General features: G+C 37.9%; 3 protein-coding genes, 1 long non-coding RNA gene and 1 pseudogene across 5 annotated transcripts in view; 1 reads left to right on the forward strand and 4 right to left on the reverse strand.

The window, feature by feature from the left end:
• Positions 1–4,862: 4,862 nt before the first annotated feature.
• POPDC1 (popeye domain cAMP effector 1) lies at positions 4,863–34,581 on the reverse strand. The gene is given in 9 exon segments (XM_039869521.1): positions 4,863–5,458; positions 17,860–18,001; positions 18,957–19,003; positions 19,006–19,123; positions 25,049–25,157; positions 25,905–26,092; positions 28,717–28,841; positions 31,086–31,322; positions 34,442–34,581. Coding segments are annotated over 8 exon segments (1,080 nt in total). The 5' UTR covers positions 31,312–31,322; positions 34,442–34,581; the 3' UTR covers positions 4,863–5,333.
• Positions 34,582–35,734: 1,153 nt separating this feature from the next.
• LOC120607820 (uncharacterized) lies at positions 35,735–52,102 on the forward strand. 2 transcript variants are annotated; one of them, XR_005654243.1, is made up of 4 exons: positions 35,735–35,866; positions 39,055–39,103; positions 41,996–42,084; positions 52,084–52,102. It is a non-coding gene; the product is annotated as an uncharacterized LOC120607820 (long non-coding RNA). The 2 variants fall into 2 exon arrangements; XR_005654241.1 differs by lacking the exon at positions 52,084–52,102 and having other exon boundaries at positions 41,996–46,278.
• Positions 51,159–67,448, reverse strand: POPDC3 (popeye domain cAMP effector 3). The gene is made up of 4 exons (XM_039869532.1): positions 67,310–67,448; positions 54,393–55,123; positions 53,026–53,134; positions 51,159–51,978 (listed from the first exon to the last, which is right to left on the reverse strand). Exons 2-4 carry the CDS (start codon positions 54,875–54,877, stop codon positions 51,697–51,699), a joined length of 876 nt encoding a protein of 291 aa, XP_039725466.1. The 5' UTR covers positions 54,878–55,123; positions 67,310–67,448; the 3' UTR covers positions 51,159–51,696.
• Positions 67,449–114,673: 47,225 nt separating this feature from the next.
• On the reverse strand, positions 114,674–114,793 carry LOC120610372 (uncharacterized; annotated as a pseudogene).
• A 12,496-nt stretch (positions 114,794–127,289) lies between these two features.
• PREP (prolyl endopeptidase) overlaps positions 127,290–144,179 on the reverse strand; it is a 104,018-nt gene continuing 87,128 nt past the window's right edge. The window contains exons 11-15 of the mRNA XM_039869552.1: positions 140,301–140,437; positions 137,355–137,449; positions 134,458–134,589; positions 130,818–130,974; positions 127,290–128,039 (exon numbers count right to left, since the gene is read on the reverse strand). Coding sequence (XP_039725486.1) covers positions 127,745–128,039; positions 130,818–130,974; positions 134,458–134,589; positions 137,355–137,449; positions 140,301–140,437 — 816 coding nt within the window. The 3' untranslated portion in view covers positions 127,290–127,744. The remainder of the gene's footprint in view (positions 128,040–130,817; positions 130,975–134,457; positions 134,590–137,354; positions 137,450–140,300; positions 140,438–144,179) is intronic.

Genomic DNA, 144,179 nt, shown 5'->3' on the forward strand with positions numbered 1-144,179 from the left:
AGATAATTGTGGATATTCCTGATACTACAACAAAACTCAACAAGTGATAGTTTCTTCATGGTTAGTTGCAATACGGAATCTGAAAACATACCAATGACTCTTTTCTGCTGTTACAGTGGTCTAGCTTGCACTAGACCATACGGTTTTGCAACTTTGCGCATTGGTTATTTAGAAAATACTGGCAGTGAGTTATACAGCTATCCAAATGTTAATACATTTCAAAATAAAAGAAAATAAAGTCACATTCATTCATTACATACACATACACAAAAACACCTTATCGGAAAAATCTTTATGTATTGGGAAGCTATCAAGTTCACAGTGTCATCTTCAACTTAGAAATCTATATCTTCAGCCTAGACTCCCTTCACTGAGTTCCAGAGTTATTTATCTGACTGCCTACTTGACATCTCTCCACTATCCCAAAGGCTCCTCAAACTCAGCATGGAGAAGGTATACTCAGTCTTTCCACTCAAACCTGGTCCTCTTCCATGTTCCTAGCTAGGGACTGACCAGTAGTAACTGGGGACAGAGATCTTTGACATGCCCCTCACCTTCAACACCACATCGCTCCCACAAATCCGTATAGCCAAGTATTGTCAATTTTACCATTTGGCGACTATAAACGCATCTGTCCATAGAAAACCCCCAAGTGGACATAGGTGAAAACTCTTAGGCCTCACGGCACAGGCTTAGGCAAGAAGAAGCTGCCCCAAAGCTGGCTCAGCAAGAAGTTCAAGGCTCAGAACTTGGACTTCAGACTTAGGTGACATGGTTTATTGAGCGACAGAATTCCTTTCGTGGTAGTATAAGATGCTCCTTCCATTTGGGTCTAGCCTTGGGGCTGATTGGAGTAAGTTTATGTGGTGCAAATGACCTGCTACTAAGAGCTAAGGGATGGGCTCTCAATCTCCCATTTCAAGGCCCAGGATAGATGAAGGAAGAAATGTGGGTTTTTCCAAGAATAGAAAGATCGGTCCCTCATGCCTACCACAGAATAGACCCAGGGGAGACTTTTGGCCCCTTTCATGTGACTCCGTGTGTTGTTGAACCTTATGAAACCAGAAAGGAATGTTAAAATAAGGTGGACTACAAAGTTAAGATCTATATCCCCACAGTGAAACTCTGAAGGCTTCTCAATCGCTGCTTCCAGTCAACATTGTGTACACTGCTTTGTAGCTTTCCCTCTTCATGGCCAAAGGCAGCCAAGATGGCAGACCTTTGGAAATAAGTGGAGCTGACCCAAGAGCACCCCTTCTGCAGGTCTGCTCAGACTACCTAAACCAGAGCGATTCCCATAACCTCTGAAGTTAATTGAACCAATCCTAGCCTTTAGGCACGGAGTTAGAGCAAACAACTACAGTAGATCCTCAAATAACATCGCCTTGTTATAACGTTGATCAGATGTGTAGGAATTTAACTCTCGTTTCTATCAGTCAGACTTCGGTAAAATTGGTTTCATCATGCCACTTCTCAAAGTCACAGAATGTATTGACAACGTTAAGTGAAAACTCACTGTATATGTAAGAGGAATGAAATAAAAAATACACATATTTTCTAAGTAAGAAATTTATTTGATTAAATGGCAATATATGAAGATATTTTAAACTATAAGGCTCTATTCAGGCAAAATGTAAATATATCAAAAAGTAAATTTTATCAATGTAGATGGTACCTAAAAACAGAAAGAATGAGTTTCCTATAAATAATATGCCTGTATAAAGCATTCATAAAACCCTTATGTACTTTAAAATTGGGCTGCAGCTATAACATAAAAAAATGTAAATAGTACTTAAAGGCTATAACATAAAAAAATGTAAATAGTACTTAAAGGCAGGTTTCTTAAATGGCACTTACAATATGTCATTCTACACAAGGTATTTTCAGGTTCTGTGACAATCAAAGCATGGCTACCCTGTGAGAAAATGTGTCGCCTGAACAGAACCGAAGCCATACTGATGCCCCAAACTCAAGCTCCCTACACTGTATCCTATCCTTTCAAGTCCTCAGGAATTTAGATTGAGTAGGTGAGAATTTCTAGTCGCTTTAGTTGGGGATGATTAGAAAAAGATTGGGAAACCAGGGATGGAAACAGGGAAGGAAGGGGAAACTGAGTCGTGGTAAGATTAGAGGTTTCTGTAGAGCAGCTTTAGAAAGAACCGAGGAAATGAAAATAGATGAAAAAAAAATTTCAGTGACTGCTTGGAGCCGTGCCCGACGGTCTGCAAGGAGGAGAGCACCGGGCCCCAAAGGTTAAGACTGACCTGCACATGCCAGTGCTCAGCCAGGTGCCACCATACAATAGCATGAAAATCTTCAATGGAGGGTGGAGTCATTACCTAGGGGCACCAGGGACAAGGCAGTGTGTAGGTTACCTCAATTTTCCCCAAAAGTTTTTCCAGAATCCAAGTGACTCTGTTTTGAAGCCATGATAAGGCCTCAAAGGCAGGAATCAGCAGCTTCAAGATGCAAAACTGGAAATGCTTCAAACGCGTGGAAGGAGAAGCAGACAGGAAGAAGGTGACGTCTCCCAGTGCTCACCATGGCAGCAAAGCACAAAGGTGTCCAGTGATTAAAGTGATTGAACCATAGGGAGATACAGAAAAGATCTCAGAAAGCAAAGGATGATAACTATAAAATAATTATATAGCACCCATTATTACCAATTTAAGATATATATATAAACATCATTGAGGATCTATCTAGTGTCTGTGCTATTATTCTATAAATATAAATATTTATGAGGGCTTTCAAAATATTTCAAATGATACATACATTGGTATAAATGTTCCACTCCAGATTCATACCATAGACTTGATGTGAATTTAAACATAGATTTTGGGTTATTTATAGAATAATTTTTGCAGACCATTTTCTGAACCTTGGTCACATAGTTAAGTGAATGCCAAAAAACATTTAATTGGTGACTTTGGCAGCAAACATGTTTTTTGTCTATGTATTTATGCCTTATACAAAGATATGCTTGTTCAGTTGTATAAATGAATTTAAAATCATCCAGGGGAGATTCTACACTTAAAACTCTTGTTTTCTTATGTGCTTCTTTTCTATCAAGTCTATGTGGGAGGGCTACTAAAAGGCTTGTGGCTCTTTTTCTCTGAGTCTCATTGTCTTCTTTAGAGGTCTTATTTAAAAATAGTTTCATGTTTCCCATTCAAGCTAAGTGACTCTTTTAAGAATCCTAATCTTGAGATTATAATCTTCTTATCAATGACACTGATGCTTGTGCATGCACACACATACTCATGTATTTTAATAAAAGCAGTAATGACTTTGTATCATTAATTTTAGTAGTGTGCTTTTTAAAGTGGTTATTCCCAGCACTACAGAAAATAACCTTCAAACACATCCGGGTTGATCATTAGAGATGACCTTCTCCACTGTCTGAAGTCGACAAAGTGAGACAAACCTGAAGATGGGTCAGAGTAAGGAAATCCCAAGGTTCTGTGTACCCACAGAACATTAAAAATGTGGCCTCAGCAGAATCTGAAATTACTTTCTGCTTAGGGAAGGATGTAATATATAATTACTTTACAGAGTGATTTTGTAAATTATTCTTATGCATATGTAAACTAAATGGGCTACGTGACCTTCCAATAGCTAAAGAAAAGCAGTATTAACACCATTGCCTTATAGTTATACATGGGCTCTCAGGCACAGAAAGAGATAGTTAAACCTACTACATCTTTACAATCTTAAATCCAAGGCTAAGTCATTCAACTTTGCATCATTTCCCAAAAATAAATTTCTAATGCAGCATACTGAAGAGACCACTACAGCAGCAAAATGAAATCAGCCTCTCTACTGTAATGTTAATAAGCCAACATACGATAAAGATGTTAGAAGCTGGATTCCCAGTTTGTGGAAATTTTCTCAGTGAGTTATCTAGCATGTAAACTTAACACAAGTGAAATTACTAAAATAATTAGCTTTAAAAAAGATTTAGTAAATTGAGGTGGCCCTAGAGTAGCTTATTTACCTTCCCTAACAGATATCACCAGAGATGCTGCTTTTGGCTCAGCACACCTGAAAATATTTTCATTTGGAACTTTTCTTAGCTATTTAATGTAACAGGGGACGTACTCAAAGTTGGTTCTGGTGGATGAAACAAAATAAACATCAGTGGGTATGATGCAGCACAGCTGATCAACAGGCTTCACCTAACTCAGTGCCACGGTCACACTGACTGACCGATGATTTAAGCAAATGTCTCATTTCCCATCAGTTGACTACCTGTTTCCTAAAACATGACTCTAGTACAAAGGAGAGATCTGGAATCAAGGCTCTCACAGCAATCTGGGTTGGGTGTCCATGGATGGCCTGTGGAACTGTCTACTCGCCACAGCTGTGTTCACATTCACAGCTCTGACACTGATCTTAAAGGGACATCTATGGCTCTGGAGGAACAATCTGAACCTTAAGAATACTGACAAAAGTATGAAGCTGCCCTGTCAGTCACCGCATTCTGTGACACTTGCTTGGCCACTTGACCCTGCTATCTTCCCTACCACAAGTAAAGTATTTCCCACACCAGAATGTGTGGGACAAGATGGCTCCAAACTACAGGTAAGTGAATTCAGCTGAAGGCTGACACGGAGCTCAGAACTGCTTCCATCTGTTATCGTTCCAGCTTTAGGTTTCAGACCAGTTTATAAATAGCATAATATAAGGGCAATATGAGAAAAGTCTGATGAGTTTTTTTCATTATCAAGCTATTTATACCATGTCTAAATAAGTAAGGCGATCAAGTAGAGTAATGTGTCTGGCCTGGGAGAGAAACAAACACCAGTCGAATCACGTCTTCCTTTAAAATTTTCCATCCAAGAACTCGATTGAACAAAGCCTGAGATTCCCTGCTTTTTAATGTTACTTCAACTTCAAATTCAAACTTAATGTTATCTGTTAAAACTATCGAATGGACAGCGCCATTACCATTTAGAGAAAAAACTGTCTGTAAGGAAGATGAACTACAACTTGGAAAAATAAGTAAAAAGGCATTTGCATTGACACAACGCTAAGACTTCTTAAAGTTAAAATGATAGTGTATCTAGATAATACTGTGAAAATAAATATCTCAAAATAGAACTAGGTTTAGTCAGAAGGCTCAGTAAAACAACTACTTAAAAAGCTGGCTAATAAGAAGGAAAGCTAAAATAACCTTCCTATTTTTTAATCTTCCTCACTTTCTGGTCCTCAGACTGTACCAGTCTGGATGTTCTAAAGCAGACTAATCTAAAAGCAGTGAAAAAGTGCTGGTATTTTTCAGGATCTCTTCAAGACAATTTTCATCTTGGTAACTGGACTCTTCTCTGTGATCAAGGCAACTGATGGACTTTAAATGTTTTTGAAGACATGGGTTCAAAGACCTCATCATCATCTTCCACTCCTTCTTCTATTGGTTTCATCTTGGCAGAGGCTCGCTGGTGTGGGGATGACACATCTGTCAAAGACACGGAAAGGAAAACCACTTAAGATACATCCTGTCCTGATGCTGGCATGATGTAACAATTATAAACTCCAACTGGAAAATAAAACTTCCTGGGAGCTATAGTATTTCTGGGGAAATGCCACTACCGACAGCCACATCATCCAACATAAAAAGATCCTAATTATGGACTCTGGTATAGCTTACGCGTTTGTTGAACATACATAGAAATTGTCCACTTTCAAACATTTATAGTTAATTAAAATACTGAGTTCCTTGAAAGACAACTACTAACATATACTGTAGAAAATAAACCTGTATTAAAATGGTTCAAGAACATAATTCTGTCACAGAGCACAGCAAGGTAGAATCCTCCTAGGCAAGTTCTTTTTATCCTTTTTCACTCAGGTGACATCGAACATACCAAACACGACCTCTAATTTGCGTGTCTACTCAAATGGCAGTGAACACTATCTTTGTGACGTTGGGCAAGTTACTTCACTTCTCTGTGCCTTGATTTCCCTTTCTGTAAAACAGGAATAATAATAATAATAATAATAATAATAATAATAATACCATCTGCTTCATATGGCTGTTAGGAGGAATAAATGTCTAATATTTGTAAAGTTTTCACTTAGATCAGTGTGTGGGGTATAATAAACATTTTGTAAATGTCTGTTAGTCAATAAAATGAGTGTATTAATATGAGCTTTGGAGGGCAATGGGGCAGAATAAGTTGAAAGCCATATGATTTTACTCACACGTGGGATATAAAACTGAAAGTGACAAAGAAACATGACAAATAGAGACTCATGGACACAGACTATGGATTCGTGGTTACCACAGGGAATGGGCGTAGATAGGAGTAAAAGGGGTCAAGTATTTGGTGACGAAAGGAAATCTAACTTTGGGTGGTGAATACACAGTGCAATATATATGCGACATGCTGTTGAATTGTACACTTGAAATTCATTTGACTTCATTAATCAATGTCACCCCCAATAACTTTTTATTAAAAATAAATAAATAATTAAGCACTTAAAAAGAAAACGTTAAAATTCATCATCGTCCACAGGGATGGTAAATAAAGGAAATGGAACTAGTGCTCAAATAGGGGTTTGTGTTTCTCATTCTAAACTGCCCTGAGAGTAGCATAATTGTCTTTTTTTAAAAAATAATAGCCACGATTTCCATCACTTCTAGCCTCAAGTTATGATCGAGTCTCATGAAATATTAACTTAAGATGAGTATTTGTAATCAGATGAAACCCTCAGAACAAACAAGACGGCATGTCTAAGAGCATTAAAACAAATCAATAATGTAGAACATTCAGACATAACTGTATAACACACATAACAGAAATACATCCAGTTTATTTTGACGGGGGAAGTGAGACTAATTGATCTCTAGTTTTTAAGCCCATTTATCAACCCAGCGTGACATTCTACAGTATCCTGAGGCTGCTATCCATCTGACCCTTTGACTACTTCACTAATCACTGCATTTTTCCATTGAAAGAGAATTAAAAGAGGACCCAAAACAATTGGAAATGACCTAGTGAAAACTTTCTAAGAACTTCCAGCTTCTCTGTGAAAGAACTTGGGAAAGGAAGAGCTGTGGTGGTTACTATATAACATTAAAATATAGTAAGGCAAGAGCCATCACAGTCCTGGGATGACATCAGGGGTCTCCAGGCTGGGCCTCCTTCCCATCCAGTGCAAGCTCTCGTAAACTCGGTTTCCCAAATCCAACCTACCCTTTCCCTCCTCCTCTTGCTTTTGTCTCCACTTGGAATAGTCTCTCCCCCCCTCTCCCTCCCCCACGAAATTCCTATTCATTCCTCAAAGTGGAGTTCAAACCCCACCTCCTTCATTTGTCATCGTTCCTAATTCCTCCTGTCGGGAGATTCGATTCTCCTCTAACCTATAGTCCTAACACTTCTGTATCATATCATGGTGACAAGTACTTGCATCTCTCTCTTATTGGAAAACAAGTATATCGAGGGCTGTCACCACACCCTCCTCTGTCCTGCAGCCTCTCGGAAGTACCCCATACATGGCCAGGTCCCTGATAATTACTTACTACATGAAAAAAAAGCTCTCCTCTGAAACTCTGCACGGAGCCTTCAGAAAGCTGATCCTGAGGACGTGGGAAAGACACATGGCCATCACATTTAATCTCTGATGGGTCAAGCCCCCACCCTATCAGTGGGGTAGCACCAGCATACAAGTGCAGGCTGGTCTTGGATTACAGTAAGCCCTCTCTATAAAAAGAAACTGTTAACACGATATTCTATGTCACATCCTGAGGGAAATCACTTCACATAACTGATTCGACAGTGTTCACAGCAAAGTGTTCCGTCCCCTCAAGTAATTGTCCATAAAGTTTGTCAATACCATCACGGACTACAAAGTTTTCATCCAATCAACAAAAAGAATCTCCAAGTGACTGCAAAGGGCTGGGTTAAATGTTGGGGAAGTAAAAATGAATTGAACATAGTCTCTGGCTGTATCTTATTTTATTTGTCAGGTACTCAACATGCTTTTTTCACAGTAACCTCATCCATACAATCATTTCTACTTTGTATTCAGAAGCTAAAGCAAAAACAACCTGGCCAACCTGTGAAAGCAAAGAGTGGAAGAACTGCTATGGATGAATGCCTTTCTCACCAGGGAGTGAACCACTTTGTAACATATTCTCACGTGATAAATCAGGTGGCCCTAACAGCCCAGCAAGATTGGATTTTTCTGCTAAACTTCTTTTCCCATGGAGAACACTAGATGCACTTTCATTTCAGTCTTTGTGGCTGGGTTAGAACCCGTGACTCTCCTAGGTCCCAGTTCCCACAACGGCAGTGCCTGTTGCTCTTCCCCTACTCCCGCAGATGCACTGGAAGACAGCAGGAACTCAACCTGATCTGTGACTGCCAGAAGCTACCCAGGACCAGTTGGCTGCCTGACCCCTCGTTAGGAATCACAGCTGTAGAGTGCCCACACTTTGTACCAACCTCAGTTAGCCTGGGGCTCCTGTACCACCGAGGGCCAAGTATGACATTGACCTGGGGCTACCTGGCAATCTGCCTCTGTCAAGGTAGGAAGAAAGGCAGGCTTCCGAAAGCAAGGAGCGTACCTGGCCCTAGACCCAGTGTTCTCCAGCCTCAGCAGGGGACTTGCTGGTTCAGTGAAGTCTCAGAGGCCATCACTACACTGCTAGAAGTCATTACTTTGCACACTAATAAATCCAAACCCAATTTGGAGTGTGCATAAAAAAAGAGACAGAGACAGAGACAGAGACAGAGAATATGAATATTCTGCTTCACGGGAACTATCTTACATTTCACAGGTTGAACATAAATAAATTCTTTCTACAAGTTTGCCTGGTTTTTCATTAATTTTATGCACTGATGCATCATCAGAAATTTGCCCAGAAGGCTCAATATCTTACATGTGAGAGTGTGAGGAGAGGGGAAGAAATTGAGCTTATCTTTAGTTAAGTGCTTTTCGAATTACTTTGACCTTCAAGGACGTTATTATGAAGTTCATGACTTCTGTATGTTTTACTTTTCATTTATTCTAAATTCTAGAAAAGCAAATAATTTCATTTCCATTAATTTTCCAGAAAACTGATTTTTATCCTTCTTCTATTAAAACCACTTTACAGTTGACAGAAGTGCTTAACTATATCTTATAATCAAAAAGAGATAATTAGCATTATATTTTGCTATTTAGCTATAATCACCTTCCAATTGGCTTGTGCTGCCAATGAACAGAGTTTACCACAAAAGTATGTAAAACAAACAGTCTCAGACCAAACTGCAATCCAGACTTATCTGGTATGAAATTGTTAAACTGTTATGTCAAGAGTTACTGCTGCTTGGAAGATGTTTCATATTATACCAGCTAGGGAAATAATCTTCTGTCCAAAAGACTTACTTGTCCCTTCCTTGGACACCAATGCACCGAGAAGGTACAGCCAGCGGGGCAGAATTGCTGTGAGCTGTACCCCACATTCCCAATGTGTTCAGGTAAGAAAGAGAACTGTAGCACTAGGCAGCAACTCGGAGGATAAGAAAGAAAAACTCAAACTCAAAAACATGGTCTTGAGCAAACGGAGAAGAATGAGACTTAGAAAAGAGCCCTGAAGCCAACAGTGGACACCTCCACGAGCGCCAGAGCATGGGGAATGACAACACTGTGGACACCCAACACCCACAGGAGGATTTGGGTCCAGGAAGCAGCTTTTCCTCAGCAGACCTGTTCAGGCAGCGGCCAGTGCTGGATCCTAGTTGAAGGGGACAGGACCTTGGTAGTAAGACCCACCGGGCATCCTAGAAGGTCCTTTGCAAAATGTGAGCTGGTCATGGACCTCCATGGAGGATGGGCTCAGGCTGTTCCCCCAGACCTTTTTCTGTCTTCCTAAAGTCCTGAAGAACCACAGGAAGTCTTTTTATATGCAGACCAGGGAGAGCTTATATAATAGCCAAAATTCTGGTATTACACAGTAAAAAATTAGGTAAGAGAAATTACCTTTGACAGAATTCTGTTCTTAGTAGCCTTATTTCTAGTTCAGTGTGCTTCTAATCATGAGGGCCCAAGAGCCTCTCCTAGCAAATCAATGTAAACAGACATATCTGTTGTTCTTAAATCCAGAGTGAAGGTCAGTATGTTCCAGAGAATAAATGACATCGAGCTTGATCTTTAGATAAATGCAGTACCATGATATGAAGTTTGTCAAGTGAATTTTCTCTTTGCTCAGAAACACTAAAAAGGAATTGCACTTTTGAAAATTATCCAATATAATGTGAGAGGTTTTCTTCCATCTTCTCTGTTAACTTTGATGACATTTTCGTCATTCCTTTCAAGGTGTTCTTATTTTTATTATGTTGAACCATATGGTCAACTGCTTTAGCAAGAAATTAAAACCTTACAGGGGGTTAGAATTTTAATTAGATTATACAATATTTGATGAATGGGGATGGAGAAGGATTTAATGGCTTCTTTGCCAGAAAGGATTATCATCCCTTTTCCTGCCTTCGACTATTTATATAATAATTTTTTTTAATCAAAGAATCTGAGTTTGGATTGAAGCTGTCTGAACAATTATGCTGAAGGGTAGGTATGGCCTTTGTACTTCATTTCTCTCACAGGGACTCAGCATCAGCAGCAAGGGACTCAAGCAAAGAAATGTACACATTAGGGGAAATGAGGAGGTTGGAAGAAGTTAGTGGCTCCCATGAAGGGATTTTCTCTGGCCTGAGAAGTCATCCTCAGTGCAATTCCTGACTACTCACGTGGGTGGTCAGGGCCCTGAGCTGCACGGCAACAGGTGTGAGCAGCCAAGCAACAATAAGAGTCCTGTAGCCTCTTCCAGTCCCAGAGATGAAGCTATAGGGTTGTGGAGACAGCAGACAAATTGAGGAGAACAGGATGGCAGCTGTGCAACAGACCAAGAGAATTACCAGTCCAGGGTGAGGTGGGAGGATGGGAGACTGTGAGAAAGGTCTGAGAGAAAGGGAACACAGAATCGATGAACCGATTGAGTGAAGATATAAGACAAAAAATGCAAAGGAGAAAGAAAGGCAACTAGAGATACCCATAAAAAACAAAAAACAGTATGAAAAGGCATGATTCAAATATGAAACAATCACTCAGAGATTTTAAAAAGAAATGAAAGGAATTTCATATAAAGGAATGAATAAGAAGCTGGAAGATACTGGGGATATAGTGAATACGATGGTTCCAACAAGCATGGCAATAAAAAAAGTTAGAGGGAAAAAGGAGGATCGAATAAACCGTGGCATGATTTTTATGTTGTGTACAAAAGCAGAATCCATTTGTACTTGATATTAGGAACAGTCTCCTTGAGTACAACAGGAACCATGACATTGAAACCAAAAAGAAACGTAGTCACAGCCCACTATTTGCTTTGAATAAAGCATAATAATGTCAGCATTGTTTATTTGCTTTAAACTTTGCAAAACGACTTATAGACAATGCAAGGAAGACCTAATTGCAGTTACTAAAGAGAACAAAGTATTTAATATCACTGAATTGTACACTTAAAAATGGTTAAGATGGTAAATTTTATTATGTGTATGTTATCACATTTAAAAAAATGGAAAAAAAGAAGAGAGAATAGAATGTATATGCTATCAACCTTGACTGTTTAAAAGTTAAAGACGAGGCCCACAACAGTTTGAAGGTAGACAGGGGGAAAGAATAAGAAAGGGTAGTGATGCTAAAGTCCTTTAAAAATGCTTCAGAGAAAAAAAAAGAAATGGAGGCACAGTGTGTTATTTAATATAACAAAGGTAAACAATGAAAGAATAAAAACTAGTGATGTCACCATACTGAGCAGAAGGGGCGTGAGAAGTTAAAAGTGAGCTAGGAGGATGGAAGGTTAGTAGATATAGGCTTATTGGCTAAAGCAATAAATAACAGCATATTACTTAGCATTTTGGACAAAAATTGTTCCAACATGATTGCTCCTAGAGAGCAATTAGGTTGAAGGAGAGTCAATTCTTTTCATTGAAAGATTTTTTTCATTTTTTGAACTTGATCATTTTTAAACTTTTTGATTAAAATATATAAAATGTGTAACTGTATAAAATCCCTTTAAAGTCATTTGACAGATGAGAAAATGGTGTGTGAGGATAGAGATCATCGAATGAATCAGTGAGGGCAGGGGTTCTGGGGACAGAGAGCACAGGCCCTACCGGCTGGGGGATAAAGACCCAGAGGAGATTAAATGTCATATTCTGAAACCCTAAAAGGGGAGAAGGCAGCACTTACCTCAGTGGATGGTTGTGAAGCTTGATTAAATGAGAACTTGCATGAAGTGGTCAGGGTGTGTCTGCTGCTACAGCAGTGGTGGAACATACCCAAACAAGTTTACACCCACATGTGGATGTGGATGTTTGAAAGGGAAAAAGTAAAGCAAGAACTTGGGAGTAATTCAACATTTCTTTGGTTCAGGCTAGCTGAGTGGCCTCGACCAGGTTAGCCAACCTCCCTAAGTTGGACTCTATTCACCTACAAAGCGGGGGTACTGCTTTTCATGAGTCATGCTGGTGGGTCTGAGAACTGCTCATGGGCTCTACATCCTTATTCTTGCTGCCTGATCACATCCCCTCTCCACCTCGCCGTGGAGTTCATGTCAAGTTTGTTTATGAGTCTACAGTTGTTCACGGGAAGAATGAAACAAATTGAGCTGAGCAGATTATTTTACAAAATCAGCCTTGAAACTAAGAATGCTGATTGGCTTTTTGTATGTTTCCAGGTAAATAAGTAGATGAGATTGTTGCAAGAAGCTCATTATGTCAGATATATTGTTAGTGTTTGCCAACAAGAATACTAACCGGATGCAAGCTAACTTGCCTTAAAGCATATTTGTGCAACTAGGTCATATAAAATTAATAGATTGTCCAGAGCACCATCCTGACACTAATAACAAAAAATACTTGAAAATATTTTTTGTCAGTAAGCATCATCTCTCTAAATATTTCATAGTGTCTTTAAAGATCATAACTTCATTATAATTTCTGAAAACACAGATGTTTAAACTAACAAAATCTTTTAAAGATGAGTTCCAACTGACTGTATTGCCTACATTGCCTCAGTTGATTTTAAAAAACCAACCAACCAACCAACCAACCAACCAACCAACCAACCAACCAGTTATTTAACTCCAATTAACAAAAATGAGGTTATGATGACACTGGCTGTGTTCAGCACCACTTATCAATGATGGAACTACAAAGTACAATCAATCTGTGTGTGTGCGTGTGTGTGTGTGTGTGTGTGTGTGTGTGTATGTGTGTGTATTTGCACGCATGTGTCTTTATACACTACATGTTGGGAGCTACACCTTATAAGGAAGAGAAGACAACAATGAGATGACAAGGCACCCTGATAAGCACCTTGGTCCAGAAGCAGAGAGAAGAAAGCTTATATCCATATGAGGGCATTACATTCTCACATGTTCTGAATATCTTGTCCCTTTTTGTTCTCCTGTCACACAATACCACTTCCAACCATGAAACTCAAGTAAATGAAGCAAGCAAAATTAATTAAATTAATTGGATTATGAGCTACTGAATAAACAGATAGGAACCACTTTTCTCTCAGACTATCTTGCTACTTCACCTTTTAATAATTTGATGTAGAATACAGAATCTTTGTAGTAAAGAGTAGGGATCTTCCTCTGGACTTCAATCATGTGACATGTAAAAACAGCACAACATTTAGAAATAGAACCAGCAAAAATTTCATTGAAATAGTTCACTTTGTTTCTCTTTACCTTTTTCTGAACTGCATTTCTGTTAAACTGAACATACTCTGTACAACATTATGAAATATGTTTGTGGTGTTATATCCCATACTGGTCAAGATCTTTAAGACAGTGCCTTCACCAGAACTACCTACCTACCTACCAGTAGACAGGAAATACAAGAAACATCTTAATTACCACCAGGAGGATGGCAATCAACAAAAATCTAGAATGTAGGGAATTTTACAGACTCACTACTCAAAAGTGTAGTGCAGGTCCTGGCCACATTAGCATCACCTGGGTATCTATTTAACAGGTGGACTCTCAGGCCCCACCCCAGTGTGCATCAGAATCTTTAATAAGATTGCCAACTGATTTATATGCACATTTATGTTTAAGAACCAGTGTTCTACAGTACAAACAAAACAAAACTGAGACACACACACAGAGGCAGAAACACACACAGAGAGGCAGAGAAAGGCCAAAGGGGAGCCCAAAGATTAAAAGACTTTGAAGATGTGTCAACCAAACCAATGGGTACATGCTGATCTTCATTTGAAAAATAATTATGAAAAGCGTTCACACACATTTTAATGTTCAAATCTATTTCTATATTTGAGTTAATGACTAGATGGAATAATGTAAGTTTTTTTTTTTAAGTTGTTTAGTTAGGAAAATATATCAATTTAATTTTTAGAGAGTAGCATTGCTCGTAATTCTGTAAGTACATATGAGAGAAAAGCTAACCAAAAACTAAATGACTGGAGAATTTTAAATGATCCTACATAGAACCCTCATACAAAGAGTAAGGCAAAATTTCACTGAAATGTAAATTAACCAGTCTATAGAAACCTATTTGCAGCACTGCTTGGTCATAATGAAGAATTGGGGAGTTGCAGGGTTATCCAATGAAGTCAGCTGGAGGGGAAGGAAGTGACTTTGGGCAAGCCACTACCTTCTCACTGAGTGTAGGTGGACTCATCTGCAAAGGGGTGAATAATAGCACCAGCTATGCCTCGCTGGCAGAGTTATCAGGTTCAAATATAAGAATGGATGTGAAAGTGACCTGTAAACTATAAAGCACTAGTCAAATGTTATACTCATTTTTTTTTTCTTTTTAAAACACAGAGACAATATGGCATTACAGCATGGGCTTTGGGATCAGACGTGATACCTAGATTTGTATTCCAGCACCTCTCCCTGTGGAAATGAAACAAGAGAATAAGCATCTCATATGTCCAATTTCCTCATCTGTAAAATGAAATAACACTCACTGTGAGAGATTGTGTCACTGTCAAAATACCTGTTTTCCCTCCCTCTTTAAGTCCCTTCCTGTGTAGCCCCTGCAGGAGGATTAAGGATCCATTCACTAAGGGCAGTTCTGGCCAAGTGACTTCCCCGGTCCAGGGAACATGAGTGGAAGTGGCACGTGCCACTTCTCAGTGGGAGCTCTAAGAGCCATTGCATGATTCTGCCACCACTCTCTTCCCTCTGCCACGAGACACAGTGACCCAATCAGTGGCTGCTCCTTTGGTGTCCCAGAGTGAGCTGAGCACAAGGGCTGTCTATTAGTGCTGCATCATCTAGCAAAAGCTAATATACCCCTCCCGTGTGAGATTATAGGGAATATTAAATGTGATTGTATATCAAGAGTACCTGAAAAAAATAATAGCTGCTGCTGTCAGTGAATGTCTGTTCCCTTCTCATCATTAGCATTCATGAAGCTTATACCACTGCTGAGAACAGCTGCCAGGCTGTTCCATTTGCACATCAGAACTCAGAATAATAGGAGCTTAGTCACTAGTTTTAGAGACCTAACATTTACTAAGATGTACCACATGCTCAAAATGTGGTAAATTTTGTTATTTCAGTCTCATAGTCCTAAGAGATTGGTTTTGTATTCTGTTTCACAAGGAATGTAATTTCTAATATGAAAAAGTAGGTGGCATATTGATGGGTCTGGCAAAAGAGAAACAAAAACAGTCTTCAGTAGTTCTGAGCTGAGACTAAGTAAAAGAAAGAAAAACTAACCAAGTTTTAATGAGTTACATGCTAGAGTAAATTAAATAATTCATGATTAGTGTTAACGTCGTGCTCATGTCCTAAGGTCTTTCATTGAACTGTAGGAGTGAAGCCAAGAGACACAGAATGAGGACTCATCAAAAGGAAGTATGAACATGGATTTGTTGTGTAATTCACGCACATACACACTCAAAAATGTGCACACATATGTGGCTAGACGCACCTGTATCAATATGTAAGATCTTATATAATAAACCTGAGGCTAAATAATTAAACAACTTAAGTAGGTGGTACACATTTTAGTACGGCAAAAGTACAACCAGACAAGAGAACAAAGAAACTAGAAGTAAAAATGTGACCCTGCACTCAAGAGGAATGCACTTCTTTACAAACACTGAGGTCTAAATTACTCATGCACGGAATAGTGTTTGGATTAAACTCATGATTCCCCATAAGGAAGAGGGGAGGAAACCAACTAGAAGTTGTGACCAGATCCAGGCCTACGCTGAAATACGAAGCTCATGTCAGATTAGAAAGGTCATGTGACTTACTCCAAGTCACATAGCTAGTAATTATTACAGCAAGAATCGAGGCCTGTATGCACACCATGTGTAAAATATCCACTGAACACCTGGAAATACAGGTTTCTGAAGGCAAGTACAGCACAAACATGAATCTCAAAAACATGCTTTAATTCTATTTAAACAACATACTCTACATAAGCTTTTGTTTCCCTAAAATGTTTTTTACCCCAGAATATTTAGATTGTACAATAAAACATTATAGAAAAACAATATTGATTTTAAGACAACAAATGCTCATATTATATACTGCTTGGTCTCGGTACTTCCTAAGCAATATTGTAAAATTAAAAAAAAAAAAAAAAAAAGAACTACAAAAATAACCCATGCTACAGAAAAAAAATTCACATAAAGTATTTTACTGTAATTCTTTTTCTGCTGACCTTTCTTAGTACAGTAATCACTCTATATGTAATTAAGATGGGTCCATCTGAAATGCTTACTGACCACCAAACTGCTTCAACAAGGTGGGTGATACATTTGATATGCGAGTAGACTTCATAGTTTGCTCAACCTCAGTGACTTTCAAAAAGTTACTCTGGAATAAAATACAGCCATTTCTAATTTCTTACTTGTCCTTGTTCTGAAATCTCCTTCAGGTACACAAAGTCTATGCCTAGACTTTGCTTTGGAGGCTTATACCTATTATGTGCCCTTGTCAATTCCAGCCTCTCCTGACTATGCAATAGTTAAAATCCTTAACCCGATTTATCTAAAACATCCAAAGTTGAAGATCATTTACATAAACATTTAAGATTGTTGAATGTAGAACTGTATTTAGTTAGAAGTTGCTCTGGATTAACATACAATTGGAAATATTAATAGTTTTTAGTCTATGTGATGGGAGAATTTATCTGTCTTTTTTATATTTTCTAGGAATTTGTTCGAAGTTCTTATACTATCATTCTTGGAATAATTCTTAAAATAATTTTAAGCAATGAATTCTTAAGATAATTTGGTTTTTCTCATTTTACTTATAATCTTCAATATCTGTGTCATCACTGTTACTTGAACTGTTTTAAAACGATCTGAACTATGGAAGGATCTTGGAAAACTTGCCTCTGGGTGGATGTGTGAATGAAGGAGTGTTAAGTGGCCATCTTTAGGAATATTCCATTATCAGATCATCTGCTAACTCTCAGTGCTCACACTGGAGAACCAGCCAGCAGGAAGACATCCAGCAGTTGTTTTCTACCCTTTTCAACACATTGCTGAGTTTACCCTTAAACCGGAACTAAAATCATGAAATCAACAAAGCTGAATATGTAGCAGGACTCTTTCACATTATTCCAGTGAACCAGTACCTAAGAAAAGCATGTGGCAAAACAAGGGAACAATTTCTGAAATAGAAATAAAAGTTCTAAAGTTGGATTTTAGCTGATGTGCAATATGGAAAACAAAGCTGGAAATCATTACTTTAATTGATACTTTTAGGTTGTCAAAAAGTTGCTTGCTAAGTTATTTTTCTGATTGAAGTTGTCATTTGTCTATTTCCAGTGACATCCATCAGAATCACAAAGTATTATCAGTTCTGGGATAACTTACGAAGAGAGGACATGCTAGAGGTGCTCCGAAGAAACTGGTGTAAGCCGTCTTCGCTGTCACTAGAGCTGGCTATACTGTTCCTCATTTCCAGCATGGAGATCTGCGTGCAAAGGCTGAGCTGGTGTTCCAACTTCTTGGCCTTCTACAAAACAAAGTTTTAAGATTTCTGACACCTATGGGACTTAAGATCATATACTCCCTGGCAGCAGCATCTACTTTTCTTTGAAATAAAAGACTACCTGGTACATAGTAAGTGCCCAATAAATGTTAGCTATAATTTCTATTCTATTATATTACTATAAATATATTATAATAAAGTTAACATATGCAATAGCCTATTTATTAATCTGTAAATTAATAAACACCAACCTAATTTGATAAACAGCCCAGACAAGATGGCCTTAAGCGTGCACACACACGCCCATATTCAACTAGTCCCTGGAAAACAGTACTTATCACAGAAACAATGTTTTACAAGTTCTCTTCTGTGATTATTTTAATTTCCTTCTAAGCAAATGTGGGGAGATGAAGATCAAATTGCAAATATTTGAAGACCTATGCAACTCTGAAATTCCTAACTGAATTGATACAGGATTCCATTCCATACCTCTCTCATCACGTATGGGCTTTCTAGGAGTGAGCTTGATTAGGAGGATGCACAAGAAAAACTGGAGGACACCAGGGTTAAAATGCCATCTTCTTGCCTGCTGGGATCTGTCGGCGTTTCTCAGGCTGCAGCCACAGTCCTGCCTTCCTTGGCCTATTCCACACCCCCCCGACTCCCTCCCAATCACTTACCATCTTCCTTAGAGTGCTTAGAAGATCCTTTATGAGAGGATAGCACCTCATTACCACAAATGGAAGTCCCTGACATTTAGAGACATCTCACTAGGTAATGGCAAATATAATAATAACAAAATATTTCCTTACTCTTGAGAAATGATCCCCTGAAGGGTCTCTGAATTACAAACATCCCCACTTCACTTAACATATGACTAATTAATGAAAATTCAGGAAAATATATATTGCATAAAGTGATTTATATCTCACTATACATATTTATTTAACGAAATAAACATACTCAGAAAAACACTTACTTTATCATTTAAGGTGGGATCATTCAACGAGTAGAGCTTATTTGTATATCTTTTCCTATAAGATATCTAAATATTTCATATAGGAAAGGTTCTGATTCCAGAAAGTAAGTTAATCTTTCTCTTGACCAGCATAAAAATTTGCAGTTATCATCTGCAATGATGGTGACCTGCCAAAGAAACAAACATAGAAAGAAAAAAGTAAATCTATGTATACAGATTATGACTACAGTAACTTGGGGGAAGGTTAGAATAACTTAGTGGATATTATTGTAACAACGATTTGTCATATTTGTTAAATTAAAATAAGATTCATACACACAAGCTTCAAAATTAGGTATAAAATTGTTTAAAACCAAGCAATCTGCAGACTAGATAAAAGCAAATTCTCCACCTAGTTCTTGTTCTGTTTTGTGAGGTCTGGTGACAGAAGAATGGCCACTGTGTCAGTAGCATTGCCATAGTGTACTAGGCTGATGTTCCAATTGGACATATAATTTAAGGCTAAATATTTCTTTATACCCCAATGATTATAACAGAGTTTAAATAATACAGCTTTAAGCAAAAGAAGTGAGGTAAGATTTGTGAGGCAAGTTATAGATGACAGACCTTCCGCCCAGCCGACTCTACAAACACACACTAGAAAATGAGAAAACGAACTCATGTGAGTCGGTTTTATGGCCCATGCTGTCACTAATAAATAAGGCTAGTGAGGTTCCTCTTATGGATCTTCTGTTATAGGTATCTCTTGAGTGTCACCTTTCAAAATTAGCTCCAATGTAGTCCACTGGGGACTGATGCACAGAGATCCTACAAATAGTTCAGAATTGGGAAACCATTGTAATTATACTACACAGAGCTCAAGTGTTCTTTAAATAAATCCCATTCCCAGAGTGAGGAGCCATGCCCTCACAGCTCAGTGTCAGGAAGCCCTTCTTTCCCTACCCCCACACCCCGGTCCCCAGTTCTATCAGTTACTACTTCTCCTCTGAACTTCACATGGCACTCGCATCACTGAATCCTGACACATCTGTTTCTCCTGAGCACTCTGACAGGAGGGGTTGTGCATCCTCATGTCTGAATGTCTGTCTTCCAACACAGAGTGGTACTTGATGTGTATTTATTGTATGAAGGAATTAACAAATGAACACAAATACTGTTGAAGGCAAAATCCATTTTTACATCTCAACATCAAACCCGATGCCTATCCAGGTAGATTAATAAAGATTTGTTAAACTGACATGAAGTCATATCGGGGCTCACAGCAAATATTTCCAAAGGAGCTCTTTTCCCTTTGTTAGTCAAAAAATTAAATATATTTCAGATGAAAAGGGGATATTTTATGTCGACTAAGAGAGACTATGCAAAACCTAGCTTCTCTCTTTATGTCAACAGCTGAAATTTAATCTTTAGTAAATTAGAGAGTTTTGGCTACTTTAAAAAGTGGGTCAATATTCCTAGAAAAAAGTTTGCAATTATTTATTATATTAAAAATAGAAATCTCCAAAACCAAACACATTTGGATTTAAGAAATGTATGGGCATTTCAATGACCCCATAAAACACTAAATTCCATTCATTCTTTTAACATACACTATTATGCACATACTTAATGCCAGGTACTATTCAAGGCACTGAGGTTACAACTGTAAAAAAGAAAGACAAGATCCTTGCCCTGTGATGTTTACATTCTAGTGGAGGAAGCTGATAATAAATAAATAAATACGACACTTCAGGTGGCAATAAGTATTCTTGACAAATATAGAGGAAAATGGCAGAGAATGACTAGGGAATGACAGCTGCACATAATAACACTCAAACATTTAAGATGCTTTTATATCTATCATATAAATGGATCCTCGAAGCTACCTTTAAGATAAGACAGATGACATTTTTCCCCATCTTTTAGATGCCAAATGAGAAGCACCAAAAAATTTAATCACAAGCACATGTTAACTAGTGGTGGCATGAGCACTTTCAACTTCCATCTCAGATGTATTTTCCCACCAGGACAAACCCTACCCAATGTGTCCAATATTCTTCAAGATGATCCTATAGAAAGTAATCTGGCCAAATGACCACAAAGTTGGCTCACAGTCCATCAAGAGTCTCTCATACAAAGAACAGCCAAACACTTCATGAAACCTACATTCTAGTGGAGGAAGCCAATAAAAAGTAAAGACATGATAAAAAAAAAAAGAAAAGAAAAAGATAGGATTTATAGGAGAAGCGTAAAGTCAAGTGACTCCTTAGAAGTTCCCATAAACAGTAAGAGATGGGTAAGTAAACACAAGGCAAATGAATACTATTTAGGAGTGATTAGAGAAGGTGAGCACCCAGTACTCACAGAGCCCAGTCGTGCACCCGAGCTCTGAAAACAGGGTTTGGAGAGTTGAAGTCCCTTCATTTTGCAAAGATGTTATCCAAGACTTTGGAAAATATAACATGTATAGTGGGACAAGGAGTTAAAAAAGGAGCTGGAAATCATCCAGAAGAAGAAGAAATTATATCTCGGTGACAGATGAGGGATTTAATGCCTTTCCAACCATTTTAATAACCTCATTTCCATGAAGGCAGTGATACTTATAATATGATACCACAGTCTGCTTAGCAAATCATTTCTTACTTATACTTGAAAAATACTTTAAACATGTTTAAATTATTACTAACTTTAAACTTAACAGTATTCAAATAATAAACTATACCTGCAGTATGTATGAGTATCTAACAAATCCCTCAGAGCAGACATTTAGTTGGAAGTGGGTAGTTAGCATAATGACTGAGGTCATTTTACTTGATGGCTAATGTTTCATTCCTGCTAACTAGTTTTATTTAATAATTTCCTGTCACAACAGTCAAGTAAAACATATTTTTAATGAGGAATTTTTATAAATCAATATAGGAATATTTAAAGCTTCTGTTAAATAAATTTGCTTCTTAAGTTATCAGCAGTGCCATACTTGAGTTCTTGTGAAGAACTTTACTGAAGAAATAAAAGCAAACAGGGCAATGGAGACATAAAACAATCTCTTTCAGGTAGAGTTAGACTAAGCATTTTTAACTGGGTTTGCTGTGATTACCTTAAGGTATTGGATCAGCCCCTCACTTTAGATTCCAAACCAATTCCACACCCTCAGTATCGGGAAGACAATACACAATAACAAGGGTGTCTGAGGGAATTGTTGAATGTGCTAGAATTGGAAAGAGTGGTCTGACCGTCCTGAGGGGAGACTTTATTTTCTTCATATATTGTACAACATTTCACATACCAGGAACATGAAAATTGTCCTAGAAGTGGTCTATTCAACTAATTCCTATTGAGCTCTCATAAGCATTGAAATACAGCAGTCCAAACTGGTGGATTAAATTGGTTTGCAGCCTTACCAAAAGATTCACTTAATACTAAGACAAGGTTTTATTCAAATACCAGTTAAAACTTAGTGTTCACTTATTTCACAATAGCTTGGACATCTGCCTCCAAGACATTTTTCTTCCTTTAAAGTCAATAAGCTTTGATTTTTTGGCTTCAGAGCACAGGACATGCTATTGATTATGGGAAGGCAACAGCAGGAGATAGAATACAAAAGAAAAACATGTAAATGCAAAAGCTCACTGGATTTAAAACAACTGCACAAAGAAGAAGAAATCAAACACAAAAGATGACTTCTACCTTTTGTAATAATGATATTCAAGATTCTATCAATAGTTTTAAGTAGCAACTCTGGTGAATAAGTACTAAATGACTATAAGCAGCTAGGGAGCAGCTATAAGCTTGGAATCTGTTTTCTCAGCTCCAGCACTGTGTCTATCATTATAATTACCTCATGTACCTGAACAATTTTAGCTGTGCAATCTCAAGGGACAGTCGTTGAGTCCACTTGCCTTTCTTTTCTTCTTTCATCCTATTGTATAATTCATGAGTACCCCTACCAAGGAATAAACTGAGAGAAAGAAAAACTCAAAGGAAGTAGCTCCTTGTTAGAATTCTTGCAACTGTTCAGAGTTAAAGAAAAATCAAATTAGCAGGTAAAAAGCAGGTAGCTGGAGCAGTCTGACCACTGACAATTTTAATTGTCCTCTGCCATAGTAAGCCCCCCTGGAAACATGAGACAGTAAGCCCCCCTGGAAACATGTGACAGTTTTTTATTTGGTAACTTGCTTTTGAAAGAGGCAAGATACTCCTACAGATTGGTGCAACAGCCATTTTTATTCTTGAGTAACTGTCAATGGGAACATTTTGTAAACAATCAAAACACAATCTCCCCCAAGGGCTCACTCTGATGGAGTCTGCAGCAATTGTACAGGATACAGGTTTGATGATGCTAGAGAAATTGCTACCCACTGACCAATTAGGAAGTGCCACACCAGGCTCTATGCAGAGGAAGGCTGACTGGTGTTTGGAAAAGCTGAATAAATATCCTTCACCCAGCTATGTATGGTACTTCAACTTTGGTCATGTTTTTGGAAACGTTATAGCAATTCTCAAGAACATTTCTCAATTACCAAACCCCAATCCCCAGTCCCCAAGAAGAAAGAGAACTGTAACTAGTGGTAGGAATTCCTTTTTTGTTAACCTAATTGTAAATGTAATATAATTTGAAGCTCAGTGGAAAAGATAGTACATGTTATATCTCTGGCTTCTCAGAAGCCACTTGCTTCTGGAAACAAAAGAGGTTCAGTTTCTACCCTCTCTCCAAATCCTAGCCTCTTTAGGATCATGTGAGACTGGCTAGTGCATAAAAAAAACACTTGCTACTATACACAGAGAAATGGATGTGACACGATAAAAGTCAGGCTTTGGGAAAAGAAATTGTAAGGAGGTCAGAGGAAATAAAGAGAGAGGAAAGAAGGGGCCCTGTACTAGTTTGTAGATGGTGGTGATCAAAGATACAATATGGACATAAATCTCAGTGCACAGCTGACTCCCGCAAACACAACGTGAGAGTGTAAATGAGAGAAGCCCGAATACAGCATTCACTTTCTCCTTCTGTACCTTAAGCTCAGCCAGCTTGGGAAAAGCACTGCACACAGTTAGTGAACTTATCTGAGACCTTATAGTAAGCATACATAACTATACCAAGTTGTGCGGTTATTCAGGCCAGTTACCCAGGTAGGGTGGGAGCAGGGCAGGGTTGAAAACTTGCAAATAAGCTAAACTGGATGCCTGTAACTTTCCCCTTTTATCTCCATGTGGCATCCCAAATTGTATAGCTTCTCAAAATGAGACTCAAAAATAAGATTTGTTATCAAGAAACACTATTTCCTTACTGCTATTTATCTAGAGGCTGAGATTTAAGTTTACTTTCCTACCAATAATGAGGGGAAGAAAATAGGAGAGCTATTGTGGAGCAATTATTTTTTAAGATACAAAAAGAATCATGCTCAGTAGTCCATGCTCAAATTGTTATAACTATGAAAAACTTCATTCTTTGCCCTTAAATATATCCATTAACTATAAAAGAGTATAGTGATTTGATTTTTCATATGAAGTAACAAAATAAGTTCTCTAGGGCAAAGCTAGTTTTCTGTTTTTCTCCAATAAAAGAAACCAATTACATGTTTTAGGAACACTGGTTATCTATTACTGACATTTTCCTTTTTTCTCATAATAAAAGCATTAGATGTTTTCTATGGAAAAATTGCAAAAATTCAAATAAGCAAAAAGGAAGAAAACAAAAAAGCAATCAAACTCACAAACCAGAAATAATCATGTTAACACTAAGGCCAAATTAGGATGTATCTTTCTAGACCTCTTTTTGTGTACATACATGCACTATTTTAAGTTTTACAAAACGGGATCATACTATATACACTACATGGTAACCTCTTTTTTTAAAATAAATCATGGCCACTTTTCTATTAATATCCTTTGGATTTTAATAAGACATGAATAAGTTTCGATCATGCCAGATTTTAAAAAGTTCTCATAAGAAAAATGAGTTATAACTATGTATGGTGATGGATGTTAACTAGATCTATTGGGGTAATCATTTTGCAATATGTAATATATACAATTCTTAATTCATTATGATGTTCCAAAATTAATAGACTATATATGTCAATTATACCTCAGTTAAAAAATATGCCAAAACATACCTGGAATTTTTCACCTTTGTGCATCTGAGTTGATCTAAATTCAGGAGAATCTATAAAGGCACAGGGGTAAATGTTATGCAGAAAATGTCCTCGATAGGAGACCTTCATTCTGATAACAGAAATTAATGTTAATAAATGCATAATATTTCACAAATATGACAATCCTCAGAAATCTCAATGATGTTCTGGGTTTATATTTTGTACTAAAGTTTTAAAGAGTCCATAGATGATGCACATAGTTAAAAGCACTTCTGGAAGACAAGTATTTATTTCAAAATAAATTTCACCAACCATAAGAAAAAAAGAAAGGGTCAGTATTGATCCAGACATGTGCCTTCCAAAAGGTCTCTGCCTCTATGCCTAGAGTGACCGTATGATTTATGACTCAGACTCAGACACTTTCAAGAGAGAAGGGGTAGTATTAATAACTATGCCAGAACAATATACACTAGCTCTCTCCCCAGAAATTGATGTCCCTAGAAGTTATATTTGTGATCTTTAAAAAATAAACAAATCACCTCTGAAACATGCACAAGCACCTTGAATTTTAATGCCTAATTTAAACCTTCTTCAATTTTGGCTAATTAGCTTTCAATAAAAGGTCAAAAAAAAGGTTTAAAATGTTCACAACAGAAAATCCTGACATTAATAAGATTCAGAGCAGTATATTCTATGTAACTTTAACATTTGCTCTGTAGCATTCCCAAATGCAGTCATAAAATGAAAGTTCACCACCAACAAATTCTGTCTGCTTCCTCCATTACTTGGCAATACGCCCTTCCATTCATTTTTTTACCCAGAGGCCATGAGAAGATTCAAGGCAAACTGGGAATTTCATTTTCCATAGAGCACTTACTTTCCCTTCAGGAGAATACTCAGACGGTCGTCAACTGAGGTTTTATCCTCTGCAGCATAAGTCTGGCCCTTTTTTAAGGTTTGGATCATGCAAAACTGTCCAGTTAACCTTCTGAACAAATCTGGAGGCACACGGAGTGGTTCAAACAATCGCCGGTAGACACCATTGAGTTCCTTTTCAATCTTTACCTGAAATTCAGCAATGACCAGATGCTGTACGAATGCAGCCACACCAAAACATTGACTTCTGTGGTCTCAGTATGGTTTTGAGAATAAATAAATTTGTAATATGTACCATCGCCTGTCTGTATTTTAGTCAATGGAATCTTACACAGAGAGTAAGTGATGATATAAGTTTAGATGTTAAAGGGGCGCTTTCGCAGTTAAACTGAACTGAGAACATATGGGGAAGATTTGTATTATTGATCATATCTCTCCCCACGTGCTATAAAGCAACAGTGGAGGTTTTGAATGTTGTCACATCACTCACCTTCCCAATGTTAGCATTTTCTATAAATAACACAAAACTTTTTCATATTCAGAACACTTTTGTTTCACAGAAAGAAATGACACTAACTTTGAAATATTATAGCAAGAAAATAAACACATAAAACAGGCATCAACGTGGAAACATATTTATGAAAACACATACATTAAGCATTTTATCTACATGTAATTATCATTGAATCCATCGATATAGGAAAACAAACATCCACAGCTGCCATCATTGCTTCTCATTTATTCTGAAGCAAAATGAAGAGTGTAAAAGGGTTCCAGTGTAGCAGTTTTATAATAAGCTAAAATAAATTCTGTAGGATAGAGAACCCACTGGCAAGTAAGGCTGGCTACTGGAGGAAGAGTAAAGCAAAATGAATCAATCATCTCGTTGTCAGACTATACAAGGCCCAGGTCACATCCGTCTTTGCACCCAGCTTTAGTCTGGGAAATTTGAACTGCATGTCAATGAACTTTGGGGTTCAAGTGATCATCTATCCCGACAAAACTTATGTCAGTCACACTATGAAGTTTATACACCCAGATGATGAGAACTGCTCAGATGTCACTGCAGCCTTTGCTCTTACTTGTCCTGTTATTTCATTTTAATGAAGAACCAGTATTTATATTTTTCAAAAAAATAGGTTTATAGTGCAAGAAAAAACAAAAACACAGATACTAAGTGATTTACTTACTTGGCGATACTATATCAGCAACTTCTGAACCTTATGTTCAAAACTTGGGGTTCTAGCAAGTTCTGATATTCGAAAACTGTAATCCTCATCATTATTATCATCTACCTCTTCCACTCCAGAGCACTAGTAATGAGTGTTTAGAATAATTTATTCACAAATATGTCCCATTTCCAGTATGTATGCTAGCCAATGTAGCACAGTAATGAACATATGAACTGAAATATCTACTGACTCATATTCATAAACTGTTCATCCTGCAAGTCTTAGCTCAATTCCCAATTCCTTTATGAGGCTTTCTTAATTCTTTTCTTTGAAAGCATCCACTCATCAAATGTTTTCTGTTGAGCACCTATTATGTGCCAATCATGGTTCACAGGAACAGGGAATACAACAGTAAGTGTGGTAGGTGATATTATTTCCAACTATTTGCTGCTCCTACCCCCTGTAAGAGGATTACACACCCCTTTACCCCATCCTACCCCCTACATTATCAGGCGTGGCCATGTCACTTGCTTTGGCCAATGAAATGTGAGAATTGACATATGCCCCTTCTGAGTAGAAGTTTTAAGAGACAATGGGACACAGTTTCTCTTTTGTTCTTTTCTCTCTGTTATGAGAATGCATGTCTAAACAGCTCCAGCAGAGATTCTGAAATGGAGAAGACACATGGAATAGAATCATAGCTGAGACTCTAATGCACAAATACCAGAGTTCACATATGAGGTAGGTGAGCCAAAAAACCTGTTGCTCTCTTATGTCACTAAGATTTTTAGTGACACTAATACAGCAGGTGAAACAGACTGGCTTACAATGTTTGAGGAGGTTACAATCTAGTGGAATGCCTATTACGTATATCATCTGTATCATGAAAATTCTAATTTCTTATGAATTGCCTGTTTTCTAATAGTTTCCTACATACATGTCTGGCTTTAAACATAAGTTAGGGCAGGCACTGTACCATTTACTTTACTAAATATTTGTGTACTCCTTGGACAATCAGTAAACATGTATGGAGTGATTTCTAGGGGCCAGGCTGTTTTCCTATTCTATTTATATCTTTTTGTTCTTGGTATGATCAAGGAAACACAGCAAGATAAATCAGAGTTGAAAAGAAAAAGTTAAATTCTAGTGTTTTGGTGATAACTCACCACAAAGAATCATTTCCTTAAATGAATATTTTGGACGTAAGAAAAAAAGACATTACCTTAAGAAATTTGCATTAAAAATGCATGAACTATTTGTAAATCACTAATATGTTTATGGAAGTTGCCCATAAGTAATTAATTTTATAGCTAGGCAAAGACAGTCCCAAGTGACATCTGAATATCAGTAGACAAAAGAAATAATGATGCTATAAAACTAAAATAGAGAACACTGTCATATTCTCTCATGTCTAAATTGCTCTAATGATTTAAAAAGTTTTAAAAACTCATTGGTAGAACATTTTTTACAGTACTCAAATGTTTTGCTTCCAGGCATATATAAACAGAAATTCTCATCTTCAGAGAAATTATATTAAAGGAACTAAAGATGTTAGATGTTCATTCCCAAGTCCGAACAGAGTACTTTAAAAGCTTTTTAGCTTTAAAATTTCTTCCTCATTAATTAATTTCTAGTAATTACCGGTCTTTTCTTGTACAAAAGATATGAAAGATGCAAAATGTTGACACCGAGGAACACAGAGTTCCAGATCATGATATCCAAGGCACATCGGTAGAGAGTGGCCCAGATGATATAAAGGGTACATCCTGTTGAATAACAAAGTTAACATGTTAGAAGTTCAGAACAGCTTCAGCATGAAGCTCATAAACTTATCCTCTGTATATAAAATAAATCGAACGCATTTTAGAAATACTTAAGCCAAACATCACATTGCTGCATTTTATTTCTTATCTGACTGGCAAAAGAGAAAAACATGTTTTGTTGCAGAGTATTTGTAAAGTTAGAAAATATTTTTCAAAAGAGGGAAAAATCCACAGTTCAACTACTTAAAGACAACCATTATTGATATTTAATACTTCCTTCCAGTCTTTATGTATCGTTACCTGATGGCACAACCACTGCATATATAATTTTAAAATCTACTCTTTTACTTATTGCAGTTATTTTCTCATTTCATTAAAACTCTTCAGGTATATAGTTTTTAATGATTGTAACTGATTAAACCAGAATTTATTTAACCATCTCCTTACTGGTGGACAGATGAGATTGGTTTGAGGTGTAATTTTTGATAAGTAGCTAAAACATTTTTATACATAAAAACTGATCTGTTTTGTGACTGTTTGCTTAGGGTACATTACCTGACAGTCAGTCAAGGGAGTGAACATCATAGCTTTTGATAACATTGAGAAATTGTTTTCCAAAAGGTTTCTAACAAATTTATGATCTTACTTGGGAAGGCCCATATCAAGTTGTAAATATTATAAAATTTGAAAATTTAATCGATAGTGAGGAATTTTGTATTATATTATATTTTGCATTTCTGTGATTATTGGTGAGCTTGAATATTTTACAAAAATTTTCTAGCTATCTGAATTTTCACTTGATTATCCATTCATCTATAGGAATGGTTTTTCTTATCGATTCTCTTTAGATAAAATATCAAATTTCTTTTGATCAATTCTATAGTGAGAGTTGATATATTTTTAATTTAAAATAAAATTATCAATATGATACAAATATATTGCACACACATATACACACATACACACACATAAAGCTAACCTACCATGTCAAAAAGTCATTCATTTGCAGTTTTTTATTTCATCAGAATAATTTGGGGCATCTAAATAACGGCATAAAATGTAAAACTTTAAATGTTCTTTAAATAATATTTCATAGCAAATTTTGAAGAAATTTAAAATGTTATTACTTAAAGGAGATGAGGTAACATAATGGAAAGGTTGACTGCGAAGCTGGAGAACCAGAATTATAGTACTGGTTAGGCCACTTTCTCCTCGCCTTAGTTTTGGATGAGTTATTTAACTTCTCCAGGCCCCAGTTTCTTCATTTATAAAGTATTGGACTAAATGATCTCCTTGGTTCATTCCATCTCCAAAAAACTGTCTTCAAATTCATAATCAGCTTTTGTTTTTTATAATTTTTTTTTAATTCAACACTGCTCCTCCTGCTGTAATCCCTATCTTACTCAGAGATAACACAGACACAGAAGTCCCACAAGCTACATTCCAGCTATCCTTCCAGCCTCTTCTTCGGCCATTCCATGTCATATTTCATATTTCAGGAACAATGAGCTACTCTTCATCTTCTCTCAATATGGTGAATTTCCCTCTCTTCTGTGACTTTTACCTGGATATCACACACACTCACACTCAAAGAAATTCTCCTTATCTTCCAAAAGGCAGCTCCAGTGCCTTTTCCTCAATGGGAGCTTGCTCCGCCTTCCTGCTAAGCCTATCACTCTCTCCATTTCTCCCTGGCACTGGGCACACACCTGTATCACATATGACCACCCATCTGTACTATTATGTAATACTAGTATATGCCAAGCACTATTATAAGTCAAATGTGTACATGCATACACACACACACATACACGCACTCAATTCTCACAACAATCCCAGGAGGTGGTATTATTTTTACCCTTATTTGACACATAGGGAAACTGAGGTATAGAAAGGTTAAATCACTTGTTCCAGTTACACAGTTAGCAAGTGTTGGAACCAGGACTCAAATCACACAATCCGGCTCCAAAGTTCACACTTTGACATCTGTGTGAACAGATGGATTTTCTGATATCTGGGAAATCTAAACAACATATGAAAACATACAAAGGTTTTTCTAAAGTAAGTAAGGGAATGGTGTAGCATGAGAAGGCCTATATTCTAAGTTACTTGATATACTGCTAATTTGATAAGAGAGACATATATTTGGTATGCTATAGACATGACGAGGAATTCTCTGAAACTCCCATTACAAAGCCCATCTGAATCCAGATATTAAAAAGTTACATAAAATCTCAGGTATCTTACCTATGGTTAACATCCCCCTAAGAAGTATCATATGGAGGTGAAGAGTAGTGGGAATAACTAACCCAATTGCAAAAAAAATATTTGCTACATGAAAAACTAGATGATGTATCTCTCTCCAGTTTTCACAAGTGGTCTCATTGGAAGGCACAGGTATAATACTTTCTAACTCAGGTTTAAAACCCATTGAAGTTGATTCTGCCAATGGGCTGGACTCGGTATAATTCATCTTGAAATGTTCTGTAAAAACAAATGAATAAAAGAACAATCATAAAAAATGGCAGCTATATCTTATCACCCCTATAGATGTTATACCAAAATTATTTCTGTGAACTAATTATTGGTAAGTAGATTTCTCTAGTGTTTATGAATTAGACAGACCCAGTTCCTAATCTCAGCTTTGTCACATACTAAATGTATCCATTTTCTTATCTGTTAAATGATAATAATAATACCTCATTTGACTTCGTATTAACATTTGACTTTATCATTAAGTGAAATAAAACATATAAAATACTTAACATAATGCACAACTATTCTCCGATATGTATATTTGCATATATATGTTTATCTCTATATGTCTGTAATATTTATATATCTATATATACATACATGATGGTGGGAGAGAGAGGAATGACAGAATTAACTAGTCTGAAAGATAATCGCCAATGTTCATAAACCACAACAATTACAAAGTTATTTAGTACAGTCTTCCATATATTTCCACTAGTGACACTGAATCTAAACATGAGAAAAAAAAACTGGAAAACAGATTTTTTGAATACTTTCAAAACAAGACTAACATCCTCATATTTACTGTTTGAAGGCTTCAGATATTTGGAAGGCTATATTTTTATATTGTTGCGAAATCATTATATCATACATACATACATTCCACATTATTATATGCCTGCATAATAAATACTTTACTATAATCATTTATATACACCGACATATAAAATTTATTCCTTCTTTTAGTGTCTAATTTAAATCTCTACTTTCTTTCCCATAGAAAGCCTCGTTGGCTGCAGCTCACAAATTGCAAAGTAGTAAATTTCCATTTTACTTATATGTAGGAGGGGTCATGAATATACACTTAACTATTTAATATCAAAATCTGTAGCAAGTATATTTCAAAGAATATATATTTTACACAAAGTGGCACTGCTTTCTGGTTATATTATCTGTCCTCCATCTGTGGTACTTAAAAATGCTTTCTATCATTAATTATACAAATTGGTCCCTGACAAAAACTATGTAGATTTAGAGTATGTGAATTATTCTGTTTCAGGAAAATAATTCCAAATGGGGACTGAAAGTACCTTTAAATCCTTTAAATTTAATTTAGAAGTATATATTTCTTTCCAAGTAATGCCATAATTAACATACTTTTCCGTTCATTTTTTCATCATACTTAAGTAAAGGTTTTAGATGGTAGAATAATTGGTATAGGTTAAGCATTTCGAAAGGCTGTTATTACACAAATGTGAAAGAATTCCACATCCTTTAAGATGATAAAAAACTTACACACGCAAACTTACAAACTGAATATAATGATTAAGTCAATTAAAGATCTCTTCACATAATTCTGAAATAGCTCATAAATATAAAATAAATAGTTGACTTAGATATTGATTTTCTGCAAAAAAAGAAATAAACCTTAAAAATTGAACCACTCTCCAAATGTATGACTCAATAAAAGTATAAGCCTAATGGGATGAGAGGCATTATTATTTTAATAACTCTACTTACTCAGTCTGCTTTAAAGAATCAAATCAGAATTAATCTCATAATTTCTACAGGAAGGAGAATGATATTCAATGTCCTCTATCACTCATAAGCTAATGTCAATGTCAGCTTGTGCATTAGTATTACATAAGCTAACAATAACTACCATTTCTACTGCACTTTAGAACATGCTTTCACTCCCATTGTCCTATTTGTTCTTCTAACTACCCTATGTTCTTCATGAGGTAGGGGTAATGTCATATTCATCTATGTACATCAAAGGCCTAGCCTCTGTAGAGAATACCAGAGGCAAAGTTCTACACCAAAGGGATACGAACAATGAGGAACACTGTTTGAAATCACTTTTCAGTTTCCCCAAACCTTGACAGTAGACAGCAGTGTGCCTACCCTTTCTAAGGTTGAGAGACTCGGTGTGTATAACACTACCCCCAAGAAAGCCACATAAGCCAGGGAAAATCACTTCTGCTCTTTGAGTCTGCTTCTTCTTGGGAACAGAGGTGGCTGGACTAAGGCAACTGGACTAGATGGTCTCTGAAACCTCTTCAAGCTTTAATAGCCTATGCCTCTAATACACATTTATATAATAAGTTAATTAATACATATCCCCCACCCCCCACATATACGCCATTATACTTGTACTGCCAATTAATCCACTGTTCAATTTCAGGCTTTTAAAAGTTCTTCAAGTGGCACTAAAACTACCAATTTCAGGTCCAAGAGAAATGATAGGAAAACTACGATCTACTGACCCAAGAGTCAGAAAAATAATATGAATTTTTAAAAGGTGAGATCACCCTATAACATATATTGATGTACTATACCTTATTAAAGACATATACATATAGTCTATGAATTTATTTAATTTTCTATATGTATTTAGTATATTATATAATTAACTATGTATATTTATTATATATAATTCATTAATTTGTACACATCTATTGTCTATTATTTGTCTATGTATACTTATCTATATGTCAATTTTGAAATTCCAGTTACCTATTGTCAATAAATATTGATAAGATCTTACCGGTTTCAGCTTCCCTTTATCTCTATTAGTGGATTTAAGTGGTTTACGCTGAACTATCCTTATATAGAGAATAAATGGGTCTAATGAGGAAGATCAGACTGGTTAACTGGTAAACGTTCAGATTAATTTTGACTAAATTAAGAAAAATTTTTTCTTTCTCCTTTTAGTTCCTTGGAGTCTAATTCTTTAAAGTAAACCTGTTCTAATAAAGTTCTGTTTATTGGTTTTCAAATAGGTGTTTGCAGGGCTAAATAGCTAAAGGGTGAAACTAACCTTAACCCTTCACCAAACTACAAAAATGAAAAAGATAATAGCAATGAGCAAAAGTCGTGCTAGTCGACTTACTCTATTCATTCTGTAATTCTAACAACCTTTGCACATTTCGAAATGGCAAAGGGCATTGAGTCGCTAAGAGTTTTTTCGCATGTCTTGTTTCATTCAGAGCAAGCAGTTTCTGGGACTTGTGTGGCCAACAGACTCGTTTCCCAAAGCTCCGGAAACAGGAGCATTGGAGATGGGGGTGGCGAGGATCTTGGGTTCCCTAGCGATCTGCAACCCCCCACGCAGGGGCCCCGCTTACCTGGCTCCTTAAAGAAGGAGGGTCAGTGTCAACCGTTCTCGACCCGGAGCTCTCCGGACACGAGGGATGTGCACTGAGCGCGGTGCCCCACCTCGCACTCTCAGCGCCCGACGCGGCGGCGACACGCGGGACCTGGCGACCCTACAGAAGGCGAGGAGAAGCCGTAGTGGGTTCGGGGGTAGCGAGCCCCGGGAGCCCAGAGCGGAGAGGAGACGCGGAGCTCATCAAGGATTTGCCCGAAGCAGAGCGCGGGAACCGGCACCCGATGGGGCCCGAGCACCCGGCGACGCTGGCACTGCCAGCTCCGAGTTGCAGCAGCTGACATTTGAGGGTCTGTGGCCTCGGCACCCAGACCCTGGGAGAAGGGTGGCTTCCAAAGACAGGAAACCCCGAGAGGGCGCGGCCAGCGAGGAGAGGGCGGCCGGGGCGCGGAGAACAGGCAGCGATCTCCGAGGCTGCCAAAGTTGCTCCCAACGGAGCGGGGATCCAACTTTCGCTTCCCGATTTAGCCCCGAGAGCGCGAGGCTGCAAATAGCGGGGCCCGTGGAGGCAGCTGGCGGCAGCTGCGCCTCCCGCTCCTTACCTGGCTGGTCCCTGGTATCGAGCCTGGGCGGCGCTAGCCAAAGTTTGGGGTAGCAAAGGCGGGGCGCGGGGGACACGGTGGCGGCGGCTCGATGGGCGCCCGAAGCGAAAGCCGTGGCCGATCCAGCGCAGAGGCTCCTCGACGCGTGCCGGGTCCCCGCGCCCGCAGCGGCTTTGACTAAAATAGGCATCGCGGCGGCTGCGGCCGGGGCTGGGGCCGCACCGCGCACGCGCCCGGCGCCCCGGCGCCCCCCGGCGGGCGGAGCTGCCAGCCTTCTGCAGGACTCCCAGCGCGTCTCGTCCAGCTCCACCGCGGTGTCGTCGGTACACCCGGGATCAGTTTGAAACACCCGCTGATTTCCTTCCTCGTTTCCTCTTTACTCGATTCTGCCGGTGTTTGGGCATGAGCGGGGGGCGGGCAGCATTGTGGGACCAGCGGCGTGGGTCGTTTATCCCCCTGGGGATAACTCGAGCCCTAGAGTCCCAGCAGGGAGAGCAATCAGAGTAAGAAATGAGAACCAGAATCTTCGTTTCCCCTCAAAGTCGAACGACCCACTCGCATAACTCCTTTCTGGGACAGTCACCCGCCGCTCGACATAAGGAGGGAAGGCCCGGGAGCGCTCAACTCGCGTCTGAGTCTGTCGGCGGAGGCTGGCTGTTTGGTCCACAGGGACGCAGGGCACCGCCCTCGGGACCGGCCAGGGGCTGGAGCAAGCCCGCCCTGATGCTGCGGGGGCCACGCGGGAGAGACTTTTGACACGAGACACTGTTTCGTTTTCAAAGAAGGAGAGTATTTATCCGGAATTTGCGTTCCTATGGCGGTGCAGGGCCCTCTACTGTAAGGTAACTCCGCCGTATTTGCCATGTAAATTTGGTAGGTTTGGGACCATAAATTGGTAAACAAGATATGAAAGTATGCTCCAATCAATCTTTACTGTTTATAGAAGACGACTATTTTGGGTAAGAAATACAGGGCAAAATAATGAAGAGTTGGAGTGAGGGGAGGGATTAGAGGACAAAAAAAGGAGATTAGCTGGGCATTCAGTTTCCACCCAAAGTGTCCCATTGTGAGGTAGAATTTGTGCTTATTATTAGAATCTGAGGTCGCTTATTCATGCCAAGCATGATCTAAATATAAAAAGGACCACAGGTACATTATAAAGTGAGTAACCGGAAGTGCTTACTTGCCATATCTCACCAGTTGGGTGGCAGTGCGGCATTGTGTTCAAGACCATGTAGTGTTGGGCGGACCAGTTTTGAATCCTGTCTCTGCTACTAGCAAGCTGTGTAACCTTGAGGGAGTTACTTAGCTTTTCTATGCCTCATTTTCCTCTTTTGTACTGTGGGACTGCTGCTGCTGCTGCTAATTGCACCTGTACCTCGAAAGATTGTTTTGAGGACTAAATTATTTTACACACACACACACACACATACACACTTGTGTGTGTATGGCTTAGAATGGTACATAGTACATAGCAAATTCTATTATATGTGAATATATGTTATACTTATAAAGCTCCTCTAACATGTTTGAAATTATAAAGCTCCTCTAACATGTTTGAAAAGCTCCTCTAACTATACAAGATTAGTTTTCAAAGCCACTTATTCAGAATCTGTTTCTTTCTAGATGTCTACCTGACATTTTGGTAGCTACCACTAAATATATTTTAAGATGTAGATATAATAATAAATGCATGCAAAGATTTTGCGTGGATATTCATTAGAGGGTGACTTATAATAATGAATCCTAGAAATAACCTAAATTCTAACCATAGGAGACTGATTATAGGACATCCAATCTTGTTCTAAGCAACAATTAAAAATAATTTATAGAAAGATAATAGAGACATGATAATGTCTATTAATTATAGAGAATAGAGGTTAGCAAACTATGGCCCAAAGGTCAAGTGCACTGCCCAGTTTTGTATAGCCCTTGAACTAAAATTGTTTTTGCATCTTTTAATGGTCGAAATAATCAAAAGAAAAGTAGTATTTCATGACATGAAAATTATATGAAATTCAAATTCAGTGTCCATAAAGTTTTATTGGAACCCAGCCACCTCATTCATTTATCACCGCTTCTGTGCTACAAAGACAGCATACAGGAGTTGCCAAAGAAACCATATGACCTTGCAAAGCCTTAAATGTTTACTGTCTGGTTCTTTACTGAAAAAAGTTTACTGCCCCTGATATGGAGTATACTTTGTGCCAGTCACTGTTTTAAGTGGTTTAGATTTATCAGGCCACTGAATCTTCACAGTGGACCTATGAAGAAGCAGTTACTATGTTTATCTCCATTTTATAGATGGGAATCTGAGATGAGAGGTTGAGTAACCTGCTCAGGGTCACACAACTAGTGAGAAGCTGAGCCAGGATATGAACCAGGAAGTCTAGTTCCAGAACTTGGACTCTTGTCTACTAGCTACACAGTTTCTGCCTCCTTCTAACTCTAGCTACACTGTCTCCCATGGAAAGATGTTAGATAGAAAAAGGTGAGTTACAAGAGTGTATAGAATATTACAAATCATCCAAGATGATAAGCACTAAAATGCTTTTTTATCTTCCTTACCTCTGAGTGATGAGATCGTAAATGATTTTTCTTTTTTTTTCTTCCTCCTTCTTTCCATCCCACCCTTCCTTTTTTCTTCCTTCCTTCCTCTCTCGCTCTTCTTCCAATGCTTCCTGGTTCCCCTCCTTCTTCTCTTGCTAAATGTTCTACAATAATTATGCATGCTACTTTACAATAGTGTAATATACTTTACTGACAGGAAAGCCAGACTCCAGAGGTATGGTTATAGAGTCAGCTGTTACAAGACATGTTCACTCCTTACCTAGCAGGATAGGATACCTGTAAGGCATTTAGGTCGTATAAAGATTGCATACTTTTACAAAAGAGCACTGGATTCAGTATCATGAGACTTGAGTCTTGGCCTGTGATAGAGCCTGTGTTTTCTCTGAGTCTATGTTCCATGGAAAGAGGAGACTGAACTAAACCTAAATCTAAATCCTTCACTATAACCAATTCAAGAATTAAAAACATTATTTTATATTTAAATTCCTTATCACTGACATATGAATACTAGCTCTATAAAATTCAAAATAATAATTCTAAGCACAGAAAGTTGGTTTGGGGAATGACTTAGGCTGCTTGGTCTCCTCCTGCTGGTTATGGAAAGATCAGATTGAAGATTTGGAGCACTATTTGAAAACTAATATGATGCAAGGAGGTAACTTGCACAGATGTATATAATGAAAAGGATACACGGCATAAATAACAAATTATAGGGAAGCATGTCTCCTCTGCAAAAACTGACTAGTACAGCTTAGCTTGCCATAAACAATTATTTCTACCTCTATTTTTCTGTGGGCATCCAAGTCTGCTTTTGGACAAAACTTTGATGAGATTTCAAAGTTCAGATAGAATAAGTTTTGTGAAAATAAAACAAGACCCGAGGGAGTCATTGGTTTTAAAACTATGTAGCTTTATCTTTCTTATTTACACTGCCTATGGTTTACATCAAGGTAGACCTTCTTTCAACTGTTACTCCTACTCACAGAAAGACCATAGCTTCTTTTGATACGGTCTCATAGCAGACAGTTCTAGTCAAACATGGATTATTAAACAATGATTTAATTAGATTCTTTTCGTACCTAAGTTCCTCTCATTAAATGTTACATTATTTCATTGACCAGTTTGACAGCCAACCTCACTGATTATTTTAAATTTTTTCCTTTTAAAAAAATTAATAGACTTTTTTTGTTAGAGCAGTTTTAGGTTTATAGATGATCAAGCAAATAGTATAGAAAATTCTCTTTCTCAGCTGTTCAATTTCCCCTCTTATTAACATCTTGCATTAGTGTGATACATTGTCACAATTGGAGAATAAATATTGATAGAACTTTTTAAGAAGAGTTTACATTAGAGTTCATCTTTATGTTGTACAGTCCTGTGGGTTTTGCCAAATGTATGATGTCATGTATTCACCTACATATGACATAATAAGAAATATATATTTGGTTTCTTCTTCTAGTTCCTGACACAGAGTTCCTGAAATCCGTGTAATTTCCTGGATGATAGAGGTGGTTTGAGCATCCTTTGTTCTAATATTTAGTCTGTGTCTTCCAATTGCTGTCACAGTGCTCCTAAAACTTTTGTAATTCCCAAGTGATGGGATGATGAGAACATCTTACACAGAGCTCCTAAATCCCTTGGAATTTGCTGGGTGATGGGAGTGTATTTGTTCTAATGAGATGATTCTGGGTGGGATCCCAGGTAGCTTCAGGATGGGTCCTGAGAGGCAGAAAGGCTAAGCCATGCATGATAAGAAGCTTGGCACTCTCAGCCACACTCTTTGTTCTCTGGAGATTGAATTAATAACTGATCATACCCGTGTGACAAAGCCTCCATAAAAATCCCTAAACTGAGGGGTTCGGAGAGTTTCCAGGTTTGTAAACACATCTATGTGCTGGGAAGGCAGTCCACCCCAACTCCACAGGGACAGATACTCCTGTACTCAGGAACCTTCTGGACGGTGTCCTATGTACCTCTTCATCTGGCTGTTCATTTGTATCCTTTATTATACCTTTTATAATATAATCAGTAAATGTGTTTCCATGAGTTCTGTATGAGTTGTTATAGAAAATTATTAAACCTGAGGACAAGGTTGAGGGAACATCAATTTATAGCTAAGTCAGACATGGAAATGAGCCCTTTACCTGTGGAGTCTGCACTAACTCTGGGTAGTTAGTGTCAGAATGGAATTGTAGGAAACCCATTTTGTTGTGGAGAGCTAGAGACCTAGTTGGTGTGGGGAAAACCCCCACATATTTGATGTCTGAAGTGTTATGAGTAGAGGAAACAGTTTTCCTTTGGTAATGACACGTAGCCACCATTATAGTATCATACCTGATGGTGTCGCTGCCCTAAAAATCCTGTGCTCTATTTATTCATTGCTCTTCCTCCTCCTCTCCCTAACCCCTGGCAAGCACTGATTTTTTTTTTTTTTTTTTTTTTTTTGCTGTATCCATAGTTTTGCCTTTTCCAAAATGTCACATGGTTGGCATCATATAGACTATTGACTTTTCAGATTGGCTTCTTTCACTAAGCGATATGCACTTAAGGTTACTCTATGTCTTTTTGTGTCTTGATAGCTCATTTTTTAAATCACTGAATAATTTTTCAGAGTATGGAGGTACTATAGTTTACCCATTCACCATTTTTAAAGAACATCTTGGTTTCTTCCAGTTTTCGGCAGTTATGAATGAAGCTGCTATAAACAGTTCTGTGCAGGTTTTTGTGTGGACATATTTTCAACTCGAGTAAATACCAAGGAGCACAATTGCTGGATAGTATGGTAAAACTATGTTAACCTTTTAAGAAATTGTCAAACTATTTTCCATAATAGCTATACCATTTTCCAATCTCACCATCAGTGAATGAGAGTTCCTGTTGCTCCACATTCTTGCTAGCATTTGGTATTACCAGTTTTGGGAATTTTAGCCATTCTAATAGGCGTTTTTCACTTTTTAAACCGACTCGGTTAATTTATTCAAAATAAGCAAACAGGTTATGCACTGAACAGGTGTTTTGTATCTTGGCTAAATAAAAAACAAGAAACAACATCTCAAAGCAAAGGGGTGTAATCTTTTATGTTATTGTTATATCCCCAGGCCCACAGTCTGAAAAATGTTTGAAACAATGTCTAACTAGTTCTAATACTAAATTCGGGGAAAAGATTTCTTTAAAAAGTTGAATTAAATTTGATTCATTGAACAAAGATCTCTTACCAAAGGGTTCATTCAACAACTCTTAAAAGAAACAAAATACAACTAAAATGTAAAAAAGTGACCTGGAACATTAAGAGGGCAGTGAATTATGTAGGAAGTCAAAAGAATGGGGGCTTTGGAATTATCAGCTGAGTTTGTACCATGGTTTTATATTTAATAAGCTCAGAAAGTTAAATTTTTATCAAGCCTTTCTGAGCCTCAATTACTTGTATGTTAAACTGGGAAAATAATTCGTAGTTGATAGGATTATTTCGTCCTTTAGGGACTATGTTTTTAGAAACGCTTGGCATTCAGCTTTTGGTAACTTAATTGTACATCTCTTCTATCCCCCTTCTAGTGCTCTGCACATGGTACACAATCAATAAAAGTTATTAGAATTTCAGTCATCAAAATTCCCTAATCAGATAAAATAGTTAAAATATTATATAAACACATAAAATAACTACGATGTAGTTTCGTTTTCTATGTATTTGTTTGTTTTAAATAGATGGAATATAACATGCACAAGACCAATGTTTCAAATAAAATTTGTTAAAATTGCAAGACTTTGGCACATGTTAAAATTTCCAATGGTCTGGGATTTCCTTGGAGTAGCCAGAAATGAGATATAGACTTCAAAAGCAAACTCATGAAATATGCAGTAGTATAGATTCTAGAAACTGGGCACTTGGCAGAGCTAAGTTACAGTAATTCATCATCTTGGGGTTGGCAGAAATGCGTGTATAGTGACTATAATGTCCAAAACTAGAGGCCTGATATTTGCTTTGTGTATTCTTCCACGTATAGATTTTCTTCTAAAACGGAAGAGTTGAATTTGTGAATTGTTGTTTTTAAATATTGACAGTAACAAATGAAGGCCATAGATGAAGCATTTAATAAGATGTCCTAACTTTTTGGAAAGTTATTTCAAAGAGAAGAAATTTAATTTATTATAAGTAACTCAGAATATTATAAGTAACAGAATCATTTTTTTTTAATGTGTGGAAAGAGGATCAGAGTAGTAGCTCTGAATTCACAATCAACCCCAAAGCCTCAAAGATGGAGCTCAGGTTGGATCCACAAAACAAAACTGGATCCAGGGTCCAGGTAGATCCCTCACCTCCCCCATGCCAAGCAGGTTCAGAAGTCTGGCACCAACCACTGTGATGACCTCTCTTGAGTTTTGTTCTTTCTCAAAATTCCCAGACCCTTGAAGCCTATCTATGAATCCCAAGTTAAGCACTTCTGCTTTAAGAGAAGAGAAATGCAACAACCCGAGGATGACACTTTTAAAGGTACTGTTTTTTAAGTGTGTAAATAATTTCTTTATATGAGGTATCTGGTGGTTGGAAAGTTGTTAATAATAGAAAAATAACTTTTGGCAGTTCTTAATAACATGCAATCCGATGGTATAGATATGATTTTAATTGAAAGCAAAGCCATGGAATGACTTAATCTGTATCTGGTGAGAGAAGAACTTTTGATCATAGAGTTTCTAAGCAATATCATTCTGATATATAATTAATTCTCAAAAAGGGCTGGTTTTGGAGGCAAATGTGAGGTCTGATAATGGCCAACCTGGTAATTGACATCAACTAAAAGCAAAAACCCTAAGCAACACACTATAAAATTGAATAATAAAAAAAGTTGGGAATAATAACGCTGCCATTTAGCATTAATTGATGTGTAAAAGCACTCAGAGTTCCCAGGAGAAGAGAATTATTTAAACGGTAATTTTTATTATTACTACTACTTAAGTTATTGTAATAAATTTATGAAAATAAGATACCATGCTAGTTTAATGCATATATAAACCCTAATAGAATATTTATGAGCCATATACCAGCAGTTTTATCTTTAGGCATTAAAAAAATAGTAAACAAGATGGAACATTTCTTTAGTCTAAGATTAAGTATATTAAGGACAATTTAGAACCACACAAAACAATTATGATATTGGATTTGAAAACTACAGAGACCCTCATAGTCTTTCACAGGAGAAAAAAGGTTGAGTTTTGAAAAGATATGGGTTTTATAGTCATCAAGTCTCTTTGTAGAGTGTTGGAAGAATAGAATACCTTGGGTACAAATTTTCCAACGGGACACCATTTTGGTTTATATGCCATACGCAAAACTATTCTTATGCAGTTTTATTGCCCAGTGTAGGGATTTCTTCATATTTTTTACATCAACTATACCACTTTAAGTTATTTGAAAAGAAGTGTAATGAATTTATTATAAGCTCAGAAAATGGCATCTATAAGCAACAGAGAGTTCCAGTGCGAGTCAAGAAATCTTGCAGATGATTTCATATAACTGTTTAATGAATAAATAAAACTTCTAATACCTAGAAAATTGTAGTTGAATAGAAAAAAGTCTAGCGGAAAATATTACTCTTAATGACCATTATAAGATGCTATATGATGAAACCATTAAAATGCCTTGGCATTTCCTACTTACTTTATTAATGATTTAATTTGTTGGCAAGTGTTTTAAAGTGATGTTACAGAACTATCAGAGCAGTTAGTTTTTATCTCTATTATAGCTTTTATCACTTGCCACCTTTTATATATTTATGTACAAGTCTTAGTTCTTCCTCTTAGTCATAAGTTTCTGGATGGTAGGAACTGTGTCTGATTTATCTTCCATAGCTCTAGCACGTGATTTGCATATATTTGAAACTCAGTAAGTAATAATTGACGGAATAATTGAGTGCATTTGCTTTCAAGTATTATTCTTAAATAGATAAATAGTAAATATTTTTTTATCGTGTTTTACAATTTAAATTATTATGAATGGGGAAAGTACAGAAGAAGTATATACCACATGTTAATAGAAATTGGGTTAGAACAGTGGAATTATTTTTTTTTATTTTTCCAACTTGTTTATAGTATAGTCATACTATCTTTTTAAAGGAAGGAATAAATAAAAACAAAGTTACACTTAATATTCTACTAGATTAAACATCACTTTATTAGAATTATGGTGACCTCTCTACCATAATAGTGACACTCTACTCCCCTGCTCCTCTGATACTCCCCATCACCATCTGCCTCTCCTCTCTCTTCCCCTCTAACTGATATTAATAATGAAACAAGAAAACGTTGTAAAAGATAAGTTAGGAAGGAATAAGAAGAGTTGATGGTTTAACCCTGAGATGCATTGATTTATTCATTTAGAAACAGTGAGTGGGAACTGCCTGGTGTCAGGCTGCAGCAGTGCGGGAATAATGCAGAGACCTCACTGTCAGAGGCAAAGATAGAACCAGCCATACTCTAGGGCCATCAGCTTAGATGCCCAGAGACCAAGTGGCCAAGCAACATTGCAGTGGATAAAGGGAGAACTCAGAGGACAGAGGTCAAAGCACCTCTCCTGCTCTGCCGTAAAGCTTTGTAAACTTGCCCCCTGGAGCAAGGAGAGAAACACAAAAAGAAAGACTGAGGGATTCATTTTGAATGACCGTTTAAAATGGAAAGAAACTACTTTTAAGTTCTAGAATCAAGTGTTTTCTGACATTACTGGGAAGAGGGTGTGAAAGAGTGAGATCAATGGCAGGTTAAAGAAAGATGCATTTTGTATGTATCTGATGAGTATCTCCTCAATTGATACCAGTTGCACATTTTATTCATTTTTTTCAAAAAATAATTTAAGGAGATTTGCTATGTACCAGGCACTAGGCCAGGGGTGATTTTTGCACAGCAAAATAGAAGTATGGAGACTGGCTTTAGGCGAAGTGAGAGGAGCTCCTAAAGTATAAATTTTTGAGAAAAAGGAAATATGAAAACCAGTCTAAGCTAAATCATCTTGCAGATTTCCAAACTAAAGAGTGATTTTGGAACCTGAAAACTGATAACTGTGCATTCTAAACAAGTGTGCTCAAATTCACTTCAGCAACATCAGGAAGAAAAATGTGGCTTTGAACATCAGTTAAGGAATGATAGTTCTGCATCACACAGGAAAAAAATGACATTTTACAGGTCTGACATTTTATTTCATGATAATACTGCCAATGGTATTGCATCATTGAAGCCAAATTGGGAGGGGGATTCAGTGTTAAAATTCAGATACAGATTTAAGAACAAATGCAATTACTTTCCTTTTACTTGACAAATATTTACAAAGCAACTACCTTGTGTCAGGCACTGTTCTCAAACAGTGAACGAGATGTAGACTAGTAGGAGAAATCCTTTTCTCAGAAAAAATAGATATGATGCTGGTGCACTGGCTAAACTTTTATCTCAAATTAACCAATTTATATCCCGCAGTAATACCCTGTTCTTCAGAAGCCCTCACTTATATACAAGAAAAATATCATCTCTATCTTAGAGACCTTACTTGCTACTATTTGAAAAAGCTTCAGTTACAAAGTTTCACTGTACCTAAAATATTATTCTGTCTTTAAAGAAGGAGAGAAACAGCACTACAAGGGGCACTGAATTAATTTACCTATAAGTCGGGGAGGTGACACATAAAGTTCGGTGGCCTGAGAAAAGGAAAGATTCTCAGTAAAATTTCTGGAAAGATCTCAAATGATCCATATCTGAAATATCTGAAATGAAATTGGACAGATCCAAAATTTGAAGAGCCTACTTAAACTGCATTAAAGAAGCTTGGCAATGCTCTTTCATTATATAAACTTATAGCCATTTTATTAGCATTACATTTAATTACACATTTTACTTGTAAACCACATTTGAGCTCAAGCTAATCGCTGATGATTTGGAAGAAAGGTTCATTTTTGGATAATGTTCCTTGTACTAGACTAACAAAATCAGTAGAAGTGTAATAGCTTTTTGGCTTTGAGTTTTCTTTCATTTGAGATTGGGGACATTTTAGTTCTCTTCAAGTCACTTAGGAACACCTTGATCAGTGTAGCGTGAAAAATGCAAGGACACTAATTTGGAAGAAGTGGCTTAAGTTGGGTGTCACCATTTACTGTGATTCAACCTCTTTAGACTTTATCCATGAAATGGAATTCTTCCAAGGAACAAGCAGATTAAATCATGTATAGGCACATGCTTTGTAAACTATAAAGTATTAAATACGTGAAGTATATTGTTTTGGAATTATATAATTTGGGCAATAATGTTATATTTAATAAGAGTAGTAATCTGAAGTTAGATGACTCAAAACATCTGCTATTATATCAAGTAGAGCTAAAATCCTACTATAAAATTATGTAAAAACAAGTATTATTGGTATCCTATAAATAAAATAAAATTACATTTATTTAGATTACCAAAGCTTGAATTGAAATAAAGGGAAAAATGATAATTTGGTACACAAATTATCAGTTCTTAAGGGGAAAAAGAAAGTTTCCTGTCAACCTTTAATAGCTACCAGTTTTTAAAACTAGTCAAATTTAGCAAAATAATAAAACTTCGAATTATTTTCAAATCATGCTGATATATGCAAATGTACAATCCAGCATTAAAATAATGGTAATACTCATGATAAGATGACTAAGAGCTAAAGTAACTAATATTTCAATCTTGCCACACCTTTCTATTATTGTAAGAGTTTTGGCCTTAAAGTAATACACAGTTCTATCAAATTAAACTTGTATTTTATTATAATAAGTCTATGTAATACCAATATTTTATTTGTATGTTTTATTGATATGTCCGTATTAAATTTTAGTAGAATGAAGAAAATAATGGAATTAATTGGGCCCATTGATTTCTCTAATTTCTATAAAAACTCTTTTACTAAAAAACATTAATTTGGGAACACCATTTCTGAAGGTTAATTTCTTCTATAATCATGTGCAATATAGTGGAACATGCAACTCAGAAAGTAGAGTCGAGGGGTGACTCCATAGTGTAGTGGTTAGCACATTTGCTTTACAAGCAAGAAGGTCCTGGGTTCACACCCCAACTGGAGCCACGGACCAACCAGGCCCCAGGTGGAGCCACTGACCAGGCCCCGGATGCTCGCAGCAAGCCTGTGGGAAGAGATGCCCCACCTTCAGAGATCCAGTTCTTAAGGGGAAACAGCAACATCCATAGGTCAGGGGTGGAAGGAGGGAGGAGAATTAAAAGAGGTGGAGGGGAAAAATGTAGAGTCAAATGCCACATATATATTTATGCCCTTGGTCAAACCAGGAGTCTGAAGTACATAATGTTGTATAACGTGTTGCTCTTATAATAATATGTACTGTCTGCCTAGTATGTTTTTCTGTGGCTCTTGTCAGCTTAGTTGAGGGATTTCACTTTGTAACTGGCTCTGTCAACTCAATTCGGTTTTTCTGGTTCTGTGCAATATAACAGTATGACACTCAGAGCTTATCCAGATGAGCAGAGAGCAAATAAATTTCGTTCTGCTTCTCTGTTGAAGACGAGAGAAAATTCTTCACCCAGTAAGTGCTTACATAGCAAACATCAGACTATTCTTTATGGTAGATTAATCTCGGGACCATAGATGGTGCAGAATCCAGGACAAATCATGCTGCTCCCTTCTCATATTTGCACAGAGGTCAGATCAGGTTCAAAAGAGTAGCCCCTGGGGGAACAAGAAGCCTCCAAATGTCGAAGTAAAGGTTGTGCAAGAGGGGCCTGCAGCCTCCTTGGCACCTCCAACTTGCCTTGGTGCCTGGTGTGGAGATATTTATGCGTGATTTTAAGCCACTCTCTTTACCCCTCAGGCGACTTCTCAGAGTCCTTTCTGACTACGAAATTTAGGGCAGAAAAATCACACAGCAATCACCCCAGTTTCTTCAAGCCCTAGGGACAACTCTTAGCCAGGGCCAGCTTCATGGGCATGTGACCTATACAGTCACAAAGAGCCCCAGGCTTACAAAAGCCTCACATTTGGTTTAATGTTCTACTGTCTGGATCTTGAAATTCTTAATACTTTTTAAACAAGGTGCTCCATTTATTTATGTATATACAGATCTTGTATACAAAGCCATAAAGCATTTTTAACACAAGAAAACAACCAGTTCTTCATTTTATTGCATTCTTATCAATAATAAATGAATCAAAGGAATTTAGGGCTGGAAACAATTAGGTTGAGATGAAAACAAGCCCAATTTTTAATAGATGTTAAATTTTAAGTGCACAGCAATATTGTACTTTAGGAGTACTTTTCCAGGATATCAGTGGTTTTGTTAGGTAGCTAGTCAGAATGAGTGACAAGGGGGAACAAAGGAATAGGGGCCCAGCCTAGAGACCGCCCAAAGAACACCCCAGTGGTAGTAGAATTCTGGGGTAGCATGTGCACTCTAGGCAAAGTTATTGCCTAGTGTCATTCAGGTGTCAATCAAAATGACCTCACTTGCCAATCACCTAGGAATGCCTTTGGAACACTCATCACGGCCCAATTAGAAGGCACATTATCCCACTTCTGGGCCCTTTTTTTGCCCTTCTGGGCTCTCCTCCCTTTTTGGTGACGTTTTTTGACTTTTTTACCCTTTTGTAGCAATTTTGGCCCCATTGTGCCTCCTTGGGACATACTTCGTCTTTCTAAAATATACTTTTAATAAAACTATTAAATCTCAATGACCTGTGATTCTTCACTGCTGTTATTTGAGGAGGAACCGAGGAAAAATGCTAACTACATGTCTGTGCCATCGTTATCCCTCTCCCCACTGCCATTGGGGCGACACCGAACTCTGATTGACCCCAATGGTGACAGTTTCTTCTTTCCATGTAGGTTGATTAGAGTAGTTTGAGATGGTGAAATGTGGTTTGCTAGACATTTCAAACCAAACATGCAGAGTAGATACATAGAGGTCACTACAGGGTTTTAATTTTCTTTCTCTTTTGAAGAAAACCTGGGTGCAAACCAAGGTGTTGTATAATAGCATATCTGTTAATACCTAGGGATGGTGCTCGTCACACATCCTTTATCCTAGGATGTTTGCACTCCTTCCTCCTCATCCTGAAAATGTAGATTTCTGGAAAACTTGTATGTAAATTCTTCTCCCTCTGTCACAGAATTTGAGCCAAAAATCAAAATCCCATTTTTGTGTGGTTTTGATCTCTGTTGACTATTATGGTTAGAAAGCAATCTGATAATTAACCCCTGTTAAATTATTAGCTGGTACTAACTTAAGGTGTGACTTCTACTTAGGGTGTTTTATTTTGATATTTAATCCCACAAAGTCTTAAAGACTCAAAGGAATGAGTTTTCCCTGAGAGCCACTGCAAAGCCTACTCACAAGCCAGTGAATACTTACTGAAGGCCTTCGACTGCTCCAAGCAGAGAGCTGCCATTGTATGTGCTTGTAAGAGCTGCCCTTGATGGCCATGTGTGTCTGGGAGATGGAAGAACCCCTCCAACTATTCATTTAGTTCGTACCAAACTTAAATAGCTCAGTAGCTGATCCAGACTAATGATTCAGACCTTGTCACATTGTCCCACTTATGGCAGATGCTAAACATGCAGAAAAAGGACTGTATTTTGCATAACCCCAATACTTCTTTCCCCATCCTCCTTGCTGACTTTGCTTCCTAGGTCACTGAGAAAATAGAAGTAATTATGAGAGAACTTTTATAAGTTCCTACCACATTGCTCACTTGTCAGCAACTGTCCTCCCATATATTCTGCTCTCTCTCCTTACTGTTAATTGTCCATATTCTAGTTTAAGGTTACTGGATCCCATCACCACTCCCTTGCTCAAGATCATCACTCCAGCAATTCATCCCTTTTTTCTGGATCATTCTTATCAAGATACATATATGCCATATTTCTCTTTTCTTCAAAACAACAACAAAAACATCCTTTCTCTTGACCTCACTTCCTGCTCAGGCTACTGTTAATTTTTATTTCTCCTCATATCAAAACTCTTTGAAAAACTTACTTATTCTTGCTCTTCCAAATTCTTGCCTCTCATTTCCCCTCAATCTACTTCAAATTTTTGTCCCCAATTACTCCACTAAAACTGCTCCTGTCAAGTTCACCAGTGACTTCCATGCTGCTCTACCCAATGATTTATTCTCAGACCTCTTATCACTTGACTTGTCAGCCACATTTGTGACAGTTCATCGCTCCCTTCTTGAAACACTTTCTTCACTTGGCTTCCAAGACCGCATGCTCCTGATTTTCTTCCTACCTCACTAGCTGCTCCTTCTCATGTCTTGCTGACTTTTCTCCATCTCCCTGTTCTCTTAACAATGGAACGCCCCAAGGAAAGTTCCTTAGACCATTTTTCTTCTGAATCTACATTAACTTTGTAGGGCATCTCATTTAGTCTCATGGCTTTGAATATCATCTGTGAAATATTCTCAAATCTTTATCTCCCACCTAGACCTTTCTCTTAAACTCTAGACTCATCTCTTTACTTCGGTGTCTAGTTGGCATATCCCACTTAACCCTTCCAAGTCCCATTTGTCCCCCTTTCCCCCAGTCTATTCCCAGCAGGTTCACTTGTGTGATTCTATTAAAACAGAGGACAGATCACATTATTCTTCTATTTAAAATGCACCCGTGGCTTCTGGTCACTCCCAGAATAAAAGTCAAAGTCCTTACCATGACTTATTAGACCCCACCCAATCTGTTCCAAATGGTCTCTTTGCCTTCACTCCATAACACTCATCCTGCTCTAGCCATGCTGGCCTTCCACTGTTTCTGCTGAGGCCGAAAGGCTTTCTCATCTGCTCTCCTCTCTGCCCAGATTGCTCTTTCCCCATATATCTATGTGGATTGTTCCTTTGCCTCTTTCAGTCTTTGTTCAAACATTACCTTCTCTCTGAGGGCTTCCTTGACCACCCCCATTCAATTAACATGCCCCTTCAAATCCTCATTCCCTGATTTGTCTTTCACCGTGGTACTATCTCTTTCTAACATGAGTTTTTTTCTGATTTTTATTATTATTATTATTATTATTATTATTATCCATCTCTCTCACCTCCAGAATGTAAGCTCTATCAGGTGTGAGATCTCCATCCTGATGTATCCCCACTGCCCAGGTCTGCACCTGGAGCCATGGCAAGTGCTCAACACACATTTGTTATATGTATGATGACCTATCTTTCCACCAAAGAACATGGCCTGCATGTAATTAATCTTCAGAGGACTAGTTTTCCAAAGATAGGGACTGGACCTACCTGAGGATCTGTCTCTTTCTTAACCTCTTCCTTACAAAGCTGAAGGACTGTCTGTAAGGCGGACGTCTGTATTTGTGTGGTGGCTGGTGCATTCACTATGAGTCCCTCACTGTCCAGTCAAACCACTCACCTTGCCTTTTCAGCTGAACATGTGATGTTAAAATGCTGTGCAACATTTTTACTATTTGTTCATAGATATTCTTTTTACTCAGTAATTATGATGCAGCTTTGTTTTCCATGCAACGCCTCTTTTCAAATATGTTATTGTAAAGATTAAGCTGATGAATTATGTGTAGCAACAGAATAATCAAGAATGGCATGTTATCGTCTCTCGCATTTATTCTACTTTATAGTCAGATTAAATAACTTCACATTTAAAATAAATAATTGCTTCCCACCATAAGAGTACATCTTGCTTTCGTCAGAGGTTGTAGCAAAAAGTGAATGCTGGAAACACTGATGTGGATGGTAGCAATCCACTCTCCTGCTGAGAGCACTTACTGGCTGCTTCTAGAGAAGCAACGCCTAACTCAATAGGGCAAGACGAAAGATTTGAATAAATCTAAGGAAATACTTGAGAATGCAAGATTTCATTCTCCCAGTTCTGATGCAGAAAAAGAACAAACTGCTCATAGTTATTCCTCCCCGCCCCATTTATTCCAATAAGAAATACAGAAAAATTGGTAAAATTTATTCACAATGCAGAAGTTGAGATGAATAAAACAGCTGGCAATGGCAACTTGCCTCTGACTTGGATTTATAAAAATATCAGTGAGCTCAATTTTCTCTATTTTGCTATTTCATTTGGGGAATGATGAAGAGTGTCTTTTTTATAATTATAAAACTTCAGACTTTGATGTCATTTGTCACAATATTGTCTGGAATTCCGAAAATGTTCTATCAGGGGTGATCTGGGCATTTCTGGACTTGAAAGTTGGTAGAAGTTGGGTAACCGGATATCGTAGTGGTATCTTTTTCCTATATATACCCTGTCATTCAAGGCATAGAGTTTATCTGCAATGTCACTGCCAATTAAAACTGAAAACAGACGGGAGATGTAACGATGCTGAGCGAAGAGCAAATATAATTTCTTTCTTCTCCAAGACACATATCTACAATCAGTTTCTGCTGTGAGGGTTACCTAAAAAAATAAGACAATATACTAACAAAGATTAAGAAGCAAGAAAAGTTCTGCCACAATTTTTGTGCCCCAATTTTAAACGAATTTCCTTTCTGCTTTTTTTAGGTTAAAAAAGCCCGCTGACTCAAAATATATTGTAAAAATAGAAAACTACAAAATTTATTACTATATATAATTTATAACATGAATAATCACAACATTGTTTCCTTCTCCAATTTATGTTTCCTTAAGTTCATATATCTATATTTTGCATTTTATTGAAGTGAGAGCTATTTGATACTAAAAAATAATAAAGTTAACTAATGTTAGAGAAGTATTTCCAAGTCAGTCTTGAACACTGTGGTCATTTAACCTTAATCCAGTTTCATAGTACAAAATAGAATTTATTTACCTATTTTGCACATGTATATAAATTTGTATATGTATACATACACATACATTACATATAGGAAAACAGTATACCATAATAGATAGAGCCTGTTGAAATGATTATCTCTCAAAACTACCAGATGTGGCAGCAGAATAGTGACAGTAAGTTTAGCATTTTGTTACTAGAAAACAACTGTAATCCATCAGCATTTTAAATTTTAAAAATCACTTATTTTGAAATAAAGGCTGATTTTTTTTGTGTTCTTGTTGCTTTTCCAAATTGGCACAGTAGCAGTGTTTAGTTTACAGTCAAATCTCAATTAATTATATTTTAATTCCCATATATACAGTTAATTAAGCGAATGAAAATTTTAAAATATTTCTCATAGACTCCTTTCTATCATATGTAATGCCCATTCTTTTCCTTGTTGCTGGACCTATAAAGTGACATTAATCAGCCGCATTTTTTGTGCCCCAATTTTAAGTGAATTTCCCTTCTGCTTTTTTAGGGTAAAAGAGTTGAATGGCTTTGCGAAGTCATACACGCGAAGTACATTCCAAAGTTAAATATAAATTATTCCTATTAACTGCTGTTTTGTTTGTTTGCCTGTTTTTAAATAAACATTGTTTATCTGTTTGGAAGAGGCAATGTTCCTTGTGTGTCTAGTTACCCCTTACCTGGAAAATGCCTTCCTCTGTGGGTCTCAGCGAGTCCCATTCAGGAGAATCCAGGAACTGGAAGGGGAAAATGTAATGCAGAAATTCGCCATCAACTGTCACTCTGATCCTATCCAAACACAAAGAACAACATTTATGAGGGAAGGAGAAAGCCAGCACCTAATTAGGGGTGAGGGGAGGGAGCAGTAGTTCAGATCTCTGATGACCTTTTTGGCTATTAAACTTCGAAGAGGATAATATTAAATTCATACATTACGGTAAGTGACAAATCTCCTGTAAGACTCATTTACTGATATTCCTCACACAGTTAAGATTCTGGAATACTGGGCAAAATTCCAGAAAATTCATCAAGCTGTATACTTATGATATGTGCTCATGTATGTGTGTATATTACACTTCAATAAAAAATTTCAGTGCACTCAGCCAGATTTTAAATTAAGTAGAACACTGAAAAACATAAAGTACCACTGTAAATACCTCTGCAAATTAAATTTTTAGCCTTTTTAAAAACGTAATCACATTATTGTTTTCTTTCCCTAAACTTTGCTTTCAAAACAGTTGACCTTTGAACAACACAGGTTTGAACTGCGTGGGTCCACTTACATGGGGATTTTTTCAATAAATATCGTAAATACATTTTCTCTTTCTTGCGGTTTTCTTAATAGCATTTTCTTTTTTCTTTTTTTGTAAGAATAATTTTTCGTAAGAATGGTATATAATACATATAACATGCAAAATATGTGTTAATTGACTGTTTAAGTGATTGGTAAGGCTTCTGGTCAACAGTAGGCTATTAGTAAAGTTTCTGGGGAGCCAAAAGTTATAGGTGGATTTTTGACTGTGCGCAGGTCAGCATCCCCACCCCTGTGTAGTTCAAGGATCAACTGTATGTATATATATAAAATGAGGTGCACCCACTCCACTTCTAGCAAATGGGCAATTACTAGAAATTACTAAAAAGTTAATCATTATAAAATTTAGTGTTCTTTATTTAAAAAATGCCCTATGTGAGTCTATTTAAAATACTTCGCATGCCAGCGTAAGTATTGTATTAATTCAAGCTGGCATCATCTTCTTCTTGACTTTCAGTAATTAGTTTGAAAACACATAGCATATCCAGATAAACCAGTTCATACATTTGATTTCTAAGAAGAACTGTTATGGCTCTAGACTATTTCCTGCTTCCGGTAAATAATAGCATGTACTCTAAATATGTATGCCTATGAGTCACGTGTCCAGGGCTTTCTCATGCCTCAGGGTGTTAAATGCCACCCAGGACTGTGCTATGCTGATATAAAAAAATATAGCGGAAAGACAAGCTAAGGACTATTATAGAAGAAAGACATGCAAGCTCCAAGAGTACAAACCTTCCTGAAACAAGCAGAGAGAGTTTATCAATGGAAGTTTTCCCCTGCATGGCATAACAATGTTCCTTTTCCAAAGTAACCACTTCAGAGCTGAGAGCAATTGTTCTGAAGACAGGCAAAGAGGTCCCCAGAGGCTGGAAAAGGGAGCTGTACAACAGCTGAAATTCTCGGGCAAAGGTTATGCTGCGCACTTGATATGCAATATGAACAAACTGCATGAAGCAGATAACAAACAGTATAAAATTCCAGGAAAATATGTCGGCTGCACAGACATCGACCCAAGCCCAGACAGCAGAGCAGAGAAAACCCAACCCCAGCAAACTGAAGACATAAAGGAGTCCGAAGAATCCACTGCCACCCATGAAACCTACTACAAATAAAATACTGGCAAGATGATAAATGGCTCCTTCAGCCTCATGCTTCCAGCTTGTGCAGACTGGGTGTTCATCTATTAGGTTCTTCCATAAACTTGAATTTCTTTCCATGGCTATACTACTGTCTGGTTCACTTTTCTGTCGACATTAGATGATATCGAAGCAAGCGATTAAGTCCTTTGCTTTTCCATCATCAGAGTTTGGCTAAGTCTTCACAAAATCAGAGAAAGCCTGGAGGAGTTGTAGTGATTAAAGATTTGGTGTGTATGGATCTTGAAAAACTAAGAATCCCATACTATCTTCTAAGTTCATCTGGGCTCCTGATTTAGATCTAGGCCACAAATATTTTGTAGTTTCCTGTGCAAGAAAAAAAAAAAGGATCTAATTAAACAAGAAGAATTGAGAATATATTTAATGAATCACCGGCATTATTTATTCAAGTTTACCATCCATTTTCTATGAAGTTAGAAAATTTTAAGTGCCAATGCTGTCAAGTGGTAAATTTCTAGGATGTGAAAAGTATAGTTTTAGAATTATGCTTATTAGTAATAATAAATTACTTATAGAAATTTTAGAATTTGTTAGGATTATATAACTACATACTTTTCAAAGTAGCTAAGTGCTATAATCAGCTAGTCTCCGTAACAGTAGTTCAGGCACCTCAGATCACATGGGACAGTAACTAAATATGCAGATTCATAGATTGTTTCCAAGACATACTGACTCAGACTATGAGGGGGTGGGGCTATGTGTTGCTATTTTGAACAAGCTCCCCACATGATTTTGATGTGGCAATCCATGGCCTTCCATGGACCACCTTTTGAGAGATATGGTTTGACTTTTCAGATGAAGAATGTGAGGCTCAGAGAGGCCAAGTAATTTATCCCAGGCCACACAGTGATTAGTGGCAGAACAGAACTTCAGCATTTGAGCCTGTATGCTGGATCCCATCATGTGGCCTCTCCTGAAAGATGTTTTAATTTAGGCACTTAAAGGAGACTTAGTAAATAAATAAACATAAGGAACACATACTTAGGAGTTAAATTTTAAGAGCATGTAGTAGACTGTAAAAATGTTTAATGACTTAGATCAAAATTATTTGAGAAATATAAATTCAGTTCTACTTTACTATCTTAGAGGCTATTTCAGGTTAAAGGTTGCATGCACATAACTAAATAAATATTAAAATTCCTGCTACTTGCATATTTATTTACCAGATGGTCAAAATGTTATCGACTTGTTCCTCTGCACATATATTCCCTACCCTTTCAGCCAGATGGTAAAAATGCTAATATGTGATCTGAGTCAGGAGAGATTTAACCATGATGACAAAGCTGTAGGGTATGTATCATTTACCACCCGGTTTCTTAATAAATGGTTTCAATGTGAAGCATTCATTAGATTGGTTTTTAAAAGTCATAGCAACGTTCAAAACCTTTGAACTCGTATAGTGTTATTTTTGAGAGATTACTTCCAGAACACCTGTTAATAAACTATCAGGTATCGCAGATTTTGTTTCATAGAAAAAAATACACACTCAGAGGTGAAAATGACTTAGCCGAAGTTAAAAAAAGGAACAGTGTAACCACCAGCAGAACTACAAATGGAAATGAAGGAGCTGCTTTTGTTGAAGTTTCTGGTTTTTCACCTTGGATAGGGATTGTTTTCTTAGCAAATAATGACTTTTTAGAATGCCACCTAATGAATCATTCAAAAAAGGAAAAAAGAATAATGTCGACTCAGAACTTACAGCAATATTGTTAGTTTTACTCAACTTGCTTTCAAATACATTTCAAACATCCTGCATCCTTCTAATTATCACCCCCTGCACCCAACACTCTGAGATGATGAGATTCAAGGCAAACTGGCACACTAAACGTGTTTAATTTCTCCTCTTTTAAACAAAACACAAAATTATACGCTACTGGATATTCATAACAAAGAAAAAAATTTAAATATGAGTAATGAGAACTGTGAAATACCAGACTGTAAATGTCAATCTCTTCACTGTTTTACTTTTAAAACTAGGGCATTTTCAATGAATCCCTTCCTCAGGGTACCAAACACAGCTACTAAAGCCAATATTAAAAAGCACTGCTAGAGGAGCTCTGAACTTTGAACTTCCTTAAAAATTTATAATCCTCAAAAAAAATGTTAAAATAATGCTAATGGGGAAAGGCCACGTAAAATGTTTGTGGGAATTCAGAAGTGAGCTTATGGGACTCTTGTCCCCTTTAAATCTTGACTTGGGGGGATACACTGGGCCACCTACATTCCAGGAGTGAGATCCATTATGATTATAAGAGGAACTGTGCTTCTGGTCCTTTCTAGTCTGCTTCTGTTTCCATGAGCTGCTACCAAACCATCTTCTATCCTTGATACTGTATCACTGCCCTGATTACATGACTCCACACCCTGCCTTTCTCCACTTGGTGTGTTTTTATTCAGTCACCAAAACAGATGCATTTTGTTAGTGGAAAAGAAAGAACTGACAGGGGCAGGTGATGAGCATGAGTGTTCCTTTGGTATGTGCCAGCAGTACTATATGAATGTTGAACATGAATCATCAACCAGCTGCCTGCATTAAAGGCTTATAGGCCTTTAGTCATGTTTTTGGGTAAATAAACACTGGAATGTCAAAGTGGCACGAAGGATACCTTAAGCAACAAAATCAATCTTCCCTGAAAAAGAAGTTAGCACACAGAGATGCAAATGATGGAGATAAACTTAAGTGCAAATAAACAATAATTCCAATTCGCCACCCCCCCTACTCCCGCCGCTCCCGTCCCCTGCTTTTCTCTTTAAATTGTAAGACCCTGAGTAGTTATAAAGGAATAAGAAAATGTAAAGGAAGGTACAAGGACGATCAATGAAATGTGAAAGAAACTTGGTGGCAAACTGATGAAGACTAGTTCAGAAATTGCATTAATCTGTTCAGAACTTGTACATTTATTATCTCATCACATCATACTTATTGCCACAAGGGAGGCAGAATCTAAATCATGCCCAGCTTACAAATGAGAAAAGCGGCACAAGATTGGTGAAGTCTCTTGCTTCAGGTGAAAGAAGCGGTAAGTCAACATAGTGGGTGGAAGCTGAAGTCCCCTCAGCTCAGCTTCATGCCTCACCAGCAGTCAGTGCCACTTTTCAAGGCCATGAATCTGACATTAACATATTGGGAGACCGAAGTGGAATAGTTTGCCAGGAAAATAATAATCCTAACACTGGATATTTAAGGCCTGCTATATCTGCTTGTACTTCTCAATCCATAATGCTTAGACTACAGCTAAGGACATAGAAAGCCATTCATGCAATAATTTGCTTTATTATTATTCGACATTGACTAATTTCCTCTCCTAGATTCTGAAATTCTTAAGGGACAAAGAAATATTTTTGTATTTCTGACCCCTGGCACTCAATGAATGTTGACTGAATATATTGGTGTAGAGATATAAGCACTCTGCCTTCTCCATTCCCAGTCTCAATCCAATTTAATGGATGATCTAACATCTTCTGTCACCTTGGGGAACAGAAATGGGGAAGATCCCAATGCCCAGGATAGTTCAGTACAAAGACACTAAGGAGTTAGCGCATCACTTCTTTAAAATGTCTGGCACAACTCCAAATGCATAGGGGAATCTTTTTGTTTTCTTACAAACTTGAGCTCCTTAAGAGCTGCTGAATTCCTGATCTGATTAAAAACAACTCTGGTAACTTGTGCTATTGAATTAGTTTTGGTTGCTAGGCAACCTGGAAGATCAAAATTCCATCAATATTGTGCTCATTAATTGGAATCAGATCTGAACTTCGGTATGTGTTCTATATGCAAAAAATAATCATTTACTTAAAGCTGGCTTTCTCTACTTATCTTCAAGGAGGTACACTTACTCGGTGACTATGTGCCACATATTTAAAAAGTTACCTCATTTAATCTTCACAACAACTCTGTGAGGTAGGTACTATTATCTCCATCTTACAGATGAGAAAATTGAAACTCAGAGAAAGTAATAAATTGTTCAAGGTCACATTGCTAATTCCATCCAGGTCTGCCTGACTCTGAAGCTCACAGTCTAAACCACTTTATTCTGCTTTCGCAGTACCAGGTTTTAGAAAATGTGGGCTTTATTCTCCTCTCTGCTACTTAGAGCAACTCAGAAATATTTATTTATCAGTGAAGCAGAGGTAATATCACCTATTCTATCCACTTTAAAGGGTGCCGGAAGATTCAAATGAGATCATATACACTAAAAATCCTTGGCAAATTCTTAAATAACATAGAAGTAGCATTGCTGTGCTTGTTGCTTACTGTATGTTACAGAGCTGGGCCGTTTGGAGAATATAATTAAAAAAAACAACTTTCTTTCCCCCAGAGGATTACAACTCAAGACAGAAATACAAATGGTCATTTTGGGCTGCTATCTGTCTTTGTTATAAATTCTAAGTTTACTCATTCTTGCAAGGGCAATCTCTGTTATTCTTCCCTACCTTGCGTCCTGATCTCCTACTATTGGTAAGTACAGACCCATAACTGGCCCAGCATTGAGTCTTCGCTTTTCGATGGCCAAGAAGCCAGTCATTGGAAGCCACCAACAATCTTCTAATTATGTGTGTGTGTGTGTGTGTGTGTGTGTATACATATTAATACACATATGTATATATATACATGTATATATTATATACACACACATATATATTATATACACACACATATATATGTATATATAATATACGCATATATACATATATATATACACACATATACATATTAGACTATGAGGAGGATGTAAAAGGAAGAAGTGTCTCTATTGAAATAGAGGAACAGAGAAGGGTTAAAAACTTTTTAGAACTGTAGGCAATCCCAAAGTTCAGAAAGAAATCAAAAAGGGGAACTCCGCTTTAGCCATATCTAATCTGATGCTCTTGGTCTAGCAACAGAATTCACAGCAGAAGATAAGGGGCAGATGGAAGGATATTTAACAGTTACTATCACACAAGACAACGCTGAATAAAGACTGGGGTTGGTAAGATTATGAGAGAAATGAGAGTCAAAGTTAAATGCCCATGATCAGAGGCCTTTGAAACAACTCTAGAGTTGTGTTGTCCAGTACTGAAGCCTTTAGCTACATGTGGCTGTTGAGCCCCTGAAATGTGGCTGGTCTGAATTGAGATGTGTTATACACAATGGATTTTGAAGACTTAGTACAATGATAAAGAATATGTCATTAATAATTTTTATATTGATTATGTGGTGAAATGACAATTTTGGAAGTACTGGGTTAAAGAAAACATTATTAAAAGTAAATTTCACTCATTTCTTCTTATTCTTTAATGTTCCTACTAGAAAATTTAAAATTGCATATGTGGTTTGAATTATACTTTTTTGGGCAGTGCTGGTCTAGAATCTTTCAAGTAACAGAGAGGAAATGAAAAGACTTGGCATGATGCTGTGCAAACAGTGCATATGTATAATGTATAAGTGTATAAATATGGAAGAATTATCTAAGATTAAGAACAGAGAGTTGATGGAAATGTAAATGATATTGGCTACAATTTGTTATAGTCAGTCAGATGTTATCCAAGGCATAGATGTCACCATCTGGTTTCCACCTACATAGATGGCCAACCCACTGAAGCTCTTGGCCTTTATTCTACCAAGGAAGGCACCACTTTTTCCTTTTGTCTTAGGAGAATTCCACTTTCCCAAGCAATTATATTACATGGTTTTACTTTCTTATTTTACCTCTTGATGATACCTCATGGAATACACTGGAAAGGCTGGACAGATGGTGTCATAAATTTTGAACTGGAGATTGGATTGTGGCCTTCTGGATTCCAGAAGGTCCACACCGGCCTTTGTTTTTACCTAATGCAGGGGTCCCCAAACCCTAGGCCACAGATTGCTACTGATCCGTGGCCTATTAGGAAGCGGGCTGCACAGCAGGAACTGAGCAGCGGGCCAGCGAGTGAAGCTTCATCTGTATTTGCAGCCGCTACCTAGCACTAGCATCACTGCCTCGGCTCTACCTCAGATCATCAGGCATTAGATTCTCATAGGGGCCAAAAAGGTTGGGGAGCGCTGTTAATGCATGAGTCTCTTCATGCTCCACTAGGCTCCTAGGCTGGATTATGATTTGATCTTCCATAACAATAAGAGCTTGGCTTCTCTTAAGACAATGAAATTAGAGAACATGCCCACAAGCTGTGCTGGACTTCTCTGAGTCCCATGTCTCAACTAAGGTCATATTTGATTATCTCCAGCCATGTTTGATTTTTCACTTTATCATATACTGTGGTAGGCAGAATTCTAAGAGGACCCTAAGATTCCTGCCCAGCTAATGCACATGACCTATAATCCCCTTCCCTTGAGTGTGAGATGAGAGGGATGCTCCATTGATTACATAACATTATATGGCAAATGGTGCTGAAATAGTCACTCCTATGATTACATTGTTATACAAGAATCCACCGTAGGATTGGAGAGGGATTGGATGTTAGAGAGATATGTTCCCACTGACCTGGAAGAAAGCAAACACCACTGTGAACTGCCAGTGGGGCCACAAGGCAAGGACCTGTAAACAGTCTCTGTGAGCTAGCTAAATGAAACCCCCAACCAACAGTTACCAAGGTAATGGGGACCTCAGGCCTATAATCTCAAGGAACTGAATTCTGCCAACCACCTGAAGAGCTTGGGAGAGGTCCTCGGACTCTAAATCAGGAATGCAGCGTGGCTGACACCTGCACTGTAGGCTCGTGAGTCCCTGAGCAGAGGTTCCACTTCAAGTACACCTAGACTCCTCACCTACAAAAACTGTTGAAATAATTTGCCTTGTTTTAAGCAACTAAGTCCGCGATAATTTGTTATGAAGCAATAGAAAACTAATATACATGCACAATTATGAGTGCTCACTATACATGGGGATTTTCAATAATCTAATAATCTGCATTTACGATGGATTTGGAATACAAGTCAGTGGGGCAGAAGGCATCAATCCTTGATAGATTTAAATCAGGAAAATTAGGTTAGAATAGTTTTTCAATAGTATCTGGAAAACAAGACACTAGGGAGGCCCTGGGAATTACATTTAAATTCATTGTGGCTCTCGGCACCACTTTATAGGTTTTCCATTTGTGGAGTGAGGTGGCCCCAACACTGTTAATAATTTAGACACATGGGCAACTTCCAGAATAGTTATGTCATTCACATATCAATCTCCAAAATTCCTGGAATACCATTTCTTTGGTTGACTTTCAGCTCAGTCAGTTCTTCGTAAAACCGAGCCATATGTATAGAGCAAATACTTGTTATTTCTGACACATGCAGAGATTAACACTCAAAAGACAGGCCATAGAAACTCAACACCAGTAACAGCTCTGTAATTCTTCCAATTGTGTGACTCCACCAAATCCAGATGAATTGAGCAATGGGAAATTAATGCAATATCTAGTTGCCATCTTCTTAATCCTCATTTACTACTATTACTACTACCACCGCTACTACTACCAGCATCTAACATTTACTGAGTACCTACTTACTATGTGCCATGTCATCTAATACTTACAACTTTTTGAAGTAGGTAGTTTTCTTGTCTTCATTTTATAGATGAGAAAACTGAAGTATAGGGAATTTAAGTAGGTTACCTAAGGATACATAAATGATAGAGCCCAGATTCACTCCCAGGCAGGCGAATGCTTGAATACCTTTGGCCTTCCATACAAATAAGAGCTTGGCTATGTTTATTTTATTCTCTTAAGCACCATAACACACTGCTTCAGGTATATTTGAATCTAAATATTTGGATTATTGGAACAAATCAACAACATTCTTATTTTCTCCCTTCAGTTCTAGATTCGGTGAGTTTAAATGTCTTATGAAATGACAATTTTTTGAGTGATAGGAAGGTGTGCCCTATGTTGAATCACTCAGCGCCCTATAATTCTTGATTTAAAGAAACAGCAGTAAACCTCTCTTTCTCAAGCTTGTCGTTCGATTGCTTTAAACAAAATCCATGCTCTGCTTCAAGTTCTGACTTTTCCAATTCCTAGAAATGGCTAAGGGGACAAGCAGGAAGCCATTTACTTTGGAACGGCTGCTATTACATTATGCAGTAAGTTCACCAGAGATTCTTGATGAAAGATGCAAGAGAAGTGGATCCATGGATACATTAAACAGTCTTTTCTAGATATGAGCCAAAGGTAGACACCTTCATTTCCCTCTCCTCCAAGTGACCTATATTCAGCAAATGAACTTACTTTTTCCATGTTTATTTTAGTTAAGGTTCTCATGTTCCTTCCTGGAAAACACATCTAACAAGTTCATGTGTTCTAGCTAATTAGCTATAATCTTTTCTTTTCTCTCTCTCTCTCTCTTTTTTTTTTTTTTTTTTTCTGGCTAAATAACCAGGTGGACCATACACCAGGGTCCGTAATGTCTGAAACCACCAAACCAGCCACTGCTAGTGCTAAAAGGTGCACTTCTGCAGGGTGTTGCAATTTCTTTTATAGTGTTTCTATAGAGAAAGGAGCTCAGATTGTTCACTGTTTGGTAGTAAATCCACATGCTCAACAATCTTTTCATTTCTTCAATTTTTTCAGCTTTGTTGTTATTGACTTTGCAATACATGCAGTTTTCCCAGCCATAGAGATTTTTTATTTTTGTGGTGTTGCCTGTCATGATCCCGTGTGGATTATTCATTCTTTTGTTCCTGTTGCTCAGGAAATATCACTATTTTCTTAATCCTCTCAAAACGTTTCATTATCTCAAGCTTCTCTTCAGTATTTAAGCTTTCCTTTTGCGTACACTATTTATTATTTTTGAATCAAGCTGCTTAGACATCGTTGGGATGTTGAATGAGTGTGTTTTTATATAGAAAAGTTCACAAGTGCAAAAGAATAGCATACCACAATCTTGCAGGATAACATGTGGTGAACCAAGGTAGCTGGTAAATATTTGAAGTGTGTGTGTGTGTGCTTTTTGTGCATTCCTACATGGTCAGGTCAGGTGGTTATAGTCTAATACATTCACTTGGTGTTCCTACTAAGTAAGTCATGCATAAGCAAGAGCAAAATTCATGTTATGCTCAAGTTATTCCAATATTTCAATTGCACTGGAATGATGCTTGTTTTCAAAACAAGCATTATAACAAAATTAACTGTCCATTAACTTTCAAATGGCCAGAAAAATATTAATTAATATATGCAATAATTCAATAAATGCCTGCCCTCATGGAGCTTGCATTTTAATGAAATTCAAATGTTGAAATAATATTAAGCCTAGTTTCAAATTATGAGATCTATTTTAAATAGCTAAAAGTACATCTTATTTGTAAATAAACTTAAACTACTTAAAACTCATTGAAAATCAGTTATTGCATACTAAAGTTTTAAATAAATGCTACATTTAAAAGACAGTCTAAAGTCTTAAAAATCAAAATGCAAACAAGCTTGTTTTTTAGAACTTCTATCAAAGACCAAAAACAAACGAACATACCAAAAACATATGTGTCTCTAGAGTAGCACATTATATATTAATGGTCTGCACTCTTCTATTTTTATAAATGGAAAGAAAGACGTACAGAACAATCATCACTTAATGTTAAGGATGGTTATTTCTGGATGGTGGGGTACTACTTTTACTTTTTTGGTATATATCTATATTTGCATTCTTTGTAATAATTTTTTTAAAACAATAAGATGATTTTATATTAATTTGAAATTTTTCAAATCAAATATTTCAAAGAATATAATAAAAATCCATGAGTCCAACAACTAGAATTAACAAACATCAACACTGTCATATTTTTGGATCTTTGTTATAATAAAAAAATTCCACAAAAGTTGAAGATCATGTGGATTGTTCTCCAGTTCTATTCCCCACCCAAACATCCATATATATCTATATATCATATATATATCCATATATATATGATATATATGTCCATATATATCATATATATAGATATATCTATATCTATATATATCCATATATATCTATATCTATATAAGGATAATTGTGTTTATCCTTCCAGTACATATAGGAAAATCTTAAAAATTGCAACTTAAAATAAAATGCGAGATTAGAAATATAGGTTCTAATGTGTGTTTTTTTCAAATAATTCACACTTAAATTTTTTTCTGATGAATAATTTTAAACATATACAAAAACAGGAAAATAATATATAATAAACCCCCATATACCCATTACCCAGATTCAACAATTATCAAGGTTTTGCCACATCGCTTTTGAAATTAAAAATTAAAGCTGTAACCTATTGTTCATCCTATAGTTTGTTTAGTCAATAAACAAACACCTACTACAGAAGACAGAAATACGATTAGTTGTGCTCTTACTATGTGCCAGGCACATACACTAACCCATTTAGGGGTCACAACAACTCAACAACATAAATAGTATTATCAGCGTTGTTCAGAGTGGAAAATGAGGCTCAGAGAGATGATGATTCTTCCATAGGCTCAGCCAGTTGCTCATTTATCTAGAACTTAAATCCCCCCTCCTTCAATTTAGAGTGTATATGAGAATCACTAGAGGATATTAGTCTGTTGAAGAACACAAAATGTGAAGGTCTTACTTTGGTCAGTGTGAATTAATCTCTGAATTCTGGGTTGGAGGAGGATCCAGCATTACTACAGGGACTTTAAGTCAGCAACTTTGATTATTTATTTAATTTAGAAAATGCCTGTTGTAACATTTAGATGACAGAAACATTTTCCCTTTTCCTTTAAAAAAATCTACTTATTGATTGAATACACTTTGGTAAATTCTTATTTACTCTCTATATCTCATCATCCCAGCTGACCAATAACCATAATTAAAGAAAATGATTTTAATTGCGATTTGCAGGCCTGCATATCTATCATGGATATTTTCAAAAGCGGTTTTGAAACTTCTTGCCTCCTATGTTGCTTACGTGTTGTTATGCTCACATACTACAGGAAATGCTTCATAACCATTCTTGATCTTTCCTGGAGACAACTGCAAAATACACAGGCGTGAATCCTCCACTGTGTCAACCCTATTTAGTCAATCTTGTGGTATGAAGCATGGGATTTTGGTTCCCCGTGACACATTTTTATTTAATGGCGTAGAATGTCACCATTTAGAAGCATAGGAAGCACAATGACTCAGCTATTTTGAGAGACTGATGAGGTTAAAGAAACTCAACTATATCTCCTGTATATGTATATATAAAATTTAAGGATGGATGTCTTACTGTAGATTTCAATTAATATTAGTATCCCAGACTCTTAAAGAGATAGTCTCTCAGGGAAGGAAAGACTCTTAAAGAGCATCCGAGATCAGCCAGATCTCTTTATTTTGAAAGTATGTAAAGAGATCCAATTTTTGTTTTGTTTATATTTTGTTTCATGTAGTTCTTGTTTGTTTTTCTATTGCCACAAGTAATGCCAATTTACTGTACATCAGGGATATGTTCATGCAACAGTCCCTAGTGTTAAAAATAATAGAAAAGAAAATAGCCACTAAACTTTAGTATGAACAGAGAGCAATAATTTTTTAAGGTTGCCATAATATTCAATTGCAATGTGTAAACTTACAAATTCAAAAAACCTAACTACCAGAGTTAGGGTGAAAAGTCGGGAAGGAAGATTGTTGCATTCTAAAAGTTTACTAAATCAAATTATGTTCAAAAGTGGCCTTCTAATTCTACATTTCCATTTATTATTTACATATAGAAAATTTTCACTTCTTGCAAAACAAACAAATTTTTTTGCCATAACCTTATTACTGCATTTTTAATTCTTTAATCTTTTCCCAAAATACAGACCCTCAGTATGTATTATATCTCTGTACTCGACCCTGGTAATGAAGTAATTTAATGATTTTCAAATTTCTTTTCCTCTTTTCTTTCTCTTTCCTTTTTTTGGGGGGGTGGGGGTGGGAGAGTGGGAGGTGGCAGAGGAATCCCCAGATAGAGAAAACAGGTCAGCGTGACCTTTGACGAAGCAGCTTTCTAGTGCCCCAGATCGGCGCCCCCAACCCTGGTCAGGCCCATTGCAGACGACGAAAGACAGGAAACTCCCAGTCGCTGCACGATTTCCCAAAGGTGAAACTTAAGGCTCTCAGGACCCCTTGGACCAGCTTTCCTCTCTCGAAAATCCGGCGTTTTTCTTTGGGCTCCAAAGGCACCTGGGACAAGAGTGCGACCAAAAGAAGATCTGGGGGAAGATCGGCCTCTAGGGCGGACGATTCCAGTCCCCAGGGCCGTGCGCGCGCCAAACCCGCAGTAGCGGACCCTCAGTCCTCCGAGCTTCGAGTGGCGCCGCGGGGACCCCAGGCTCGCAGTGGCCTGAGCGCGGCCGGGAGCCGAGCGGCGGCGCAGACAGCGCGGAAAACAGGGCGGCGAAGAACAGGAGCTCTCGGGGGTCGGCGGTCTCGCAGCCCCTACCCTAGGGCGGGGCCAGGACAGAAGCCGCTCCAGCAAAGTTGACCGCGGCGCTGCGAGGTGCCACGGTGCGGACAGCTCCGGGAAGGTGGCGGCCACGGTGCTGCCAGGGTCCCCCTCTTACCTTTCCTTCCCCGGCCCTGCACAGCGCTCCGGCCTCGCACCCGCAGAAGTTTCCCAGCTCAGCGCGCTGGGCCCGGCTGGCCGGCGCGGAAGCCCCCAGCGCCCGGCTCGCGCGCTTCTCACAGCCCACTCGGCCGGCGTCCGCCCCGTGCTCGGGCGCACCGTGACGGTAGCCAGCTCCCGAGCGGCGCAGTGGCGCGGGCGGGGGCCAGGCACGGACGCGCGTCCCGGGGCGCAACGGGTAGGGTGGGGGCGGCGGCTGCAGCGCGGGGCCAGGCAGCCCCAGTCTCAGCCTCCAGGGAGCAGGCGGAGTGGCCACCGGGTCGCAGGACTGCTGATAAACCTAGCGGCCGCTGAGGACAAAGTTTGCAAAGACAGGTTTCCCCAAAAGAGCACCGCTCATGGTTGTAAAATAAACCTGGTATTCGGTATTATACTAGACAGCTATGGGATGACTACTGGAATGAAAAGCAACGGTGTATCTCACTCCCCCCACACCTCCCCCCTCCCACCCCACTCCCACACTATAAACAAAATGAGATAGATGACCAGGAGGATGGGACTATTGGGGTGTATAGGACAGAGAAAGGCTGATATCTTGATTCAAATCAATGAACAACTCAAAAATGAGCATAGACAATTATACAAGGAAAACATTAAAATACAAATGATCAAAAAGAAGTTCAAATCAGTAATAAGCCAATTGTATGCAATTTAAGGCAAACGTCAAACACGTTTTTCCTCCTATGAAATTAGTGAAGTTTTGTTTTGTTTTGTTTTGTTTTGGGTATCAAGCCATACAGTAGCAGGTGAGGGGCCAGTGAAACACACAGCTTACTCAAGGATTTCCATCCCCTCCCTTTTCTCAACACCCTCACTTTCATTTTGTATAATCATGTTGGTGACAATGATGCTAGGAACAAATATTTATTAAGTAATCAATGTCTCTTTCGGTCCCCAGAATAACTGCAAAAGTAATGAATATAAATGATAAAAGTAACCTTTAATTGATGCTGGAACTGAGGGTCAAAAAATACTTATATTCTTACACCCCATTTGTGGCTAGAAACCACTCTGCTCCCAGGCCCTTGCTCTTATTCTTCATCCTAGGGATTTACTCAGAAATGTTGCAAATACAGTCCACGATGTATACATATATCTTTGAAATACAGCTAGGGAAGTGAGGAGGTCACAAGCTTTGATGTTAAATGTACTCTGGGTTTAGATTTTACTGCTTATTTCATCATGTACATTATGAAAAAATAATTTTTTAAGGATTATATTCATGGTTAGTTTTAATTAAGAAACTCAGAAGCAAGAAAAAGATATGCCACTCTAAGGTGGCCCCATGATTCCCACCGCCTCCTGGTGTTCACCCCTTTGTGGGGTCCCCTCCCCTTGAGTGCAGTTAAGACCTGTGATGTGCTTGTAAATAATAAATATAGTACAGCTGATGGATGTCACTCCTGTGATAACATCACATTACAAAAGACTCTTGCTAGTAGATGCTCTTTAGAGCAGTAGTCCCCAAACCCCAGGGCCACGGGCCAGTACTGGTCCTTGACCTGTTAGGAACTGGGCCACACAGCAGGAAGTGAGCGGTGGGCCAGTGAGCAAAGCTTCATCTATATTTGCAGCCGCTCCCCAGTGCTAGCATCACCGCCTCAGCCCCATCTCAGATCATTAGGCATTAGATTCTCAAAAGAGCACTGGTCCATGGTGCCAAAAAGGTTGGGGACCACTGCCTAGAGACTTTCCTTTCTGCCTTGATGAAGTACTGGCATGTTGGAGAAGTCTACCTGGAAAGGAACTGTAGGTAGCCTCTAATAACTGAAAGCAACCTCCACCTAACAGCCAGCAAGAAGCCAAGGTCCTCAGTCCTACAAACGAAGAAATGACTTCCGTCAACCATCTAAATGACCTTGGAAATAGATTCTTCCCTAGTCAAGCCTCCAGATGAGAATGCAGACCAGAGGATATCTTAATTTTGGGTTTGTGAAATCCTAAGCAGACAACCTAGTTAGGTTGTGCTCAGACTCCTGACCCAACAAAATTGTGAGATAATAAACGTGTGTTATTTTAAGCTGTTAAGTTGATGGTAATTAATATAACTTGTATATGTTTTCAGACATTCAGCATTTTAGTACATGCAGTGTAGTCCCTTTGATAAATTTTTGTGCTAAATATTGCTGCCCTGTTGCATTCTGATTTTTTTCTTTCTTAATCCTTCAGATACATGTCCCTGCCTTGATCTTCATTGCAGAGTCTCCATGAGACAAAAACTCTAATGAAATGGTGTACCACAGATAAGCCCCAGGTCTAGGGCTCCCTCGGACTTGCAGCTGCATTTCTGCTTCAAAGACTGTGTGTCTGAGATCCATAGTCTTCATCCCTTCAGGTCCTTGGGGATATTCTCTTGACTACACTTCAGTGGCTAGACAGAAACACAGTCAATTCAGCTGGCACAACTCAGGTTGCAACTGTAATGTGAGAAATATTTATGGTGAAGAGCTAGGAGCAGGTTAAGTACTAAACCAGGTCTCATTCAATCCACTTACCTTGGGAAAGCTTTAATTTGAGGCTTCCAGGATCTTCCTTTTTCCTTCCCCTTGCTGTCAACTTGCTCTTCCCCTGGCTTCAACCCTTGAGGTTTATGTACTTGCTGGTTAATCACCCTTACTTCCAGACATGACTCCAACCTGGCTTGTTCACCACACCCCCTTGTTTCTTCTTTCTCCCCTCCCTCTTTCTTTTTCTTCCTTCTCTCTTTCTTTCTTCCATGCTTCTTTTATTTTTAAATCCCTGCGTACAGTTATTTTTCTCCATATCCTCATTTTCTGTTTATTATAAATTTTTTATTATACAAGTAATATATTAATATAATGTCATATACTAGTGTATATTGTGTGCCATCAAACTATATTTGTCAGCTCTCTTTTTCAGACAGTACAATAACTTGGAGGTCATTTCTCTTTTCATGTATATGTGCATATGTATGTATAATCATTTTTTTTAAACTACTGCGTAATATTATTGTGTTAGTAGTATATCACAGTGTATCCATCTCTTAACTATTTAGGTTGTTTATGATATTTTGATATTACAAGCAAATGCTGTGTGCACAATTTCTTGGGCACGTATGTGATGATATCCCTAAGTTCCACCAGAAGTGGAACTCTAAGTATATTCATTTTATTTATTTATATTGAGGTATAATTGACATATAACATATGAGTTTCTGGTGTACAACATAATCATTCACTATTTGTATATATTGTGAAATGATCACCACAATAAGTAGCTAACTTCTGTTGCCGTGGTTACAAATTTTTTTTCTTGTGATGAGAACTTTTAAGATCTACTCTTAGGAACTTTCAAAGATGCAATAAAGTATTATTAACTATAATTTCCATGCTGTACATTACTGAGTATGCCCGTTTTAATTTTATTAACTACTGATCAATTATTCTCCAAAGTGGCTGCGGCAGCTTACGCTCCTACCAGCCATGTAGGAGAGCACTCTTTTCTGCCCAGCCCCCACTGGCACTTGATATTACCCAACTTAAAAATTTTGCTCTTGTCTCATATTTCTTTTCTCCTAATCCTCTTTTTCCTCCTCCTCCTTTTCTCACTCTCCCACTCTCATTTTCCCTGCCTCTTCTTCTCTCTCTCTTGGTTTCCTTTGCTAATTTGTTTCCTCATCCTCTTTTGCTTTTGTTTCATTTATATTTTTTTAATTTTTAAAATTTCATTTATAACCTGCTTTATTACTTAATGAAGACTATGAAAATATCTAAGTCATCAAATGTACTTTAACATTAACCATTTTAAAGTGTACAATCAGTGGCATTTAGTACATTTACAATGTTGTACAACCACCACTTCTATCAAATGCCAAAATATTTTCATCAACACAAAAGAAGTGGAAATGGGTACTCCATACCCATAAAGCCAGTCACTATTCAATTTCCTCTTCTCCCAGCCTCTGGCAACCAGTAACCTGCCTTCTGTCTCTGTGGATTCACAAATTCTTAAAAATTTCATATAAATTGATTCATACAGTATATGGCCTGTGTGTCTGGTTTCTTTCACTTTGTTTAATGTTTTTGAGGTTAATCCATGTTGTGGCATGTATCGGTTCATTCCTTTTTATGGCTGAATAATGTTCCGTTGAATGACTATGCCACAATTCGTTTATACATTCACCAGCTGATGAACATTTAGCTTATTTCCAACTTTTGACTATTGCAAACAGGGATGTTATGAACATTCGTGGACAAGTTTTTCTTTGAATATCTGTTTTCAGTTCTTTTGGGTATATACCCAGGAGAGAGATTGCTAGGTCATATGGTAATGCTATATCTAACTTTTTGAGGAATAGCCAAACTGCTTTCTATAGCAGCTATACCATTTTACATTCTCACCAGCAACATACGAGCATTCCTATTTCTCCATCCTTGACAACGCTGGTTATTTTCTGTTTTGTAAAAAAAACAAAAAACAAAAAAATTATAGCTTTCCTCATGGGTAGGAAGTGGAATCTTGTTGTTTTGATTTGCATTTCCCAATGACTAATAATATTGAACATCTTTTCATGTGTTTGTTGATAGTTTATATACTTTCTTTGGAGAAAGGTCTATTTAAGTCCTTTGTTTATTTTTAAATTGGGTTGTCTTTTTGTTGTTAAGTTGTAAGAGTTCTTTATATATTCTGATCATGGACGACCCCTATCAGGTATAGGATTTTCAAATATTTTCTCACATTCTGTGGGTTGTCTTTTCACTTTCTTGATAGTGTCCTTTGATGCACAAAAGTTTTTAATTTTGATGAAGTCTAATTCATCTATTTTTAATTTTGTTGCTTGTGCTTTTAGTGTCATATCTAAGAATCAATTGCCAAATATAAGGTCATGAAAATTTACCCCTATATTTTCTTCTAAGAGTGTTATGGTTTTAACTCTTATATTTAGCTTGTTGATCCATTTTGAGTAAATTTTTGTATATATTACAAGGTAGGGGTCCAACTTCAGTCTTTCGCAGGCAGATATCTGGTTGTCCCAGCCTTATGTGTTGTAGAGGATATTTTCTTCCTATCGAGTGGCTTGGCACCTTTATCAAAATCAATTGACCATAGACATATGTGTTTATTTCTGGATTCTCAATTCTATTCCTTTGATCTTTAGGTCAATACCACACACTGTTTGATTACTAATAACTTTCTTTTTCTGGTAACTTTTGAAATCAGGAAGTGTGGGTCTTCCAACTTTGTTTCTCCTTTTTCATAATTCCCATACATTAAAGTATGTTTTGGCTATTTGGGCTCCCTTAGTATTTCATATGAATTTTATGATTATATTTTCCATTTCTTCAAAAAAGACCATTGGGATTTTTACTGGGGTTATAATGAACCTGTGCATCGCTTTGGCTAGTATTGCCATCTTAACAACATTAAGTCTTCCAATACATGAACGGGGGATGTCATTCCTTTATTTAGTTCTTCTTTAATTTCTTTCAGCAATGTTTTATAGTTTTCAGTGTACAAATCTTATACTTCCTTGGCTAAATTTAATACTAATTCTTTTTCTCCTACTTTTCATCTACCCTCTGGAGGACGTGTCAAATATTTCCTGTGCAGTGTTGCTTTCATTAAGCAAGATAATGCAGATTAAGTCCTTAGAACGGCACCTGGCGCATAAGCTATTCCATCGTTATTATTGTTACTATTCATATCAGACTATTGTATATCTGAGTTATAAGGAAAAAATAGTTTATCTTATTTTATACATCTTTCTGTTTTTTAATTTTTTAATTTTATATTAACTATGTTATATATATAATCATTTTAAAAAGCAATGAAAAGAAAAAGAATCCCTAAAAAAGAGAAAGGATCCTGCCTTTATTGTGGACCAGCAATTTGAGTAAATTGGTTTCTTTCACAGGCTAATTTGTACAGAGGCGATGGGCTGCTCTTGCAGCCACAGGTAGGTGGCACCAACCATCAGGAACATTCTCCTGATTATACCCTGAGTACTGCCACAGGTGCAAGGTCCCTAGGTACCCTCTGTGCACTTCTTCCAGGCCGGAGGGTAGGCATTGACACTCTCACTGATGTCCTTGGAGCCCTGCATGGGAAACTGATGTGTAAAGCTAGCACCCTTGGGGCCACTTGTCCAGCAAAAATGTCCATTGAATAGTCGCTTTTCCTGCACATTGAGTGTCTGGGCCTCATTCTCCATCATTAAACGAGAGGAAGACAGTAGTGTCTGGTCCTCCTTTAGAGAGGCATTTCAGGGATCAGCCGAGTGGTATCTCTAGCTGGCCTCAGCCAAAGTCTCTCTGGCTTTGCTATGCTTATTAGTGATGTCCTGGGTGGATTCTTAGAACCATGGGATGGAAAGGACTCTTCTGGGAGACTCCCATCCAGCCCATCTTCAAGGAGAGCTGCAACCAAGCCACATAACCACAGAGTTGATTCTTCCTGGTGTCCCTGCATAACTTATTTATGGCTTTAAAACCCAGTGGAGTCAGTAACGTCCTTTATGTCTCTCTCTAAATCTTTCCACTCTTAAACCGACTCCCTCCTGGGACTTCTTTCAAATGGGTTCCTTTATCTTCTCTGGACTTCCTCCAACTTCTCTGTATTCAATTTGAGCTGAGGAGCTCTAAACTCAACATTTCCTCTAATAGATTGCTCAGCAGTCTTGAGCAGAGTAGAGGACAATTTATATCCTTCAGTGCCATACCAAAGGGACTCTAGGCAGAGGGGACATGCTGTAGAGAGAAAATAGGGGCCTCGGTGTCCAAGAGAACTGAGATCAAAATTCTGCTCCACAGATTACCTGTTGGTGACCACAGGCAAGTCATTTGCTTTGTTTTGCCTCAGTATTTCATGGGTAACAAGGGAATATGAATACAATAAGGTCACTGTGAGGCGTAATGAGACAGTGTATATAAACTGCTTGATTTATGTTGTACATGTTTTTCTCACAAAATTGGCTCAAATACAAATCAACTAGTTCATCTGGTGTTCAATGGAAGGAATGTGATGTGTTCCAAAGCTAGAGAAAAAAGTGGCTATAGTGGATTTACTGAACAATAGAACTGTTCTGTAGGCTAACAGATGTTCGAGAGTAATTTAAACATCTTTAATTTTTGCCTCAAATGCTAACTTAAGATTCAACTTCCCTGGGTTAGAGTTTACCTTACAATTTTATAGTCCTCAGCAGTTTACAAAGCAGTTCCAATAACCCATTTTTTTAAAGCTTTGTGATTTTGTAACCATTGCCCAAAGATAAATAACTTAATACTTACAGTCCTTAAGGAGATATAATTTGATTTAGAAATATCTCCTTCAACCCCTAGAAATCCCTGTGAAATAGGAGGGAGGTAAAGCTATTTATGAATAGTGTTTGAAGTAGTCAGTTCATAAGAGATAAAAGGTACATCCCCTGATTTTTAGGAAAAGTAAAAAATGTGTTGCAAACGAGACAGTGTCCCTAGATCTAATAACAAATAGGTGTAGAAAAAGCCAAAACTTTAGGATGTTTCCCAAAGGAATATGTCCATCAAGGTAAATAACAGGTAATGACTGCTTGTGATAGGTCAGGTGCTGTTCTAAGTGGATTGCATGTATTAAGATATTTAATTCTCTCATGAATTTATAGGCAAGTATTGTTTCCATTCTCATTTTCTAGATAAGAAAGCTCAGGCACAGAGAGATTAAGTAATCTTCCTAGGGTTTTATAGCACATGTGGCAGAGCTGGATTCAAACTCAGAGTGGGTTCCAAGAAGCCACACATTTTGTCCCTGTACCATATTACTTCTCTGTCTTTATCCCTAACTTGGGAAGCAGTATAGTATAGGAATTAAATGCACATATTTTGGTTTCTAAAAGATTCATCTTTTAATCCTGGCTCCTCCATTTAGTGGAGAAGCAGGAAAGGGCAAGTAATTGCCTTCCCTGCTGCTTTTATCTCAAACCTTTGTTGGTAGAGAAAATGAGGTCAAAAGGATTAAGATATTGAAAATAGAAATCATGTTCTGTACCCAAACACTAAGTTGTTTTGACACCTTCTGAGTCAGCTTACGGTAGTCAAATAATCATGTAATCAGAAAGCTTCTTGTACCTCAGTTGTCTCAGATGCAATAAATGGTCTGTTTGTTTTTTAAATAACTACTAAGTTATTTATGGATAAGGCATTGTAAATTATGGAGACAATTTATGTATTAACACTTTGACAATACTAATTCGAATAAGATAAATTCTTATTATTTCTTCTGATTTGGTGCATGATCTTCATTATCAACTAAAGCATAATTATGCCCACGGAATATTTAAGCAGCTAGTAGGAATAACTACCACTTGTTGAGTACTTTGTGCTAGGAGCTTTGTTTAAATTATCTTGTTCCATTTCTCAGTGAGGTTGGTAGGTATCTTTATCTCTCTTTATTGATGGGAAATTGAGGCATAAAGGTGTCCAGCAAATAGCTTCAGTTCCCACTAAACCTAAAGTGATGGAGGCAGTGTTAAACCTTTCAATCATTCTGATGCCCACAACGTGTGTATTTTACCACAATCCTCTAATACTTCTCAAAGAATAAAGGCAAGGCTATGTTTATAACTTCTGACCTGCTACACCACAGCTTTAAAGTTCGGTAGCTATCTAATATCTAATAACTATTTTGTTACAAAATTTGCATAATTGTTGATCCCCTTGAGTACCTTGCATTCCAAAATTAACCTCTAATCTAGTAGGTTCCAGCTCTGATCTTCACTAAAAAAAAAAAAAAATCTTCAAACTGGAAAAACAAAAACTATTATGCAGAAAGGAAGGAAAATCAACTGACTCCTTTCTTCAAATGTGGACAAAAGATTAGCTCTGATTAACTCAACCTCTGGCTCTGAGTTATTTCATAGTAGCAAGGCAAAAATTCTTGTTAATCACATTTGGGTGAAACATCAAGTTTTATAGAAATCATCCCCAGATTGTTTTGTTTCTGGCATGTTAATACAACTAATTCATCAGCTGAGTGAGCAAGCCATTCTTGCAACAGAGCCAGGCTTCCTTTGATGAAATGCAACCTGTTCTCCAGAATCTGAGAAAGGATCCTATTAGTCTGTTTTATACATGTTTTGCTTTTGAATTCAGCTAGCCACCAACAAGTATGTGATTGTAATAGATGTTTAATACAACACGAAACCTAGTTACAAGACATCCATTCCAGGTTCTTACTGATTTATCTTGCAAATGTGTTTTTTCTAAATTACCTTAATAACATACACTCACATGCACGCTCATGCACACTCACTCACCATTTCAGGCCATATGAATTTCTTCATCGTGTGACCTGTTCACTAACCAAAATAAATTATTGAGGGAAGAAAACACAAATTAACCAAGCCATAGTAGAAATGGAAATGAAAGCAACCATTCTTAGCATGAGTGGCTCCTATTTCTCCTGTGTCTAAGAAGCACACTCACAAATGGGCGAGATCTGGTCACATTGCGTATAGAGAGCCAGTAATTCTTTAGCTGAGTAACCTGACAAAGGAGACCCAGAGAGCAAAGATGGTTGGAAATGGGCAGGAAGAGAGGTTGTCCTTCCCTCCAATTTTTAAAGAAACGCCAATTCCCTACTGAGTAAAAGAAAACAGAATTTGTCGACATGTATATAGCCCTATAACACATTCCTTATAAAATATCTCCTACTGCCAAGTAAATTGTATAAAGTACATGTGATACATTCCCCTGATGAAGTGGGATTATTGGTTTAAAGAGTAAATTGATCTTCGAGACTAGAATGGGGAGGTCCTATCTGGACGCTATCATGACATTTCTGAGCTATAAGGATGCATTGTTGGTTCCTATCAACTGGGGGTGACTAAATTGTATATTTGTGTTCTAGGAAGGATGGGAGGACTTGCCCAGAGTCACACAGGAGGGTATGAGGAATGGAGCTGTCACAAGTGCAGGAAGGAAAGAAGGGGACCTAGGGCCTTAAATGTATTAAAATATAAAATTGTCCTTCAGCTGGTCCTGAGTGTGAAACTCTTGAATTAATCGTACTTATACCATGTAGAAAAACAAAGGTCTTCCCGACAAAGGAAAAGTCCTAAAAATTCATCCAAACAGCTAAAAAACAAGCTATGTAGCCCATCACTCAATAGCAGCTTTTTTATTTGTTATTTATTTTTCAATTAGAATTGACATTCACTTATATTAGTTTCAGGTGTACAGTGGTTAGACATTTTTATACCTTATGAAGTGATTCTACCTGGTAGGTCTAGTACTATTGTGGGCTTTTTAAATCCACCCAATATGACTGGTTATTCAGCAACTTTGAGATTCATTCCAAAACCTCTTTTGTTTCTTGGTTTGTATAGAGAAATGAATTTAAAAGGACAAACTGACATATTAAAAACACCAATCTCAAATTTAACTGAAATTATTCCATGCTTCTGTGAAGCATAATAATCCATCGTTTTGTTTTCTCTTGCCTATGGAAGGGCAAAAGAAGCAGAAATTAAAAAAAAAAAAAAATTCTCAAACTCCTCTTACCTAATCAAGAGCAAAGGAATGAGGGAAGTTGAGATTTGTAGTATTTCCAGCTAGTATTTGAGCTACTTAAGAAGATACCCTAAATTGAGTGAGCCCACACAGAAAATCTCCATTATTTTGTGCTCTTACACGTGATCTAACTTCTTCCCAGGAGCTCATGCCATGCCCCTTCTGAATTAATTAAATTGACTGTCATACCTCGGAGACAGACATGGTGTGACTGGCAGCAAGCCAGGGCTTCGCCCTCATTGTCTAGCCTCTCCACCCCATGCTAGGGAGGCCTGACTAGTGAGTAAAGAAACAAAGAAACACTCCATTTTCTTGTGGTAGTGGATTCAGGGAAGGAGCCTCTTCCGCGCAAAGAAGCCTCTTTCGAAAGATGAGAACTTCCTCCCTGCTTTCTAGGGGCAGAGAATCTTGTACAATTAGACATTCTATTTCTAAGGCTATTACTTTCATCTCCTTCAAGTCTCACCATAAGCCAGTGATGGTGGCAGGAGCTGGAGGAACATTCTTTATTGAACATGAACCACAGGCTGGGTACTCTGCTAGGACCATGCACACAGATATAATGAAGTCCTTCTGAAGCGGGTGAGGTGACATGCATTCTAGTGGGTACATAGCAGGGAAAGTGAGATAGAAAATTGTATACAAAATTGTTGTTAGTGTATCCTAGGAAGAGGTGGAGTTTGGACTGAAGGATTCAGGCTTGGTGAGAAGATGGGGGTGGGGAGTGGGGATTTTTCATACCAGTAAAATGATTTGCTATACGATGCTTTAGTAACAGTATACATAATTTTTTCTTAATACCCACTTCATTTGAAAAAGTATTCAAAGTGTCTTCAAAGATGAAACTTCCCCTAAAAAGTAAATATGAGAAGTATCCAGATTATCAAAGAAGTTGAATCAAATTTATGTTGGTAATATTGAATTCACTTTTAAATTTTTTAAATTAACTATTGAATAGATCAAAAGAATGTTTATAAAACATATGTTAAGTAATGGTTCTCATTCCTGGGAACTTAAAAAAACCTGTTACAAAAAAAATTTCAAACACAAAAATGAAGAAAATGAGATAATGGATCGCTATGCCAACCATCCGTCTCCATCAATAATCAACCATGGCCAGTCTTGTTTCATGTGACCCCTACCTACTTCATTATTTTAAAGGAAATTCCAAATTTTATATCATTTCATCCATACATTCTTAAAAATGTATCTCTAAAAGACAAGGACTTGTTTTAAACATACCTGAATTATATCTAAAATTAATAATAATTCCTTAATATCAGTAAATATCTAGTCTGTGTTCAAAATTACCTAGAGACCCTTATAACAAATGTAAATATTGTTGTGGTTTTCTGTTACTGTGTGACAAATTACCACAAAACATAGAGGTTTTAAAGAGGAATCTATTATTATCTCTCATGTAGAAAGGTTTTTAATCATTAAGTCATTTTCTTTAGAAGTATTCAGCATTTCATTTCTTCTTGAGTTAGTTTCGGTAAGTTATAATTTTCTAGGAATTTGTCTATTGTATTTAAGTTTTAACATTTATTAGCATAAAGTCATTCATAATATCCTTTTCTATTGTCTGTAGTATCTGCAGCTATGTTTCCTTTTTCATTCTTAATATTGTTTATTTGTGTGTCTTTTACCTTTATCATTTTTATCAAAGGTTTATCAATTTAATTAATGACCTCAAAGAACCAACTTTTGAAATTGTTAATTTTCACTATTGTAAGTTTATTTTCTGATTTTTAGTTTCTGCTTTTATCTTTATTACTTCTTACTTTCATCTTTCTTTGGATTTATTTTGCTTTTCTTTTTCTAATTCCTTAAGTTAAATTTTTTGTTCACTAATATGTAGCCTTTTTTAATTCCTAAAAGATGCAACAAAGGTTATATATCTCTCTTATTATTGTGTTAGCTGCATACCAAAAGTTTTAATATGTAGAATCTTCATTATAGTTTAGTTCTAAATATTGTCTAATTTGTTATAATTTTTTCTTTAAACAATTGATCTTTCAGAAGTATAGTTCTTTATTTTTAAATATGGGATATTTCTGGTTATTATTTTGTTGTTGGTTTCTAAACTGTGTGGTCTGTCTGATACCATTCCTTTGTAACTCATGGAGCTTTGCTTTGTGGATTAGTATAAGGATATTTTTTAATGATAACTTTGTCGTGTTTTTCTTCTCCTACTTTTTGGGAATTATCTGTGCATTTCCCTGGAAGATAAGGGTTATTTCTAGTTCATCCTTCCATTGAAGGTGTACCCTCTGAGTCCGAGCTTTACACTCTCTTTAGGCCCTGGGTTTTATCTCCTTCCTCCCAGCCCCAGAAGGCTGTGCATGTCAAAGCTCCTGTTCACCGGATTCAGTATACTCCCTCAAGATGCAAGTAGCATCAATATTCTCTCGTCTCCACATGTTCCCCTTTAGTTTTTGAACTGAGAACTCCTTATAGTCTATTCTAGCCTATTTGTCAACACATTTAAGATTTTTAAAAGATAAATATTATCTAGTTCTTTTCATTGGTTGTGAACCTAGTCAGCCATACATACATCCATAGAAGTCGATATTGACAGCTTATTTGATTACTTGTTGAAGTTTTATAACATATGGTAAGTAACATGTTCAAGGAACTTTAGGCTTTGCCATTTCTTGAGGTAATCACTAGAAATACTGTTAGGGAAAAATGTAACATAGTATGTAAAGTGGATGTTCATGAGTATTAACCAAACATCTAATAAAGAAATACACACTAAAAAGAGAAATAATATACTTTAAGTTCCATTTAAATAAAAAATGTAGTCAATGAATCTGAATAATTCCAAAATGACCCCCACATATTTGCCAAAAAGATACATAGACATATTCATAGCTGCATTTTTCCTGTCAAAAACTGAAGAAAAAAAAGGAATCAATGAATGCCTATCAATGGTAGAATACATAAATAAATTGTGGAATACTACATGTCAATGAGAATGAACAAACTATAACCACATGCAACTATATAAATAAAATTCATAAATATAATGTTGAATGAGAGACGGTCTAAACAGTAATAAATAAATGCATGTAATTCCATTTATATGACGTTCAAAAACAGACAAAACTAATTATTATATTAATTTTGAGATGATTGTTAACCTTGGGAGAAGGTTAGTGATAGGATGGACACAAAAGGACTTCTGGGACCCTGGTCACATTCTATTTCTTTATCTAAAAACTTGTTATGTAGGTGTGTTCATTTTGTGAAAATTAATCGAACTGAATTTTTTATGTGCACACTTTCTGTATACCTACTTCAATAAAATTGATTATTACACAAAATCCAAAATAAAATATACCAAGCCACACATTTATTTGAGAAACGAAATGCCTATCTGATGCTCTTGGTTTAAAAAAAAAAAAAAGGTTTGTGCAAACAAAGCGTTGACATAATGAAATTGTAGCTGTTTAATGACTTCTTCCAGAAAGCTTGGGGCCTTACTCTTGAGAAGTAGGAATAGGAAAAATGAAGATACTTTTTCTTCTAAATGTAGAAAAACACTATTTCCCGCCGACTAAATTATACTGTGGAATTATGAGGCACACTGTGATCTTCTCATTTGGACATCAGAAGTCTGAGCTGTGCGTTAATCCTATTCTTTGACAGTTGTCCTCCTTCTACTTTAAACCTATTTTTTCATCTGTAGAAAGGAAATACATACCTACCACCCTGTCTGACACCTGGCAAGTGATATTTAATTTTGATTATTAATAATATTAGAATATTGTCAGATAGCAGGTTTGATTCTAGTTTATCTTTAATTTCCATAATGACTTATCATCTGAATGCAACTACTCCCCTGGAACCCCTGAATTATTCCTCTGTGTCTACCACAAAGAAAAATCTAAGTGCCTTCCATTCGCTGCCCTCGCCCTCTCTGTAAAATCTTTTTTGCTACTAGTACAGCATCATCATCTACTAAGAAATCCAGGGGCTATTTTATTCTATATCTACGGATTATCTTGGGCTAGAGGAAACTCCCAAATTCTCTAAGGAAGAGTTCTAGCTCAGCTTACTTGTCCACATTTGTCAATAGATCCCTGGATTATTTATGAGAAGAATTTTGGTTCTTATTATATATTTCAGTTTATGCCCTTATTTTAAACATATATTATCTCTTATTCTGTTGTTTTTCAGGATTCCTACATTTTTCATTTTAACCTCATTTTCTGCATTGTACGTTTCCATTCTGAGATAGAGATAAATTATGCTGTCCCGACCTGTTCGTAGTGTATTAATCATCCACTTCTCTTCAGTAGGCTTTCATAGGGTTGATGATTGCCTGTTTTACATCTGTTCATTCCTTTCTCATACAAGATGCATAGTCTACTCTTATTTTCTATTTCTTTTTAAAATCTGATGTAAAATATAGTGTACATTTCCATTGATTGAAGACTTATCAGAAATTATTTGAATTAGGGAGACTCCATGATTTCTATTTACATTATTTCTTTGCGTTGCATGGCATTTCATTTCCTCCTAAACCCCTCAAGGAAAGCAGTGCCTGCAATGACCTCTCGCACTGATTCTCTCAAGCCTTCCTTCTCAGAGAATAGGCAGGTCTCAAATTTCTTCAGGGCAGAGATTACCTGTTTTCATTTATCAGCTAATCCATAGGTAAACCTAGTGATTCTTTTGTTCTGGCAGGATATAGAGAAGAATTGATTTGCAAGGAAAATTTTAAAAAACTGAACAAACTTTTATACTTTTAAGACAGGATGTTGAGAGAAACTTATCCTTCAAAAATACACATCTTATCTGAAGATGCAGTTTCTGAGTGAATATAAATTGAGATTTTTACTTTAAAATTAGAGTTAAGATAGAAACTATAAAGTCTTGTACAGACATTCTGCTACTGCCAGTTACATTACTTTAGTCATATCATAATAACCCTGACATCACTGGTATAACCTAATATTCCTTCGCATTTGGGTTATGTTTTGACAGTGACCTTTATCTGTGTTTTTGAAAAGATAAGAGATTCCTGTGTTTTTTCCCCTAGGCAAGCATTTGAAGGCTATTATTGATATATTTCAAGTCTAAGTTTTCCATTGTCATTGAAGTAGACAAAAATTATAACATGCACTTGCAAGTCCTCCCAAGCAGCGTATCTGATATTCGTACTGCTGGCATTCCTTGGGGAGGCTTAATATTCCCTGCTACTTGTCTTTCCTTGGTTCTCCAGCTTTTCTCTTAAATGTCAGTGTTCCCAGGATTCCATCTTAGGTCCTTTTTCTTGTTGCACACTCTCCGTGTGCCTCCAATCATCACCACCCTCTATGCCCTCCGACTCCCACACCTCTATCTCCATCACAGGCCTCTCTTCTTAGCTTCCTTTTCTCTATTTCAACTACTGGTTAGTCCTAGAAGATGTTTCCCCTCGGATCTCAGTACCCAGAAATGGGTGCTTCGCTGAAGCCAATGACTTGCTTTTAACTGAGGGTCTCAATGAAACATGTGCTTCATCGTGCTTCTTTCTGCTTTGCCACTAGGAACTTCAATGCAGATTTGGCAGCCAGTCTGTAGTTGTTTAGGGTCTGCCTTTTGTCTTTTGTGTATTACTCTCACCTCTGTCTTAATTCTCTTCACCTCCATTTTTCATCTGTTTATTTTTATCCTGCTATAACATATATATTTATATAGCCTTCTTTTGGAATAGTCAGAGTATGAAAATAAGTAATGCGATATTCTATAATATATAATACATGTGTATATATGAGAGAGAGAGAGAGATGTCTCTTTTGAATATCTCCACCTTGATAGTCCATGCGGGTATACCTTAATTTCAACATGTTGGAAATTATCCTCCTCCTAAAGTTCTCTGCCATAACTAGTCTTCCAAACTAGAAATAATCTTAATTTTTGACTCTTCTTTCTGTGTTTTCCACTATCACATGTAATTAGTCATCAAATCCTCTCAATTTATTGTGGGCTTTCTGTTTATCCCCACTCTCACTGTCACAAATGGACTATCACAACAGTCTCTTGCCACTCCAGTTTATTCTGTGTTCTGCTTCCAGAGCAGTCTTCCTAAAATAAATATCAGATCTTGTTTAAAACCTTTGATGTCTCCCCATTGTCTACAAGATAAATTCAAAACAACTTTGTATGACGAACAAAGCTCTTTGTGATTTAAACAGTGAACTCTTTTTCTCTCCATAATCGGAGCTTATCCTCCCTCCTAGGGGTCCACCACTGTCTTGACTCACCATTTGTTCTGGGGTAGGTTCCTTGGAAGAGACTCTGAGACAGACAGTGACTGGAGAACAGATGTTTGATCAGGGCGTGGTCTTGGGATTACCACTTGTACATAAGAAAGGAAGAAAGCAGAACAGGGCTGAGAGAGAAGTTGAGCTGTGACGAGTGGTATGCTGGAGCTAGCCTGCATGGAAATTGGCAAATGCTATAAATCAGGGCTTTCCCTCCTCCTCCACAGAATCCACTTACCTGTTCATCTCTGCAATCTCAATCAAGGCCTTAGCTGAATCCACAACATGTTCAAAAGCTGGGATAGCCCTTCAGAGTTGTAGAGTTTGAAGTGAGAGAGCCAGGCACCTATATCCCTGTATCATCAGTCTTCAGATGTAGACTTCTCCTGGAGAGGGGCAAGATTTTAAGCAAACTCTCTTCAGCTGAGTCACTGCCAAAAGAGGTCTGACAGCTGAAGGCTGTCTGTAGGCACTATCCCAGTACCCAGGGTGGTAAGTCCTTCAGGAGAAGCTTACCACAAGTTTCATATGGGCTCCCCAATTACAGCTCTCTGAGCACCACTGGTTCTGCTGGGTTGGGAACCAAGTGGCAGAATGAAGCTCAAGTTTGTGATTGGGCTTTGGCTCTCATCACAGGGCAGCTGAAACAGGTAAAGGAATCATTGGTGAAGTCAGAATCCCTGGTTCTCTCCATCCTTTGAACTGAGAGTTTAAGAATTATGGATTGTCACTCTCCTTATTAAGCTATCTACCCCCAAAGTCCTTTAATTCATCAGCTTCTTCATGCTTCATTATGGCAGTGGTTCTCTACTGGAGACAATTTTGCCCCTGAGGGGACATTTGGCAATGTCTGGAGATATTTTTGGTTGTCACAACTATGAGAAGAAGTACTACTAGCATTTAGGGCAGAGGCCAGGAAGGCTGCTCAACATCTTACAGTGAACACACAGGACACCCTTTATAGCAAAGAATGATCCAGCACAAATGTCAGTAGTGCCGAAGCTGAGAAATCCTGAGCTATGGCAATAACCACTTAATTGGCACTTCATTCCTGATGGGGAAATAATGAAATGAATCATTTTACCTCTGCAGGTTCTGAGAAATTCGAACTGCTACTCTTCACCACCCACCTCCCCAAACCTTCAATCCTAGCTAGATTTTTATTGCCTTTTACCCTGACCAGGTCATGTAATCAATGTCGAATTCCGCCCTAATTCTCTGGGGCCTAATGCCTGCAGCCATGCCTGTACCGGTTAGGATACAATTGCAAGAAAAACAAACCAATTCAGTTTGATTTAGAAAAGAAATTTATTAAGAGAATGTGGGGTAACCCACAGAAATACCAAGAGGAATGGATTTTGGTATCCTCACTGAAATCAGGTAGTCCAATTCTTCTGGACCCTGGCCATCCAAAATTATACCATGAAGCTGGCCCGGTGAGGACACTGCCACAGCATGCCGAACATTGATTTGTACAGGTGTGCCATGGACAGAATGCTCCATACCTGGCACAGGGCTGCTGCAGCCCCTCAGCACTGGGTGCTCCTGACGCTGCTGCTGAAGAAATCTCCCTGCTGTTCCCGCTCGTCTGCATCCCGTTTCAAAGTCCAGTCCGGTATATGGAACCAACAAGACCAAAATAAATGTTAACTGCAAATCCTGTGAGAGTGAGTATGTGGCGATTTTAGCTTGAATGGTGGGAGGTGCCCTTTTCCTGTGATCGAAACTCAAAGAGAGGGAATTCCCCAGACACAGAAAGTGTTTAGATGCTGAAGAGCAAAATAGTGCCAATTTTTAGGTGATAAAGGTGTTAATTCCTTCTGACATTTGCATACATTTCAGCCATTTTATTGTAAACATCCTCAGTAGCAAAAGCTTGGTTGTGTATAGCTCTTTATATTTTTGCGGTGTATTATCTCAGGATAAGTCATAGGTTTCTGACTCTGTTATAACTACTGTTTACTTTATTATACACACACACATACACACACACACACACACACACACTCATACCTCGGTAGCCTGGTTGCTATATATATTTCCTCAATATAAGAGTAGGAGTGTGTCTCCTAAAGATCTTACCTTTATTATGCAAATTCATTTCAACATGTGTTAGCAGTGCCAAAATAAACACTGCTGGAAATAGTTTCCTAATGAAATAAAGCTAGACAGCATGACTTTTCATTAATGTCTTTGATTAATTGTGTGCCTGTCTCCTCATTTATGAAAGATAATCCACATGTAAAGCTATACTGAGGCAGAAAAACAAAGAGACTCTTTTAAAAAATTCTTAGTTCTAGTGTGACATTTTTCTATTTTTTTTTTTTCTTGTTACTTTCCATTCACCTTTTCTGACATTTATGATGAAAAGTTCTGGGCTTTGTAGATGAGCTGATGATACCCTGAAAGGGCTCTGCCAGTTTTCAGTCAGCCTGTCTCATAAAATACCAACATTGTCTGGCAGACTCAGAAACTATCAGTATAGTTGGGTGATTTTTTAAGTGAATTTAATTAGGCATCTTGAAGGAAGGACTTAGAGACAGGTCCATTTTGACTTTCACACAGAGACTAGGGTCAGCCAATTTGCCTATCGCTGTTGGAGATGTTTGGGTATGTTGGTAAGAACCCAATTTTACAAGTTAACTGACCCAAACATAGAATTGCTTTTTTCATTATTGCTCAAGGTGTCTTTCCATGCTGCTATCTATCATCACTCCAGTTTTATAGGAGAAACTGACTTGTAGGAAAAGCAGATCACAGACTCAGAATTAAAAGTCAAATATTAAAAAAAAATAAGTTCAAATAAAAACCCAATGCTTTTCATTTATAAAGACTGGTGCAGGAAGGAAGGAAGAGAATTCTTACCTCTGGTCAGAGGCTGGAGATCACAATCCCCAGTTTCCTAACTCCTCCGAAAGGCAGATTTTCTTCCTCTTCTTTTCAATAAACTTTTGATTTTAGAATAGTTTTAGATTTACAGAAAAGTTACACAGATTGTACAGAGAGTTCCTATATACCTCCTTGTTAACATATTAAGATGGTACATTTGTCACAATTAATGAACCAATATTGATATATGGTTATTAACTAAAGTCCATATAGTTTATTCAGATTGCCTTAGTTTTTTATTGAGATATAATTGACATATTGTATTAGTTTCAGATATGTAATATAATAATTCTATATCTGTATATCTTTCAAAACAATCACAATAAATTTAATTAACATCCATCACCACATTTAGGTATAAATTTCCTTTTCTTGTGATGAGAACTTTCAAGATCTACTCTCTTAACAATTTTAAAATATACAATATAATATTGTTAATTATAGTCTCTGTCCTGTATGTTATATCTCAATGACTTATTTTATACCCGGAAGTATGTACCTTTAGACAACCTTCACCCATCCCCTACTTTTTGTCTCTGGCAACCAGCAATCAGTTCTCTATCTATATCTATGAGTTGGGATTTTTTTTTTTTTGTAATGTTGAATTTGATTTGTTAATATTTTGTTGAGGAAATTTGCATTATGTTCATCAGGGATATTGGCCTGTAATTTTCTTTTCTTGCATTTTTGTTTGTTTGTTTGTTTGTTTTTGTTTTGGTATTAGGGTAATGCTTGCTTCATATAATGAGTTTGGAAGAATTCCTTCCTCTTCTATTTTTTGGAAGAATTTGAAAAGAATTATTGGTATTAATTCTTCTTTAAATGTTTGATAGAATTCACCCATAAAGCCATCTGTTCCTGGACTTCTGTTTTTTGGAAGATTTTTGATTACCGATTCAATTTTGTTACTAGTAATCAATCTGTTCCAATTTTTTAGTCTCTACCTAAGGTTCTTTTTCTGTTCCAGGACACCACATTACATTTAGTTATCATGTCTTCTCAGGCTGTGACTATTTCTTTTGTCTGTGACTATTTCTCAGATTTCCTTGTTTTTGATGACTGACAGTTTCGAAAAGTACTGGTTAGGTATTTTGCGGAATGGCCTTCAACTGGGATTTGTCTGATGTTTTTTATCATGAGTACAACCTAAGATCTCTTCCAAAAATTGACTTAGGTCAGCAGAGAGGAGGGGTCTTTTATGCTCAGAAATGGGAGAAGTGATCTCCAATCTTGATCCCCCAGCAGGGGAGGGGAAGTATTAGTTAGCAAACTACAAAAAGGCCATTTGAAAAGAAGACTGATAACCAACTTTGAGAGTTTAGAGTTTACAGACTTCCATAATCTGTAGGGTTCATGGTACTCACCTTGGTGAATAGAATATTAAACATCTCATTGTTGGTTAAGTTGTAAAACTTTTAGAGTACGTGACTTAAAGTTCTGTTGGTTATGAAGGGCTGATTCCCTTGTCAGCTAAGACTCAGAGCAAAGTAGAGACTGGCTAAGGTCGTACTCTAATATTAAAGCAAAGACTTTGTGACTCTCAAGTAAAGTTTAATTAGATACATGGATTTGCAGATCTATAAAATGGGGTCAATGTTCAAGCAGCACGAAACGCACAAAGTGAATCCACAGGGATTTTCCTTTTTGATGGGGAAAAATTATATCGGGGCCTTCTTCAACTACTAGCAAAGAATAAAAAGAACAAAAGTAAAGATAAAAAGAAAAGAGGATCAATATAAAAGCTATAATTCTTGTTTCCCTCTATACAGTAAGGAACATCCTCTTAACATTGTTGAGTTGCTCTGTGTTGCTATCTATTATCATGCAAGATATTTTCCCCGATGAACGTATATAACCATTTCTGGCCAGGTGTTCCCATCTTACATTTAGAATGAAAGAGAAATTACCAGCAAATAAAAATTCAAGATGCAGCCTTTCTTTGAAGAAAACAGAGCCTTTTACTGTAAAGAAAAATAATTAAAATGAAATTATGAAAGTAATAGCTATCTAAGTAGAAGATGTTGAAGTTTCTGATTAGACAGTATTTGTAGGTAAATATCCATTTTTTTCTCTTTGACAGTCTAGCCCTAACCCTTTAGGTTTTTATAATTAAGGTGAATAAGAAAAATTTTGAGTAAGAACTTAAAGCATCCTGCCATGATAAATATTATAGTACTTAGACAAAAACAAACCAGCTTTCAGAGGCATTGGAGGAAATGATTTGCAAAGGACTTGGTGCTGGGAGAGGTCTTATTAATAAACAACTACCTATTTACTTCAAAGGTTAAAAGAAAGCACCTTGCATTGATGTTATTATCCTGGTGAATGGTTTGACTAGATTTGTGCGTTCAGTATTATACTTCACAATAATTTAAGGAAAAATCTGCACTAGAAGTTTAAAATTGTCTCCTTAACAGAGATTCTATTCACAAAGCTGCAAAGGCCTGACAATTGACAGCAAAGGGCACAGTTCAAAGAGCACTCTAAGGAAGAAAAGGAACCCCTTTCTATGTTCCAGATACTGACTAGACATTTTATATAAGTGATTTTGATGAATCTTCTCAATGACTATGAGGTCTAGCCACTATTATTTACATGGTTCAGAAGCTGGGGCACAGAGAGGCAGCTTGCTCACTCGAAGTCACATGATTTATTGATGGCAGAGCTGGGATTTAAACCTAGTTTCTATCTGATTCTATGTTCTTTCAAGAAAGTTTTTCTCTTTGTTTGTTTGTTTGTTTTTTTGTAATGTTACTCCAATATCTTTAAGTATGGTCCTTTTTTTAATCCTGCTTGACTTTGTCAAGCAGGCTTTAAGTTTTTGACTCTGTGGGTAATGTTTTAAAAAGTCCTGAGAAATTTTCAGCCTTTGTTTCTTGCAATGTTGCTCTGCTCTTCTCGCCGTCTGTGACTTGAAATAAACGTATGTTAAACCTTTGCACTGTAGCCTCTCTGCTTCTTACCCACTCTCTGCTTATTTGCCAGTTTCTCTGTGCTTCTCTCTAGACTGTTTCTTTGGAACTGTTTTCCATTCCACTGATTCTTTCTTCAACTCTCTATTGTTTTCTCCATTTCAATAATAATAATAATTATTATTATTATTATCATTATTATTCTACACTTTCTACGTGGTTATTTCTCAAATCAGCAATATCATCTTTTAAATTTCCAGTTTCTTGCTAAAGTCTCCAAGGTTGCCCTTTATCATCATGATCACTCAAACAAAGTCGTATGATCATTTGTGTCTAATAATTCTACTATTTGGAGTTCCCATGGCTCTCTTTATACCTTCTGTGTGTTTCTGATGGCTCTTGTTCGTTTTGTTTTATCTCTTCATGTACCTCATTATTGTTCTGGTTTTACTGGGCATTGTATTTGGAAAAAAAAAATACTTATGGAATAAATTGGACCTATGATGATGTTTTCCTCCTTTGGAAAGCTTTTCTTCTGCCGGCCCCTAAGGGTACTAGTAATGCATGGACTGTGATCTATAGTCTCACATTAGTGGCATAGCCCTTTGCAGTCTCAGCCTGTGACTTGGGAGTGGGGGTCAGAAGTTTCTAACTCTAGTAGATACTAAACTCTAAGTTTTGATACCCCTTCCTACCACCTCCCTGCTCTCAAAAGGTCATCTTTTGGCTTCTTCTTCTAGACCGAGGATATAAAACTGAGGGTAGAAGAGGTTCTACTTTTCAGAATTTTGGACTAGTAATTCTTTACTATCATTTATCTCTCTGATACTTTGAAGATTAAAAAAAAAAAATCTCATCCAGATTTTATAGTTGTCACCAGTGGAAGAATTATCTGCTGGAAGTAATCTTTTGCTCTTTTTATGACAACCCTTTGCTCCTGGATCCATACCAGCAAACTATCCTTTACTGAAGAAATCTAGGCTAAGCTTAGAGAAAGATGAAGCCTGATCCCACAATGATAAGTGGGAGCTAACTAAGTGCCCAGAAGACTGCCAAGTGTCCTGCAATGTTCATTTTTCATTTTTACTAAGATCCATAGCTGATACTCATGCACACTACAATTTGAAAATAATTTAGCTAATGGCTTGTTGACAAAAGAGTGTGCCTCAGTTGTGTGTGTGCATGTGCGCATGCATGCATGGGTGAGTGTGAGTGTGTGTGTGTGTGTGTATGTGTGAGTGTGTGTGACTAATTATGTTATTTTCAATTATTTGGGGAATTCATAATCCAGACCTAACTGGACCATAGTTGCTAAGAATCATATACAATATATTCTGAAATAAAGTACCTCTACCCTTACTCTTCCCTCTGCCTGGCATGTTCTCTCCCAGATCTCACACAGCTCTCACTTCACTTTCTTATCTCTCCCAAGAGAGCCCTTTCCTGATCACTCTATCTAAAGTGGCCTCTGTCATCCTCTATCCCCTGTCCCTGCTTTATATTTCTTCATATTACTTATTCATTTCTAACATCACATATATGTTTTTAAATTTTTTACTGTCTCCACCACTCCTACACTAGAACAAGAGCCCAGTGGGAGCCAGGAATCTATCTGCTTTGCTCACCACGTTATCACTGAGTCTCTGCTTATTCAATTAAAACGTTTTACCCTATTTTCTGCAAAATATAACACCAGTGATTTGGAAGCACAACTTACTTTTCGTTTTTCTTTTCATGAGAAGAAATTCAAGAAGGCTTTACTCTAGCTCACAATTTTGTACTAATTTTTCAGTTGGGGATTCTTTTTTGTACCTAAGTATATTTTAAACATTGCTCTTATTGCACAAACTTGTTGGTGAGATAAAAAAAAAATGAATAAATCTTCCATAATCACTCTTTTAATTAGTTAACTGTTTTATTTTTGCCTACTATGATCCAATTTTTATCTATATGGATGAATTTAGATTTTTAAGTCAATTGCTGAAGTCTGCTGAACTAATTGTCAAATATTGAGGACATATCAGAGTTTCTCAGAGCTAGGGATTTGGGGTACTTTTTTCTTCTTCATATTGTTTATTTCTTCTTTTGTTTTGTGTTTTAAATATTTAAACCTTTAAACATTGTAAGTGATAAAAATATTCAAAGATTTAACTTTAAAATAATTTTATAAAAAATCCAGTGTTCCTACATAACGTGAAAGGGTCATACCAGGCTTTTAAGGGCAGGGATAAAAAGCCAAAAGGTGATATCAAGATAGTTTCTTACCCACCATATTCAACGAGGCATAAAAATTACTTAAATGTAAAAGAAAGCTGTTCTGATAAGAGAAAAAAAAGAATGACTTTTCCAGAAAGATGTCTTTAAGCCATGTGCCTACCGTGAGTAGAGATGTAATATCAATCCCAATGATCATACTTTTTGTTTGTTCTTTACTCAACTCTTTAAGCTTTCAAATCCCATTTTCTTGTTATCAGTTTAACCACAATCATGGATATTTTCCTACTATCTGGATATTTTCATAGCGATGACACTTAGATGTATCTAATTAAAATCCAGCAGGTAACTATTAATAAAGTAGAAAATACCAAGTTCACTACATAGTATTGCAAGTCAAAAACAACTGGTCAAACAAATAAATTATGCCCAAGAGATAGCAACTTGGCAATGAAATTTATTTTTTAAGGCAAAAACATGGATGAATCTCAAAAACATTAAGCCGGACAAAAGAAGGCAGACATGTACATTACTTTTATGATTGGTACCATTTATGTGAAATTCTAGAAAAGGCAAAAATGATCTGTAGTGGCAGAAATCAGATTACTGGTTACTAGGACCAAGGAGAAGAGGGACTAAGTGCAAAAGGGCACAAGGACTTTTTTGGGGTGATGGAAATGTTTCATATGTGATTGTGATGGTGGTCACATGGTTGCATACATTTATTTGTTAAACTCATCAAATTTTACACCTAAAATGGATGTATTTTGTTGTATGTAAATTATACCTTAGCAAAGTTGATTTGACAAAGATATTTAAGTCCATCTTCCCAGAACTTTTCCTCCATGTACTTTTCTCATCAAAACAATTCCAAGACTCATTCAATATAATGATTATTGCATTATCTATTAAGAATGTGTTTGTATTTACTGTGTGTGTTAACACTCTCAGTAATGATGATAATATTACTAGCCATATTTTATTAAACTGCTGTTCATGTTATTTAGTAAACATCTTTTCAAGAATCTGTCTGATATGAGCATCCACACCTAAACATCTGCTCCTGAAAGCCTTCTAATAAAACTTTCTTATTGGTTTATTCATATCTGCTATGAAATAATAACAAGAAGTAAAACAAACTTGGCATTTCTGAAGTCTTGGAAATCACAATCCATGCTAGCTGGTTCTGTTGCTGCCATTAACAAGTCAGTCACTTTTTACACTCAGATTAAGTCATTAGTATTCTTTGTTGGTTGTAATTCTGCTGATGCCAGGTCTCTTATTATAGCAATCCCGTAACTCAGTTGACTAGGATTGATTTGTAGACTCTGGGTCTTTACTGATAACCTTTACTGACCTTGTAAGATTCACAGAGCCTCATTATGGCAAAAGTTCAAAGTGCTTCATGAAACAAAATGTTTGGCGCAAGCATGTGACTCTGTGAACTCTGCACTGAAGAGAGGTTGCTCTGCAGTGAGAGACCATGCTACCTAAACCAACAGTTTTCTATGAAAAGCCCAGTGTAAAATACGCACAAGTAAGTGTTTTGTTTATTCTCCAGCAAGACACATCTAGCTCCCTAATCCTTTGTAGTCCAAGGACATTAACGCATGCCTTGAATTCTGATAATACCTGTGTCAACATGAAGACCACTAAGTCTCATACGTCTCTGTGTTGATATAGATTAAAATCCTTTCTAGCTCTCAAAGCAAAATTGAATTCCTGCATAAGAGAATTGTTCCACATGGTAAGATACAATCTCTTAAATCTTTTACCATTGGTTTTTATCATTAAATTTGGAGAATTATGTTTTGGGAATGTGTTAGTGAAGAAAATAATGTTATAAAACCCAGAGAAGCAGTTTTTTATTGGAATTCATAAAATACAAATCCTTATTTCCTGGAAGAGCAAAGCAAATGATGGCATTCCCTGTAGTAACTTCATCAGTTCATAAATTTCCTTGAGTGTCCACCCACAGTATATAAAAGCCTGTTTTACACACTCTAGAGCATTAGGAGAAGAAGCGCTGATGGAAGTGTTTTGCCCCCATGGAATGTAAATTTTAATTAGTATTAAATGAAAAACATTTAAGAACAGTGTGTTTGTGTGTGTGTGTGTGTGTGTGTGTGTGTGTGTGTGTGTTTACACATACACACATATCTACATTTATCTATCATCATCATCTAACATCTGCAACTAAATACAGAGATTAATTTAGGGGTGGTGGTTGTGTTTTGTTTTGTTTTGTTTTGTTTTGTTTTGTTTCCACAAAACAAAAAGGGAGAAAATTTTTATTGGCACAATCATTCCTTTTCTTGTTAAATTAACAGGGTGAAGCAATGATTTTTAAACAGTGATTTTTAAACAGTAAAAGCTAGTTTCTCCCAAACTAGTTTCACTGTGGTATCAGCGGTTAGTAGGCCAGTCTAATCATGGACCACCCAGTTTTGTTGTAAGGAGAGAGTCTATAAAACTAGTATGTCTCTTCCAAATATTAGACTCTTTCATTCACATGATCAGTCGAGGTGCACAAACAAATAAAACTTTTATTAAAAAAGAATCATGCCAAGGACAAGAACAGAGGAGGTAAGTGGGTTAGAAAGTACAATTAACATTAAAAAAAAAAAAAAATCTCTGCCTATAATGCCATATTTCTTTTCTTCTTCTTCTTCAAGTAAAGTCCCTGGTTGGCCCATGTATTAGAGTCTGCATAGATGTATGTGACTCCTACAACAAGAGCATAGAAAGAACTGAAAGACTCTCTTGGATCTTCAATATTCCCCACCGATCTTTTCATTTTAGGGAGAACCATAGCCTGGAGTTGACACTGGATATCTTTTAGTATACTCCTTTGTTTCTATCAAGGCCCCTTATCAGTCAGGGTCTGAGGACCAAGCTGTTTTTCCAAGGAGGACCCTCTCGCACATGGTGCAAAAGCCACCCTGTTCTGCTTTCTGTCTTTGCAGGGCCATCTCACAGGAGACTTGTAGCCCTCTCCTGCAGCTTAGCCTCCATCAGGAACATCCCAGATCATCTGTACATGGTTCCATAATCTTGAACCTTGAAAAAATTGGGCTGAGGTCACAATCTTTTCCTTCCAGAAGGCTTCTTACTTCTCAATGAAAATAACCATGTCTTTTCAAAAAACTTCAAGCTCTATGTAATAATAGCAATGGAGGTACGTGTTACATAAAGATTCCTGCTCATTAACTAGGTTCTTATTAAACTAGAGACATGTTAAACCTGCCCATCTACAACCCCTCCACCTCCTTCAAACAAGGGAAGTTCAGTATCAAAATTTAAAGCTGACTGCTGAATATTTACCTGAAAGAAATTATGCAAAATATCCATATAGAGCCACAATTAACATTAAAATACTCTTTAAAATTTGTTTATTCTTTCAAATATTTAAGTAAAATTGACAACTTAAAAAAGTCCCATGGATTTGCCTAAATTCTGGTTCATTGTCAGTGTGGGTATAAATATTTAAGCTGAGAAGAATGGAAGTAATAATTGACTTGCAAAAAAGTACAAAACAAGTGCTTTAGAAACTCATGGGGGAAAAAAACTACTTCTGTTTGAAAAATAGTCAACAAAAACTTGATTAAGGAGAGTTTATTTTCAATCGTGGCATCACTGGCATAGACTTGAGCCAACCATGGGCACATAGATCTACGCAATGCTTCTTCCTTCACAATCCTTCTGCATATGTTTCAAGATAGCAGTTTGTGTGGAATTTTCAAAGAAGGTTAAAGGATGGGTATGATGAAGGGTGTGGTGTTGAAAAAGTACAAATTGTATTTGTAGAATACATAGACTTTTGGCTGAATTATGTCAGGTTTCTAATGTCAGGTTAAAGGAGGGGTTACACTTAGATGTCAAGGGCACGGAAGATAGGAACTCTCCTAGCATATGAACTATCGTAAGAAAGACCTTTTCTCCCACTGCAAAAGTCAGAGTGCAGGCCTTCTCTCTGCCTGCTTTCATAAGAAGGAATACAACATCTACTTACCTCTCTTGTGACATTATCAGCCATCGATAGATATAAAATAACGGACCCATTATTTTTAAAGAGATCGCAACATGAAAATATTCTAATTCAATAATTTCGTTGTCATGTATTAATTTACATAATGCCAACTTTTTACATTTTTTTGCTTCTTCATCCATTTGATTACCCTATGAATTCACTAAGTTCCCTAGAAACTGAAGTTTGAGGCAAAGTTTGCATGCTAAAGTTTCATTGGGAGATGTGATTCAAAGACAGCATGAGTTAAGGAAATAGGGAAGTGAGACAGGGAAGGAGGAAAAGCAAATGAAAATGACATGTTACTGAGAGGGCAGATCCTCACAAAAATACACAACTGGTTGTTTGGCCACATAGGACATTGTCCAGAGGGCTGGTATGAAACGCCACATCTTGGAACAGATCATAAGGGAGGAAGGGAGGCAAATCTATCTGCTCTTTCTTTCTGAGTTCCTGACTTTGCTGGTGATTTCTGAGTGGCTGAAAGGATCACTAGGACAAGGATCACTAGTTAGTAGTGAGAGCTACCTTTGAGTAGATCTTTAACCTGGCAAGAGTACAGGCTTATGGCAAGGTCTTAAAATTTATCCATTTGGGAATAAGAATGTCCATGGGAAGTTTAAAATAAGGTCTGACAAATGAGACTCTGTGGACAGTGTCTCAGTATCTGTGTTAGGAGAAACCTAAACTTCAGTAATAAAGATGCTCCAAAAACTGTGACTTTAGTAATAGTAATAATAATAATAATAAAAATTTCTTTCTCCCTCTCCAAAGTAGTTTTAAAGTGAGTGTGACAGGTCAGTGGGAATGCTCCGTTCAAGTGAGGCCTCAAGTTCATTCCAAGTCATGGCTCTGCCATCTCCTGGTCAAACTTCAACGTGTGCTTCAAAGTACACATGAATTTCCTAGGGATCTTGTTAAAATGCAGATTCCATGTTAGTAGGTCTGGGTAGGACCTGAGATGCCGTCTTTCTCGTAGTTCCCAGATGATGGTGCTGTTCCCTGACTACATAGCAGTAGCAGGACCCAAGGGCATTATCACTGTCTACACTGTCGCAGCTGGGTCACTATTTCATTCAGGGTCTATCTAACCTGCAGGAAGAGAAGAGCAGGGTGGCGGAGGCTTCCTTAATGACTTGGAGGTGGGACATATCACTTCTGCTCAGGTTCCTTGGGTGAAATCTTTGTTCCACAGCCACACCTAACTACAAGGGTGTCTGAGAAATGTAATCTTGTTGGGCAGCCATGGACACAGCTACAATTCCGTTACTTTTAAAGAGCAGGGAGCAGATGTTGGCAGACAATTCACAGTCCCTGCTACGTTATTCTATCGAAAGTCCCCTCACACACCTCCCAGAGACCTCTGGTGGCCACCCAGTAAGGTGAGGTGTACTCAGAAAGTGTCCAGGATGCTTTCCAGACCTGCACTTCACAGCATTCTTTCCTTCAGCACATTCTTGAAATACTCTGTCTCTGGAATTTCCTGAGTATAGAGGTGGCCTATTTAGGAGAGAATGCAAGAGTAGACTCTCTTTCTACCTTCATGACTTCGGAGGTGAATAAGATGACCAAATTATACCTCTTCATGATCTACTCGTTTAATGCTTCCTGTTTAGGTGAGAATAAACTGATGCTTCAAACCCAGTAATGTATTATTCCAGCAAAGACAGTCTTGCTTGGCTAGATCAACTGGGCCACAGGTTTTCTCATCTGATGAGTGAGATAAGAAAATAAATAAGTCAAGGCCGTTGGCAAGATGTACAGGCAGTCTAAGAATGAATCATAACCACAGTACATTTACAATAAAGCCCCAGTTTATATGCAGACAGATGACATTAGATGGTCAAATAGCTCAAGGATATTGAATGAAAATCATACTGTTCATGGTGATGATATTTGCCCTTCTATTTTTATTTACCTGATGGAAAAGCGTCTGGCTTATTCGCTGAAGGAAATTTTCATTTTCTGATATTCTTCACAATACTCAAGCAAATGACACAGAATTAACTAAAATGGAACGATGTTATCTGTTTTAGCCAAAAGGCTAGAAGGGCAGAGAATAATCAAGTAAGCACTCGCGGTTGCTTTAATACATCCTTGATAAATGAATGTGTGGGGAGAGATACTAAGCTGCTCTCTAAAAAAATTTAAATATGTATATTCTCCCCTCAAAATCAAAGCCTAGGGAACAATGAGTCCTTAGTTGAATTTTCTCCCTAACGTGGCATTTCTATGCTGTCTTTTATCGAAGTGAAAAATTTCTAAGTAGGAAAAATACTCTGAAATATTACTTTTGAAATCAAATAAGGCTATCGTGTCCTTCCATTAGCCCAAACAGTTGCTTCCAATTACTGTGACCGGATTTTCTCATTTGTGCTTTTTAGAGAAACAATATTTATTTCAGGAGAAAAGCTGAGAATTGAATCATTTTGTGTAGAGGCTCAAGACTGTAGCAACAGTCTAGAAGAGCAAGGAAATTCTCCCTGGATTCTTAGTCAGAAACTGGAGATTTAAATCCCAGCCACCTAGTTTTCAGTAATCATGGTAATGGAGAAGATGATGCTGATGACAGTAATAATAGCCAGCATCTATGGAGTGCTTACTGAGAATATGGCACTGTTCAAAAGCTTCTTGTGTATTAACTCATTTAATCCTCATAAAAACTCTTTGAGGCAGGTAATTGTATAATCCCCACTTTATAGTTGAGAAAAAAACGAGGCACAGAGATTCTAAGTTACTCTGCTGAGGTCACATGGCTAGTATAATAGACACCGCTCACCCAAGACCTGTTTCTTCTTTCTGGGCACGTAGCCAGCTGACATTTCCCAGCATTTTTTTGCAGTAAGAGTAGCCACCGGACTAAATACTAGCAGATAGAATGTGAGAGATGTGTGCCGTTTCTAGAAAATAGCTTTTTAGAAACAAGAGTGCCCCCTCCATGCTCTTTCACCTTCTGCCAGCTGGATGAAGATGATAAGGCATTGGGGGATGGCTGAGCCATAGGTGGAAGGAGCCTAGGTCTCCGCCTCACTTCCAGCGACCAGAAATGCCCTCCTTGGTATATCACATAGATGAAAAACAACTTCTACCATGTCTGAATTATTACACCTTTAAGGGTCTACTTGCTACCACAGTTTAGCCAGCCCTAGCTAACATGCCAGAAAGTGGCTGCAGAGTCCACCTTGGTTAAATCACTTCACCTACTTTTTCATTTGAAAAATGGGAATGATTGTTACAACCTGCCTCTTCAGGTTTCTAAGCTGGTATCCTGAGATTTCCAGAAGACTGAATTCCATGTAGTTCCTGAGGCAATCTGGGACAGGATCAGAAGTACCCTGGGCAAGGTGTTCTGCTTGGTTTTGGTTAGTATTCTGCCCCGGATCAGAGCCTTGGCATAGCTATGGCCAGGAGCCTCTGGCCTCTCTCTCTCTCCCTCCCTCCCCTCTCTCTCTCTCCACCTTAGTCATCAACTAGGCTTCTATAAACTCCATGATGCTTCTTCTGCCATGAACCATCTCCAGATGAGATGTCTTCTGGCCCAGACCCAGCCTATCCCTTCTCTGTAATGTGCGCTATGGCTGGAATTCCCTCTAGGGGGCTAGACCTATAACAGTGCCAGTTCTTCTAACTGCTGTCCTTCCTATTATAGCTTTTTTCCCCCTCTTTTCCACCTGTTTGCTGAGATCCCAGTGTGACAGAGCCGACTTGCCTGACTTTTCACCCTGATAATATCTGCCCTGCTTACCTGAAAGGGTTATTTTAAGAATGAATTTGGGTGTATAAAAGTGTGTTGCAAATGTATGGTATAAAATTAGATATTATTAACAACATGTTTAAATCTTTAATTCTCACGTGAAAGAGGGATTTTTGTTTTGTTCAAATAGATATTAGATGATGAAATGATCCCAAATATTTTTTAAACAATAGTTTAAAATTTTTATTTTGCAGGTGAAATTAATCCAAATACTCAATGTATTGTAAGAGAGTTTTAGAAAGAATTGGAGTGAAAAATGAAGGTGGCATTGGAGTATAGAAGTAATTACCAAAGTTCATAATTAAGAAGTGTCAATAGCTACAAAAAACGCATTCACTAGCAATCCTTAATGGCAGAGACTGCTGGTTCCTTTGTGATTTCTTTTATGCTGAATTATGGCACTGAAGCAAACTGTTAATTTCAGAAGGCTGAGATGAAGCCTTCTCAATGCTGACCCATAGCTCTTATTTGCTCATCTTTGGCAGATGTTTTCCCAGGGCATCACGAGCTCTGCCGATGGGGTCGAAAGTGTTTCTAAAATACTCACTTTATTTCATGAGGAGAAAGCTCTCTTCCAGATCTACTTATCCTTCCTGGTCGATTTTAAGGAATCCGGTTTCAGCTTTCAGGCAAAGCGATTCAAATAAATGAAATAGAAACATCGGGAGGGTGAGGACGCTTTTATTTGCTTGAGTTAGTGGCCAAAGCATTATGTATTATATAATTTGTATATATTATATAACATATATAATATAATATATATTTAAAACTTTTTATTTTGGAAAAATTTTCAATTTATAGAAAATCACAGATATAGAACAGAATTCTTATATACTCTTCAGCAGCTTCCCCTGAGGTTAACATCTTATATAACCATAATATATTTGTCTAACTAAGAAATTAGCATGAATATTATTAGCTCAACTGCAGATTTTATTCATGTTTCACTTGCTTTCCCACTACTATGCTTTGTTTGGTCCACAATCCTATCCAAGATATCACACTGCATATAGTTGTAATGTTCCCTTAATCTCCTCTGGTCTGTGACAGATTCTTAGTCTTTATTTTTATGACTTTGATAATTTAGAAAAGTACTGGTCAAGAATTTTGTAGATGGTCCCTCAATTTTTGATTTGTTTGATGTTTTCTCGTGGCTAGACTAGGAATAAGGGATTTGGGGGATAAATACTACAGAGGTAAAGTGACATTCTCATCACATCATATCAAGGAATATATATGGTGAACTTGACTTATCACGGGTGATGTTAACCTTAATCACCTGGCCAAGGTAGTGTTTGCTAGGTTGCTCCACTGTACAGTTACTTCCGCCTCTTGCCACAGTCTATTCTTTGAAAGCAAGTCACTAAATCAAGAAGGAAAGAGGATTAAACTCCACCTATTCAACGGTGGAATAGCTACATAAATTGTTTGATTCTTTGTGAGGATTTGTCTCTTCTCTCTCAGTCATTTATTTATATCTGCGTGGACTCATGGATATTTATGTTATACTTTGGGCCCAGACTGAGAATTAAAGTACAGTAGCATCAAGTGGTGCCACAGGGCACTTTGGGGTGGAATCTAGAGAATTTGTATTGTGTGTGAGGTGACAAGCTTCCTCTCCCTGGCCTTTTAGAGTTGATGCAGAGAAATGTGAACCCTTTTGCCCAGTCTCTCAACAGGAATTGGGACCCCTAAATCGAATATATCTGAGTCACATATGCCTCTGTGGTTGTTATCTGTGAATGTTAGTCTCCAGAATTAATCTTAACACTTCTATTACCAACAGTTGTTTCAATTAGAAATCTCTTTTCTCAGCCATAAATTGTTGTTGCAAGTCGTTGTCTGCGGATGTTATAAATGAGGAATAGACATGAGATGTCCTGTGGAGATTATGTATTAGAGAAAGGTTAAATAATAGTGAATTGTCTCTTAGTAGCAGAGAGATGATAGTGAAGAAAAATTGCTGACTGGTATTAATAAGTAAATGTCTTTGGTCAGAATGTTTCTTTAAAAAGTTTACTGGCAAACACACAATAGAAAATACAGATGTCAAATGATAATGTACACCTGAAAATTATGTAATTGTATTAACCAATATTACTCCAATAGAGTTCAGAGAGCTTCCAGGTCAGTGGCTGCATCCCTTTGCTAAGAGGTTGACCCACCCCGACTTCTCAGGGACAGAAGCCTCTGTCCTCAGGACCCTCTGGACCTTGCCTTACGTACCTCTTCATTTGGCTGTTCATCTGTGTATCATTTATAATAAACCAGTAAATAGTAAACAAAGTGTTCCCGTGAGTTCTGTGAACCATTATAGCAAATTATCAAACCTGAGGGGGAGGTCGTGAGAAACTCCTAATTTGTAGCCAATTTGGTCAGAAATACCAGAGGCTTGGGACTTGTGATTGGCATCTGAAGTGGAGGTGCTTTTGTGGAACTGAGTCCTTAAGCTGTGGGGTCTGATGCTAACTCCAAGTAGTCGGTGCCAGATTTGAATTAAATTGTAGGACACCCAGTTGGTGTCCAGAGTGTTGTAGAACTGGTTGATATGGGTTTGGGGGACCCCCACACATTTGGGTATCAGAAGTGTGAGTAGAGAAATGGTTTTTATTCTCTTATCCCCCTTCTCTCTGCTTTCTTAACACACACACACACACACACACACACACACACACACACACACTCAACTCCATACATCAGGTATTAGATCTTCGCTCTTGCATTCTGGCATCCATAGCTCCTGGAAAGAATGAACAGTTATCAGTGACTGGGTATCAAACCCTAAAGAAGCAAGAATTTCAGCTAATTGTCTGAAAGAGAGAAGGTGTATACTTCAAGAAAAGAAAGGGCTGAAATGGAATCTCTGGAACCTACATTATCCTGGAGTTGTCTGGACTTTGGTACAGGAGTGGGAGAAGGTGGAGTGGCATGTCCATATGAGTACCTGTGGACAGCAGGAAGCACAGCAAGAGGGACATCACTGAAGAGAGCTTGGGCCGCAAGAAAAGAATCTATAGTAAAATAGCAGCAGCCACAGACAGAGAATTTCTCGCAAGGCTCTTCCACAATTCTAGGGAGAAGAAGGGCACTCGAAAATGACAACAGTATATATCACCCTTAGTGAATGATGGATGTGGACCAGAATTGCTTTAATTAGAAAGTATGAAAGTAAGAAAAAATGACAGCATCTGAACGGGAAGAATGGCTATCATGACTCATAGGACTCAGCTCACAGTTCTACTCATGGCTATGATTTACTACGACAAAAGAATATCAAGCACAATCAGCAAAGGGAAAAAGTGCATGGGGCAAATCCAGGGAGTCAAAGTATAAGCTTCCAGGGATCCTCTCCCAGTGGAGCCATGTAGGATGTACTTATTTCTTTTAACAATGAGTTGTGACAACATATGAGAAATGTTGCAAACTAGAGAAGTTCATTGGAGACCTGTCCAGGGTTCTTACTGGGGGTACCCTCTGTCTGGCAGATACCCAGATTCCAGACTGCCAGAAAGAAAGTATGTGTTCATCATAAATCACATTGTTTGTGCAAGTAATGTATACACGGTGAGCCATTCTTAGTAGATAATGGTGGGAACCCTCCCAAAATTTAAGTTCCCAGGCACCAGCCATGGGCCAGCTTTGTAAGCATGCCTTTCGAAAGATAGCATCAAGCCTGCTAATGGTAATTCTTTTCTGCACAGCATGGTTTTGGATTCTGTTTAGGTAGAACAAGTTAATAGAAGAACTTTTGCACTATTCTTGCTCCCCTTCACAATGGATGGATACCGTTGGTGGTTTTGACTGGTCCTTTTCTCAGTTGTACCCTCAAGATTTTTAATTTGTGGAGGTGACTGAGTGATAACACAAGAGGCAACTGCCATTGAAAGAGGAATTTATTACTGGTAGTTCCCAAGAGAAGGGCAAGCAGGGCCACATAGAGAAGCACCAGGATTGTTCAGGAGGCAGAAGGAGTGAAAAGAACGTACGGCCCAGAGCCTTTACTGCATTCCCTGCAGGAAAGGCAAGGCAGGACTGGGGAAACAGCTTAGGTTTGAATAATGTCAATTAGCTAGTTTGAAAAATGGCAGTGGGCTCTGGGCTATAGAGGTGGTCTCTGGTTTTCTGATACCTGGCTCTGGGTTGATTTGGGGCAAGGGAAATATGGCTTAGTGTGTGAGAGTTAGATAAAGGAAGTGCTTGGGGATATGGACTCTGAATTGATTGGTTTGTATCCGATGAGCTGTTTATGATATCTGGGAGTTAGCTAGCCCCAGGAGGGACTTTTCTCCCCACCAGCAAGGGCCCCAAGATGTCAAAACATTATAAAATAAAAATCATGATTACTACATCTTTTACCCAAGCTCTTTCTTGCACAACAACCATGAAACCATTTAGAGTTAGCTCCATCTATCAGATTTCCACAATAGGCAGATCTATTTACAAACATCAAGAACATTGTTGGTACAATTAGTGACTACTAGGACTTGTCATAGACTCTTAAGGAAAATGATTTATGAACATTTAAGGAAATGTTTTGGGTATATTTGAGAAGATAGCTGGAAAGAGACAAACAGAGGGATTCCAACTAGGTAGAAAGATCTATTTTATGAAAGTGGATAGGTAATATGTGAACATTGGTTAAATATTTGGTTTGCATGAACCAGAGTATAGATTGAAGTAAATCCAGTTGATTTAGGGTAAAGAGGAAAGAGAGTCTGTGACTGGTTGTACTTAGATATGTGAATTGAAAAGCAAAAGCAACCTGGAGTTACCTTTTGAGTTGGAAGACAAAGTATTCAAAATCGTATGTGAGAAAGAGAAGACTTGTATGTCAGAATGAGAGAAAGAGAATGATTAAAGAGCCTAGAGATAGTTTGCAGGTAGTAAGATCAGCAAAGGACTTGCAGGGAAACAAGCCAGGAACAAATAGAGGCTGGATGAATAAGAATAATAAAAGAGAAGACAAATCATCCAGTCTTGGCAATGTGAAGAATGGATGACAAGAAGGTGGAAACAACCCAAGTGTCCATCAACTGATGAATGGGTAAACAAAATATGGTATGTACATATAGTGGAATATTATCAACCATAAAAAAGAATGAAATTCTGATATATAGCACAACATGGATAATCCTCGAAAACATTATGTTAAGTGAAATAAGCCTGACACAAAAGGATGTATATTCTATGACACTGCTTGTATGAGGTATCTAGAATGGGCAAATTTGTAGGGATAGAAAGTGGAAAAGTAGTTACCATGGAGCTGGTGGGGAGAAAAGATTGATAAGTTATTCTGAATGGGTACAGAGTTTCTCTTAGGGATGATTAAAAAGTTCTGGAGACAGATAGTGGTAATGGTTACACAACAACACGAATATACTTAATGACAGTGAGTTGTACACCTAAAAATTGTTAAAATGGTAAATTTTAGGTTACATTTATTTTACCATGATTAAAAAAAAACAAACACGATTGAAACAAACAAACAAAAAAGATGACTATTGAACAGTGACTCCTAGATGACAAGCATGGAGAACAAGATGGATAGTGGTAAGTCTGAGAGATTTGGGAATTCCATGGTGGGTAAAGCTGATATCAGGGTTATAAGCTCGAAATTCATATGGAACTAGCAGCTTTTTCTAGTGCCTGAGCACTGACTGCTCCATTACTCCTATTTGAGCACTATGTGAATGCACGGTTTGGGTCCAAGGAAGATGGGAGGGAGTTCTGATAGCACAGTATTGATAGTACATTTATCAATGCTCCTGAAAAATAAAATAAATGACTTATGACAATGAATCAAGAGATTGGAGTGTGTGTGTGTATTTGTGTACGTGTGTAACATAGAAAGACTATTCATTTATGATAGTAGTAAGACCATGGGGTAAATAAAAGGATTGGCTGTTTTTGTGGAAAGAACCAGATTAGGCACCTGGACCTAGAGAGTTGGTTTTCTCTCTGCAGTAACTGCTTGACCTTGGACAAGTCACTTATCCTCTCTGAACTTTAGTTTCCTAAATTGTCCTTCATTCCTATCCAAAATAAGGAAACTATTTACTTTATTTCTGTTTTTTTTTTTAGTAGGTATCTTTAAAATTTAAGATTTATACTTGTTAATTTTGTCTAAACTTAATCAGTATGTCTACCTTTGAGGCTGACACTGTTGATAGCCAGCCTTGTCATACGGTTTGCCTCCCGCTAAGGTATTGAAAACACCAGATGCTCACTTTGCCAGCCTATCTTCCAACAAGAACATAAACAGAATTCTCACCTATGGGACTGAGGCAAAGTTTGCTGAATTTCCTACCAGGTTTCTTTACCAGAAAACAAGATGTGAGAAGCAATGTCGCTATTCTTCATCTATGCAACTCTTCTTCAGTCAGATTCTGTTATGTCTGCAGCACCCATCTTACAGTCATGAGGGGACAAATTGAAGAACCAAGTCCTCAATCTTCTTAGGGTTCTTTTCGACTTCCTGACCACTAAATATTAAAGTGCCTACATTCTCCAGGTAATTTACTTATTTATATTCCATCACTATAATGGTGAATCCCAAATAACTCGACTCAGACTGAAAGCTTAGTACATCCAACTGTTCAGGCTAAAGGGCATTTCAAATTTAACATCATTTAAAACTATACATTTTATTTTCCTCTTAAAACTGCTTTTCTCATTCCTTTTTTCATCACAGTAAATGGTCTGGCCAAAATGGTTTAGCCAAAATCTTAGAGTCATCCTTGATGCTCTTTTTTTAAAAAAAAAAAATTTATAATCTATATCCAGTCAATCAGCAAATGCCTCTTTGTTCCACTTCTACTGCTGCCGGCCTTGTCCAAGCCACTATCAACTCTCACTCACATTATTGCAACAGTTTCTAAATCAGTTAAAGATTAAAACTGGCTATGAGGAAATCGTTCACAAAAGTATTGTTTCCTTGGACTAGGATTGTTGAGGGTGTAGAGGGTAAGGTATACCATGATGGGATCCACGGGTGCAAGTTCTCTTTCCCAGCGTAATCACAAGGATCTTTGATTGCTTCTCTTTCCTAACACTATCATTCTTCCCCACCTTTGTGATTAAGAGCAATGAATGCTAGCTCTACCGCTCATTTTTCCTGAAAGATTGCACCTAATTCTTAACATTGCTTCCCCAGGACAGGCACGTGACCTCCCCCCTTTTTTTTTCATGTATACAGGCTACAGAGGGTGCTGCTGGAGACTGTCTTGGTTTGACTATGGTATCTCTCACCTTTAATAAACCTGAGGGAATCTGAAATTGCAGGGAGCAGCAGGCAGCCATACCCTGACCCTCGCTCGGCCCCACACAGAGCTGAATACTGTGGAACTCATTAAATATTCAGCAGTCTATCCCTAGTTTAAAACAAACAGAGGTGATCTTTTCAGGCTGTCTGGTGGGTCTGCATTACAACTGAAGAATGACTTTCCTGCCTCATTAAACATTTAGGCTACTTCTTGGCTTCGTGGAGCTGTCGATCATCGTTGACAGCAGATAGAGTACAGCAGTGTAGACTTCCTCTAATGCAGGAAAACTTTCATCATATTCTTATTGATGATTTTTGCAAAGATGACAGGAGTGAGGATGGAAGCAGTGGGAAAATAAGCACTCTAATTCCCAGAAAATTGGCACATATTCTCAAGAAACAGGTGTTAAAGCTATCTAATATCTAGGATGTTTGTAATAGCATTATTACCATTTATTTCAGTGTTAAAATGCATTCTCTCTTGTTCTGTAGTCTTGATGAAAGCATGAGATTTCTAAGAGCTTAGCTAAAACCTTCAAAAACTTGCTCTAATATTCATACTGATAGTGACCTAAAAGACACTAAAGATTTAAACTCTTCTGATTCCTTCAACTTGTTCCTTTGCATTTGGAGCTTTTTGTCCCTCCTAAATTTTACCATCATTATTTCAAGATTATTATTTTGTCATATTAATTGTTTCAGGAGCCCATCTGTGCTTTTGGTGGTCAACTACTGCTTTCGTAGCATATATTCAAATGTCCCTGAGTAAGTGCTGAGTGCCCTGGGGATTCAAAGCATCTGTGTTCCCGATAAACTAGTTTTAATGGTAACAAGAATTGTAACCACTGTATATTTGTAAAGTACTTTAAAAATGTGCTCACAGTTTTTAAAAAACATTTGTGAGACAACTTGGCATTTCTTTTTCTACCTCTAAAACCAATGAAAATCTTAGCGGTATAAAGCATAAATTCCTTTTAAGGTCTCAAATTATTTTATTTTCTTTTCACTTTGTCTCCCTTCCATCAACCTTTTCTTGCATTGTAGCTTCCTCCTCATGATCTCATAGAACCAAGTTTTAAAAATCTTTGTGCATAAATTACATGCTGTTGCTTCTTTTGTTTGTTTGTTTTGATCAAACTCTACCTTAGGACGGGATTTTTATTGTTTTTAATGCAGTGTGTCACAGAAGACATTTTATGGAATAACTCTGCCTTGGCCTAATTCTTCTGCTTTCTATTAATTCTTAAATACATTTAGTAATGAAATTCACATTGACTCTGATCTCAGAGATTGTCTAATCTAAATTCCTCATTTTACAGATGTGAATCTGAGGTCTACACAGGTGACATACACTGTCTGAAGATTGTTTCAAGTCTTCAATTTTCTCAACCTAAATTTTGTCCTCTGGGATAGATTTTGTTATTTGTCATCAGGCTTCTGGACTTTATGATGATCCACTTTGCTCCACATACCATGACCAATTCCAGCGCCTACTTTTCTGAGTCGTACGTTTGTTTCTCCCCTTTTCTGGTACCTCTCCAGTTCTATCATTTTGTGTGTGTATGGAGGGAAAGATTTGGCCCTTAAAACCCAGATCTTGTCATCCTCTGCCTTAGACAAATGTAGTAAACCAAGAAGAAATTGTGTATAAACAATGCCCTGTTTCCTCTGATGGTAGAATCAAGAAATGTTTTCTGAGTCTTTGTCCTCCTATCATAGGGCTGGCTACAAAGTCTTCTATACATCAGAACTCCGCACTTGTTTCTATAAGCCACATATTACTAACACACAGGAAGTTGACACCAAGAAACTGCTTAGTTTAAGTTTTGTCCTGCTTCCTTTGCTTAATGTCCAAATTCACCATCTAGATTGTGTCACAGATGTGGTCTTGCATTTTGCTTTGTTGACTCTCCCTTCAGGTTCTCTGATCTGAATGGCAAGCTAGAACATGAATTTATTCATTTGCATGGAGGCAAAATAACCAGAATCACTGTCCCCTTGCCTGGACAGGGCTGACTAACCCATGACTCACCTTTTTCTAGACTTTGGGTTGAATGACAGTTTCCTAAGCTTTTCACACCATTATGGTACAATGGAGTAAAAAATACATGGGTCACATTCCAGGCCCAGAGTTGTACCGTGGTCCCTGTAATAAGGGCTTTGCCAGCTCCTCACACATGCTGTGAAATAAGAGAGACCTTTAGATGTTTATTTAAATGGATATATTTTAATTTCCACGTTCCTGGCAACATTTTTCCAATGAATATTTGGGTTGCTTATTCTAAATTGTGCTTGATTTCATTCACTAGATTTATTAGTTTTCCAACAAAGTTGGCTTTTCTAATTCTTGACTCCATCATCTTCTTCCTTAAAGGATTTATCAAATACACAACAATTTCCAGATCCAATCTTTAGTAATGTCAGTGTTCTTCAGTTTTGAGTATTCTCCCTATTTGCTTTTGCAGTTGACCCTTGCCAGCTCTCTGAGTTCATTGAGACCTCCTTTCGATCACTGCTCTCTGCCTTCCATCTGGATGAAAATTCTGGAGATAAAGAGTGTGGTCTCAAGTTTCATAGCACAATAGCAACCTTACCCTTCATTTATCGGGTTCCCAAAGCACATGTCTGTGCTCAATCAACAGCTTAGAATACCATGTAGAACTGCAGCAGATTTCTGTGCCAGCTCTTGTAGTCTATTCCTGGCTCCTGTCTACCATCCAACATTTCCCAAAGCTTGGTATAGAGAAGTGCCATTCAGTCTGTGGGCTTTGCTACACTTCAACCTCCTCCACTTGGTCAGAAGCCAATATACTTGAACCATGATGATTTGGTTCAAGGTGGTTTTTTTAGTGGTCATTAGAAGAACTCATACTCGTGGAGGCCACTTCTGCCCTGGCTATAAAACAACTGTTAGAGCATTTTTCTAGCACATGACTCAGTGTCGCCTATATGGGATCACATGTGAGAAGTGTCCTTTATGATCCACTGTTGGCACTTCCATAGCATTTTATTTTCCATTGTTTTACTGCTGATTATATAGCTGCTTATCTCCTCTCTGTTCTCTCATTAGATTATCAATTCCTGCCTTGCAGGCCCTGACTTACTTATCTCTACCTTGCCTACAGAACTATGTCCTAGAAGAAGTTGAATAACATGTCTGTATTTTGTATTTCACAAAATATTTCATAGAACTGTGACTGAGTATGCGCAGAATCTTTTATGTGTGATGAACCATTAGGTAGCACAAGACCTTTCTGCAATTGTGATGGGCCTGAAAATCTGTTTTGAAGTTCTAATAGGACAGGATGTATATTGTCTTTTGAAATAGTATTTAAAGGAAAGGAGATTTCGTGTTTTGATCCAGTCATCTTCGGATAGACACATGACCAAAAGGCAGGAGTTGATATGGTAAAGCAAAAAGCCACATGGCTTGCTTCATTCTTAACTATCCTCCTTCTCTCTTTGTTTCTCCAAGTTCCCAGTTTAAGCTATTCTTTTTGGAGAGGTCTTTCAGCCCTGCTTCATTAGGAGAGAGAAAATGAGAGGTAGAAAGAGAAACCGATACAGGAAATTTTTCTGAAGAACCTATATGTTCTTTGAAATAAAGTACAAATGACCATTTTCAGATCAGAAATATCTGGTTTGCCTTGAGGAAGGATTAGAAGTGCCACAGCAGGAATATAAAGAGAAAGATTCACTAGCCAACCTGTCACACCTAGAGTAGGACTTCTGGGTCTGCAGAAAAGCATTTGTTTTGAAAGACAAGCTTTGTGGAGAGAGAATTTCTTTAGCACCTATTAAAAGCTGTCCTGTGGGCTAGATCATAATAAAAGGCAGGGACAGAGAGACGTCAGCCTATGACATATGGTAGGGAGAATGTGTGAAAGAGGAAGGAAAATGTAGGGAAGCTAGCAGTGAGACACGTGTGTCCTAACCACTCCTCTTTGGGCAGGTGTCCAGAAGCCATGATCAGTAGGTGGAGGCAAAAGCAAAGAGCTTTGTGTCCTGCACCCCTTCTGATCCCTAGGAGGTCGATAATATCTACTAGCTGGCACATCTGCCTTGGGACATCCCTGAAGAAGAAGTTGGTTTAATAGATGGGCCTGCAGCAGCTCCCAGCTCTCCACAGCCTGCAAGAGGCCTGCAGGGAGCCAGAGGTCCTTAAGTGGCCCACCTAAGAAATTCAGAGATTCTGGGAGGATAAAAGACTATTTGGACCCTGAGGTCAGGTTGAAGAAGCTGCAGAGTAAAGGCAAGTGGCCAGCACGCTGGAGCCAAGAGCAGATGATGGGTCTGTTGGTCCTTGGCAGTTACTAGTGTGGGTCACGGAGCAGACCTTTCCTGTGCTAAAAGGCCTGGACCCTGGAAGGAAGGTGGAGAGAGAGAAGCCAGCTAGAAGAGAAGACTGTCCTTAGTCAGGGAAGGCATTTGTTCACTGAATCCATGGGTAATATAATAGCCCTTGAGGTAAATAATATTTTTATTTTGTGGCTAAAGGAGTTGTGGCTCCTAAAGTTGAGGGTAATTTACCCAAGTTCATTTAGGGTCTAGCAGGCTCCGGGCTAAATTCAGCATTCAACTTCAGCAGTTCATCCAGGTACTTAGCATCGCTTTCTCTGTGACTTCGAAGCTTTTTAAGTTTTCTGGTTTTACTTTTAGATGTCTTGTTTAATTCTTCGAAGATATACACTCCAAACAAATAAAATGCAGTGTGGTTTAGCACTGCGGTAATGAGTCAATCAATTATCTTGTCATAAAAATGTTCTAGTAATCCCAAATGAAAAGCTCTACAAAGGATAAAAGTGGCAATTGGAGAAACCTTTGCCTTGTTCTCCCAGGTGATTTTATGACTCATTCATTTGGAGCTTATTGGTTTTAGATTTTAGACTCCAAACAGGAAAGGAGATAGTTAAACATAACAGACTATTGAATTTTCAAATGCATCACATTTGATGCATTTTTCCTTTTTCTTTGTTTTGCATATGGTCAGAGTGTATGATAAAGATCTAGCTCAATGCCTATATTTTCCTCATTAATTAACCAAAACAGAAAGTATCCCCGAAAGAAACTTCATTCCTTAATCAAGATTTTGTCATAACTTATGTTCTCAAGTTTTTCTTGAGAGTTAAAAAATACACATTTAGCACAAGAAAAGGAGGCATCTTCATTCCATGTGGTTGTGACTCAGAACGGAGGAGCGCAGGAAACCAGGTAGTTAGTTAGAGTCTATCACAGGCCAGTCCTTACTGACTTGAGGTTCCCCACCTCATCTTCTGCTAGCACTTCTCCCATAAGTAAAACTGCAGGACCTGCAAGACCAGAGTGGAGGGAGGTGCATGTTGACTGTACACAAGCCTGGTTATATGCCACTCCTCTTACTTAGTTGGGAGATCAAGTATGTGTTCACATTAAATATTTAGTTTGACCTAACACCTCATTGGTGTAATATGTATTTTGTTTATGAATACAAGGCTAAGAATTACTGTTGGGAGTTATGCTGAGGCTTATGTAAGTCATACGTAGGAGTGTTGGAATGTCTTGACCCCTGTAAAAGTATAATAAACTTGACTTAATAATTGCTTGCCTGAGTTTTTGAAATTGCTTAATTTTTATTTAAATTTGAAAATATTGGGAATGACTGAAAAGACATATTTAGCACTGGAGCTGACTGTGTTTGTCCTTCAAACCTTGGGTGCCAGCATGAAGTATAGTGCTTCTATATTCCACAACCAGGCACCCTGCCTGGCCTGGGTTTTAAAATATGGGAACCAGAGCTTGGTAAATGTCGCTGGACACTGCACTGGTTGAGATCTTCGAAATAAGACAATAAGACCTCATATCATGATTCCAAAAGGATTATATCCACCTCACTAGAGAGTTAAGTTTAATGAGTGTTAGGAAATAAAATTAACACCTTTCTTAAAAATTATAATATTCTCATAATATGTGCAAATTCAACAGGAATAAGAAAATGCCAGTTCTTCTCATTCAGCTGATTTTTAAATTTAATGTAATTTAAAATCAATTTAGGTACATTTGATAATTGTGGCAAGATTGCAACAGCACTACAGAAATTTGGAAATTCTCTCCACTACCCCGCCAAAACTAATATCATGTTGGTGTGTCTAATCAGTGGCTCCTCAGCTACCCTCCAAATCTGAATAACCTCGGAAGCTTGTTCCAGTGCAGATCCCAGGTTCCTCCTCTGAGTGGGCAAGATCTGTGGATTTATATTGTTAACAAGCTCCCCAGTTGATTCTGATTTGCGGCTGGGAGATTAACTTGTTCAGCTACGCAGGGGATCATTTTATCACCAGTTTATCCAGAGGGCTCACTCCAGGCTTGCTGCATAGATCATCTCTGCCTCAGGGCAGTGGGAAGCCACTTAAGACTCAAAGCTGGAGATGACCTGGTCTTATTTGCTATTTAAAGCTCATTGTGGAGTAAGTGAGTAGATAGAATTTGAGAGGAGCAAGACTCGGTGTCTGGGAGACAAATTATGAGACATGGTGAGGCTGGAGAGAAGTAGATGCAGCCAAGGAATATTTAGAAATTGGAATTGGTAGAACCAGAAGATGACTTGATTTAACCCATTTTCTCATTTAGAAAAAAAAGTGCAACTCACTGTCAGTGTTAATTTAATTTTACATAAACTGAGGCTGAAGCAAATCTGACTGGTTTCTAATGTGAAGATAAAATATAAAAACTGTTCTTGGAGTTTTTCCTAAACAGATCTTGTCTCTAATTCTAATATAACAGATGCATACATAAATCAGATTCATCAAATGAATCTTCCACTAAATGTTCTAGAGTGATCTAACATCATGCGTAGGAATGCTATGGTTTTCTAGGATTTGACATTTTCAGTGATCAAGAATTAACTATTTTGTAAATGAAAGCACCACTACTAAAAATAGAATGCTATAAATAGAGTAATGTCATTTGTTCCCAAAGACTATCGATACACTAGAGTGATGAGAAAATAATAATAAAAGTGAGATATTTCGTGACAAACTTTGGGGGTAAGTTTGGGACTGTAATCTGCGAGTTATCTTGGGGTAAATGCTATACCTGAGTATTCTCAGAGAAAACAGGAAATGGATTAAGAAGAAAAATGAACTTTTTTAGGCTTAGGAAACAGGTAAGGACTGTTTGTTGAGATAGGACACGCCACCTTAATTGTATATATCTTGTATTATAATTTGTCTCAGATACTTTTCTAAAAGGTGGCATTTAAATATGTATATTAATTTAGGCAAAATATAATTATCATTATAAGGTAATCTTCAAGAGGGAAAAATAGTAACTTTACAGTGGAGAAATCAGGCAGATACCACTTTAACCAAGTGATCCAAATTAATGTCACCAGGAATAAGACATATATCTACACCACAGGCCTTCTGATATGCACGAAGAAGGGCACAACATCACATTGGGGATATTCTTTTCTTTCTTTCTTTCTTTCTTTTTTTTTTCTTTTTTATGCCTACAGAACAGTAGGTCTTCCTAGGTGGTCTCCATCCAAGTACTAACCAGGCCCAACCCTGCTTAGCTTCCGAAATCAGATGGGATTGGGCTTGTTCAGGGTGGCATGGCCGTAGACACATTGGGGATATTCTTGCCAAAAATGCATAACTTCATTCTAGTTATAAGAAAACAGAAAAGCTAAAAATAAGGGACATTCTACAAAGTAACTGGTCAGTCATCTTTAAAGGTGTCAAGGTCATTGAAAGGCAAGGAAAAACTGTCACAGACTGAAGTAGACTAAGGGGATATGACAACTGGATACAATGTAGAACTCGGCAGAAAAAGACATTTAGTGGGAAAACTGACTAAGTTTAAATAAGGTGTGTAGGTTAGTTAATAGTACTATATCAGTGATAGCTTCCGGGTTTGATAATTATACTATGCTACAGGAGATGTTAACATTAGGGAAATCTGGGTGAAGAGCATATGGGTTCTCTCTGTACTATTTTAGCAACTTCTATGTACATATAAACCACACAGTTCAAAAGTTATCAGCAGCATTCATTTTTGTAACAATTAAAAAAATTTTTTTTAGTAAAAGCTATTTTTCTAAAAGGTATACAAGCTTCTGAGATTAAAATAAAAACATTAGTGCTTGGAACAACGTGTATGTAAGGTGGCTAATACGTATGTGAATTAGTTCTGGTCCCTGTGTGTCTTCCTTCATCAGTTTGGACTGGTTCAGGCTGCAAAATCTCTATTTCCACCACCTTGATTGTTGCTCTCAGCTGAAGCTCTGACATTATGAGATTGTTGAGGGTAAACTCCTGTGTGACACATGAGGCCACGCAACAGAGCTCCTGGGCTGAGACGCCAAGAACGGGAGTGAGACAAACTCCACCTGTGATGTCTGTTCTCTAATTTCTCTTCTGGAATCCTGCCTTCCTGGAACCTACCTCCCTACTTCGACCATTCTCTCCCTTGCCAAGTAAGCCCGAAACCCACTTCACCCACATGTTAGCCGGCACAGCCTTGCTATTTACTAGGAAATAGCAAAACCAACTCAGAGGTTCAGGTGTTAACAGTCACTGAAGCCCCTCCCAGTTATCCTCCCTCCCAATACGCATTCACAGTTAACAGTCCTGGATGAATTAGAAGGAGTTTTACTCTCTGAACAAGACCCAAGCAGTGGCAGAGCTGGAGAGTTTCCCTTGTTCCTGGAGTCATCAGGTACGTGCAAATTCTGGGGACAAATTGCAGGGAACTCGGCGTTCTAGAAAAGGACAATTACAGGGCCAACCCCCTGAATGTCCCGGGGAGTTATCTGTGTTAACTTCTATCATTTCTTCTAGAATTTAGGGTTATTATGTATTTGTTTTGTTTTTACTAGTTAGCATTTACTGAGCATTTACTATGCCAGGCACAGAGCTTGGATTATTTTTTTCTTTTCAAACAATTTTATTTATTTTTAATTTTATATCAGTTTCAGGTATACAGTATAATGGTTAGACATTTATATAATTTACAAGGAGGGTTGTGTTATGATGCTGACCTTGTTTTTAGGTTAACCTCCGTTTGACTCCCTCTTTAAAATGGCTGGAAGCTCTTTGATACTAAAGCCTTTAATATTTTGACATGAGAGAACAGTGTTATATTTTCATTGCCAACTAAATATAAATCACTTTCTAAATCACATACTACCTTTAAAGTAGTTTGTTTACAATTCCTAAGGTTATTTGGCATTAATAATTCCCATAAATGTCCACCAAGACATTTTTCTCTTGAACGGTAGAGAAAATGATAGCGTCTTAGTCGACTACCCAGTGATAAAGGACAGCTGCTTGCTTTTCTCCCGACTGCCTTAGCTGCTGTAGTAAGGCCTCTGCAGGAGGCCCTGAGCTCCTGAGTAGAGAGAAACCTGTGAAGTGGATTCAGGGCATTATTAGTAGGACCCAGTATCAATAGTCTGATTTACAGGGGCCGACTCAGTACGAGGGAGAGGGACAGCTGTGCCAGAGAGGTGAACTCTGAAACAAAAACTGCTGCTCAAAATAGTCCTCATCATCTTTGCCTGAACCTGATAACACTTTAATCTCAATGGCTTCCTGTCACCTGCCTTTTCTACTTGACATTGTAATTTTCCAGGTGGCTATTCCTGGATGATGGGCATCCAGAGATTCATTGGTCTTTATTTTTATTTCACTACCAGAGTTTATTTTGACAACTTTATTGAGATATAATTTACATACATAAAGCTAACCCATTTCAAGTGTGCAATTCATTTTTTTGTAAATTCACTGGATTTTGCAACCATTTCTGTAATGCAATTTTAGAACATTTCATCACCCAATTAGTTAAGTCCAAATTCCACCTCCCCCATCCCCCCACCCCCTACACCAGGCATCCTCTTATCTATGTTCTGTTTTTTATAGATTTGCTTTTTCTGGACATTTCATATAAATGGAATCATATAGTATGTGGTCATCCATGTCTGGCTTCTTTTACTTGGCATGTTTTTGTGGTTCATTTATAGGTAGTATGATAGTTTGAGGTAGTAGGTCAGAATTATTTTTGCGATGGTGGGTTTTTGTTGCCCCAATCCCAAATTCCTTAAAGGTGCTAAGACCATCTGCTCTTTAATTGCACCTCCTGCTTTTCTTCATGTCCTCTTAAGTCAGTTTTCCATGTGATTATTGGGTCTGATCCTATTTGTTCCCTGACCAGCACCTCGAATGGCCTTACCTGTGTAGAGCTGCCCTGCCCTCTCCAGTTTGCTCCCCCATTTTTAAGTATCAGTTCAAATGTTATTTCCTTAAAGACCTCCTCTCTAACCTCCTTGACTAAAATAGCATCCCTTGTCAGGGACTATTCACTCACTTTGTCCCATGTGCTTTCATAGTTTATTCCTGAAATTATGTTTTCTGTTTATTATCTTTAAAAATAATTTTTTGGGGGCATTTGTTAAAATTTTCTTCAATATTTCTTTTTTTTAACGCAGACAAAATGTCAAATGAAAGGAGACATGCATTTTTTTGTCTACTCTCATTTTGCACATATAAGATTAGACTTGTTTTTCCCATACCCCCACTCCCCTCTCCTTTGGCAGCTATCAGATTGTTCTCGATATCTGTCTGTTTCTATTTTGTTTTGTTTCTTCATTTGTTTTGTTTCTTTAGATTCCGCATATAAGTGAAATCATACAGTATTTGTCTTTCTACATCTGACTTATTTCACTTAGTGTAATATCTGCTAGGTCTATATACGACACCTTTTTTTATCCATTTATCTATCGATGGATATCTATGTTGCTTCTAGGTCTTGGCTGTTACCAGTAATGCTGCAGTGAACATTGGGATATATATCCTTTCCAATTAGTGTTTTTGTTTTCTTTCTTTGGATAAATAACTCAGAAGTAGAATTGCTGGGTAGTATGGCCGTTCTATTTTTAATTTTTTGAGGAATCTCTGTAGTGTTTCCCATAGTGGCTGTACTAGGGTTTTCTTTTCTCCACATCTTCGCTAGCACTGGTTATTTCTTGATTTGTTGATGAGAGCCATTCTGACCGCTGTGAGGTGATATCTCACTGTGGTCTGAATTGCATATCCCTGATGATTAGCGATGTTGAGAATCTTTTCGTATATCTGTTGGCTATCAGTAGGTTGTCTTTTCATTTTATTGATTTCTTTTTATGTGCAAGACCTTTATAGTTTGATATAGGCAGTTTGTTTACTTTTTCTTTTGTTTCTCTTGCCTGAGGAGACATATCCAAAAAGATATTGTTAAGAGCGATGTCAGAGAGTTACTGCTTATGTTTTCCTCTAGGACTTTTATGGTTTAAGGTCTTACAGTTAAGTCTTCAATCCACTTTTTTTTTGTATGTGGTATAAGAAAGTAGTCTAATTTTAATTTTTTGCATATATTTGTCTAGTTTTCCCAACACCACTTATTGAAGAGAGATATCCGATTGTATATCCTTGCCTCCTTTGTCATAGATTGACTATATAAGTGGATTTATTTCTGAGCTCTCTATTCATTGATCTATGTAACTGTTTTTCATGCTAGTACCATACTATTTTGCTTATTGTAGCTTTATAGTATATTTTGATATAGAAAGCATGCTACGTTCCATTTTATTCTTTCTCAAAATTTCTTGGGCTATTTGAGATTTATATTTGAGATATATATTTTAGGATTAGTTGTTCCAATTGTGTGAATACCACTGATATTTTAATAGGGATTGAATTGAATATGTATATTGCTTTAAGTAGTAGGATATTTTAACAATATTAATCCTTCCAACCCATGAGAAAGATATATCTTTCCATTTATTTGTATCTTCTTAAATTTCTTCAGTTTCTTAGTTTTCAGAGTAAAGGTCTTTCACTTCTTTGTTCTTAGATTTATTCCTAGATACTTTATGCTTTTTGATGCAATTGAAAATGAGATTCTATTCTTAATTTCTTCTTCTGATTGTCTATAATTGATGTACAGAAATGACAGATTTCTGTATCTTGCAACTTTACTGAATTCATTTATTAGATCTAATAGCTTTTGGTGGAGTCCTTATGATTTTCTGTCTATAGTATCATGTCATCTGCATGTAATGAGTTTTACTTCTTCCTTTCCGATTGGGATGCTTTTTATTTCTTGTCTGATTGCTGTGGCTAGGATTTCCAATGCTATGTTGAATAGAAGTGGTAATAGTGGGCATCCTTGTCTTGTTCCTGGTCTTAGAGGAAAAGCTTTCAACTTTTCACCGTTGAAAATGATGTTAGCCATGGGCCTATCATATATGACCTTTATTATGTTGAAGTACATTCCCTCTATACCCATTTTGATGAGAGTTTTTATCATAAGAGAGTGTTGAATTTTGCCAAATGCTTTTTCTATATCTATTGAGATAATCATATGATTTCTATCCTTTGTTTTGTTGATGTAGCGTATTGTGTTGATGTATGCTTATTGAACCATTCTTGCATCTCTCTTGATCATGGTGTATGATCCTTTTAATCTATTGTTGAATTCAGTTTGCTAATATTTTGTTGAGGATTTTTACATCTATGTTGATCAGGGATATTGGCCTGTAATTTTTTTTTTTTTTTTTTAGTGTCTTTGGTTTTGGTATCTGAGCTGGCCTTATAAAATGAGTTTGGAAGTATTCCCTCCTTTTCTATTTTTTGGGATAGTTTGAGAAGCATAGGAATTAAATATTCTCTGGATCTTTAGTAGAATTCACCTATGAAGCTGTATGGTTCTGGACTTTTTTGGGAATTTGATTACTGATTTAATTTTATGACTAGTAATCAGTCTGTTCAGATTTTGTTTTTCTCTGAATGAGTAATAAAATATTGTGTTTCTAAGAATTTACTCGTTTTTTTTTAAGTTGTCTTATTTGTTGGAGTATAACCGTAGTATTCTCTTATGATGCTTTGTATGTCTGTGGAGTTGGTTGTAACTTCTCTTACACTCTGAATTTGCGTTCTTTCTCCTTTTATTCTTGAAAGTTGGCTAAAGATTTAACAATTTTTTTTACTTTTTCAAAGAACCAGCTCTTAGTTCTATTGATCTTTTGTTTGTTTTAGTCTCTGTTTCATTTATTTTCACTCTGGTTTTTATTTCCTTCCTTCTCACTTAGGGCATTGTTTATTATTTTTCTAGTTCCTTTAGGTGCAAGGTTAGATTGTTTATTTGAGATTTTTCTTGTTTCTTGAAGTGAGCCTGTCTTGTTATGTCTCTCTTACAACTGCTTTTGCTATGTTGATAGATTTTAGAACGTGATTTTTACATTTTCATTTTTCTCAAGGTATTTTTTATTGTCTCTTTGAATTCTTCATTAACTTGTTTATTGTTTAGTAGCATGTCGTTTAACCCCCAGGTGTTTGTGTTTTTTTCCAGTTTTCTTTTTGTAGTTGATTTCTAGTTTCATACCTTTTGTGGTCAGAAAAAATGTTTCATATGATTTCAGTCTTATTAAATTTATTGAGATTTGGTTTGTGGTCTAACATGTGATCTATGCTGGAGAATGTGCCATGTACCCTTGAAAAGAATGTGTATTCTGTTTTCGAATGGAACATACTGTAAATATCAAATTAGAACAGATGACCTTGATGATAATCTGTATGGATGGTCTATTCATTAATGTAAGTGAAGTGTTAAAGTTCCCTACTGTTATTGTATTACTGTCAGTCTCTTTATATCTGTTAACATTTCCTTTATGTATTATGTGATCCTATGTTAGGTATATAGATGTTTACAAGTGTTATATCCTCTTGGTAGTTTGATCTCTTTATCATTATGTAATGTCCTTCTTTTTCTTTTGTCACAGTTATTGTTTTAAAGTCTATTTTGTCTGACTGCTACTAGTAGAAGTATTGCTACTCCACATTTCTTTGTTTCCATTTTTATGAGGAATGTTTTTCTGTATCTCCACTTTTAGTCTTTGTATTCCTTTAGATCTGAAGTCTCTTCTAGGCAGCATTATAGATGAGTCTTTTTTTTTTTTTAATCCATGTGGCCACCCTATGTCTTTTGAATGAAGCATTTAGTTCATTTATATTTAAAGTAATTATTGATAGATATGTGCTTATTGCCATTTTGTTAATTGTTTCCTGATTGTTTTTGTAGTTTTTCTGTTCCTTTTTTATTCTTCCTTTGTGATTTGGTTACTTTTTTTTACTGATATGTTTGAATTCCTTTCCATTTATTTTTTGTGTATCATAGGTTTTTGGTTTGTGGTTATCCTGGGATTTATATATAACTTCTTGTGTATATGGCAGTTTATTTTAAGTTGATGGTCACTTAAATTTAAATACATTCTAAAAGTACTATATTTTTACTCCATCCCACTCCATGTTTTATGTTTTTGATCCACTACCTTTACTATACATTTGCCTTTACCAGTGAGATTTTTCTTTCACATATTTTCTTATTTTTAGTTTTGGCCTTTTCCCTTCCACTTAAAGAAGTCATTTAATGTTTCTTGTAATGCATTTTTAGCAGTGATGAACTCAACTTTTGCTTGTCTGGGAAACTTCAATTCTGAATGTTAACCTTGCTGGATAGAGGACTCTTGGTAATAGGTTTTCTCCTTTTCACTGCTTTGAATATATCAAGCTATTGTCTTCTGGTCTGCAGAGTTCTGCTGAAAATTCAACTGATAGCCTTGGGAGCATTCCCCTGTACATTACTAGTTGTTTTTCTCTTGCTGGTTTTAAGGTTCTCTTTCTCTTTAACTTTTGAGATTTTAATTACAATGTGTATTGGTGTGGGTCTTGTTGGCTTCATCTTGTTTGGAACTCTCTGTGCTTCCTGGACTTGGATGTCTGTTTCCTTTGCCAGGGTAAGGAAGTTTTTGTCATTATTTCCTCAAACAGGTTTTCTATCCCTTTCTCTCTCCTCCTTCTGGGACCCCTATAATGTAAATATTAGTATGCTTGAAGTTGTCCCAGAGGTCCCTTAAACTCTCATTTTTAAAAATTCTTTTTTCTTTTTACTGATCGGGTGATTTCCACTACCTTGTCTTCCATGCCACTGATCTGTTCTGCATCATCTAACCTGCTGTTGATTTCCTCTGGTGTAGTTTCATTTTATTTTTTAGTTCCGATTGAGTTGTTTAAAACATTTTCTATTTATTTGTTAAAGTTCTCACTGTGTTTATCCATAGTTCTGAGTTTGGTGAGCATCCTTATGACCATTACTTTGAATTTTTAGTATGGTAGACTGCTTATCTCTGTTTCAGAAAGGACAAGACCAAAACCCAGAACATTTGGAACATAATTCTCTTATCTCCTCATTTTACCTAAGATTCTGTGTCTGTTTCTATGTATTAAATCAGCTGCATCTCATAGTATTAAGAGTGGCCTTATGCAGAAGCTGTCCTGTGGGGCCCAGTAGCACATTCCTCCGTGGTTACCAGGGCCATGTATTTTAGGAGTGTCTTCTGTGTGGGCTACATGCACAACAGTCATAGTTGTGCCATGACTGTTGTGAGTGCTCTGTAGCAGGGGTCCCCAACCTTTATGGCCTCTTAGGAACCGGGCTACAGAGCAAGAGGTAAGTGCGGGGTGAGCAAGCAAAGCTTCATCTATATTTGTAGCTGCTCCCTAGAGCTAGCATCACCACCTCAGCTCTACCTCAGATCATCAGGCACTAGATTCTCATAGCAGCACTGGTCCCTGGTGCCAAAAAGGTTGGGGATTGCTGCTTTGTAGGATGGGGCTGGCTCCTGGCTCAGCCGTCTAAGGCCCAGCTCTAACTGCTATGAGCACACTGGTGGGCTGGGTTGGCCCCTGGCTGTGAGGCTCATTTGTGATGGCTGTGAACATGCTGGTGTGTGGGGCAGAACCTCGACAAGGCTGATGAGGGTTTGACTGTGACTATTGTTGACACGTTGGTGTGTGGGCCTCTGTGTGCGTGGCTGAGGCCTGGCCTCTACTGTTGCAAGTGTGTTGGTGTGCAGGGGCTGGTCCCTCAACCCCGTTTGGGGTTGCTTTAATGCCACCTGCTGGGTGCTGGGGTTGAGGAGCCACTTTGGAGGCCCCTTGGAATCTATGGGGGACAGGGTATCACTTTTGAGGTCTGCTGGGTGCTGGGGGAAAGGGTGCTGCTTTGGAGAGTGGTTGGTTTGGGTGAGTCTTCAAGGGATTGTCAGGTGGGGTGAATAGTTAGGTTAATGGAGAGTATCAGACCTGGTGTCCACCAGCAGGGGCCAGCTGGGTGGAAGGAAAGCAAACAAAATGAAGAAAGAAAGAATGGGGTCTTCCAGTGCTTGCATTCCTGGAGATAGCTCGAACAAATCCTCTGGCACATTCTCTAAAATTAGTATATCTCCTTCACATGTGATCCAGGCATCTTTCAAACTGTTGTCTCTGTGCTGTGACTCAGCAAGTGAGTTAGTGCAATGGGCTCTTTAAGCAAGGATTCTGTTTCCCACAGCCCCTCAGCTCTATGGGATGTAAGCCTTGCTGATTCTTGCAACCAGATATTATGGAGATTCCTTTACCTGGTACAAGTCCCCTGGGCTGGGTCTCAGATGTCTCACTCTTCAGCGGGGTCTCCCTGAGGTTGTGATATCCCTGCTGGTTATGGGATGCTGTACTGTTACCCCTTGTACACTCTCAGTGTGGCTTTTTCTTTCTATCCTCCAGTGTAGAGACTCTTCTGTTAGCATTCAGGTTGTTCTCAGAGGTAGTTGCTCTCTCTATATATAGTTGTAGTTTCGATGTGTCATGAGAAGACGTGAGCTCAGGGTCTGCCTACTCCACTATCTTGACCCCCTTTCCTCTTTGTTGAAGTTCTTACTTTGTTCATCCATTTGTCTCTCAAGCTTGGTGAGGTTTTTTTATTTTTTTTATGTTACTTTGAACTCTTTTTTAGGTAAAGCACACATCTTCATTTTATTATGGGCTTTTTCTGAGGTTTTATCTTTATTATTATCATTTGAGAAATAATCCTGTTTCCTCATTTTCCTTGACTCTCTGTTGGTTTCTATGCATTAATTAAAAAACCCCTCCCAGTCTTGAAGGAGTGGCCTCCTACAGGAGATGAAGCTTATTCTTCAACAGCACCCTAGCTCCTGGTTGTCTCTCACACCCTTTTGATTGTCCAAGCAGCCTACTTTATTCTTAGTGGCTCCCAGTAGTTGAGAGTGTACCCAAATCTGTCAGTGTCCCAAAGAGGAGGATCTCAGTCAGCACCTAGATGCAGGTTGATGGAAAACCAGACCCTGAGACAACATCTTTCACAGTATGCAAATATTCCTCTTTCAAGGAAAGACTGGGAGATGGGCATTTGCTCCCTCCGCAGAGCTCTAGCGTAATAGCCCTTAAGAACTGTTTTTTTGTTTGCTACTGTCCCAATCAACACAAGAACAGAAGCCCTGTGAACATAAGCCCCGCTAACCACAAGAGCCAGGCTGTCAAGGAATCTAGCATAGTCACAAATGCTGGGGTACCATACATGTGTACGAGATCCTTTCTGGGAGATACCGACGACCTGGAGCAAAGCGGAGTGAAAAGATGGCCCCCACTGTCCTCGGTGGTCTTTGGAGAGTATTTCAGTAGGCCGCTAGATGTATGTTAAATTAGAAGGCTGCCTCTTAGATAAGCCAGTAAATGTCTTTCACAGAAAGATTGGAAGCTTTTCCTTTGGCGGCCTCTCTGCTGGGCACAGGTGGGTAGCCAGGTGAGTCTGTGTGAGCCCTCTAAGAACTGTTTCTTGAGTGAGTTAAATAGGTGAAGGTGGTCAAAAAGTACAAATTTCCAGTTATAATTAAGTTCTGGGATGTAATGTACAACATGGTGACTATAGGCAATAACACTGTATCGTATATTTGAAAGTTGCTAAAATCTTTAAAAAACAATTAGTATTTTCTATATTATAGTTTGTTTTGGCCTTTCAAAGTAAAAATGTGATCAGACTGCGAAAAAACAAAACTGTTTCCCAGTTCACTATAGCTTTGTGACTATCATGGACACATTGCCTTTCAAAGAGAGATGTTTTGGGGACTTACCTCTCAGGCGCAGGTTTTAGGAGCTGGGGTGCCAGATGTCGGGCCCAAACCTTTCGTTTCTCAGGGAGAAGTTTGGAGTTGTGAGTTCCTTCCTGACTGTGGGTGGCTGTCCCAGCCTCTTCTGTTTCGTCATGGGTTTTTTTCTCTCTTGCTCAATGTATAGGAGTTATTCCTCTAGTGTTTGGGTTTCTTCCAGAGGATATTGTTCAGTATGTCGCTGTAGATTCAGTGTGTCCTTTGGAGGAGGTGAGTTCAGGATCCTCCTGTGTCACCATCTTCAACTGGAACCCTCTTATCTCACTAGCCTAGTGGGCAAGAGTGTGGTGTCCAGGGTCCAGCTGCCAGGGTTACTGCCCTGCCTGCCCACTTCCTGGCTGGGGAACTCGGGGCTTTGCCAAATGCGGGTTAAGGGTCACACATTGTTTATAAGGTTGCTAGAGGACAAACACATCCACACACAGTGCTTAGAGAAGGTTGGCATAAGGGCCTCAGAACATAATTTATCTGTCTCCTCCCTTCGGAGTGTCATGTTTGTGTCATTTTTATACTTCCAGCCTCTGGAATATCAATGAATGCAGAATATGGTAAATATTCCTCATTCATTGGCCTCAGTCCTCATGCCATAGGCCTGACCATCCCCTTACAGTTCGACCTTTGCTATTTTACAGACCCCTCACAGCTTTCCCACCTATCCTTAACTTACCTTTGGATCTTTGTAACCTTTCTGGGTATTGGCTATGTGGTTTGCCCTGGGGAACTCCCCAAAGCTGGTAAAATTGTCTGATAAACATGGAGAAATTGGTGATAAGATTTCTTAGTTGAAATTTAAACTTCCAAACTGGCAGCACCATTTGTATGTAACTGCCTAAGCTTTAGTGGTAGTTATTAGGAAATATGACTAATTGCAAAATTTTAGAATATTCCAGGTGTGTCATATTAAATGTCCTAAATGTGTCTTTATCTTACTGAGGTGTCAAATGCTCTTTAGTGTTCAGTAAGGTCCTGTGATGAGGCAGTTAGACCACATGTGCAGCTCTGCCCCCGCACGCCCCGCAAATACCAAAGACCAACATAAGACAGAGCAGAGGGCCACAGCACAGGACACAGAGGTAAGTAGCATCTACCAGGAAAGATACCCTCACATCTCTCTGGGTAGATGATGTCAGTCTCTGCATGCACTGCTAGCTAGTGGCATACTCTTTCTCGGGGGGTCATGGTGAATCGTATGTTCAACGACAGCGGAATTATATAGTGTTTAAACAAATGGTAATAGAAACATGATTCTAGAAGAGAAAAGCCAAACTATGTAGCCACCTTTCAGCCGTGGTTGGTAGGTACATATAGAGAACTTGAAAGGAAAGCACAAATGTGTACAAATTGGAAAAAGGAATTACTTGGGAGAGTATCGAAATAGAGTAAGACTTCTGAGATATTTAAGGTTAAGATATTTCATACAAAACATACTAATTATTTTCCTCATGTCTGATGAAGCAAGACAAAGAATAAAGTTTTCTTTTCAGAAATTAGATCAACATTTCCAAACCGATGCCCAAAGGAAAAGTTTCATGTAATGTTAAAAAAGTGCCTTAATTTTTTTTTTATGGACAATGGTCTGAGGAATGGTATATCCTTCTCTTAAGGATTCGAGGTGGTGGCAGGGGACCCCAAACTTTTTTTCTTAAATATGACTTTCTATTTCCAGGAAGTGGTCTATGGGGGAAAAACAGCTTGAGAAATGCTGAAATTTCTGACTTCAAGGTAAGTTTGGATAAATTTATCTGAATAGTTCACTCATGTGGTCTCAGTTTCATATCCTAGTACTCTGATTTCCAGGCATACTTTGTAACCAAATTGATAGAGAAACAGATGAATAATCTTTACTTTCTGGTCCCCTGATTTTTTTTGGTCCAGTGATTTTTAAAAGGAAGCATCCAAACCAAGAGAGCCCCAGATCAGATTATCAGCTCACTGAGTGGTTAATATGTTAACATTCTATGACTTCATTGTTTGGAAACTAACTTGTATGGAAAGGCGAACTGCTTATTCCTATGGAAAGTGACATGATCCAGAATGACTGCCCTTCTGGCATTGCCCCTCAATACAAAAGAACCAGAAATAAAGCTTCCATTCTTAAATAACATTTATTACTGTTGCAAAGAAGTCTTTTTTCATGAGAACAGTTCTCACATTTAATTAGAGATATATTGGTTATGATTATAGAAGCAAATTTCACTGAGGTGTTATATGAAGTATGCCTGACTACGACTCTTAATTCAGCAATCTAATATTCACAATGTGTTGGCTGCCATTTAGCTATTTATCCAAACATGCCTTTTTTTTTAAAAAAAAACGTGCCTGCACAGGGTGGAAAAAAAAACCGCCAAGGGCTTGCTAAAAAGGAGAAGCCTAAAAAAGATAAAATGATTCCCACAGCAGTTCTGTTCAACTGCAGTCTGTGACTGCAGGAATAGTGTTCATGTGGGGAAGGAAGCATTACGCCCAGTGGTTTCTCGGTTTTAACGGTGTGAAAGCCCTTGAGGTTTTCTGTGGCTGTCAGGAGGGAGCGGGAAATTCCATTTACGGAATCCAGTCGATATTCAGGCACCGTGCTATGAACGCAAACATATCTGAGACTTCTTCTATCACTTTAGCTGTGGGCTTCCCGGCCCCATGGCCTGCCTTGGTGTCCACGTGGATAAGCAGGGGGTTGCTCTGCTTCCGGCTGCGGCCCACGATGTGCTGAAGGGTGGCAATGAACTTCAGGGAGTGAAGTGGGACCACACGGTCATCGTGGTCGGCAGTGAGGAGAAGTGTGGATGGGTACTGGATGTCATCTGCCTCTGGTAACTTGACGTTATGCAGTGGAGAATATCTGAAAGGAAAAGGCACTTTCATGATGCTAACTACCAAAAGCAGAATTGTTTGCTCATTAAGATAATCAAGGAAGACTGGTGGGCACAGTGACCTATGTAGTTTGCCAGCCTAATGCCACTAGCAACGACCACTGCAGACTCTGTGTGCACTGTTGTTTGGGCCTTAACTATCTAGGGCTACCGGAAACTGGGGAGAGCTGTGTTGTTTATTTGGCTCCTACTTTGAAACACAGTGTAAGAGAGAAACTCAGGGCTGTTAATTAACTCAAACTATATGCATACACACTTATTGTCTTATTTTCATAATCTTTAGCCTTAGTTTTTCACTGCTATAAAGTGGACTGAATGTCTTTTTAAATCACTGATTGTGGATATAAAACAAGCAAGCCTTTCTTTTGTTGAAGTACTTGAAATCTGCAGTGTGCAGCAGTTTTTTGTCCCTTAATATCTGTAAAACTTTATTCCAGGCTCAGCTTGGCAGTCTTAAGACGATCGTGGTCTTCTCTGGGCCTAAATTCCCGTCTGCATGCCTCCTGCTGGCTTTAGCAGAGAGAAATTGCCTTTGGCCAATGGTGAGAAAGTTAGGGGAGGAGCAGAGAAGGTACCTTATAAAATACAAGGTAAGTTACCTATAAGGGTTTTAATATAAACGCATAGTTGACTTAAATAGTGATTAATAATAGTTAAGTGAGAGAAATCTATGGATATTTTTTCTTTGTATTTTGTTCATTATGGGTGTAATGTTTTTTAAAGGGTTTAAAAATATAATCAACTTTTAGTAGAGTTTTATTTTGGAGGGTAAATAGTCGAACAGTACAATTTCTACTTCTGGGGTGTAGTCTCCCAATAATAGATGAGATGGGGGTGGCGATGGGATTAGTTTTCTGATCTCACTTCAGCCTCAGCCCTCCAGATAATGGTTAGTTCAATGGGAAAGAAGTTTGGAAAACTCTGCCTACTAATAACACCCTTCCTCCATCAAAATTCACATGCCACATTTATACATTAAAGATTCTGAGAAATTCTGTAGGAAGAAAATCTGTTAGGCTTTATTTATCCCAGCCATTCCCAAACTTGAAAAATCCAGCTCTTTTGTGGGGGGCTCCCTTTATTATCCTTGATGATGCTTCATGGGACATGTTCCAGAGGTAGCAGGCTTTGTAAGGCACCTTCTGGCTCTAGTGTGTGGGGCTCAGCTCTCTTCTCATTTGAGAGCAGCAGGTAAGAGGAAAACAGCCCTGTGAGTGCTAGGTTGGAAAAGTCCAAAGTAGGAATATCAAAAGACATCTGGAGAGAAAAAATATTCAAAACACTTTTTTTCTTTCCAATTAATTTTAGAAGTATTAGGTTCCATCACATACTTTGTTGTAGTTACCATACAATTAACTCAGTATTTTCAACTGAGTTTAAATGAGACTTGTTCTCCTACATGTATATTTTCTCTAAGTTAATTTGAACTATGTCTTCTTCAAATACCGGTATGTGTCGACGACACTCTCTGTGCATTTAAATGTAATAGCTTTTCAAAGTAAACTTTTTCCCTCCTAAGAGAGATGAATTTAGTAGTTTTAAAGTATCCAACTAAAAAAAAATTGTCATTTTAGCTGAATTTCTAGCTGAAGAGCTAGCCTTAAAAAACATATAAAATGGAAAAAAAAAACTTGAGGAATTTACAACTGACTGAGAAGAGTGAGTGGGTCAGGGGACACAGGCTTCTTGTGCTACTCCAAGGGCAATTCCAAAATAATGCTGATAAAAATCCCCAAAGCCCTACATGTGGAAAGTAAAGAGAGTGCAGAGCAAAAAAAGAACGTAGCTCACAGTCTGGAGAATCTAAATGTATGGCATTTTCTTACTGCTACTGCCAAAGTGGTTGAGGGACATGAATGAGGAAAGTTGTACAGCGTTTCTATAATGCAACTTGTAGTTTCAAATATATGCAGTTACATTGAGAGCACAAAATAACTTTAACTGTACTTGCATATATTCAATTTAGAAAAGGAAATCTCATATATACTAACGTAAGGAATAATGACACCTTTTTACAAATTAGTAACAAATTACCAAACATTTAGCAGCTTTTAAAAACAATTGATTTCTTGTCTCTCAGTTCTGTAGTTAGAAGTCTGGGTTCTCTGCTCTGGTCTCAAGGCTGAAACCAAGGTGTCAACTGGCTGGGCTCTTATTGGGAAGTTCTGGGAAAAAAAAAATCTATTTCCAGACTTATTCAGGTTGTTGGCAGAATTCAGTTCCAGGAGGCCATAGAGCTGAAGTTCCCATTTCTTTGATGGGAGCCCACCCCACCTCCCCACTTTTCCTCTATCTTCAAAGCCAGCAATGGTGGGTCAAGTCCCTCTCATGCTTTCCATCTCTGTGACCTCTGTTTCTGCTATATCCCTGACTCCAGCCAGAGAAAGTGCTCTGCCTTTAATGGTTGTATCATGAGATTTGGCCCATTTGGATAATCTCCTTATTTTAACGTCAGCTGATTAGTAATCTTAATTTCATCTGCAAAGTCCCTTCCCAGGAGTACCTAGATTAGTGTTTGAAGAACTTGGGCGGGCCATGTTTAGAATCTATCACATTGTGTTAAAGACCAGATCAAAACAAGGAAGACAGATAGGTATTCCCATCACTTCCCCTTCTTTTGTAGCAAATTATGTGCAAATATGAGACACTGAGGGGAACAAAGAGCCAAACACTTATCCTTTTGACTGTTCAGAATTATGATATCATATCATTAGCAACATATATGTCAATATAAATTAAAACCTTACTTGATAAGCCATTCAAAGTGTTGTTCGCTGTCTGAGCACCCATAATCGGTGGTCCAAGCATGACCGATAGTATATTTATGGAACTTCAGCATGTCCATTACTCCGACTTGGGCAATGACACAACCGAAGAGATCAGGACGCTGATTTGCACAGGTAGCTAAAAACCGAGATAGAAAAGGGAGGCAGTCCGTCATTAAACACCTAAATAAAACCAAAACAGTACTTAGATGCTTCAGAGCTCTGATTGCCTGTTTTCTTAGAGCACAGGAAGTAAACATCATAAATCACCTAATGGCCCGCAAGCTTTCTCCTCTCCTTCCAATATATCTGAGAGTGGGATATTCTAAGCAGTAACATGGATTTACTCCCCAAAGTGAATCCCGATAGGAAGGGTTATTTAAAAAATCAAGCACGTTTAGAAAAACCTGTTTCCCTCCTCCTGTCCCTACTTTCACAGGTAATGAGGGAGGTTAGTTCAGGATCTCAAAACTAGCCATGATATTGTGATATAGTAAGAAATACACATTTAGTCTTTGTTCCCATTCCTGGAACAGAACTCCTAAAACTGTTGGAATTTTCTAAGTAATAAGGGTGAGAGGTCTTTTGAAATTCATAACTAGCCCCTTTCAACCATACTTGAGTTTATGCTAATGAGCTGACTGCAGGTGGGCTCCTAGATAGCTTCAGGAAGGGGACTGGTTGGCAGAGGAACCAACCATGTGAATAAAGGGTTGGAACTTTCAGCCTCACCCATACCCTGACCCTGACATCTAGGGAGGGAAGAAGGGCTGGAGCTTAAATTAATCACTGATTTAATCCTGCCCACACAATAGAACCTCCATAGAATTCCCTAAACAAGAGTTCAGACAGCTTCGGGGTGGTGAACACTGAAGTGCTGGAAGGATAGCACTTCCAGAAGGCATGGAAGTTCTGCATGCACCTCCCCCCATCCCCCCATCCCTTACCCTATATGTTTCTTCCACCTGAGTGTTCCTGAGTTCAATGAGTTGTTCTAACAAATGAGCAAACCTGAAGAGGAGGTCATGGGAACTCCAATTTATAGCCAGTCGGTGACAAGTACGGGAGACCCAGGACTTCTGCTCGGCAGTTGAAGTGGGAACAGTCTTGTGGGCCTGAGCTCTTACCCTGTGGGGTCTGTGCTAATTCTGAGTAGTTTCAGAATTGTACTGAATTGTAGGATCCCAAGCTTGTGGTGTCTGCAGAGTTGGAAAACCGTGGGAAAAACCCCCACATATTTGGTGTTGGAAGTGTGAGGAGAAATAGTTCATACAGTCCAAGGCAGAATAGGGCCTAAAACCCAGCTCTAATCAATATTGGCACACCTTCTTGTCTTGTTTTAAAAATATTCTTCTTTGTATACTGAAGTTACGTAAATCTTTTTTTGAGAATTCAACAAACATTTATTGAACGTTGGCCATGTGTTTGGCACTAGGCCTGGAGATAGATCATTGAATATTTTAGAGGGAAAGATAGAGAACAAGCAATGATAGTGTGGAAACCAGTACTGTTGAGAAAATTCAGGTGCTACGGAAGTGGGTTGTAGAGGCAGCTAACCAGGTGTAAGGCGGTTAGGAAGTCATATCAAACCGGCATGACTAGGAGTTAGTCAAGGGATCTGGACTTTTCCTGCCTCTGGTAAAAAAATTTTCACTCCAATTCTGATTTCAGTGCGTATTCATAATACTGAATCCCTGGGAGATCCTGATTCTCACATTCAGAGGTGGGACGGACAGGAATCTGGCCTTTTAAGTAAGCTTTCAGCATTCTGATGGGGAACTCCATCTCTGCAGGTTCCTTAAGGGACAAGTTTTGTCAACAGACATAAGCCAATTCCTGAATATAAAACTCTCAAAATATAAAGAAGTTACTGGATGAACCAGTAAATTACAAAAACAATTTTCCCGCTATTGAAAATCAGATGGTATTTTCAATATCTTCTCCCACTGAATCTTAGATTTGCCCTTAGTTCTTTCTTTTACACTTCATATATAATCCATATGCAAATTAAGTTGACTCAATTCAAAATATACCCAGAATCTGACCACTTCTCACTACACCTCAGGTCCAAGCCACCACTGTCTCTCACTGGACAGAAGTCTTCTACCTGCCCTCCTGCTTTTTTGCTCTTGCTTTCCCTTCCACCTCCACTGACACCATAGCAGGATCAATGATCCCAAAAGGTCAAATTATGATACTTCTCTGCTCAGAACTCCCCCAAAGGCTTCTCCTTTCACAGAGTAAAGCAGGTCCTCTCACCTGGCTGGGGTCCTGTCTGGTTTAGCCTCCTGCCACCTCTCCCTTGCTCGCTGTGTCCAGCCATAGATGCGGGCCTCCTTACTGGTGCTAGAACAGTTGGAACTCATGCTGGCCTCAGGGCCTTTGGTGTACTGTCTATCTCCTCATACAAGAATGAAAGTACTATGAAGGCAGAGGTATTGTCTGTTTTGTTCATAAGAATTTCATCAATACGCTTCCAAATTTTAAATGAATTATTTTGGATATATATATATTACCTCAAAAGGAAAATGTTTTTTCAAGACTATATATTCTATTGGGGCTAAGAGTAAGAACAGGAATTCAGGTTTTGACACCATTCAGCATGTCTCCAAGATAAGGAAACTGAATGAATGTGTCACTACTCCAAAACATTGAAAACCCTGAAAATTGTCACATGTGTTTTAAGTTGAGCCCATATGTGCTGTTCTACATTTGTACAATGGCTCCTCATATCCTAATGACACTGGCTGTAGGACTCAGCAAGCAAGGTTCCGGTCCACCATAAATGTTCATTACAATGTTCTGTGCTATTGGGGGAGAAAACTAAAATTTCATTAACTACCAAAAATTAGGAAAAGCTACTTAGAAGCAGTGCCACAAAGAGGTTAAAAGAGCAGAATCTAAAAAACCACAGTGCTAGACTCCAGCCCTAGCATTACCATTTTCCAACTGTGTGACACTGGGCAAGCTGCTTAACCTCTGTGTCTTCCTGTGTGAGATGGGATATTACCAGCCCCATCTCACAGGCTGTGTGTACATCAAATGAAAGCATCCATGTCAGGAGCTCAGACTGGGCCCAGGACACGAGGTACTCATTACTTTGGGAATTATTTCTATGAACTATTTCATTACTATTATGCTGTGGATCTATCTTTATGTGTACTTCATTTTCCTCGTGATTCTTCTCTCTGCACCCAGTGTTTAGCATCACCCAGTATAGTTAGTATTTAACAAATGTTTAATGATGATAACATCTAACAAGTTCTGAGTAATACAATCAGAGGGCTTATCAGACTTAGTCCTGTGCTGTCTGAACCCCAGAAACAAGTTTGTAGGGAGAAGGGTCCCATCTTCTTGGGGAGAGAATTGCAGTCTAGCCCAGAAGAGATCTGAGCAGGTCAGATAACTTTTTAAGCTATCATGATTCAAGTCTGTATAATGTGGGTTCGGCTGGCTTTTATGTGTCACTTATCAGATGCCCAAATACAGATGGATTTTGCTTTCTATGTACCATTTCTCCCATCCAGGAGCCAAAGTAAACCAAGGGCTGCCTACAGACAGTATGTCTGAAAACCCCAAGAGTTTTACCTAGCAAGTACAATGAATAAAACTCAGTTCTCACCCACTAAGAGGCCTCCATTTGAACCTCCATTAATAGTCAGCCTCTTGGGGGATGTATAACCTTCCTTGATAAGATACTCAGCAGCACACTGAAAGTCATCAAAGCAGTTCTGTTTGTTGGCCAGGATACCACCTATAATGTTCCAAAGTAAACGACAGTTAATTAACAAAACAAAACATAAAACACAACAGTTTAACCTAAAGGGAGTTCAAATATGACAGGGCAGTTTCAACTACTGATCAACTTAAACACAATGAGATAACAACACTACATTTAGAAAAATGCCTCAATTTAAATTTTATTATGTGTTGTCAAAATACATCATCAACACCACGATCGCTGTCCCACAACATATGGTGGATTATATTTTTCTAAGAACTCCTAGAACTTAAAAGGGAAATGCCTCCAAGGGAAGAGATGGTCAGAGAACCATGAAGATGAACTTGTGAAAGTAAATGTAATCAAAAAGAACCTGTGCTCTGGTGAAGCTGAGCTTCAAATTGAAACGAGACCTGGAAGAGCGTTCAGTCCTCTGAGTTCCACCTAGCACACGACGACGACGACGGGGCTCTGCGTGCCTCCCGCTCCCTGGGAAGATGAAAGTGCTTTGCAGAGGCGCACTTCTCACCCCTCTTCTTTGCAGGAGTTTAAAATAGATAAGTGATGACGAGAAATAAGTCCTCCAATTTTGCTGTAAACAGGAATTAGGTAGGGAGGTGGTGCTGCAGAGAGCAGCACATCTTGAATGAAGAGAATCTCAAACATCTTCCCAGGGAATCTGGGCTTTCTCATCTAGAAGTCACTCCAATGTGTAAAACCACACAAAGTAATTACTTAGAGGAATGTCTGTATGGTCTTAAATATCTAAGAGAAAAGGCCAAATGTCAAAAACATGCCCTTAAAGGAAAAGATGTCTGAAATAACTGCCTCTGAAATGAAGGCAGACAGATCTAATTGGATATTTGAAATTAACCACTTTTGTAGAAATTCAATGGAAGAAGAAGCAGTGCTACTAAAGAAATTTTTTTCATATTAAAACAAATGTTATTAAGATTTTAATAAGAAATTATTGGAGAATTAGAACAGCTAGGATGACTTAGTTTCCAGGAATAATATCATTCTGGGTATATAACTATTTTTCAAAGAACGTTAAATTCTAAATTCAATTAACAATTTACATTTATCAATGTTCAGTATACTAGGGTCTATTTGGGAAAGGTCAATTTCTGCTGTATTTCACAGCCTAAATTTGGAGAAAGTTTATGACTCAGTCTAAACATGCTCTGCTTTTAGCCTCAGTCAAGCTCCAAACTCCCCAAGGCTTTTGGACAATAAATTGGTTCAAATGAATACATGGATGAGAAAGAGCGAGTTGACTAGACCAAAGGCACTCTGCCCTATCACAGCACAGTAGGCACCTGATGGTGACCACAAGGGTTTTACAGAGAAGAATCCGAGTTGAGAAGACTACAGGATCAGGAGTCTGTGCAGGTGTGTGTGTGTGTGTGTGTGTGTGTGTGAGTGCGTACACCATAACATTTTAGGAAATCAGGTAAGTCAAGGGACCCAGACTTAGCATATAGATTTGGAATGTAAATCAAACACATGGTATATAGAGAGTCTATTCTTATTTAGTCTCCCTTTATCAGTCATCTCTCAATAACTGAATTTCACAGTATGATTTTAGTGTAACTAAACTAATGTCAGGTCAAAGTCAAAATTATACAAAGAATCCAATGCTGTTTCAAATATGACAATTGATAAAGTCTTTGGGGATGACATGGCAGAAGTCAACCTAATGATGGTAGGCAGGCCATGTGTCAAATAGGAACACTCACTCTTGCTAAGATGCACAAATAGTCAGCTTTTGGGGGAAATGCTGGATGCCCAGGAGTCAGGCCTGGGCCTTTCCTACATCTTGACACAAACAGTGCTTGACCAAGCCCAAGCACTAGTGGCTACCTTGTCCCAGTAGGTTTTCTATAAATGATGGCTGATGATGATAGAGGGGAGAAGCATGGAGCTGGTGGGAGTGAAGGTGCTGTCCCGTATCCTCCACAGGACATAGGAATAAGACAAGTGAAGAACACCTCCTTCAGGCTATTGTTAGTCTATGAATTCCAGATACACAAAAGCCTGGGAGAAGGAGTGTGCTCTATATAGAGAGAAAAGGAAGAGATAGAGTTTTAAAAATAAAGATCATCATTCTTTAAAAAAATTGTGACAATACGAGAATGAAACTGAGTACAGAGTCATCCTCAGTCAACCAGAATACATGCTTCAGAAGGCCAGAGACTGGAAACCAAATCATTAAAACGAGAAAAGAAAAACAACTAAATTCTTGTGTCTAAACCTGCACATGATACAAGTCACAGCAGCAAGGCTAGGAGGATGCTACTTCGCAGCAGTTTTGGGGGAAATCAGAGAAAACAAGCAAAAGGATGCCCACACTGGGAACAGGAAAGCTCTATTTTAGGTTGCTCTTTTAAGAGAAAATGATCCATTTGAAGTCTGTTTTGAGACAGCCAATTAATGCTGAGCAGTAAAAGCCAGGCTAACAGAATAAATACTAAAAAGTAGCCCCGAGACTCACTTCTTCCAGGATAAAAATCTACCCTAAGCATTGCTAAAAAACAAAACACACAAATAATTTTGATTATGGTCTATAGTGAATGCTTCTGAAAAATATGTACTTCATTAAAACAGACTACAAAGGAAAATAAAATGTGAAAAGGTGTTTTTAAAGGGAGAGTGAGTGGTGTCTACAATGTGCTGGAAAATATCCTTAGCTTTCATTTGTCTAGTCAAAATGCTCTTCTGTTCCTAACTTCCCTTAGCTCATTCAAACATAGCTTTGACTATGCCGTATTTGTGTTTCTGTAGAGAAAATAGCTCACCTTTATGCCACGTCTCTCCATATTCACCGCCTCCTCTTATGTTGGCCACTGCAAGGACACCACCCATGTGTCTCACAAAGATAAGCCTAGACACACTGAGAAATAGTAAAAATAGTTAACCTTTCGTTAACTGCCTAGTAAGGACCATGTTATCTCCCTCCACCTCAAAAACATAATTGTATCCCTGAAAACACTCCATGTTGTAATATCTAAACTGGAGTCCAATGTTTTTATATTACTTGATTAAAGTAAAAAATATAGAACTTTTGATTAATGTTTAACTGCAAAGCTCATATATTTTCCTGAATACTTAGTCTTTATCATTTCTATATTGGTAAATATTTCACATACAAAGTGTGAATATACAACTCACAATGCAAACAGGAAAAACCAGAGGCCTTCATTTCAAACTGAATCTATCTTTTAACAACTATGTTGGCAAACAAAATACTGCCAACCATGTGACAGCCTGGTATGAGTAGTGCTGGGCTGGCGCATAAGAACACCCACTAATGACCCCTGCTACCATTTTTTTTGGTATCTCTCTTCAAATTGCTCAAATTGGAAAAAATAAAGCATTCTGAAACACTGATTTTAAATAGGTTTTCCAGTTTTACAGAAATTTAAATGTTGAACCAGACTACATATAGTGAGAGAGAGGTAGAGGAGATAGAGGACACAGACCAGAAAATAGAGGGCTCATGGCTGGAGAATATTTCCTGGAAGCAAACAGAAACTACAACACAAAGCTTCTAGGACAAAAAATTTATGTCCTTTGGAAAATATGATTTTGTTTTTCTACTCCTCTTTCTACTCTGATCTTAAAAATGCTGAGTGACATTTTTCTATCTGTTGTTAGTTAAAATTAATTTGAGAACTATTTCTGAAAATTTCATCATTCTTCCCTTTAGTAACTGGGGAAACCATAGGCTTCTGCAGCCTGGGGCTCTAGACAGTCTGAGTGCTGATTTCCCAGATCTCAAGGATAAAGCAGAAAGGAGGGTTGGGGTAGGTGATCAGATCATATAAAATTGGCCAAATGGATTTTCAATCACTTGGTCTTTTCAAGGTGCGTTTTTCATGCACCCTAATAGTCTCTACTGGAATACCAGCAATGCACTGGGTTCTGGGATGAAAACGATTCAGGGGCCCTTCCTTACTCATCTCTGGATTCTCAAGAGAGCAGGCTTAATAAACACTTGCTGTGCAAATGAACAAAGACAAATGATTTTAGCTACAGATCTGCTCAGGAATCAGTGTTGTCTTGATCCTAGCCCCGCTATGGGGACCAAGGGAATTGGGGCTCAAGGTACAAGTCTCTGACCCGTTCATTAGGTGAAGCAGGTATTCATTGGCCCTATTCCCTGGCATCACTATGATTTGAAACTTAAGCCTGTATTTCAGCGGTCCCCAACATTTTTGGCACCAGGGACTGGTGCTCCTATAAGAATCTAATGTCTGATGATCTGAGATGCAGCTGAGGCGGTGATGCTAGCGCTGGGGAGCGGCTGCAAATACAGGTGAAGCTTCGTTCATTTGCCTGCCGCTCACCTCCTGCTGTGCAGCCCAGTTCTGGTACAGGTCTGTGGCCTGGTGGTTGGGGACTCCTGGTGTATTTCATCACTTTGAGTAATAAGAGGGGCAAACGACGACACTTTTTTTTGTTGTAAGAATTAGGTGAATCTAATGAACTAATAGCTATTGGCTTGTGCTCTTAGGCTAATAATCTCAGAAAATAAATCTGGCATATGGTTTTTACCACTCAGACATGGACATAGTAATGAAACAGTGAATCTCATTGCCTGGCTAACTCTGCTAAGAGACAGGAAGCCCGTCTGTGGGCTCAGGCCTGGTCTACACCAGTGCTTGGTATGGTGGAGGCGTCAGAATGTGCATGGCGCTGTCACTGCGCAATGAGTGACCACCACTGGTACACTCTTCAAAGTAGTTTCCCTTCAATTTACTCATGTGACTGACGCCTCACAAATCTAAAAATATTATTCTACATGATGATTTTATACCTTCATCAGCTCCTTAGTAACAAAAGGATAAAATCAAAAACTTTAGCCACATGTTCAAGATACTTCACAATTTGGCTGTAAACCACCTGAGGGCAGCAATCATGTTTCATCTGTTACTAAGTCCTAAATAATTAGAGTGCTCTATTGATACCAAGTACTCAAAGTAATGGCTTTCTTGTATTCAATTTTGGGACACCTGCTTGAATCTACTCTGAATTTATGTCCTGACAGTCACCAGCCCATGAATTTCTTCCCAAATAAGAAAGATGAATCTGAATCAGATTTCACGCGAGGCACTATTCAGAAGTTGGCTTAAAGCTGGTCTGGTAGAAGATTCCTTGCTTTTATTAAAAATGCTCAAAGCAAATTGCATTTGATACTATAAATGGGATATTAAAATCAAGTTTGCAAATAACTGACAAGATATTCACATAAACAATGGCAAATGTACAAATTTAGATTTTTCTCCCTAAACATAAGTCATTGGGAAATAATCACAGAAACAGTGTAGAACAGTTTAAAATGGATGAATAGGCTATGCAGAAAATATATTTATGGCTGAATGTTAAGATAGTCTATGTTAAGACTCGTGCTGTTGAAAAAATATCAGCTGAAAAACCAGTCCTTCTGAAGAGAATACTGAGGGCAGTGGGGTGGTGGCAAATGCAAACACCAAAGGTAGGAGCTTTCTTTCTTCAAGACTCAATAGATACTACACAAGATTAGCTCGTAATGATCCTGAAATTCCTGACTAAAAATGCATCGAGAATAACACATAATCCTGCCCCTCCACGAAAATGGCAAGCAAGACATATATGGTTAAATATATAGAAAAATAAGATTCATTAGCACCACCTCTGGTTTCTTCCCACTGTATGAAGAGGATCAAACGCACGCTGAAGCGCCAAGAGTGTTCCACGCTTACCTGTAGTTGGGTGTGATCGATATGTTGAAGCCACCATAGCCATATAAGAAAGCAGGATGAGAACCATCCAATTTTATGCCCTTTTTATGCACAATGAACATTGGGATCTTTGTACCATCCTTGCTAGGGTAGAAAATCTAGAACAAAAGAGAGAATAGTTAGATTAAGCATTACTCCATAAACACCTGTATGCTTTTATATGGGAAACATATACAGGTAGTAAATCCTCCACCAAGACGTATAGTGGCACAGTGGAGTGGGTGTCTGACGAAGCATCTCTCAGTTTTTATGGAGAGAGTGAGGAACAGTGAAAAGCACTTGGGTCTGAAAACTGGGAGAGCTGGATTTGAATTCTTATTCCACAACCATCTAGCGAGTGACCTTGGGCATGCCGTTTATCTTCCCTCAGCCTCAGTCGTTCAGTCCTAAAATGCAGCCCTCATGCCCACCTTCCAGGGCCTTCCAAGGCACACAGAAAACACATTTGTTTTCCACTCTCAACACTGGGAGATGAAGAAATCTCCCTATATTGAATTGTTCGGCAGGATGGCCAAGTCTGACTTCAAACAAACCATATATTAGCTTAGAGAGTAGAGGAGGAACAACATGAAAATTCTATTATTCCTGGTTAAATGAAGACACTTTCTCCAGTATTTTTAAGATTCATGAAACCTTCCCTTAGTCTGGGCATCCTCAGGCAAGTTTAGTCAACATTTCCATATTCACTGCTTTTTGGATAAAATGAATGAGAAAAAGAAGAAGGAGAACATTAAATGTTGTTTGAATGATAAGTCATGGAATAAGCAGTAAGCCACCAAAAGCTGATAATGGCTTCTTCTAGACAGAAAATCTGTAAAGAGCTTTCTCTTTGGACAAACATGGTGTCTCTACCCCAACTGATGACTGGAAAAAGTACCCAGCTCAGAAATGTCTTGCTGACTTCATCTGTCACAGTCAAGGACATAAGCCTTTACACAAGTTTGCAGCCATATTATATTAAAAGCTTTTAAGGTAGCGGTTCTACTGTAGGAAGATGCTACAAAGTGCCTGGAAGTAAATAGTAGGGGGAGGGGAGAGGCAGCAGACAATGCAAATTTGGAGAAAGGCACAACTGGGTCACAATAAACACCTGCAAGTCTGGTAGTTTTTTGAAACCTGCCAAGAAATAATAGTATAAAAGCATTTGTTTCTGACTTAGAAATACTGAGAGACGTAAATTTGACAGTTTAGGAATCGAGAAGAATATAGAGTTCAAAATTAACAGAGCGGACACAGTTTTATTTAAAGTTCCTTAGTGGCAGTGAGCAGTCACTAACAGAGTATGACTGTGTGGGTGGTAAGAGTAAATGCAGAGTAAAAGAAACACATTTCAAGTGATTGGCTGGGGCTAATGAGCTGAAATCCAGGGCCTTCAACTCAGATTTAGGGAGATGTTGGAGCACTCTAACCACAGCATAGCAGGAGCAGGGAGCAACTGGGCTCACACAATTTCTACCCTAACCGAGTCAGCTGTTCAAAAAGGAGTGTTCCTTCCGGCCACCCCCAACTTCAAATCCCTGCCCCTGCACTCAGTCTCTCTCCATCCAGCTCATCAGTCAGCAGGGCTGATGCACCTCTAGCCCCCACTAAGCTAACTCACAGACTCTCTTTTTGTTCATGGAGTGCTCTATCTCGTCACTTTGTGACAATCTGACTTCCTTCTCTGGCACCACTTTTCTTGCTACCACCTGTAGGATGTGCAGTGCCTGCGAGTCAGTCTGCAACTCTCCCATCTGGCTCCAGGACAAAGGTAACCTTTTAGAATACCAACAAAAGCACAAAGCCCCTTTTATGCCAGTAGTTGCAAAAATATATCTTAGCTTTAAGCTGGTGTGGTTCAGATGTTAAAATAACATTTTGAGCCACTATGGAGCCACAGTTTGGAGGTTCCTCAAAAAATTAAAAATAACTACCTTATGACCCAGCAATTCTACTTCTGGGTATTTATCTGAAGAAAACCAGAACACTGATTCGAAAAAAATGTATGCAACACTATGTTCACTGCGGTGCTATTTACAATAACCAAGGTATGGAAGTAGCCTAAGTGGCCATCAATAGATGACTGGATAAAGAAGTTGTACATATATACAATGGAATATTATTCAGCCATAAAAAAAGAAATCTTACATTTGCAAATACATGGATGGACCTAGAGGGTATTATGCTAAGTGAAATAAGACAGAAAGACAAATATCATGTGGAGTCTAAGGAACAAAATAAATGTACAAACAAAATGAAAACAGACTCATAGATACAGAGAACAAACTGGTGATTGCCAGAGGGGAGGAGTATTTGGGGCTGGGTGAAAAAGGCGAAGGGATTAAGAAGTACAAATTGGTATTTACAACATAGTCACTGGGATGTGAAGTACAGCATAGGGCAGGAGTCTCCAACCTCTGGACCATGGACCAGTACCGGTCCGTGGACTGTTAGGAACGGGGCTGCACAGACAAAGGTGAGTGGCTGGTGAGCGAGTGAAGCTTCATCTGTATTTGTAGCCACTCCCCAGCACTAGCATCACCACTCCCTCGTGCTAAAAAGGTTGGGGACTTCTGGATAGAGGATATAGTCAATAATAGTGTAATAACGTGTATAGTCCCAGGTAGGTACTAGACTAATTAGGGGGATCATTTTGAAAATTATATAAATGTCTAACCACTATGCTGTACACCTGAAACTAATACAAAATAATATTGAATGTCAACTCTAATTGAAAAATAAAAATTGAAAAAAATGTGAACACTGTTCACAAGTGAAAGTGCATTGTGAAGATGATTATAATAAAATCATCTTCAAGAAAACTCCTTACAAGGCTAATTCCAGTCTTGAAATAAACATACATCCCTCATATATACATGTGTGTATATTTTATCAAATCTTTCTGCCCACACACAGCAGCATTCTTTGTCATTTCCATTTGCGGAAAAGCAATTGATATTAAACCTTAACCTGACTTCAATAAAAGGACAAATTGAATCCTGAGTCTTCTGATAATTATGGAAGGAATCCATGTGGACATTTTAGAAATAGTCATTGAAAATAGTCCAGCCATTTTCCATTATGCATTTTCTACTTGCTTAACTGAAACTGGTTATCTGTTGAAGCCACTTCCTTTAAACTTTTAAGAGGCTTTGGGTACATTTTCTTTCCCACTGCCCTGAATTTGCTTGGTTAGGAGGAGAAGCTAGCAAACTACTTGTTGCCATTTGGTCCTCAAACCTGGCCAAATCAGAAAGCTCCACTTCAGAAGCCACACCAGTGTCTCTTGAACCTTATTGGCTGGGCCTATGCATCTGTGACGAACATATTGAAAATAGTTTCCTGAAACCTGCAGATTTAGTATGTCTTCTAGCTACTCTGATACAGGTGAAACTGGGCTCAAAAACCTAGTCAGACCATTTGCCCTTATCACTCCCTCTATCCTTGTCAATATCTACTAAAAGTTATTTTCTCACAATCCTTGACAATTTTAATATGGGACTCTATATTTCCTTATCCAGTTCTCCTGCAATTTTCTTCAGTGACTTTATCAATGCAAGTGATGACCTGTCCAGCATCCTGACCTTCAGAGGCTTAAATGCCTCAGTGTCAAGACCTTTGCTTCCACTCTACCCTACCCACTTAATTCCAATACTCAGTGCCAGGCATGGCGCTAAGCACTGGAGACATAAGGATGAACAAGACCTGGATAATTCCCTCATGAAACTTAAAGTCTAAGGAGACAAACCAACAGGCACTTCACACATCCATTACGCTGGCTATGCCTTGGCCCTTTGAACTTCAACCTCTTCTGCAAGGAACTCTGACATTCCCCCTGGGACTCCAATTTGTTCTTTCACT

Source organism: Pteropus medius, unplaced genomic scaffold, assembly GCF_902729225.1.
Source record: "Pteropus medius unplaced genomic scaffold, Ma_sr-lr_union100, whole genome shotgun sequence".
In the NCBI taxonomy this organism is placed as follows: Eukaryota; Metazoa; Chordata; class Mammalia; order Chiroptera; family Pteropodidae; genus Pteropus; species Pteropus medius.

What these genes read in the sequence shown, in the direction of transcription:
- POPDC3 (XM_039869532.1), bottom strand. Translation starts at nt 54,877, where the DNA reads ATGGAAAGAAATTCAAGTTTATGGAAGAACCTAATAGATGAACACCCA. An exon ending in TCTCTGCTTGTTTCAGGAAG is followed by an intron (nt 53,135 to 54,392) that starts GTTTGTACTCTT and finishes GTGTTTGGATAG; the next exon opens with GATCAGAGTGACAGTTGATG. An exon ending in CAGAGGAAGGCATTTTCCAG is followed by an intron (nt 51,979 to 53,025) that starts GTAAGGGGTAAC and finishes TTATTTTTTTAG; the next exon opens with GTAACCCTCACAGCAGAAAC.